The following is a 144,179-nucleotide window of genomic DNA, read 5'->3' as shown; positions in this document are numbered from 1 at the left end:
TTGACATTTTTTATATGCACGCGTAGGTAAAATTACGCTTTACAACTTTTGTTTAGACTTTGTCATCTACTTTTGAATTTAATTTTTATATTATTATTTTTAACAGACCGGGATAGGAAATCCGTTAAAAATTCATAACTTCTTCATCCGACGTCCGTTTTCGTCTGTCTACTTACCGTTGTGCTACTATTGACGAGAACTTCGACTCTCGTTTAGGTCGCATCGGCTAAAAATCACTCGATCTAAAATTCGAGTTTTTAGTTGTCTACTGCTAAGCTGAAACTTCGAAAAATCATAACTTCCTCATACGAAGTCAGATATGGGCGTTTTTTTTATACCTACTCTCGGTTTAAAGAACACTACGACTTTCGTTTAGATCACTAAGGCTAAAAAGTAGTTTATCAAAAACTCACTTTTTACGACATTCGGCACCGTGCCGGTTATGTCGCGAAACTTCGACATGTCATTACTTCTTTGTTATAACTCGGATTTTGGCATTCTTTATATATCTGTAATCCTTATCACAGCCACTACAAGTTTCTTAATAGATATCAACTTTATCTAATATTTGTTTTTGATGCTCATTTTTAGTCTTAATTAATTAAACCCTAATAATTAAGCGTAAAACATATAATATTCACATAATTCATTTTCATTAAAATGAGTCACATAGGTTAACCTAGACTATCATGTCAATATTAATGTGTAGCCTAGAAACATGGGGGTTACAATTCTCTCCCCCTTAAAATGATTCTGTCCCCGGAATCACACATCAACAAACAAATACGAGTAGCGACTCATCATGTTACTCTCTGTTTTTTCCTAGGTGAGATTTGGCCCATTCGTATGTTTCCAACGTACAAGCACTAAATCGACCATCTTGCGTCACAACTTCTTAGTCTTACGGTCAACGAGTGCCTCAGGTTCTTCAATTAACCTCTTGTTTTCATCCAACCTTAATTCAGAAATGGGAATTATGTCGGGCATATCTCCCGTGAACTTTCTTAATTAACACACATGAAAGGTATTATGAATACCCTCCAGTTCTTCTGGTAATTCTAGCTAGTAAGCTTGATTCCCGATCCTATGAAGAACTTTAAATGGTCCAATAAACCTTGGACTCAACTTTTTCCTTCTACCAAATCTTATAAGTCCCTTCCATGGCGAGCCTTTAAGTAAAACCGAATCTCCAACTTCGAATGATATCGGTTGTCTTTTCTTGTCAGCATAGCACTTTTAATGATCTTGAGCAGCTAACATCCTTTCCCTAATCACTTTCAACTTTTCAGCAGTCTGATGGACTATTCAAGTCCCATAAACTGTTTTTCCCCAGCTTCCAGCCAACATGACGGCGTTCGACACTTTTCCCCATACAAAGCGTGATAAGGTGCCATCTTGATGCTCGAGTGGAAACTATTATTATAGGAAAATTCTACTAAAGGTAAGTGTTCATCCTAGTTACCTTGGAATTCCAGGGTACATTCTCTCAGCATATCCTCCAATGTTTGAATTGTTCGTTCGCTCTGACCATCGGTTTGCGGATGGTAAGTTGTATTCAAACACAACTTGGTACCCAATTCCTCTTATAAACTCCTCCAAAACCTTGAGGTAAAACGGCTATCATGATTGGATTCAATCATTAACGGAACACCGTGAAGCCTCACAATTTCCTTCACGTAAGAATTCGCAAGTTTATCTATAGACCATTTCTCGTTGGCTGCTATGAAATGCACACTCTTAGTGAAGCGATCAATGACCACCCAAATCATGTCGTGACCATTCCTTGTTCTGGGCAGGTTAGTCACAAAATCCATGGTGATGTCTTCCCATTTACCCATGGGTACAGGTAAAGGTTCTAAACTCCCATACGGTTTCTGATGTTGTACCTTAATCCTAGTACAAGTTACACACTCAGCCACATACTTAGCAACATTGAGCTTCATCATCGGACAACAGTTTTAGGGTTTTAAATCCCTATACATTTTTGTACTGTCGTGATGAATCGAGTACATGGTGTTGTGAGTTTCTTCCATCAGAAGATCTCTTACTCCTTGCATTTTAGGTACCAAAATCCTATCTTTGAATACCTTAAGTCCTTGACCGTTTATATCAAACACCAACGTTTTACCCAAATGTTCCTCCTTTCAGTCATTTTTTCTCTAAAGCTTCCTCTTGAGGTTTCTTTACACTTCCCACAATTATAGAGGCAACTTCAATTCTCAACGCTCTTGGCCTTTACTTTTCAAGATTCAGCTTCCGACTGAGAGCATCAGCAACAACATTTGCTTTACCAAGGTAGTAAAGTATCTCACAGTCGTAGTCCTTGAGTAACTCTAGCCAACGACGTTGACTCATGTTCAATTCCTTCTGATTAAAGAGATATTGAAGACTCTTATGATCAGTGAAAAGTTTGCATTTAATGCCATAAAGATAGTTCCTCCATATCTTTAAGGCGAATACTATCGGTGCCAACTCCAGATCATGAGTGGGGTAGTTCTTTTCATGCTCTTTCAATTGCCTCAATGCATAAATTATCACTTTATCCCTTTGGTTCAGAACACAACCTAACCCAACTCCATAGGCATCGCTGTAAACTGTGAAGTCATCAACTCCTTCAGGTAACGAACGAATCAATGCTTCACACAACTTCTTCTTTAACTTCTCAAAGCTTCCTTATGCTTATCTTTCCAAGTATAAACAGCTGCTTTGTAGGTCAAATCTGTCAATGGAGTCGCGATCGAAGAAAATCCTTGGATAAACCTTCGGTAATATCCAGCTAATTCTAAAAAGCTTCAGATCTTTGTAGGACTTTCAATCGTAAGCTTTGAGTTACAAAATAAATCTTTATTGAGGACTCCTTCTTATTAGAATAACTACTTTCCTTCATGTATTGTAACAGACCGATGGGTCATGCTCTAATGACCTCTCATCGTATAATGCACTACTTAGACTCAGGTCTCTTAGAGACTTAGCAACCCTGATAGTTGCCTCAAGTACATATGCCTGACGTACTAGCACAGTAAGTTCATCCTTACTTTGTTGAGTAAACGTTTTGTTTCTTCTATCTGTTGATCCAACATCATACGCACTATTGCCTGCACCCCAGCCATCATGACTAGCTCAGGCTGCGAATTATTGTTTCCGAATTCACTTTGCGTACTCGCCATTTCGATCTATACACCAATCGTAGGTGAATTTAGATCTTTATTTTCAATAGACGTTAAATCTTCGTTATTACTCTGAAACGTTTATATGTTAGTTCTAATATCGTATTCATACGTTTAGAATCCTACACACATAAGGTTTCCAGATCCGATTGGCAACAGACCATAGATCCGAACAAATAATGGCATATATTGTAAACATATAGCATTTAGCAAATAAAAGCATTTTAGGCATCTTTCCTAAAATAAACTAGTGCTTGTGTCTAAAGTATGGTAGACACTCATCTCATAATTATCACTTAGCATTCTAAGTTTAAGGCTCTGTTTGATTTGTGTCTGACTGAGTCGAGTCAGACGTTTTTTGCTAACTCGGTCAGATGTAGGTGTTTGATGGATTAATTTTGGTTGTCTGACTCACAAAGAAATATCTGAGTGGGTTAGAAGAAAAAAAGGAGTTGAGCGACAAAGGGTTTCTACGTTTCCAATTTTACCCTTGCCTTTGTAGAACTATCAGCACCTCCACCCCTTCGGGTTTTCTCCTCTTTCAACACGTTTTTCTTCTTCATAGAACAACAAGATCCTCAATTTGAAGTTTCGATTTTTATGTTCTGATTTGAACAACAAGAATCATCGATTTGAAGGTCCGATTTTTTTGTTCCTCTTCTCAGCAGGTAACTTCTTTTCTTGTTTAAAGATTCGTTTTTTTTATCTTTTTTTGTTGTTGTTTTCCTATTTGGTGTTCCGATTTTTGCTATTAGATAGCCTATTTTTGTTGTTTGTTGTTGTGTTATTGTTTGATGCTAATGTATAGTTCCTTAAGACTGATTGGGTCATATTATTGCTGTTTGAATTTCAGAGTTTTGGTGTTCTGTTATTGTTTTTTGTTTGCTGTTATGTTGATGTTTGTTGTTTTGGTCAATTTGCAAATTAGCTGTTAATATATAGTTAGCAACGATTCCTTTGAAATTGTAATATGTTTCCCCTGTTTTCGTCTATTTCTGTTATTCTTGCTCTGTTTTGTACCCATATTTTTTCAATATAATCTTGTGTAGTTGGGTGCTTATATTTTCATGTATTGTTCAAAATATTGTTAATGTACAGTCCATGGTCAATGGATTTTGAATTCTTTCCCCATCAAATACAAATGGAATAAAATAAACAAGAGGTAAAATCCAAAGTCAAACAATACTTCAAGGGATTTTCAACCAGATTCAACAATGGAGTCAACCCAGCTTGTGAAACAAGGGATGCAAAAATGCATCGGTTTCAATACTTTTTAGTAGATATGTCATGGGCTTGTCAAATATTAACCAAATTACAATTTTTAAAAGATTTTGTGGAGAATTGGGTCTTGGCTTCAGAAAATATTAAGGTAACTTCCAACTTTTTAGAGGCTATAACATATGGGAGTGTAATCCTGCCTACTATAAAACGACTTCATATAGTGAAAATTTGGCTTCCATTTGTGAGAGTTTTGAAGCCTTTGTTTGATTCTTTAATAATTGATGAAAATGTGTGTTTAGTAGTTAAAATGGGTGAAATATGGCAATCTTTGAAGTCTGTATTGGCTTCAATAATTCTAGTATTGCCCAATGGACAAGAAGCTGGACAAGAAGATGAGATTTTCAATGAATGGTTAGAAAATAAGCATATTTTGTATTTGTGAGAATTTTGAAGCCTTCATGTAATTGTTGTTGTTGTTATTATAATTATAATATTGCATAGAAACGTGTAAACCGTATAGCATCGGGGTAAAATGGTCATTTTGCATCGGTCAGCATATTCAGTCAGATTTCCAATCAAACAACATGATTTCCTACTCAGTCAGAATTTCTTACTTAGACAGACCTTTCTCAGTCAACACTTTCTCAGTCAACAACTATCAAACAGGGCCTAAGTCTAGAAATCCTACAATTTCTTAGTTCGCTTAAACTAATGCTCTGATACTAACTATGACATCTCCTAATTTCTCGGCAAGATAAGACCGATTTAATTAATGCTTTTTAAAATAAAACCAGAGAAATCTTTTAAAAGATGTTGCGGAATTGGTCCCCAAAACAAAACATGATAAAAGTTTATCAAAACCTTTCTTTAAGAAATGTATAGTTTCATTTCATATCAAAACCTCGGGATGTCATGTTCTGATACTGATCAAAAGCATAAACAAGACATTATAAGCCTTACAACAGTTATTTACAACTACTGACCTATAATCCAAAAATCACTCATCATCATCATCCTACTATGCTCGGGGGTCCACTACATGTAATATAAAAAGCTGAGTGGGTCAGGCTTGGAAGTCTGGTGAGCATATAGGGTTTTCAACCCACAATAAATAAATTTATTATGCTTAAACATCAACAATCAACCAAATTACCCCAACCCCATTATTTTATTTATTTCTTAAGGGTTTATCCTAAAAATCAACTATCACTAATTCCTAAGGATTCATCCTAAGGAATAGGCACGAAGTCACATCGTTGCCAGAGTTTATACAACAGACACTAAGTCCATAGCTACCAAGGTTTATCCAACATGTCCTAAGTCCATAGCTCTTATTTATCGACAATATTATTCACAGGAATCCCCCCTGCAATACATGTCAATGGGTTTTTAGAGTACAACAAATGAACATATAGTTCACACACCTAAAGTTTGCGAGCCTGCTAGTGTTCCACAGACCGTCTAGAATAGTCCATGGTTGTCATCCATACTCTGCTGAATGATGGGGGCCAATGTTTGGGTAAGATCTTTTCTCATATTTCATCACTCACCTTCAACGTTTGGGTAAGGTCTTTTCTTATATTTCACCACTCATCCTCAACTCATGATCTCATTTCACCAATCACTCTCAACTCATGATCTATATAACTGATCATCTCATCTATCCAACTCACCTTTCATCACACACCCTGTGACAACCTGAAATTTATTCCGTCATTGTAACCCATTTCCGCTAATAAAATAATTATTATTATTAATTTCGTTAACATTTGGGTTAGGCAAATAAATTAATGTTTTTATTTTATTTCATAAGTGTTGAAACGAAATAAAAACACATGTAACACCCTCGAATATATTTGAGAAAAATTTTAGTATACGACTAAGCCGGGTTACGACCATTTAATCGGGTAAAATTTTAAACTTCGTTTAACGTCGGTATTGGGTAGATTCCCACCTAGCCACAAACTCAAACCCTATATAAGGGTTGAGTGGTCATCAACTTGAACTTTTTCAACTCTAGTCACTCCCTCTATACTCTCTCTCTTCAAGGCCCGATTCTTCCAAAAATCCGCAAGTTTTCGTCCCCAAACTATAAGTTCTCTTACCCTAGATTGTTCTAAAGCTCATTTCATGTCAATATAGCATTAAAATCATCCAAGAATGTCAAGAACAAGGAGTTTATGGCCCAAGAACCTTCTTAGGCCGTAAACCCCTAAAAGGGTGCCTAAATGCCCCCAAATCCCTTCCTTAGGCTTAGAGACTAGCTTAGAACTTAACCTTGAAGTTTTTTGGACCTTAAACATCAAGTTTGGAGGCTTGAATGAGGGTTTACGGCCCAAGAACAATCTTAGGCCGTAAACTCCCTCAAATGATGCAAAATGAGCCCTAAACCCCTTATTTAGCCTTGGACCTTGACCTAGAAACTTGTAGGAGTGAGCTTAGGACCACAAAAACGAAGGAAAAGAGGTGTCCAAGGGTTTACGGCTGTAAACCATAGTGTTCACGACCATAAACTCCCAAGGAGTGGTCCAAGGACCGCAAACTCCAAGGGAGTACCCCTTTTCGACCCCAATCACTTCTCAAGCCATGGATTTAACCTTAGAACCCTTCCTAGTGATGTAAGAGACCCTTAAGCACTCAAATACACTCCTCCCATGAGTTTACGGCCATAAACTCATGGGGGAATTGGCCCCTCAACCGCAAACTCACCTAAGGTGGGTAATTAAGGAGTAAACTCCATAGTGAGGCCTTACACTCCTTCCTTTCAACCCAATAGCCTCCTAGCACTTGACCAAAGCGTTTTTCTTAGCATTAGGATGTCTATACATGTTAAATTAGTGTCTTAATCACTAATTACATGTAAACATGTGTCTTCATATGTTACTAGGGTCATAAAGTGTGTTCAAGTCTTCACTTGAGACCAAACACTCAACCGAGACTTCCATCCGATCCACTCACTGCAGGTGAGTTCATACCCCCTTAATTAACCTTTCAAATGTTTTTAAATGTTTTTATGGGAGGGGGGGAATACAATTTGAATACAACAACTTATACTATCAATCACATGTGATTTATAACTTGCTAACAAAAAGGATTTTCTATACTTTTAACTGCTTTGTAAACAAAACTGTTTAAATAACTATCAAACACATTTTATGTTAAACTGTTATTAAACTATTATCAAATTATTTTTAAACCTCTTTTATTTTAAAACTATATCTACACTAATATATTTATATAAGTAAGACTTGAAGGACTTAGGACTGATAGCTCGCCTTACTTCCTGTTCTTCTTTGATTGTGGTCTTAGGGTATACTGTTATCTGTCCGACCGTCGTTGAATTCTTAGTTATATATCATATATATTTGTGTTAGATATGAAAGTATTCACTTAATTCAATACCTTTGTAAATCAAAGGCATGCAATCCCACACTCTATTTAACTATAATAGGTATAGTTAAGACTACTGCTCATTACACCTATCACTATGATGCTCACTATAATTAATACTATTATGAGATAATACATGTTAAAGAGAACACTCTATACATTATACTAAAAAGTTCATTATACTATAATACAAGAGAGTACACTAATCCAGAATATGACACACTATTCCTCTATACGGCACCCTACTGTGCAAACACCGTGTAACCAGAGCTTCCCGAAGGGAAAGCAACCACTAAATGTATAGATCTATACAGGACTGACACTATTACATCCCAACTGTTAACTACAGTCCGAGCCGACTAGGCCCAGGGGTGACAAAACATCGCTACACTACGTATGACCGAGAAGGTCATCGGACACTCTATTATCACTCAGATTGGTTACATGAGAAATCACATTCATACCGAAGTTAACACACTAAGAATTAAAGGCTAAAAACTAACTTCCCGAAGTGAATATATATACATATATTACTAAATTAAAGTTTGCAACACTACTATATCCAACCGACAGTAAAACTGCTGAAATAAGATATTATCTTTCCTCATTCACTTTACATAAATGAAATCTATACCCTTATTTTCATGATTGACAGTCTCAATGGGAAAACTTTTACACACTCAAAGGATCAAACTTACAAATATGTAAATCTGGAAAATATAGGATTTTCTAGGGATTTTACTATTTTCAAACATTAATCACAGCTTTTACATTACATGATTGTACAAACTTTTATACAAGCAACAACACTAAATTCTTATGAACTCACCAGCTTTATGTTGATACTCGTTTTCAAAATAACTTATATTCTCAAGTCAAAAATAGACAGGTACTGATGCAGCTTTTGAGAAGATGGAGCATATACAAGACCCATCTTTTATTTTGTTTATACTTTTGGTGTCTATCAAACTGTATAAAACACGCTTGTATTTACAATTACTATATTGATGCAATGGTTGTTGTCGCTTGTTTTTACTATTATGCAATTGTTATGATACTGTACATGATGTCCTCCATCCCAGAACGTATTCCGCCGTTCTCGGTTTTGGGGTGCGACACACCCACTATTTCATCTACCCATGTTTTATGTGACATCCCCTAATTTCTCGGCCAGAAAAGACCGATTTAATTTATGCTTTTTAAAATAAAATTAGAGAAATCTTTTTAAAAGATGTTGCGGAATTGGTCCCCAAACAACATATGATAAAAGTTTATCAAAATCCTTCATTAAGAAGGTATATATTTTCCATATATATCAAATCCTCGGGATGTCATGTTCCGATACAGATCAAAAGCATAAACAAGACATTATAAGCCTTTCAACAGTTATTTACAACTACTGGCCTATAATCCAAAAATCTATTGTCGTCCTCCGACTATGCTCGGGGTCCACTACCTGTAATCATAAAACAGAGTGGGTCAGGCTTGGGAGCCTGGTGAGCATATAGGGTTTTCAACCCACAATAATAATATACTTATTAAGTTCACCAATCAACAATAACCCTGATTACCCATTCCCGTTGTCCTCATTTCACGTCCCTAAACACCTATCACAAGGGACCTAGCCTAAGGATTATCATCGGGATGGACACTACTGCTAAGGGGATTCCTCAGCAATAAATGTCCTAAAGGCAACCATGTGGGGGATGGAGTACATCTGGTGAGCACACAGTTCAAATAAACACATAGTTCGAATAAACACCTATAGGTTGCGAGCCTGCTAGTGTTCCACTGGACTATCTAGAAAGTTCGTGGTCGTCATCTATACTCCGCTAGATGACTAGATCATCAATATCATCTATAACGAGGCCTCTCATTATTTCATTTTATCACACACCAACTATTATATCTACCCATGTTCCACCCAACACATTTTGTAGATAAAAAGCATATACAATTTAAAACTTGTATAAAACATCAATTCAACAGTCACCTCGAATAAACAATTAGCATATTTACACATAACACGTATTTCAAGGTAAATACTTCATATCTATGTGTAAATTGAAAGTAACTACACACTCACGTATTTTGGTGAAAATCGGGCAGCAATTCGTTTCCTAAAACGATCGTTTCTAATAAAACCAATGGTTTTATTGAGAAACCGGGCTCTGCAAAAGTCGGGCTTTGAAACCGAAAAGATAAATTTTCCGGGCTTCTCTGGCACTTCGTGGGGTATTCTGGGCTTTACAATCGATACCGGGGCTTTGCGGGATGTTAACATGAAGAAAATATGGGTTTAGGGGTTAAAAGTGGCAATTTCTTAAAAATATCCGAGAAGGCTTGCAGCCTTCTATTTATAGGGTGAAGCTTCTGATCGGACGGCTGAGAAGCTTCTGATCCAACGGCTGAGAAGGTTCGCAGGCGAAGGCTCGCACGAGGCTGCGCATGGCTCGCACCTGCGAGGGCTCGGTGGCAGCTTCTAAGTGGACGGGAGTCTACTGGTGCACCTGCGAGGTTTGGAGCTAGGCTATGCGAGGCTCGGAGCTAGGTGCGAGGCTCGGACGGAGAGCTGGCTACTTCGGATTGGGCCTCCTCCTCGGTCGAATCAGAAGAGGACATGTGGCTTCGCATGACTCAGCAGCTTCGGTGACTCAGCAGGACACGTGTCACATTCTAAGCGAGGGTGACGTGGCAAAGTGTGACTATGCGAAATTTCTCGATTTTCGCGCCAAAACTTCTAAAATCCATAACTTTCGCATACGAGCTCCGTTTTTTACGTTCTTTATATGCACGCGTAGGTAAAATTATGCTCTACAACTTTTGTTTAGACTTTGTCAGCTAATTTTGAATTTAATTTTTATATTATTATTTTTAACAGACCGGGACAGGAAATCCGTTAAAAATTCGTAACTTCTTCATCTGACGTCTGTTTTCGTCTGTCTATTTACCGTTGTGCTACTATTGACGAGAACTTCGACTCTCGTTTAGGTCGCATCGGCTAAAAGTCACTCAATCTGAAATTCGAGTTTTTAGTTGCCTACTGCTAAGCTGAAACTTCGAAAAATCATAACTTCCTCATACGAAGTCAGATTTGGGCGTTCTTTTTATAGCTACTCTCGGTTTAATGAACACTATGACTTTCGTTTAGATCACTAAGTCTAAAAAGTAGTTTATCAAAAACTCACTTTGTACGACATTCGGCACCGTGCCGGTTTTGTCGCGAAACTTGGACATGTCATAACTTCTTCGTTACAACTCAAATTTTGGTATTCTTTATATATCCGTAATCCTTGTCACAACCACTGCAAGTTTCTTAATAGATATCGGATTTATCTAATATTTCTTTTTGACGCTCATTTTTAGTCTTAATTAATTAAATCCTAATAATTAACCATAAAACACATAATATTCACATAATTCCTATTCATTTCTTCAAAATGAGTCACAAAGGTTAACCTAAACTATCATGTCAATATTAATGCCTAGCCTAGAAACACAGGCGTTACAACATATAGGGCTCAAAATGCCATAACAAGCTCCATAAGGGGTTTCATGCATAGAGACTTGTCAAGAGCTTGATAAAGATTGGGTCTTTTAGCTCATGGGACCTCCTTTCGTCCAGATCTGGAGTCTCAACTCCATGACAAGCTCCAGCATCTCAAAGCTATAATATAAGGGGGAAAAGCCCTAAAACTTCCTATAAAGAGATCTATCAATGACATGATCATTGTGGTAGCTTTTTACCTCTAAATTGAAGCTAGCACAAAGAAACACTTGATCCACAAGCCTCTTTTCGTTCCAAGGCTTGATGGTCCTCACTCTTCTTCCAAATGTGCTCCAAAACACCTAAAGTTAGCTTCTCTCTCTCTCTCTCTCACATACACACACACAAATGGATACACACGATTAGGGTTTCTCATAGAGCTCTAAAGTGACAAGGGAGGCATATATGAAGGCTTAAGGCCCTTTAAACAAGACACAAACCTTGAAAATTAGGGTTTTCTCACTTAACACCTACTCATCGAGTTGGGGTCCTCCAAATCGTTGAGTAAACTCTAAAAATCATATGTCCATTAACTCCTCTACTCAGCGAGTTGGGGCATCCAACTCGTCGAGTACCTCTAAAATAAAGAATGTAAATAATTAAATATTTTACCTGGGAGTCAGGATGTTACACTTTTGATGATTCCCAACTCATCATTGATTTGATTGACATGACATGTAGTGTGAGTGGCTAGGGTAAGTATGACAGAACTATGTGACATTTCGAGGGAAAGGGATATATAGCGAATCCTATATTGATTTCTGGCCTCTTTATTTCATAATATGAGAAATCAACTTCTTACTTTGGGGATTTGTCTCTTCCTTAGTAGGATCGTCCTCCTTAGAGGACTCTGAATGGTATTCGGAGGGCTCTTATGAGGATTCTATTGGCTCTCTAATTGTTTATGATGAATCGTCCTTTTGTGGGGTTGCTCGTCAGGGGTTAAGGAAAGTATGGGTATCTTTGGTCTTAAGAGGGCATGACATAACTTGATCTTTCTCTAGAAATGGTATCATTACCCTGTTTCAAAGATCTGCCAGTCTTATGCATTGACCGTGCTATCTTTCCTAGATAGTACTGGTCTAAATTGTTGGGTTCTAAGTTCTGTGGGATTCTATAGAGTTTAGTCTATCAATTGCCACATCCAAGATTTAGTTATATGTCGGTCTAACGAAAATTAAGCATAGGTGTACATGCTATGCCAAATTGTGGTTCGCCCACATTGTGTGCTAATCTTAGATATCGTATTTGACCTAAAATCTTGAGTTTGGGTTCCTATAGATTTGGCTATATATAATTAGGAGTTTTCTCATTGAGGGACTGAGGTTATATAACTCTATATCTGAAGTTTTTTGTGTTTTTTTTATTAATTCTTGTTTTATACTTCAAGAGTATCAAGTAAGGATTAACCAAGTGAGAAGTGTCTGAGGGCATGATCATTTTAGCATATAGCCGTTCTGAAATTCAGCAACGCAAGCGACAGTTCAAATAATACACCTCTCCTGTAACTACTCTATCAGTAGTGTAATTAATAATAATACTTTTATTTGCAGGTGTGAGGACAAACCTAATCGGATTATAAGTCCCTAGGCTATAGTCTTAATTCCTAAAGAAGTACTAGTTCGGAGCATAATATATTACTATTATTCATTCGAGGGGAGTGTAGTTACGACATAATGTACTACTACTATCCGTTTGCGTTGAGCGTAGTGACGACATAATATATTATTATTCGTTAGCGTAGTGACGATATAATATATTATTATTATTCGTTTTGAGTTTAGCGTAGTTGTGAAATAATATACTACTATTATCCTTTTGAGTTGAGCCTAGCGATGAGATAATATACCACTATTATCCGTTGGTTGTGTGTAGTGACAACATAATATATTACTATTATCCATTTAAGTCAAGCGTAGTGACGATATAATGTAATACAATTATCCATTTGAGTTGAGCGTAGTAACGTTGTAATATATTATTATCTATGAGTATTTGGTAGAATAAAGACTAGGTATAATGTTTTCCTAAAGGGTTGACCAAAATGACGACTAGGTGAAATGCTATCCGAGAGATTTCGCCAAAATAAAGGCACAATACTAAGTTACCCAAGAGATTTGGCTATATTAACTACAATAGTATTGGTGATTCCTTGAAACTGGCCAGCATAACAACTAGGTATGATTCTATCTATCATTGTAGTTTAGCATAACAACTAGGAATAATATTAGCAAAACGTTTGCGCAGATTTTCTACCAGGCAAAATATTATCCTAACGTTATGAGCATAATTATTTAACTACAATTAGTTATAACTATGTAAATTTGCATTTCAGACATGTATCCCCCCCCCCAACCGAAAATAGTTGAAAATGGGGTCGTGAACATACTTATAGATGTGAAACTGTTGTTGTAAGGTAGAAACCAAAAGTTAGCACTTCAAGAAGTGACTGAGGCAATGGCACACGAGGAGTTTTTAGAGAGAGAGAATCAAGAATGGTGAGAGAAAACGTATTGTCGAGACATGTTATTTATAGCAGGTTTGGAGAGCGCGGACTGTATCATCGTGCCACAAGTCTTCATCTCAGTGTGTCGTATCTCGACGCAATCGGGTGTCAGTGCGCTCGGCGCACTACACGCGAGTGTGTGTGACGGTAAAAATTCAACTTTGAAATTCTTTAATTCTCGCATATGAAATCTATTCTCAACTACTCTTATATACTTGTGTAGGTATTATCATTCTCTACAACTTTCCTTCTGGTCGTTTTGTCTAGTTTTGACTTTTATTTTTCGATGTGTTTTTATATTATTGTTAAAAATCAAATGTTCCTCATATGATCTTTGTTTTAAGTGCTCTTTGCTCCATAATCCCTACTTTAAGTAGTACTACATTTGTCTAGTTGGTGACTTTTCCCAGAAGTCGGCCAATCTCCTTGTAGATTTCAACATTATAACTTTTTAAGTATGAGAGACATTTATTTCCTATAAATGTCATATCTCACTGATACTATGTCAGATTTTTGTGAAATTTATATTTCTGGAACGACGGTAGCGTGTAGAAGATAAATATGTTAACATGCTCGCAAAGTGACACGAATTTTTGTGCATTTATTTTTGAACCTATGGTTCCGACGTTAATAAGAGTGATGGTTAAAATTTTTGGAATTTTACAAGATCTTTTGATCGTGTTTTGTTGTTCGATTATTGACAACGATTGGAGGCGTATTTTCTGGGCTGTCACATCCTCCCTCTGTTGAAGGAAATTTCATCCCTGAAGTTCCACTTGTAGTGCCAAACGCGGATGCACTATTAGCTGAATTTGAGTGAATCAGGATTTATATCTCTTGTTGTTGTAATTATAATTATAATCATACTTATATAAATAATTACAAAGTGTTTGCTCATAGTAACAACTAAGTACTATGCTTAGCCTTATAATTTAGTTTTATAGAGAGTAATCTACTCCCTAGTGTTCACCTTTGAAGTAAAGATTTTGAACCGATTTAATTTTGGTTGAGAGAGATAGTGAGAGTGTGATCATACAAATACTTTTCGATACATAGTGGTAGCAATATGGCCCTCAAACAAGTACTTTCTGGAACATAGAGTGGTAGCGACATCAGTTAAGTACTTACTGGAACATAGAGTGGTAATGACATCAGTCAAGTACTTACTGGAACATAGAGTCAAAAGATATCAAATCCCTATGATTTTCGAAGGGATTTCAAAACATTTGATTCTATAATTTTTGAGGGATTCATAGTGTTACTACAAGTTGTACTTAATGTTATCTAATAATTTGGGAATACTATTACATGCTGCTAAAACTTAATAATTTTTCGACCATATGATTTCTCCTTATTACGGTTGGACTCAGATGAGAGCTACACAATAAACTAAATCACATTTTCTAAAACGATTTAACTCTAGAATCATGTAACCTACGTATCCTCCTAATAATTAATAACATATGTTTCTTTAGCTTTTATTAGTTTTGTGTTTTAACTAGTGTTTAAATATAGTGTTCACAAAAGTGTACTATTACTTTAGTTTGTACGCAAGTTATTTAGCGAGGGCGTACCGATTTTTAGGAGTGGATTCCGGGTAACGTTATTTCTTCTAATGAAAAATGCTCTTCGCCGAGCGTTACCCCTTGATTTGCCAATCTAGGACAATCTCTTTTGAAGTGACCAATTTCTCCACATTTATAGCACTTGTGATTTCTAGTTCTCTGGTTTATGGTGTGGGTTGGGCTCCTAGAAGACTTAGCGGTGCGGCCCTTACTACTGCAGTTGTTACATATTTGCTCTCTACATGCACTCTCATGGTGATAGGTGCACTCCCTACATATCGTAAGATATCTAACATATTGTCTTAGAGGATTGAGTGATGGGATGGTTGCTAGGTAAACTTTCCCTAAGTCTTTTTTTCTACTTAGTGGTTGCTCCGTGTCATCGCTCTGTGTCATCATCAGATCTCCTTTTGCTTTTTCTAGAATTTGGAAGGTCAGCTTTCTGGACCATAGTGCCCTAGTGGATTTCCTGACTTGTCAGGTTAAAGGCCAACCTCTTGACAGTGTCATTTGTAGTCGGTTTGAATTGACCAACTATTTAATAGGTTGAACTAATCCCCATATGTACCTTTCTACCTTTTTGTGCTCCGGGGTGACAAGGCTAGGGCAGAAAATAGCGGGATCATTAAAGCGGTCGGTATAAGCTACAATGTCCTAGTCTTGCATAGCAAGGTTCCATAGCTCTTGCTCTAGCTTCCATAGCAATCAGGCGTCAGTACGTGCGGCGCACTGCACTCGAATACACTGCGTGCGAGCACATGTGAAGGTAAAAATTCAACTTTGAAATTCTATAACTCTCACATACGAACTCTGTTCTCAACGACTCTAATATATTCATGTAGGTATCGTCATTCTCTACAACTTTCCTTTTGGTCGTTTTGTTTAGTTTTGACTTTCATTTTTTGACGTGTTTTAATTATTGTTAAAAATCATATGCTCCTCATATGATCACTGTTAGAAACGTTCTTTGCTCCATAATCCTTACTTTAAGTAGTAATATGTTTGTCTAGTTGGTGACTTTTCCTAAAAGTCGCCGAATCTCCTTGTAGTTTTCAACGTTGTAACTTTTGAAGTACGATAAACATTTATTTCCTATAACTGTTGTATCTCACTCATACTATGTCATATTTTTTTGAAATTTATATTTCTGGAACAAAGGTAGCATGTAGAAGATAAATAGGTTAACCTGCTCACAAAGTGACACGAATTTTTGCGCACTTATTTTTCAACCTATGGTTCCGACGTTAATAAGAGTGATGGTTAATATTTTTGGCGTTTTACAAGATTGTTTGATCGCGTTTTGTTGTTTGATCATCGACAGTGGTTGGAGGCATATTTTTTTGGGTTGTTACATCCTCCCCCTGTTGAAGGAAATTTCATCCCTGAAATTCCACTTGTAGTGCCAAACGTGGATGCACTATTGGGTGAATTTGAGTGAATCAGGATTTATATCTCTTATTGTTGTAATTATAATTATAATCATACTTATATATAATTACATAGTGTTTGTTCATAGTAACAACTTAGTACTATGCTTATCCTTATAATTTAGTTTTATAGAGAGTAATCGACTCCCTAAGGTTTACCTTCGAAGTAAAGTTTTTGAACCGATTTGATTTTTGTTGCGAGAGATAGTGAGAGTGTGATAAGACAAATACTTTTTGATACATAGTGGTAGCGTTATGGTCCTCAGACACGTATTTTCTGGAACATAGAGTGGTAGCGACATCAGTCAAGTACTTACTGGAACATAGAGTGGTAGTGACACCAGTCAATTACTTACTGGAACATAGAGTTAAAAGATACCAAATCCCTAGGATTTTCGAAGGGTTTTCAAGACAATTCATTCTATAATTTTCGAGGGATTCATAGTGTAATTACGAGTTGTACTTAATGTTATCTAATAATTTGGGGAATACTATTACATGCTGCTAAAACTTAATAGTTTTTTGATCATATGATTTCTCCTTATTACGGTTGGATTCAGACATGAGCTGCACAATAAGCTAAAACAGATTTTCTAAAACTATTTAATTCTAGAATCATGTAACCTACGTATCCTCCTAATAATTAATAACATGTGTTTCTTTAGCTTTTATTAGTTTTGTGTTTTAACGAATGTTTAAATCTAGTGTTCACAAAACTATATTATTACTTTAGTTTGTACGCAAGTTATTTAGTGAGGGCGTACCGATTTCTAGGAGTGGATTCTGGGTAACATGATTTGTTTTAATGAAAAATTATTTTCGCCGTGCGTTACCCCTTGATTTGCCAATCTAGGACAATCTCTTTTGAAGTGGCCAATTTCTCCACATTCATAGCACTTGTGATTTCTAGTTCTCTGGTTTATGGTGTGGGTTGGGCTCCTAGAAGACTTAACAGTGTGGCCCTTACTATTGTAGTTGTTACATATTAGCTCTCTACATGCACCCTCATGGTGATAGGTGCACTCCCTACATATCGTAAGATCTCTAACATATTGTATTAGGGGATTGGGTGATGGGATGGTTTCTAGGTAAACTTTCCCTTTGTCTTTTTTTTTCTCCTTAGTGGTTGCTCAGAGTCATCATCAGATCTCCTGTTGTTATTTCCAGAATTTGGAAGGTCAACTTTATGGACCATAGTGCCATGGCATTTGTAGTCGGTTTGAATTGACCAACCCTTGAATAGGTTGAACTAATCCCCATATGTACTTTTCTATCTTTTGTTGCTCCGATGTGACAAGGCTAGGGCAGAAAATAGCTGAATCATTAAAGCGGTTGGTATAAGTTGCAATGTCCCAGTCTTGCATAGCAAGGTTCCATAGCTCTTGCTCTATCTTTTTCATCTCTTCTTTGGGAAAATACTCATCCATCATTAGCTGGTTCAGTTCATCCCAAAATATGGCATAAGCTGTGCTAATTCCTATGGTTTTGACATGGCTGTTCCACCATGAAAATGTTGTATCCTCGAAGGTACAGACAACACATTTTACTTTGCAATTTTCCGCGTAGAAGCTGATCTCAAATATCGACTCTATCTTCTCGATCCAACGAGTCAGTCCTACTACTCCTTCATTTTCATAGAAGCTTTTGGGCTTACAGTTCATTAATTCCTTATAAGTACATTCTCTTGGGTGACCTCCGTTACCACCCTGAGTACTATCTCCTCCGATTCCTCCACCTTGTTCATATCCAACATTCTTATGGGTTCTAGATTTAGCTAGGGCTTTCACGACTTGTTGGGTAATCGATGACTCGATTGTCACTGCATCCATGGTTACTAGGCCAAGGTTTGTTTGTGCCCTAGGGTTCCTTTTGGTGACTCTTCTCTAAGCCATCTTTGGATCCTATTATAGTTTAGTGAAAGAGGGAGTATTATTCGATCATGCCTTTTTGTAGATGTGGGTAGTAACGATTAGGCGTATGAGTTAGTATGAACCAAATATCACTAAAGTGTCTATGATAGGAGTGGAAAACGTCGATGTACTAGAAAGACTATAGTGACGATACTCCTTTCTTGTACAAACTAACTTCTTTAATCTGTAGACCTTAGGGCAAAAAGTATAAGCCTACCAAATTATGTTAGAGAGCTATTTCTAAGAATATTGAGTTCTTGTCTCTGTTGTACCGACTCTTGCCTTTGCGTTGATGACTTTTGCTCTGCAACTTGTACCTGGAGCTTCAATACTTTTTTCCAGTCTTAGCTCCTCATCTAACCTTTGGATCATATTAGGCTGGCTTATAGCGCTACTTTTGATGATTCCCAACTCATCATTGATTTGATTGACATGGTGTGTAGTGTGAGTGGCTAGGGTAGGTATGAAAGAAGTATGTCACATTTCGAGGGAAAAGGATATGTAGCGAATCCCATGTTGATTTCTTACCTCCTTATTTTCATAATGCTATAAATCAACTTCTTACTTTGGGGATTTGTCTCTTCCTCAGTAGGATCGTCATCCTCAGAGGACTCTGAAGGTTCCTCGGAGGGTTCTTATGACAATTCGGTTGGCTCTCTAACTGTCTATGAGGAATCGTCCTTTTTGTAGGGTTTCTCGTCTGGGGTTAAGGAAAAGTATGGGTATCCTTGGTCTTAAGAGGGGATGGCATAAATTGATCTTTCTCTGGAAATGGTATCATTACCTTGTTTTCATGATCTGCCAGTCGTATGAATTGACCATGTTATCTTTCCTAGATAGTATTGGTCTGAATTGTTGGGTTCTAAGTGTTGGAATAGTGTCTAAGGCTGCAACTATATTAGGCAAATATTTGACCCGATTGTGCATGGTCCTTTTGGGTTGCCTTCACCATAGCAACTTGATAGGATGATTTATTAAGAGAGAATAAATATTATTAATATATTATGAGAATAATATAAAGAATAATAATATTGTTATTTGATTAACATAAGTCATAAATTAATTGGTATTAATTTGGTGACTTAAAGAGATTAATTAAACAAGAGGGTATAAACTGTCAGTTGTTTGATAGTTAAACTTTAGACTGTAAATCCTTATTGGATAAAGGATGGACGAATTCTAGAAGCTAGGTATAGCTTAAAATCGTCCAAGGTTATCTAAGGAAAGGATATGGATTTCTTTAAGAGAAGATTATCCAATTAGGGTTTAAGTTGTAACCCTTAAGGAGTCTACAAGTATAAATAGACCCTATGGCAAAGGGAAATCGGCACCTCATTGAGAATAGAGAATCCCTGGCCGAATTTCCTCCCCTCTCCTCTCTCTCAAATCATCCTCCTTGCTATTTGGTGTTTGTAAGCCATTAGAGGAGTGACAATTGTGACTCTAGAGCTCCAAGACAACAAGATCAAACAAGAGATTCAAAGGTATGATTCTAGATCTGTTTTTGTATACCTAATTAGTCATTAGAAGTCTTGGATTCAAAGCATGTTTAATTAGAAAGCCTAGATCCAAGAATTAGGGTTTTTGCATGCGCATATAGGAATGTTCTTATGGCTAAAACCCATGAGTGGTATTAGAGCCTAGCTTGGTTTCTATTAAATTGTTGCTTGTTTGTTTGAAACTTAACTGCAAAATTCGTTTTTTTGTGTTTCTGAGTCATAGACCCGGTGAGTTCCATAGTGGACCTGGCGAGTTGGCTTGACTCGGCGAGTCCCTTGGTGCACTCGGCGAGTCCAAGCGTCAAGAATGGCCAGATTCGGGATTTCTTCATGATTATCTTATGGAAAATTACCTTAATCATATTAGATCAACCCTAATCAGATTTTTTGATATATATGAATATAATCTTGATCTAATTAAAGATAATTATCAACTAATAAAATATTTAATTTCCTTATATGATAATTAATTAATTATTTTGATTAAATTAGTAATTATCTTGCAAGAAATCTTGAATAAATCAAATATAGTTAATTAGGAAATTAATTGTTAATTAGAATTATTTGTTATTTGATCCTCTATGTTTTAAATGTTTAAAACTTGTCCTCAAGTTTCGAAATTTATGTATTGTGATTAAAAGTTTTAATTTAGACAATTTAAATTTCGAATCCTAAGTTTTTTAAAAGTTTAAAATACAACCCTATACTAATATAATATTACAAGATTAATATATATATATATATATATATATATATATATATATATATATATATATATATATATGTATGTATGTATAACTAAAATGCTAGTCTTACCGTTAGTAGGCCTCATTCACGAAGCCGATCTATAAGGTGGGTATAAGGTTGCGGCCTATAAAATGGCGCTTAATGGGTGTACACTCACACCCACCGCTTGCTTGATCGGTGGAGGGTCGTTAGCCGAACGGGTAGGATAGGGAAACCTCATCCTCTCATTAAAAGTTTAATATGAAATACAAAGTAACTACACATTTTTTTTAAAATTTCCCAATCTTAGTTACTTTAGGAAAAGTGAATTGATGCAATCCCATGAAATTACACTTTGCACCCTTGCTAAGAAGTTAGTGGAGCGTGTGTGGTTTACCGGCACACTAATTGGTTCTAAGCAAAGGTGGCAAAGGGTGATTCATTCTTTATCATAGTTCGATGGAGCGTGTGTGGTTTACCGGCACATCGAATAAGTGATCGTTACAATGAAGGCACCGTGTGAATTTGCATGGTAATTCACACCCGCTTTGTGATCCTCGGTATCCCAGTCACAAACAAGAGGGGCATATCGAGATTTAAACATGCCATTGAATAGTTTCAATGAATCTCATCCAAACCTAGGAATTCTCAATACATTTAGGACTTATAGTTAGGTTTTATGGTGGAGAATTAGTGAATCGTCATTCACTTACCTTCATATTATTTGCATGTTAGATTACGGCATCCCTTTTTTAATATGTAAATATTGTTGTTGGATCCTAGCCCTAATTTTCTTATTGGGTGATAATTAGGGATTCATATTCTAATCTATCTTTGTCCTTTCTATTTGTAGATGTCGAACGCAAACAACGTTGCTGCTAGTTCTTTCACATTGATGAGCCTTTGTCAAAAGGTCACTTTCGATTGGACGAACTTTAGCGAATGGATAAGATACATCCGCACAATTGCTCGCTATGAGGATAAGGAGTATGTCCTCGATGAGAAGCTCGAGAAAATCAACCCTAAAATCGCTACTCCGGCTGAAATGACCGCTTTTGAAACTCATGAGCGCGATGAAACGAAGGTACATTGCATCATGATAGCCACTATGAACTCCGAATTCCAAAAGTCCTATGAGGACATGTACCCGTACGAGATGCATCAAGACTTATTGGAGAGATACCACCAAAACGCGAGACAAGAGCGTTATGAGATTTTCACTAACATGATTTCCGCTAAGATGGGTCATGGAGAATCTCTTACCATACACATGCAAAAGATGCAAAGGTATGTCGACCGCCTTCGCAACTTAAATGTTGACTTCGGGGAAGACTTGGCGATCGACATGGTGCTTCACTCTTTGCCTCCGAGCTACAATCAATTTAGGATAACCTACCACATGAACAAAGAGGAGGTCACCCTAAGCAAACTCCAAGGTCTCTTGAGGGTCACTGAGAGCAACTTCAAAGACAAGTCTGTTGCACCAACTCCCAATCCACCCGATGCTCCTGTCTTGGCTATTGGTCAAGGGAAGGGAAAGAAGAGGAAGGCTTCATCTAAGAACTATCGCAAGGTGAAAGCCCGAGATGGTGCCTCCTCTAGTGGGACCAAAGTTGATCCTGCTAAGCCCTGCCCTAACCCAAAGGAGGCAGAGTGCCACCACTGCCACAAGATAGGACATTGGAAGAGAAGTTGCCCAGAGTACCTGCAAGCCATCAAGGAAGGAAAGATCAAGCCATCTTTCGTAGGTATATACACAATTAAATCTAACGATTCTAATCATGCTATTTCTTGGGTTCTTGATACCGGTTGTGGTTACCACATTTACTCTAATGTGCAGGGACTAAGAAGAAGTAGGGATGTGGAGCAAGGAAGAATCAATCTAATCATGGGGAACAGAAGATCGTCGCCTGTGACCAAGATTGGAGTGTATTCTTTAGTTCTTAGGAATAATTTATGTTTAGATTTGAACAATTGTTGCTATTCTCCAGAAATGGCTAGAAACATCATTTCATTTCATGGTTTGTTTAGACAAGGTTTTAGATTTTCTTTTAATAATGAAAATGGTTCTATTTTAGCTTATCTAAATGGTGTCTTTTATTTTGAAGCTATACCATCTAATGGAATATATGAAACTGTTATGATTGTTGATAACTTAGGAAATGATGTTTTGAACATAGATTCTTCCAATAGTATGGATAGAGCATCCTTGTGGCACTGTCGTCTTGGACATGTCAACAAGAAACGCATAGCCCAACTCCAAAAGGATGGAGTGTTGGAGTCATTTGACCTTAAGGAAGATGACACATGCGAGTCTTGTTTACTTGGAAAGATGACTAAGTCACCCTTCACAAGTACTTGCGAAAGGGGTGAGAGTCTATTGGACCTAATACATACCGATGTATGTGGACCGTTTAGATCAACCACGAAGGATGGGAACCGCTTCTACGTGACTTTTACCGATGACTATAGCAGATATGGGTATATCTATTTAATCAAGCAAAAGTCAGAAACTTTTGAAAAGTTCAAAGAGTTCAAGAATAAAGTGGAGAATCAATTGGGCAGGAAAATAAAGATGCTTCGATCCGATCGAGGAGGAGAGTACCTAAGTCTTGAATTCCACGATTATCTCAAGGAGTGTGGAATAGTTTCACAATTGACGCCTCCTAGGACACCGCAGTTGAATGGTGTGGCAGAAAGGCGTAATCGAACCTTGTTGGACATGGTTCGCTCTATGATGAGTCGTGCTTCACTACCTATCTCTTTTTGGGGGTATGCCTTAGAGACTGCCGCCCATATCCTTAACCGAGTCCCTACTAAGAAGGTTGCCAAAACACCTCACGAGATGTGGACAGGGAAAGCTCCCTCGTTAGCACATATCAAGGTTTGCGGTTGCGAGGCTTTCGTAAGACGAGATACTCACGACAAGCTCGAACCTCGTAGTGAGCGATGTATTTTCATCGGCTACCCTCAAAAATCCTTTGGATATCTCTTCTATAGACCGAAGGACAATGTTGTCTTCGTTGCGAGGAGAGGAGTTTTCCGAGAGCGAGAACTCATAAGCCAAGGAGACAGTGGGAGGTAGATCGAGGTTGAAGAGATTCAAGAGTCGATAGATGAAGGAACCTCTACCGCTGGCACTCAACCCGAGGAGGAAACTTCGGTTGAACCGATTGACGAGTCCTTACCTCTTAGACGTTCCGATAGAGTTAGAGTTCAACCCCAGTTTTATGGTTTTCATATTACTACCGAAGGGGACACTTATATTAGTGATGGTACACTAATAAATCTTGATGAACCTAATAGCTATAAGGAAGCCATGGCAGGCCCGAAGTCTACAAAATGGAAAGAGGCAATGGATAGCGAGATCCAATCCATGTATGATAACCAAGTTTGGAATTTGGTTGATAATGTGCCCGGACGTAAGACCGTTGGGTGCAAATGGATCTTCAAGAAGAAGACTGATGTGGATGGAAACATACACACATATAAAGCGCGATTGGTCGCGAAGGGCTTTACTCAAACTCCCGAAGTTGACTATGATGAGACCTTCTCACTAGTTGCGAAGATAAAATCTATTAGAGTGATGCTAGCTATTGCCGCATTTCATGATTATGGGATTTGGAAAATGGATGTCAAGACCGCTTTCCTTAACGGAAAGTTGGCTGAGGATGTTTACATGGCTGAGCCAGAGGGGTTTGTGGATCCGAAGCATCCGAATAGAGTGTGTAAGCTTGAGAAGTCCATTTATGGACTTAAGCAAGCGTCTCGCAGATGGAATCTTTGCTTCGATGAGAAAGTCAAAGAGTTTGGATTTGTACGAAGCGAAGATGAATCTTGTGTATATGTCAAAGCCAGTGGGAGTATAGTAAGCTTCCTTGTTCTATATGTTGATGACATATTACTCATAGGAAACGACATCCCGACTCTGCAGGAAGTAAAGTCCTGGCTCGGGAAGTGCTTCGCTATGAAGGACCTCAGAGAGGCTTCTTACATTTTGAGAATAAGGATAGTAAGAGAGAGAAGTAAGAGACTAATTGGACTTAGTGATAACACTTACTTAGAGAAGGTACTAAAACGTTTTAGTATGGAAAACTCGAAGAAGGGAGAATTACCGATACAAAGTAATGCCAAGTTGAGTAAGACTCAAAGTCCGAGTACCGGAGCTGAAATAGCAGAAATGAGCCGAGTACCATACGCTTCCGCAGTTGGCTCAATCATGTACGCTATGACTTGTACTTGCCTTGATGTAGCCTTTGCTTTGAGCATGGTTAGTAGATATCAAGGGAAACCTGGCAGAGCCCATTGGATTGCGGTGACGAATATCCTTAAGTACCTTCGAAGGACGAAGGAATGGTTCTTAGTCCTCGGAGGGAGTGATGACTTGAAGGTGTGAGGGTATAGTGACGCCAGTTTTCAGACCGACAGGGACAACTACCGTTCGCAGTCGGGCTGAGTCTTTACCCTAAATGGAGGAGCATTGACTTGGAAAAGTTCCAAGCAGGAAACCGTAGCTGATTCAACGTGTGAATCAGAGTACATTGCAGCGAGCGAAGCATCGAAGGAGGTAATATGGCTGAAGAACTTCATCGGCGATCTTGGAGTTGTACCTTCCATAAAGGAGCCCATGGAGATTTTTTGTGATAATGAAGGAGCGGTTGCCTTGACCAAGGAACCGAGAGATCATGGTAGATCAAGACATATCGACAGAAAATATCACTTTATTAGACATCGTGTAGAAGAAGGACAACTCGTAGTGAAGAGGATATCATTGGAAGATAATCCAGCAGATCCGCTTACGAAGGGACTGAGTAGGGTTAAGCACTTGCAACATGCTAGGAGTATTGGGCTGAAGGATGATATTAGCATAGATTAGATAGTAGTAGAAACGTGTAATAGATAAATGTAATTAACATTTGGTGATTAAATAAAGGAGTTTTATTTATAAGTAATGTTACTGTCTTATGTTAATTGTTTAACTATTGTTTCATTTTGCATGTTTTGACTTCCAGAATAATTGAGTTTATTAAGAATAATCGAATTATTCAAATTGTCCACAATCGTTCATATGTTGGAAGTAGATATGAAAGAAGATTGTCGTGAATTGGTGCGTAGATTGTCTAAATGGTATTAGACATAGCAAAGGGTTGCTACGACATTCATGAGTGCTTATGAACTGGTTTTGAGCATTGGAACAAACCCGCGCTTGCTGGAATCACCTTATGGAATATGATATAAAAGGGTGATCGCAAGACGATAATATCATATAGTCTTAAAACCTAGATATATGGTTTGTTATTTGTTAATTCGTTGTACATTGATAATGCGAAAACGCATCAGTAACTCGATGTTATGAAACGCATTGTTGTGTATAGTTGATTAATGAATAAGTAAATGCATATAAGTCGAAGTTTATCTGTAACTTTTATCCTAAGTAGGTAAAAGCGATATCTCAGCCGCTCAATGATTTGATTTGACTTATGTGTCGGGCCCGGTCAGAACTGAATTGATGTGTTCGATTAAGTTCTATGTCAAATAAATCAGAGATCGAGAAATCTAAATGCTTGACTAATCATTCCATAGAATTGTCAGCATGATATCTAACAGAGGACTGTACGATCCCTTATCTAAAGGACAAGATTGATTAGATCAGAGTTTGACAGCGTCTTTGAGAGCTATGATTGCAAATCGAATTGTACTTGTGCATATAGTTACTAGACTTATCCAAGTGGGAGACTGTTAGAATAGTGTCTAAGGCTGCAACTATATTAGGCAAGTATTTGACCCGATTGTGCATGGTCCTTTTGGGTTGCCTTCACCATAGCAACTTGATATGATGATTTATTAAGAGAGAATAAATATTATTAATATATTACGAGAATAATATAAAGAATAATAATATTGTTATTTGATTAATATAAGTCATAAATTAATTGGTATTAATTTGGTGACTTAAAGAGATTAATTAAACAAGAGGGTATAAACTGTCAATTGTTTGATAGTTAAACTTTAGACTGTAAATCCTTATTGGATAAAGGATGGACGAATTCTAGAAGCCAGGGATAGCTTAAAATTGTCCAAGGTTATCTAAGGAAAGGATATGGATTGCTTTAAGAGAAGATTATCCAATTAGGGTTTAAGTTGTAACCCTTAAGGAGTCTACAAGTATAAATAGACCCTATGGCAAAGGGAAATCGGCACCTCATTGAGAATAGATAATCCCTAGCCGAATTTCCTCCCCTCTCCTCTCTCTCAAATCATCCTCCTTGCTATTTGGTGTTTGTAAGCCATTAGAGGAGTGACAATTGTGACTCTAGAGCTCCAAGACAACAAGATCAAACAAGAGATTCAAAGGTATGATTCTAGATCTGATTTTGTATACCTAATTAGTCATTAGAAGTCTTGGATTCAAAGCATGTTTAATTAGAAAGCCTAGATCCAAGCATTAGGGTTTTTGCATGCGCACATAGGAAAGTTCTTATGGCTAAAACCCATCACTAAGTTCTATGGGATTCTCTAGAGTTTAGTCTATGAACTGCCATATCCATGATTTAGTTGTATGTCAGTCTAACCATAATTAAGCATAGGTGTAAATGTTATGCCTAATTGTGGTTCGACCCACATTGTGTGCTAATCCTAGATTTCTTATTTGGCCTAAACTCTTGACTTTGGGTTCCTATAGATTTGGATGCATATATTTAGGAGTTTTCTCATTGAGGGACTGAGGCTATATAACTCTATATCTGAAGTTTGTTTGTGTTTTATTATTAATTCTTGTTTTATACTTCAAGACTATCAAGTAAGGATCAGCTAACTGAGAAGTTCCTGAGGGCAGGATCATTTTAGCATATAGTCGTTCTAAAATCTAGCAACCCACGTGACAGTTCAAGACTATTAGTAGTGTAATTAATAATAATAGTCACTACTAGAAAAATAGCCTTTTACGACGCGAAATCAATGACACGCGTTGATAGAGGACACGCATTTGAGCGTGCCCCAAAAATCAATGTCAGTTTTCCAAAATATGAAGCATAGAGGGCACATATTTTTGCGTGCCCTAAAATTAGTGTCCAATAAAAAAAAAAAAAGACGGAGGGCACCTTAAATAAAATGTGTTTCGTCTAACCATGTCGCTTTATAAATTCTAATGAAACGCGCGTTTCATCCGAGGGGGTAATGAAAGCCAAAAATTAAAAAGCTCGATTTGTTTCCACCTGCTCATCCTGCTGAAAACCCTAGCTCATCCTGCCGAAAACCCCCTTTCTTTCTTTCTTCTCTCTCGATTCTCAAACCTCCATTCACCTTCCGCCATATGCTGCTTCTTCGACCCTTCTAAGTGTCTCCCACTGCCGTCGACCTCCAATGAAAGATGACCTTTCTTCCCCATCACCATCTATCTTCCAAATTACTAGACTAACCTCACCACTTTCTTTCATTCACCGCCTTATCCAACTGGATTAATCCTTACACCTTCTGCCGATCGATGTCAAACCTTTTTTGACAATCCACCGCCCATTCACAATTATCTCCATCCCCTTGTGGAAAACCATCATCCAGTCTAACCTCCACATCTTCTAATCAATTGGGGCTACTTTCTTCCATTAATCAACACCAGGTGACGATCAGAGAAGATGGAGATGGAGTCGGCTACAATAGACGTTGGTTGGTTCACCTCTCTGTCGTTTACCAGCATGACCCCCCCCCCTTCTTTCACTCTCAAAACCTAATCCCCATTTTTAATATATGTTTAATGTTTATATCTGTTCTCACACGAATTTCTATTTTTATTGAACCCACCGTTACCAGAAAGTGAGAGGGAAGGAGAAAGACGAACAAGAAGATTTAGGGTGACAAACGTATGATGAAGGTTTCAAAGAGTAGAGACGAGCTTTTCTTTGTCCCAAACAAATGGTAAGAATTATTTGCTTCATCGAATATTTCTTCTGTGTCGTAATCAATATTTCTTCTTGTCATTACTTGATCTTGCTCGGTTTTTCTTCTCAACCTAATATGAATGATATCGATCTATTTTATCTATTGAGTTTAATTTATCATAGGTCCTTGTTGTCGGTTGTTCTGATGGTTCATGTTTCTTGAAAGAGTCAACTTCTGGAAAAAAAACAAGGTGCCTCAATACGTCGATAGCTTTACACATCCTATTCTCCATCTGTACATTTTTTCTACAACCAATTATGTTTCCTAAAGTTTCTCCTATTTTTCCTCCTATTTTTCTCTTCCATTACCATGACTCTGTCGTCACACTTCTTTTGTTTTTTGAAGACCTCCTATGTACCTCGCTCGAAGCGCACAAAGCTTGAGATTAGAGTTTATTCATGGGCCGATGGCAGTGGTTGTTCAGATGTTTTCCCACCAGGTGTTTATTTTTTTTCCAAGGGTTTATGTGTCGATTATGTTTTTGGTTTGTTTTTACATTACTTTGTCCTGCCCATTTTATATTGAGATTTGAAAGGGTGTTTTACTATGCAGTCCAACTGTTCGATGAAATGATTGAACCAAGGATTTGTTAGAGTTAATAACTTATAAGGAACTGCATTGGTGAGCCAATATCTTTCTGAGGTTAGAGAAGTCAAGGATTAGGGGAGAAAATAGAGAAGCCATAAGGAAGCTCAGGTCTTCCTTGCAGCTGTAATTGCTGCTGCTGAAATGTTATTTGATAATAGAGGTTCAATACGCCTGAAATTTAAAATTGTAATCATTTTTGGTGGTTTTTATTGTAGTATATGTAATAAGGGTTTTTTTGGAAAGGTGAATTTCTACTTCACATCTCTTTTAATCAAAAAGATGGACGAGTCTATTGTAAAAATTGTTCTTCTTTTGGTTTGGTTTGCAGAACTAGTAGTGAATTACTACAGGAATATCAGGGATGTTTAGCAAGATATTCAATCACTCCATTTTTCAGTGATAATCAGACAATTGATATCACAAATCTACTAAAAGGTGAGGTATCTTATTTTATTTCCTTTCATTTTGTTATGGCCATCATAATAACACTTGTATTATTCTATATTACAGAAAAAAAAAGTCAAATAAGGAACTTTATTTATGAGCACGATTGAAAGATTTACACATGCATCATCTGTAATGGCAATAATCACTTTAGAAGAAGGTGAAGTCATTGGTATAATCACTTTAGAAGATGTATTTGAGGAACTTCTTCAGGTTCTTTTGTTTCCCTTGCCTATAATCTGCACGTTTAAATACCATGTGTAGTTTAAAGTATCTACTTGCTTTTAAAATTTTAAATACATGGTAAAATTTTCTATGAATGCAGGAGGAGATTGCAGATGTGACTGATGAATATGTTGATCTGCATAAAAGGTACAATAAATTATAGAATTATAATATGCTATTCTTTTTTTATGAAAATAAAAAGCCAACTAATATTTGCTTTCAATAGGATACGTGTAGCAGCAGTTGCAGCTGCTTCATATGGTAAAATTTTCAATGAATGCAGGAGGAGATTGTAGATGTGACTGATGAATATGTTGATCTGCATAAAAGGTACATTAAGTTTATAGAATTATAATATGCTATTCAATTTTTTATGAAAATAAAAAAGCCAACTAATATTTGCTTTCAACAGGATACGTGTAGCAGCAGTTGCAGCTGCTTCATATGTAGCCCATGCTCCCTCATTTCAGAGATTATCTTCTATTGCTGTAAGAAATCATCTTCTTTTTTTATAATATAAAATAATAGATTGTCAATAATAATAATAATAATAGTGAGAGTTATTTGGAAGAAATAAAATAATCTTCTTTCATTGATGATGCAATCTTTAGCATAAATGAAAAGATTAGTCTCGAAAAAGGAAGCAAACACATTGGATATCATTAGTATGATGATTGGTCTACAGGTGACACCATATCTTTCTGCTCTACTACTTATTTTCCCATATCTACAGTCTTTTGACTTCAAAGAACACAATAAATGAGTGGATTAGGAGCATCAGAGCATTGAATATTGATGTGACTAACATTATAATTTGTTGGGTCTCCTTATTTTAAGGGTTATATATATATATATATATATATATATATATATATATATATATATATATATATATATATATATGTGTGTGTGTGTGTGTGTGTTTGCTCTCCAGAGCTATGGTCCATGGTTTGATATCTGGGGAGTAGGCTTATATTCTGTCACCTTGCTTGATCTCAAGAATGCTAAACAAGACATTTCATATAACGAATGGACCTACCATGTTTGTTGTTAACTTTGATTATTAGGGTTTCTTTCACATTTCACACATAGTTTTGAGCTGTTGCATACTTTTGATTGCATTCAGGTTGGAACTGAAAGGGAAAGCCTAGGACTTGATAAAACAGATGTTGCTAATAGTTCCTTATGGACCCATGGCAGTGATTTTCCTACTAATCAGAGTCTAATTTGGTATAAGGAATATAACCCTTCAATCATTAATAATAATAATAAGACACCACTACTTCCAAGACTCTATTTTTTTTCATTATATATTTTTTCAGTCCACATTTGTTGTCCTTTAAGGAAAAGGTTCTCCATCACTGAACCTTAGGAGCATGGGGAGAGTATAGGACGATATTGGTCAACTTACCTTTCACCATCAACAGGTTGTACAGATAATTGTAACTATAGAGGAACTTATAATGCACAAAAATGTTAGAAGAAATGTGGCCAACCGGCTCACACGAACCTGGCAGAAAGTGTGTGCCCATGTCTCAGAAGATGATATGATTTCGGTTGAACTCTGGAAACGGAATTCCGATTCCAGTTCTCAAAGCCCTTAACTTCCAAAATTTCATCTGTTGGTTTTGCTAGCTTTGGGAATCTCAAAGGGGATTGTGGTGCTGGATTTACTCAAAGAAGTTGTCATATAGATGTTTTATCGATTGTTGAATAGGTACCACAATTCTCAATATTTGTATATCTTTGTATCCTTATTTACATATTTTGTGATTTTATAATGATTGTTTGGACCTGTTAGGACAAACTTGCTTCAATCTTATTTGTAGAAACCCATGTTATACACTCGTGAGAAATTAGTTTGTATGATTGTAACATTTGTTCATAAACTCATGTTTGATGATCAATGCAGGTTTGTATCGGGAAGCAAAAATGTTATACACTCGTGAGAAATCAGCCTTCTTCTCTGTGTCAATTCTGTCCCCTGCTCTGTTTGGAGGATATGCACTAACTAACCTCCAAATGGGCAACATATTTTTACTTTTCTCATTTCTGTCAATTCTGTCCCCTGCTCTGTTTATACTTTGTTTGAAGCTTTTCGACAGCCAATAATTTTAAGGTACAACTTGATAAACTCTCATAAATAGCAATCTGCTTTTAATCATTTTTGTATTTTGCTTACTGGACTTGGAAAATCATCAATAAGACCATTTACTTTTCAAATTCGACTTGTGTTGGGTAATTTTGACCAAAAACCTGTGAAATGTTGACGAGGACGAATGGTTTTTATTATTTTTTTAAATTGAAAGTTTTGTAATGTTGTCCCTGTATGTCAATTTTATGCAACTCTTTCAGTTTTTTTTATGCACTAATAGTCACCTTCTACTTCTTTAGTCTTCTATTTTGAAATTTGTGTTTCGCAAGTTAACCAATCTCATATCAGTATAGCTCTAGAACAAACAACTAAGGATTCATAGTAAAAACTCTTAACATCTCTAGAACAAAGCTAAAACAATACAATATCAGAATTTATCTTTGGGTTAATACAAATTAACTGCTATCTATATGAAATCCAAAGTTATGAATCAAGCCACTATGGCCATCAACAGTAGACATTGTCTTTTCACCAAAGCTATTTGTTTGTTTCAAACATCACAATAACATTAGTAAAGAAAGAACTAAAAGAAAAAAGAAAAATACTTGATTATCAAGAAGAGTTCATGTTAAGCAAAGTCATACCTCATTGACTTGAAAATATGTCCCGTTGAGTGGAAAGCTCCCTCTCATTGCAGCTCTACATGGTATCTGTACATGATTTGTATTTTCAAAATTGAGAGATATGAACAGGACAACGTATTTGAATTTACATTTTGATTTGAACAATTACCATTTTGTGTATTGTGCAATTATTTCAAACATAGATGAAGAAAGCACATACATTTCCTTAAGGCCTTTTATCATTGTTCTTTATAAGTGTTTTGTGGTTATGGACTTAAGGCTACTCTCTTTATCTATCTTATAATTGTAAATTTAGTTGTTTGGTTTTAGGTTAAATGCAAATTATAGCATCTTTCTTCGATTACTTTTTTTTATATCTACAAACTCACCAAGAGTGTCCCTCTAACAGTTTGGTTATTTGCTTCTCGTGTGCTGTTGCAAAAAAAAAACATGTTTCTTCATTACATAACGTGCCAAATTCTTGGGAAGAACATTATCCAGCTGGCGGTTGAATCGAATCTGCAGTTTCACCTATTGGTATAATATAAACAAACAAATAATTCAATCAGCATTTCATCCACTCACCAGGTGTCCAAATTGCAAGAAGGTATGAGCAAGGATCATCAGGCTTCTCCTGTGTCCATCTTTAATTTATCACACATTTGTTAAGAAACAAAAATCAAATCAAAGAGCATATCAGGTTCTTCATAAGGTATACTACACTACACCACTACACTTACCCCTTCCAAAAGAGGATGTGAATCCGGAAGCTCATATCTGCAAAATCGAAATAAAAAAAGAATTTAGAAATTAGAAATCACAAATCACATCATATTTTCACAATTACTTACACTTGGTGTTCTGTTATTAGTTGGATGACATTTTTAAGTTTAGGTACAGGGATTGCTACAGCTTCTGATGTTAAGGCAACTAGTGCTTTTGACAGGTCACCTTCTCCAAGTTCCATGTGTCTTTCCATGTAAGTCTGCAAATTTTGAGTAAACTCTTCCATGTTTAGTTTAATCATAGGAATTTCTTCACCATCTTCTTCACAAAAATCCTCCATATCAAGCTCTTGTTGTATCTGTTCTGGCTCTGGTGTTGTGGGAACCTCAATTATAGGCTCTGGTGATAATGGCACATCCACTATAGGCCCTGATGTTGATGCTACTTCAATTATTGTCCCTGGTGTTGATGATTCTTCAACAACAGGGTTACAATTTTGGACTTCAGATAGTTTTTGTAGTTGTTCATTAGGGTGATTAATATCAGGGTTGCAATTTTGAACTTCAGATAGTTTTTGTAGCTGTTCATTAGGTTGATCTGACATTCCAATTAGTTTTTGACCAGTTTTGTTTTCTGTTATACTTGCTACACTCCCCTCTGGTGCTCGTAACCCTAGCCTTGCACTGTAGTTAAAAATTATAATTAAAACTTTGACTATGGAGGAAAAGACATAAATGCCCTTTCCAAATGTAATCATCTGGTAATGTAATTCATACCTGTGAATAAATAGAGAGTTTCAATTAATTAGTTTTTTTAATGTTTATATGCATAGTATTAGTTATTAAATATTAATGCATGACAACAGTTGGCATACAAAGTTCTTTAGTCAAGCTTGCAAAGTTGTGGCCATAGGTACTGTACAGTAACGAGGAAGAAGCAAGCCACTGGATCTAGAAGTTTTGGAGGAAACGAGACTCAAGCAAAAAGCAAACACACGAAGAGTTGTTGGCAGATAGTAAGCTAGATAATGCAATTGTAAATAAAATTTTCTTCTCCGGAGTTCATTTTTTTTATAACATTTACTCACTATTGGAATAGACATATTAGTGAAATGAATTATCTTTGTTATTTATGGTATTTTATTTGTATGACATTAAATTTTATCCAATGGATTGTATTTTTTGTATATGATATTTATTTTCTATTATGAGACATTAAATACAAATTTAATTTGAAAATTAGTAAATCTATAAATAATTTTTTTTAACATTTAAAATTATGATACGCAAAAATGTGTGTCATCTTCATTTATGACATGGCCTTTCTTGACAGTGGTTTTCTTGATACGCATTGCGTGTCATTAACACGCGCGTCGTAAGGTTAGGACACGCGAATGCGTGTCGTCTTCCTTTATGATAGGGCCTTCCTTGATACGCATTGCGCGTCGTAATTGCGCGTCGTAAATGAGCGCCGTAAATGCGCGTCGTCTCTCGTTATGACAGGGCCTTTCTTGACACGCATTTGCGCGTCATCTGAGCCTTTTACGACGCGCAATGAGCGTCGTAAAAGGTTGTTTTTCTAGTAGTGAGTTTTAGTTGAAAGTTTGAGTACAAACCTAATCGGAGTATAAGTCCCTAGGCTATTGTCATAATTCCTAAGGAAGTACTAGTTCGGAGCATAATATATTACTATTATCCGTTCGAGTCGAGCGTAGTGACGACATAATGTACTACTACTATCCGTTTGAGTTGAGCGTAGTGACGGCGTAATATATTATTATTTGTTAGCGTAGTGCAGTATAATATATTATTATTATTCGTGTTGAGTTTAGCGTAGTGATGACATAATATACTAATATTATCCATTTAAGTTGAGCGTAGCGAAGAGATAATGTACCACTATTATACATTGGTTGAGTGTATTGACGACATAACATATTAGTGATATTACTATTATCCGTTTAAGTCGAGCATAGTGACGACATAATATACTACAATTATCTGTTTGAGTTAAGCATACGTAGTAATGTCGTAATATATTATTATCTATGAGTATTTGGTAGAATAACGACTAGGTATAATGTTTTCCTAGAGAGTTGACCAGAATGACGACTAGGTGAAACTCTATCCGAGAGATTTGGCCAGAATAAAGGCTACGTACTAAGTTACCCTAGAGATTCAACTATATTAACTATAATAGTATTGGTGTTTCTTGGAAACTGGCCAGCATAACAATTAGGTATGTTTCTATCTATCATTGTAGTTTAGTATAACAACTAGGAATAATATTAGCAAAAAAGTTTGGGCTGATTTTCTACCAGGAAAAATATTATCCTAATGTTATGAGCCTAATTATTTAACTACAATTAATTATAACTATGTAAAGTCACATTTTAGACATGTATCCCCCCCCCCCCCGAAAAGAGTTGAAAATGGGGCCGTGAACATACATATATACGTGAAGCCGTTTTTGTAGGGTAGAAACGAGAAGTTAGCACTTCGAGAAGTGATCGATGCGATAGCACACGAGGCGTTTTTAGAGAGAGAGAATCAAGAACTGTGTGAGAAAATAAACTTCTGGGTCTTGCTATTTATAGCAAGTTTGGAGCACGCGCCACACATATGCATGCAGATATTACGATCGTGCCACGTGGCTTCATCTCAGTGCGTAGTGTCATCCTGTATCTCGACACAATCGGGTGTCAGTGCGCGCGACGCACTGCAGGTGAGTGTGTGTGACGGTAAAATTCAACTTTGAAATTCCGTAACTCTCGCATACAAACTTCTCTTTCATGAATCTTATATATTTGTGTAGGTATCATCATTCTCTCAACTTTCCTTTTGCTCGTTTTGTCTATTTTTTACTTTCATTTTTCGATGTGTTTTTTATTATTGTTAAAACTCATATGTTCCCCATATGATCTTTGTTTTAAGTGTTCTTTACTCCATAATCCCTACTTTAAGTAGTATTACGTTTGTCTAGTTAGTGACTTTTCCCAAAAGTCGGCCAATCTTGTTGTAGTTTTCAACGTTGTAACTTTGTAAGTACGATAGACATTTATTTCCTATAAATGTTGTATCTGGCTCATACTGTGTCAGATTCGTGTGAAATTTATATTTCTTGGAACGACGGTGACGTGTAGAATCTAACTATGTTTATGTCACACCCCCAGCCGAGGCAGTGGAACACGCCAGGCTATGCGACTAAGTTCATGGATTACAGGTAAACTGAATATATAGCAAAAGTACAACAATAAAAAATAGCATTCATGTTCCATCTTGATATTTGAAAACAAGGGTTTTTACAAATAATAATAGTACATGAATTGCCTTAACAGATAGGCAGGTATTACAACAGCTAGTAAACTAGGTCACCTATAATCAAATCTGTCTTGAATGTATGTTTAGTGATTTCCTGAGAATACAGGGGGTTTTGAGGGTCAACACAAGGTTGGTGAGAGTTACAAGTTTTCTGCTAACAACAGTAATACTTTTTAAAAGGTCTAAAAAATATTTTCTTTATATGTATAACAATAGTTAAAACTGTGTTTGCAAAGATTCCTTTAATAAACTTGAAAACCAAACTATATTGTTACATAAGTAAATTCATACTTAAAATAGTTGTGAAAGCAACCAAGCCCATGGTTTGTAGAGTGTGTGTGTGTGTGTGAGAGACAGAGAGAGAGAGAGAGAGATTCCAGTTAATGTTTATAATGAGTCCTATAACCGAGCTATGTGACTTTATGTACCCCTACGTCGCTTCATTATACGCCGTAGTAATGATTGTAGAAACTTATCACCTGCTTCGATTGATCGGTCGAGGTTGTAGCTAGCAACAGCGGGTGGAGATCTCAACCCTATATAGATCTATACATATGTATCTCGCTCCAAAGATTAATGGTTATAATAGTGTGAACATACTAAGTGTTTAGACTTAGCTAATGAATATACTCTCACTAAAAATCCCTTAACTGAGGTATGTGAATAGCTCTCAACCCTAATTTATTTGTCCATAAGTCACTAGGCATAATGAATTTCATTGTATAAAGTTTATAAAATCCAAGTATGGTTGGTATGTATGCAAAAGTGTAATGTACTCGCTTTTATAAAGAGGTACATTCCAAAGTAATGAACATAAGTACATGTATAAAGCATACTTTATAATAATTATAACTTGTATAAATATGTATTTAAACACATACACACACACACACACACACATATATATATATATATATATACACACACACACACACACACATGCATGGTAATAGTTTGACTTTTCAAGTAACATAAAAGTGGCAATATCACATATCATATGTATATGTATTTGAAAGACAAAACAGGAAAATTAATCTAGAATGTTGATTTTGTCCCTGTTTTCGAAAAATTATACAAAAATCATTGTGAGTCGGAATTAGGATCTGTATACTCTCAATATTTATAAATTGAGTCTACTTTTTCCCTAATTTTTTTCTTACCTGATATGAATTCTAACTAAGGTGAAAATGACCGTTTGCAGACTGGTCCAAAAAGGGCTGCAATGATATGTAATTTTGAAAAAATCATAATAAATTGTATACAGATCTTATGAACAAGCGTGAGTAGTCCCTGAAAAGGTATCAACCTGAACTATTTGAATACAAAACAGTTTTGCAAACCATAGGGTTTAAGATGGGCAAAACAGGTCTTGAATGTACCATAATTTTTCACATAAAATCATAACATTTTGTAGTATGTTTTTCAAGAGTGTTTTTTCATAAACGAAATATGTGAGCACATGTATTACCACCGAAATATATAAAAAATATAAAAAATGGCCTTAAGCACTCACCTTAATGTTTGATTTGTGAACTTGAGTTGAGAGTGCGGTTATCTTTGAGAAACACTTCGATAAAACACGAACTAGGAACGATCTAAACTGGGGTTGTTTTGGACTTGATTTAAACCCAAAAACACAATGAAGACTCAAGTATTTAACTAGAAAACACCAAAAAAATATATCATCACAAAGGTGGCACAAGGTGATGGCGGTTGTTCGTCAAAAATAGGGGCAAAAGGATGTGGCTATGGTGGTTTACGGTGGTGGAGTGGTGGTTCTTGGTGGTGGGTTCCAAACCAAGAAAAAAGAGATAACGGAGAGGGGAGAGTAAGAGGGGAAGTGGCTGATGATTTGTTCATGAAATGAACACCCAAAGCCTTACTTTTATAGTGTATGAGGTCTCTCACATGCGCCGGGCACCCATACCTTCATAGAAAGTCCAACACACAATATACACCATGATTGTATTAGAAGGAGAAGTGTGCACTCAAGCAAGCAGAGGGGGAGGTGGTAAAAAATGTGGGTAAGGGTCCAAGAGGGAAGTATTGGCTTATTTTTCACTCTTCCAACTAAGCATGGTGGGGTCTAGCGATGTCATCTTCTAAAAAATACTCTAAAACCTTCCTAGATTTGCATGCCAAGATCCTAGCCTAATATTTTTTTTCAAAAGTTGTAAGTGATAGAACCGAGTTCAAGGATTTCAAAAACCCGAACAAATTAATTTTTCGAGTTGTAAAACTCTGGGAAATCACGTTTTATGATCCGCGTCTAAATGACGCGAAACGTCCATTTTTTTTTTTTACTTTTGCAAATATGTTTGCTAAAATTATTTTGATTATGGAATTAAATATTAGATCATATCTTGAGTCCAAAAATATTCTCAAAATATCCATCTAAGGAGTGCTAGTCCCTCAACTGATAGAAACGGTTTTGGGAGTTTTAAGCAAAACAGTATTATACAGGTTTTTTATTCTTAAAATGATCGTATCTTTTGCATACGAACTCCATTTTGGATGTTCTTTATATTTACGGAAATAGGAAAACATGTACATTGAGACTAGAAGGTTTGTTTTGCTCACAACTGCTTAATACGAATTTTCAGTTTTGCAGACATATTAAGTATGGTTGCAGTTTGTGTTGTTTTGATTCGTTTGTGATCTTCCACAATTGAATGTAAGATATCATATCGTATATTATTTTAGTTGTAATGACACTATACATTTATAAAAATACGCATTAAAGCTCAATATGCCAGATTAAAAAGGAGTTCACAGTTAACTGAATGTCTACAGTTTTAGACATAAATTCTAGGATGCAACAGTGACCTGCTCGTAAAGTGACGTGACTTTTTGCGCACTTATTTTTGAGCCTATGGTTCTAAAGTTAATAAGAGTGATGGTTAAATTTTTTGGAGTTTTACAAGATTGTTTTATCGTGTTTTGTTGTTTGACTATCGACGACGGTTGGAGGCGTATTTCCTAGGTTGTCATACGTATTGTCCCTCTTATTAATTTAACAAAATTGGATGAATTTTCCTACAGTTCTCCTTCATTTCCTTTTATTCCTATACCCCATGTTCCTTCTCCTCAAAATGTGAATGGAATTAGGCTATCAATGATGAATTAAATGCTCTTGAAGTCAACAGTACATGGAAGTAGGCTATCAATGATGAATTAAATGCTCTTGAAGTCAACAGTACATGGAATATGGTTCCATTACCGAAAAATAGAAAACCTTTAGGTTGTAAGTGGGTTTTTAAAATGAAAAGAAAGGTTGATGGTTCCATTGAATGGTATAAGGCACGTTTGGTAGCAAAGGGATTCAATCAATTGGAAGGAGTTGATTTTCTTGATACGTATTCTCCTGTTGAAAAATTAGTAACAGTCACGATTATGCTTGCAATTACTGCTCAACAACTATGGCCACTTATTCAGCTTGATGTGAATAATGCCTTTTAAAATGGGGATTTAGAGGAAGATGTTTACATGGATATTCCCAAGGGTTATACAGTTTTTCAGAAAAATGACCGAAATGCCCCTATGGTTTGCAAATTGAATCAATCTCTCTATGATCTTTGACAAGACTCACGTCAATGGTATTCAAATTTTCTTCATTTTTACTCCATGAAGGATTCACTCAATCAAAAGGAGACTATTCCTTATTTTATAAGGGTAGTGGTTGAAAGTACATTGCCCTTTGGTTTATGTTAATGACATAGTTATAACATGAGCTTTACTTGATGGTATTAATATTCTCAAGTAGAAATTGAGTCAACCATTCAAATTGAAGGGTTAGGGCAATCTCAGATTGTTTTTGGGTCTTGAAATTGCAAGGTCAAAACCTAGAATTTTTATTTCTCAAAGAAAATATGCTTTAGAATTACTTGAAGATACTGGTTTTCTAGCTTCTAAACCAGTTTCATATCCAATGGATCCAAAACTCAAAACTATAAATTTTCAAGGTGCTCCTTTTTTTGATCCATCCCAATATAGAATATTAATTGGAAGATTGTTATACTTAACAATTACACGGCCTGACATTGCTTATGCAGTCAACAGGTTGAGTCAATTTGTCACAAATCATAAACATCCTCATCTTCAAGCAGTTCATCATCTATTGAGATATATCAAAAATAATCCAGTCCAAGGGATTTTTTTTCAACCGTTCCTTCTTTACAACTTAAAGCATTCAATGACTCGGATTGGGCTGGCTGTGTTGACACACGTCAGTCTGTTACTGTTTTTTTTTCTTATGTGATTCATTGATTTCCTAGAAATCTAAGAAACAAACTATTGTTTCATGCTCGTCGATAGAAGCAGTGTACCGTTTGCTTCTGTCACAAGTGAGCTCGTTTGGTTGTGTCATCAACTACATGATTTTGGTTATGTTACAACAACACCTTCTCTGATTTTCTGTGACAATTATTTTGCAATTCAATTAGCTACAGATCCAACATTTCATGAACACACGAAGCATATCGAAATTGATTACCACTTTATTTGAGACAAGATTATTGATAAAACCGTTAAGCTAATGCGAATTTATACAACAACACGATTGGCCGATATTCTTACTAAAACCTTACCGATATCAAAGATTTTGCCTATTATTTCCAAGATGGTCCTTCAATCCATCTTTACGGATCCATCTTGATGGGGGTAACAAAGCTATAAGTTAAACACGTTTGTTTCAGTCTCGTTAGTAATAGACATTGGTTTCGTTAAGTGATTAATTGGTTATTTTGTTAGAAAGTTGTTAGGTGGATGTTATTATAATCGGTGCATTGTAACAGTATATATAAACCATGTAAGCTTGTTTTCATCAGTTTAATTGAAGATTTCTTTGGTCATGAATCATGATTATCATTTCTAAAACTTCATTAAAAGGTATTGAAAAGAGTAAACATTCCAAACCCAAAACTAAACTCATAAAAAAGGTTTATAAAACTCCAAAATATTCTTGAAGTATCAAATCTGGGGAAAAAACATTTCACAATTAAGCGTTTGAAAAATAAAAACAACTCATCAAAATAAACCAACAATTCCAATATAATTCAAATGTAGTATGTTCTACTCCAAGTCCTCAAGTACATCTTATAGACCAAATCTCATAATGATGGTTAAAATTCGAGATATTTTATAGAAAGCACCTAGGCTACTGCTACTACTACTACACACCATTGCCATCATAACTTATGTACGCTTATCACATAACATATTATACACCATTTCCCATTCTAATAAACTACTAACAGTGACTTATCACTCTAGACCACATGTGGGTTAGCAATTCCACACATACGTGTGAGAGCGTTCTTGAATGCCGACTGTAACCCTCTAGCTAAGTATTCTAATAACACATGAGATCCCAAATCATAATGACAATTAAGTGATAACCCATCCATGCACATATACATGATCATAACATTTCCAAATGATCAAAAAATTTCCCATTTGTGACAAATTTCATTTAAAAATAAGTTTCATGAATGCATAAATTGTACTTATAATATAAACGTTGCAAAAGTTTTACGTAGATAGGTTTCATAGCATATAAGAAGACAAACTAAAATCATTAAATTAGGATAGGGATACGTATACTTTGGTTAATTCTCGCTAAAGTTTAGACGAACATCTAATAAGTTATATGAGGTATAAGGATGATCTATAAGAACCACTTAGTCGAAACAACAACTTTTGAGTTAAACTACTTAGTTATCAAATTCAGCAACGCCTTGACCTCCTTAGTACACTACAACCTGAGCACCCTATGGCGACGACAAATTTGGACTCTATCTCGACTACATGTTGTCGGTGGTATGCAGACGACATGTTGTCGGCAAAGCGTCGTCGATATAGGCGTGTCGGCGTAGGTCAATATTGTCATCGACATAGCTTCCCCTATTGTGACGACTTGGTGTCGGTACAACTTCCGTCAATCATATTTAAGGAAAAAAATAAAGTTTTATTAATAACCTGTGGCGACGACATGTCGTCGGGAAACCTATAGCGACGACATGTTGTCGCGAAAGGTTTAATCTATTACGATGACTAGTCGTCGCTATAGGTTTTTCACAGTTGTTGATTATATACCTATAGCAACGACATGTCGTCGGGATAGCTATTGGTTTTTTTTTTAGTTTTACAGATTTTGTACATTACCGTTCCTGCATTTTTAACAAATCCAGAAAACATGGCAACATATATCAATTGAAATACATTAACTAGGTATCATTGTTCAAATTCAAAACATCAAATTCAAGTTTAATATTACAACAAGTAGTTAACTAACATTGTTCAAAATACTAAAAAAACATCAACCATGATTATCATAATCGTTTTCTCCTTCTTCTTCTCCTCCTTTTTCTTCTTCTTCTCCTTCTTCTTCCATCCTTTCGGAAAATTATTGAGAGGTATTTGCTTGTGTGTTATAGTTGAATAAAAAGTTAGGAAATGGTGGTGGTTGGAAGTTCAGAATACATGCCGCCAATGATGCATTATATTGTTGCAAATATTCTTGCATTTATTTTGCATCAAATTGAGATTGAGATTGGAACGATTTGGAAGTGGAAGGTCGTTCATTTGGAATTAAACCGAAGTTGGTGATTGGTCTCCTACCCACCCCGCGAGCATGCCCATGTCTCGTCCCAAGGGCACGTTCTAAACATTCTTCCTCGTTTACTTCTCTGCCTTCCCCAACCTCGTTTTGCATTTTCTTATATTTCTATTGAATTTTCTCCTAAAATAAAGAAAACAATAAAAATACGTTAATTATAACGAACAGCTAAACTTAAAAATTAAAATCATAACAATAATATTCCTTAAACAAAAACTATAATTAATAATAATAATAATAATATTTAAACAACACATTCACTATAATTAATAACAATAAACATACGATTTTAGAAACCCACGATCATATATGTGGGCTTAACCGTACTCAACAACTGTCAATACATATTCACATGCTTTATGCACGGACAACGCACTTTGTCTTCAAAGTCAATATGTTTCCTAGCAATCTCCATAAAGTTTTTAAGACCTTCCAAGAATTTTGGAGACGTTCAGTTTTCACGAATCCAACTCTTATCGATCGTCATTACTGTTTCATTATTAAAAATTACATTATATACATAGTTAAATTGTATTTTGGCTATATGTGAATATGTATTGTATGACTTTTTGTTTGAGAAAAAAACGGACGGAATGGATAGAGTATTCACAAGTATATAAAGAAATATATACCCTGGAAGTAGAAATCGGATGGAATTTATAGAGTCAATGTACTTTTATAACAATGTACTTTTATTAGTTTGTTTAAAGCATTTTATTTTCATTTCTCTTTAATATTTATAGTATAGATACATCTTATTTTTTTCAATTACAACATTGTACTTTTAATATTATTATTATTATTTTTGTTTCATTATAGCACCGTACTTTTAATAGCAACGTGGTTTTATTATTTTGTTTTATGTTATAACTATCAAATAGAAATAAAAATAAAATACTTTAATAAACAAGCTAAAAAAATATGTTGCTATTAATAACCTTTGTAGTTTAAATATTTTTTTTACTTAATAAACTTTGTTCTCAATAAACGTACTTTTATTAGTTTAAATATTTTTATATTTTATTTTATGTTGCTATTAGTAACGTTTGTTCTTAATGACAAACATTTAAACATAAAAATTAAACACTTTATCACTTCATTCACTCAAGCTAACAAACTAAACAAGTAACACAACCATACATATTTTACATTTTATGCATAAAATTTCATATCAACCTAAACAAAGATCACAATCATACATATTTCACAATCATACAAAATTTCCATTTCAAAGAAATCTAAACAACTAAATTAACATTCTATACATATAATTTCAATTTCATATGTACCTAAACAAATTTGAATTTCATATAATATTTTAACCACAATTACAGTTTCATATAACATTAAACAAGTACATTAACATGTTATACATACAATTTCAGTTTCATATAAACCTAAACAAACAAACAACATACATATGCCAAACAAACAACACAATCATACATATAACAAACAAACAACACAATTCTATAATCATAGGATGATCAATTTCAATTTCATATAAGCTTATACATATATACAAGTTCAATTTCAATCAACATTAGGAAAAAAAACTAACCTGTTTCGTTCGTTCTTCTTGCTGTAATGGACGGATTCCGCTTGTCAAAGTTGATGGTGATCCTCCGGTGGTGGCTGGTGGTCACCAGAATACACAAAATCAGAAAAAAAAAAATTAAACATGAAAAACCCACAGTTTCTTACGTGCAATAAAAAACGAACGGAAGAGAAGCTAGAAGGGGGTCAACTCGTAGGTAGGGAAGGCTAAGGTGGTGGAAGACGGACGTGTTGGATTAGTGTCTAAGCCTGTAACTATATTTGGTATGTACTTAACCCAGTTGTGCATGGTCCTTTTGGATTGCATTCACCAAATCAACTTAACAGGATGATATATATATATATATATATATATATATATATATATATATATATATATATATATAGAGAGAGAGAGAGAGAGAGAGAGAGGTTATTATGGTTTATTAATATATTATATGAATAATATATTAAAGGATAAATCATATAGTTTAATTAATATTAGTCAAGAATTAATTTAGAATTAATTTTGTGTCTGAAAGAGATTAATTAAATAAAGGGGACTGGAACTGTCAATTGTGTGATAGTTGGTTTTGGGCTGTGAACTCTCTTGGACATAAGGGGGACAAAATTAAGAGTAGAAGCCCACTCTAATTTCGTCCAAGGAGGCCTTATTCCAGAAGGTTCTCAAGCTTCTTAGGGCCTAAGTCATCTAATTAGGGTTTTGACTGAAACCCTAGCAGCTCAGCTATTTAAGGGACACCAGGGCTTCAGTTTCGGCTACACCATGAAACCCTAAGGTTACTATAGCCAGAATTATGCCTCTCTTCTCCTCTCTCTTAGATCATCTTCTCGCTTGTGGTGTTTGTAAGTCATTAGAGGTGTTACACATGTGATACTAAGCTTCTTGAAGATCAAAGACTCTTACAACTATTGAAAGGTATCATCTAAACTTATTGTATTCTAGATTTCGTTTTTGATAGTATGCTAGATTAGGCTTTCAAGCTTTGGATAAATTTTCATGTACAATAGAGAAACCTACATCCAAAGCTTTAGGGTTTTGCATGTACACATAGGATGTTCTTTTGCTCAAAACCCATCAATGTTGTCAAAGCCTTGCTTGGTTTCTATTGTATTTGATGCAGTGTATGATTGATCATTGCTTGAGTTCGTTTTTATGGCTTTATGTCTGACAGACTCGTCGAGTCCCAAAGAGGACTCACTGATTCGAATGAACTCGACGAATCCAGTAAGGGACTCGACGAGTTGGGCAGTCAGACAGAGGGAATTTCAGGATTTTATGCCTATTTTGCTGTGGGATAATTAACGAAACATTTTTAATTGATAAAATACGAATTTTATTAATATTATGGGATTATCCTTGCCAAAATGAAAGATAATGTCAAATTAATTGAATAATTATTCCTTATATGATAAATGTTAATTATTTGAATTATTTGGTCAATTATCTTGCATGAAATTGGATTAGGTCAAAATTAGATAATCACTAAAACTAATTGTTTAATTATTTATTTGAATTTTGATCTAGATAGTTTTGAATGTTTTCAAAACTTTCCCTCAAGTTTGGAATTAAAATTTTTGGATTAAAAGCTTAATTTTGAAATAATTAAATTCAAAACCCTAGAATTTTACAAGTTTAAAATTCACCCTATACTATTATAATATTATAAGAATAATTATTATATACGTATAACATAAATGCTAGTCTTACCGTTAGTAGGACTCACTCACGAAGCCAATCTATAAGGGGGTATAAGTTTATGGTCTATAAAATGGTCGTTTAATGGGTGTCCACTCTCACCCACCCCTTCCTTGATTGGTGGAGGGTCGTTAGCTGAACAGGTAGGATAGGGCAACCTAATTCCTCATTAAAAGTATAATGATTAATAAAGTAACTAAATGTTTTTATAAAATTCTCAATCTTAGTTACTTTGAGGAAAAATGTGAATTTGATGCTATTCCATGGAATTACACTTTGTACCCTTGCTAAGACGTTAGTGGAGCGTGTGTGGTTAACCGGCATACCAATATGGCTCTAAGCAAAGGTGGCAAAGGGTGACTTGTTGTTTGTCATAGATCAATGGAGCGTGTATGGGTAACCTGCACATTGATTAGGTAACTATAACATCGAGGACACCAAGTACATTCGCATGGTTATTCACACCCTATTTGTGATCCTCGGTATCCCAGTCACAAACTTGAGGGGCATATCGAGATTTAAACATGCCATTGAAAAGTTAAATGAGTATCAAAAGATCTAGGAGTTTCAATACATTTAAAACTTAATTGTTTTCGTTTTTCATGGTGGAAATTAGTGAATCATCATTCACTTACCGTCAAATTATTTGCAATTTAAATTACGACATCCCTCTTTTAAGTTGTAAATAATGTTGTTGGATCCTAGCCCTAATTTCTCATTTGTGTGTTTAATTGGGGATTCTTATCTAATCAAACTTTGTTTCTTTTCCTTTTCAGATGTCGAACTCAAACAACGCTCAAGGCTCGAACTCTTCACGCTCATTCTCACTCATGAATTTGTGTAAGAGGGTAATCTTCGACGGAAACATTTTTAATGATTGGATCCGCAACATAAGGATGGTTACCTGCTACGAGGACAAGGAATATGTCCTCCACAAGGAGCTGAAGGAGATAAACCTTGAAACTGCTACTCCCGAGGAGATTGCTGCTTATGCAACTCCCGAGTGTGATGCCACAAAATTCCATTGCATCATGCTCGCTACCATCACCGCATAACTCCAAAAGTCCTACGAGGACTTCTACCCCTACGAGATGCATCAAGATTTGATGGATAGGTACCATCAAAGCGCGAGGAAGGAGAGGTACGAGATCATCACTTCGATGATCACTATCAAGATGAGGGACAGAGAGTCTGTCACTGCTCATCTCCAAAAGATGCAAAGATATGTTGATCGCCTGTAGAAGTTAAATGTGGACTTCAATGAGGAGCTAGAAATTTACATAACTCTTCACTCCTTACCATTGTGCTACAACTAGTTCCGCATGACCTACCACATGAACAAAGAGGAGCTCATGTTGAGCAAGCTTCAAGGGTTGTTGAGGACTGCTGAGAGCAACCTCAAGAATAAATCTGTTGCATCAACTCCTACTACTGCCCTAGTTTTGGATATTGGGCAAGGGAAGGGTAAGAAGAGGAAGGCTCCTTCAAAGAGGCACCATAAGGGAAAGTCCCGATATGGCACCTCTTCTAGTGGAACCAAGGCTGGTCGTGCTGCACCCACCACAAACCCAAAGGATACAATGTGCTATCACTGTCACGATGTAGGGCATTGGAAACGAAGCTGCTCAAAGTACTTGCAAGATATCAAGGATGGGAAGATCAAGCCATCCTTCGCAGGTATTTACACTTTTCAATCTAATGATTCATCACATGCTATTTCGTGGGTACTTGATACGGGATGTGGTTTTCACATTTGTTCTGATTTGCAGGGCCTAAGAAGAAATAGGGATGTGGAGCATGGGAAGATAAACTTGATCATGGAGAACAGAAGATCGTCGCCTGTCACCAAGGTTGGAGTTTACTCTTTAGTGCTTAGTAATGGATTAGGACTAGATTTGAATAATTGTTGCTATTCGCCAAAAATGGTAAGAAACATCATTTTTAATCATGGTTTGTATAGTCAAGGATTTAGATATTCATTTGATAATTAAAAGGGTTCTATTAATGCTTATCTTAATTGTGTTTTCTAATTTGAAGCATTGCCTTGTAATGGAATATATGAAACTATGATGGTTGTAGACAACTTAGGAAATGATGTGTTGCGTATCGAATCTTCCAACAGTTTGGACAAACCATGCTTTTGGCATTGTCGTCTTGGACATGTCAATAAGAAACACATAGCCCAAATCCAAAAGGATGGATTGTTGGAGTCATTCGATCTTATGGACGATGACGTGTGCGAGTCTTGTTTACTTGGAAAGATGACCAAGTCACCCTTCACTAGTACTTGTCCAGGGGTAAGGGTTTATTGGATCTCATACACACCGATGTGTGTGGGCCCTTTAGATCCACCACAAGGGATGCAAGCCGCTTCTATGTGACTTTCACCGACGATTATAGCAGATATGGGTATATCTACTTGATCAAGCACAAGTCAGAAACCTTTGAAAAGTTTAAAGAGTTTAAACAAGAAGTGGAGAATCATTTAGGCAGGAAAATCAAGATGCTTTGATCCGATCGAGGTAGAGAGTACCTTAGTCTTGAATTCCACGACTACCTCAAGGAATGCATAATAGTTTCACAATTAACACCGCATAGGACAATGCAGTTGAATGGTGTGGCTAAGAGGCGTAATCAAAACTTGCTCGACATGGTTCGTTCCATGATGAGTCATGCTTCGCTACCTATCTCATTATGGGGGTATGCCTTAGAGACTCCGCCCAAATCCTTAACTTAGTCCCTACAAAGAAGGTTGCCAAAACACCTCACGAGATGTGGACAGGGAAAGCTCCCTCATTGGCACATATCAAGGTGTGGGGTTGCGAGGCTTTCGTAAGACGAGAGACTCACGACAAGCTTGAACCTCATAGTGAGTGGTGTATTTTCATTGGCTACCCATAGAAGTCCTTTGGTTATCTCTTCTGTAGACTGAGTGACAATGTTGTCTTCATTGCGAGGAGAGCGGTTTTCCTTGAACGAGAACTCATAAGCCAAAGGGATAGTGGGAGGCAAATCGATCTTGAGGAGCTTCAAGAATTGAACGATGAAGGAACCTCTGACACCGACGCTCAACTTGAGGAGGAAACTCATGTTGAACCGATTGACGAGTCCTTACCTCTTAGACGTTCCAAAAGAGTTAGTGTTCCACCCCAGTTTTATGGTTTCCATATCACTACTAAATGGGATACGTTTATTAGTGATAGTAAACTAGTAAATTTGGATGAACCTAACAACTATAATAAAGTCATGGTAGGCCCGAAGTCTATGTAATGGAAAGAGGCCATGGACAACGATATTCAGTCCATGTATGACAACCAAGTTTGGAATTTGGTTGAGAATGTGCCAGGTCGTAAGATGGTCGGGTGCAAGTGGATCTTCAAGAAGAAGACCGACATGGATTGGAAGGTACACTCTTATAAGGCACAATTGGTGGCTAAGGGCTTTACTCAAACTCCCAAAGTTAACTATGATGAGACCTTCTCACCAGTTGCAAAGATAAAGTCTATTAGGGTGATGCTGGCTATTGTTGGATTTCATGACTATGAAATATGGCAGATGCACGTCAAAACCACCTTCCTTAATGGGAAGTTGGCTGAGGATGTTTACATGAATCAGCCAGAGGCTTTTGTCGATGCGAAGCATCCCAATAGAGTGTGTAAGCTTGATAAATCCATTTATGGGTTGAAACAAGCGTCTTGTAGATGGAATCTTTGTTTTGACGAGAAAGTCAAAGAGTTTGGCTTCCTACGAAGTGAGGATGAATCATGTGTATATGTCAAAGCCAGTGGGAGTATAGTTAGTTTCCTTGTATTGTATATCGATGACATGCTGCTCATAGGAAATGACATCCCGACCCTGCAGGAGGTTAAGTCCTGGCTTAGGAAGTGTTTTGCTATAAAAGACTTCAGAGAGGCTGCCTATATTTTGGGTATAAGGATAGTGAGAAACAGGAGTAAATGGCTAATAGGACTTAGTCATAATACTTATTTGGACAAGGTACTAAAGCATTTTAGTATGGAGAATTCCAAGAAAGGGGAATTACCAATCCAAAGTAATTCCAAGTTGAGAAAGACTCAAGGTTTGAGTACCGAAGCCGAGATAGTAGAGATGAGTCGAGTAATGTATGCTTTCGTAGTTGGCTCGATCATGTATGTTATGACTTGTACTCGCCCTGATGTGGCCTTTGATTTGAGCATGGTCAGCAAATATCAATGGAACCCTGGCAGAGCACATTAGACCACATTCAAGAATATTCTTATGTACCTTCGGAGGACCAAGGAATGGTTTCTAGTCCTCGGTAGGAGTGATGACTTAAGGGTGCGAGGGTATAGTGATGCCAGTTTTTAGACAGACCGAGATAATTATTGATGTTAGTCAGGCTGATTCTTTACCCTAAATGGAGGAACAGTGACTTGGAAAAGTTCCAAACAGAAGACTGGAGCTGATTCAACGTGCGGATCAGAGTACATAGCAGAGAGTGAAGCGTCAAAGGAGGAAATATAGTTGAGGAACTTCATCGAAGACCTTGGAGTTGTTCCAACCGTAAAGGAGGCTATAGACATTTTCTGTGATAATGAAGGAGCAGTTGCCTTGACCAAGGAACCAAGGGATCATGGTAGATCTCGACATATCGACAGGAAATATCATTTTATTCAACATCAGGTGGAAGAGGGACTCCTCGTAGTGAAGAGGGTATCGTCAGAGGATAACCCAACAGATCCCCTTACAAAGGGATTGAGTAGGGTTAAGCACTTGCAGCACGCTAAGAGCATTGGGCTGAAGGACGATATTAGTTTAGATTAGATAGCTTAGAAACGTGTAATAGATAATTTGTATTTAAAATTTGATGATTAAATAAAAGAGTATTATTTATGAGTGAAGTTACTATCTTATGTTAATCATTTACCTGTTGTTTCACTTTGCATGTTTTGACTTCCTAAATAATAAGATTATTCGAACAGTCCACAGTCGCTTATACTTTGGAAGTAAGTATGAAAGAAGATTGTCATGAATTTGGTTGTAGACTGTCTAAAATGTATTAGACATAGCAAAGGTTTGCTGCAACGTTAATGAGTGCTTATTAATAAGTTTGAGCATTGGATTAAACCCATGCTTGCTGGCATCACTTCATGGAATTTATCACGAGTGATCGCAAGACGATAATATCATATAGTCTTTAAACCTAGATATATGGTTTATTGTTTGCAAGTTGGTTGTGCATTGATAATGCGTAAACGCATCAGTAACTTGATGTTATAAAACGAATTGTTGTGCATGATTCAATAAGTGAATAGTAAATGCGTATAAGTCGAATTTTATCTGTTCCTTTTATCCTAATAGGGTAAAAGCGATATCTGGGCCCCTCGATGATTTGGTTTGACTTATGTGTCGAGCCCGGTTAGGACTAAATTGATGTGTTCAATAAAGTTCTAATTCATACAAATCATAGATATGCAAACAAACTGTTGGACATTTAAGTATGGCTATGTTCCATGTAATTGTCCGCACGATATCTAGAATGGAGGAATATACAATCCCTTATCTAAAGGACAGGTTATTGATAAGATCAGAGTTCAACAGCGTCTTTAAGAGCTATGATTGCTAATCGGATCCTGAAGTCGTACTTGCATTTATAGTTACTAGACTTATCGAAGTAGGAGACTGTTGGATTAGTGTCTAAGCCCGTAGCTATATTTGGTATGCACTTGACCCGGTTGTGCATGGTCCTTTTGGGTTGCCTTCACCAAAGCAACATGACATGATGATTTATAGAGAGAGAGAGAGAGAGAGGTTATTATGGTTTATTAATATATTATGTGAATAATATATTAAAGGAGAAATTATATAGTTTAATTAATATTAGTCAAGAATAAATTAAAAACTAATTTTATGACTGAAAGAGATTAATTAAATAAAGGGGACTAGAACTGTCAATTGTGTGATAGTTGGTTTTGGGGTGGGAACTCTCTTGGACATAAGGGGGACAAAATTAGGAGTGGAGGTCCACTCTAATTTAATCCAAGGAGGCCTTATTCCAGACGGTTCTCAAGATGCTTAGGCCTAAGTCATCCAATTAGGGTCTTGACTGAAATCCTAGCAGCTCAGCTATTTAAGGGACCTAGGGCTTCAGTTTCGACTACACCAAGAAAACCTAAGGTTACTATAGCCGAAACTGTGCCTCTCTTATCCTCTCTCTTAGATCATCTTCTTGCTTGTGTTGTTTGTAAGCCATTAGAGGTGTTACACTTGTGACACTAAGCTTCTTGAAGATCAAAGAATCTTGCAACTGTTGAAAGGTATCGTCTAAACTTATTGTATTCTAGATTTCATTTTTGATAGTATGCTAGATTAGGGTTTCAAGTTTTGGATAAATTTGCATGTACAATAAAGAAACCTAGATCCAAAGCTTCAGGGTTTTGTATGTGCACATAGGATGTTCTTTTGATCAAAACCCATCAGGACGGTGGTGAAGCAAAACCTCTTTACCACCGGTGAACAACTCTAAACACCAAAAAAAACCCTAAATTCAGGGTAAAAATTATTACCACATAGCAATAAACAACGAATTAGGAGTAGAAAATATGTTACATGGGGCTAATCGCCGGTTATGGAAGCTAGAAGGTGATTTTCGTCGGAGAGGGTAAACCCATGTTTCGCTGTGTGCAAATGAACGAAGACTGAATTTTTTTAGGGTAAACCCTATGCCGATGACATGTCGTAGGTATAGGGTCTATATAAACGACGTCGTTTCGTTTTTTTTGCTGAAACAAAAAAAAATTAAAATTAAAAACCTATGCCAACGACTTGTCGTCGGGATAGATGTTTCACATGGATCGCTAGGTGTCTTGCCGATGACTTGTCGTCGGTATAGCTTACACAAAACCACGTCGTACTGTATTTCTGGAACATGGAATAAAAATAAATGGAAAATAGATTTTTCGAAACCAATCCCGACGATAAGTTGACGGTATAAACTTTCAGAATCCAACAAACAATTTTGTCATGTCTGCCAGACTTGTCATCGGCACAGATATCCCGGTCAAAGGAATTTAGTCAAAGTTTGCAAAAGGTATGGCGACGACATGTTTTCGGCATAATATGACTTGTACCGACGACATGCGTCGTCGGGATAGGTATCGTCGACATAGGTCCGTATCCTTGTAGTGGTAGTTGGTTTACACACACAAAACATTGAATCGATAGATTTTTGGATGGGGAGTGTTGAACACAATGATTCCCTATTCAAAAGAAGCTACAATTCTATTTGGTTCAGGTAAAAAAAATCAACATCAATAATCTCCGAACGAAACTACTCTCACAACTTGCAAATTAGGGTTGAGATTGGGACTTCTTGTACGAAACAATTTCCTCCATGTCACCTTGCAACACCGAATTAGTGAAATTCAAACCGCAACGTTATTCATACGTGCATACATTGTGAATCAAGTTAGAGTAGCCTCACGAAAGCCCAAAAATCGATCCAAGAGCTAAGTCCAATCAAATTTTGGGCCTTAGCCCAAGAATTCTCGGCCTAACACCCTATTGGGCCGAAAAATTCTTTTGGGCCTTCCTTTGGGCCGAGAAACCTTTTTATTGGATCAAGTAACACCCAAAAAAGCCCCCCCCCCCACCCCCCGACATATCAAAAACCACAATGCTTTGGACTTTCATGTATCCATGCATGTATCACATCAAACCCTAAGGAAGTTAACCCATTCTTTCCCCCTTTTTCCCTCTTATGATCGGCTGACTTCCCCACACACACACCACACAAATCTCTCACTAATTTCACTCCCAAGTTCTTCTCATTATCTCTAAAAAATTTTGTGAGTGTGTGTGCCATTTGTAAGGTTTTCTTCAAGCAACTCTCAAGATCTTGGAAAGTAATCTTGTAAACTTCAAACATTTTTGCATCACTCAAACTAAAACTCCACGTTTACACAACATTTTCATGTGTAGCCTCTTAGAGAATCACCATTTCGAGTAACCTCCAAGATACACAAGTCTAGGCTCAACAACTTCTTTCTTCTTCTTCTATCACTCGAAATCTTCAAGGTGAGCTCATACCCCACTATTTTCATGTTTATCATAGTTTTTTTTTTGGGGGGGGGGGGGTGGTAATACAAGTCAAGTTTCGTTTAACCGTTGGATAATTGTATTAACCCATGCGTTATGTGTTTGACCCTTTGGTGATTTCATGAACATGGATTTTATCTTATGCATCTTCATAAAAATCGTGTGGAGTGTGTTGTTAACATATTTGTTGCATAAAAACTTGAAGATATGGGTTGTACACTCAAAAATAGCGAAAATAGGAGATTTGTGCTCAAACATGTTTAACTCTTGGATATACATATTTTTAACACTTGTACTTACACAAATATTTCAAAATAATAAACTTCAAAGTTATTATATGTGTTTTGTAGAAATCATGACTTGAAAGAGTCACAACAAAATAAGATATTTGTGTGACAAACTCTCTCAAACAAATTTTTGTGTGTTAAACAAGCTACAAAACTTGATATTTTTTTTTATTAAATTTATTAGTAAAATATTGTTATCTATGTTGTTGCTATTTTAGTGGGTTAAAACTTAGAGAAATTGTGCCATATGTCTTGTTCACTAAGAATTATTTATAAAAAGGGTATTATAAATAAATTAACCAATATAATATACAACTGAATTTGTGAAAGAAACGTTTGTGTGTCATAATCTGCCTATCATAAGGCCTTTAAGCATGAGTAGTAAACTATATGTCATAAAGTTGTGAAACGCGTGTCATAAAACTTCAGTCATAAATTTACACTATTAAGGTCATTTTTATTACTCAATAATAAGAGTCAAAGTTCGAATAAATCTGTTAAGGCTCTTGTGAGACTCTCCTTCACTGTACCTGCATAGCGTACACCGTAAATCCTGTAGTTATAACAAGAGGCTCCTGGAGGGAGAGCGAGGTAATTGTGTATAGATCTATACGGGGTCGACACCCCCACATTTGAGCTGTTTACTACAGCTAGACGGGGCCAGTCTAGGGTGACAAATATCTTACCGAAACCGACGCTTGAAGAACGTCATGACAGGCATATCAGTTACATCAAGCATGGTTTTTACAACTCACATAGGGATTAACAACGTTATTTTGGGTTTGCGGAAAGTATACACTTCACTACTTTTATAAAATACAAAATTATGCTTCATTTGTTTTGTACACTATTATCACCACTCCAGTCTTAGGGTTTAAGACTACAATTTTGCATTCAACATAAAGTATTGGACTTTATGGGAACCTATACTTTACAAATACTAATAAAAACAAAGTACGTGTATGCAATTTTTTACAGTTCTGGAACGAGACTTACAAACCACTTTTCAATAGAAAATATCGGATTTTTTGGAGTTTCACAAATTATTGCAAACGAATATGTTACAAAAATTTTCGTATAAATATGCTTATGAACTCACCAACATTCCATGTTGATGCTTTTCAAAACGACTTGTATTCTTAGGGACTCAGTGAGCAGGTATTTGGACCATGGATCTCGTATATTTGCTACATTTTGGATTTAATTACTGTTATGTCACTTTTGTGTAATTAATGAACCAATACAACATGTAAACAATGTATGTTGGTATTTTTTAATGTATCATGTTTGGTTGCTATGTTTCATTCATATTCAATTGTTATGATACTACGCAATGATGTCATCCGCCCTCGGACGTTTCCGCCGTCCTGGTTTGGGGGTGTGACAGATTGGTATCATAGCATTGTTTATAGTGAACTTGTATATCTAACCATACAAGATATACAACTATAAATACAATGGACTAAAACACTCTGATTAAAAGTCTACATACATACACGCATATGAGAAATAATAAAAAGGTGATTAGAGGAGTTGGACATCGTGACTGAACTTAGACAATTATGTAATCATATCTAGGCTAAAAATAGCATGATCAACTATATTTATTCGAGATATGACCAACATGTGTTTAGGAGTGGTCAAGGTGGACAACAAAACTAAAACTTACCAACCTTAAAACCATAAGGTTGTAAGAACAAAACTAAATAAAATACCATAGGGGTATTTTGACATTCTATCTATTTTCTCGTACTTATATATATTCTCGTGTAGACGACATGGCAGACTTCCACCAACCAGGTGATCCTTTTCCCCCAAACCAGGGAAAATGGGGGATGGATAGTAGAGGACCCGAAGGAGGATTAGGAAGAGATCAAGGAGGGAGTGATCGAAGAGGAGGAGATAGACGACGAGGAAGAAGATGACGATGATTCGGACGCCGAGTCTTAAGTCATCGACCCTCCCTACATGGAGAGGATACCAACGCATCGTTTGGGCCCCAATGGCCCTACGCCCCTAGGCATACGACCTGGAGCGATGGAGTCGGAACCAGGGACAACGTTTACTGTTCAGGATGGAGCGAGGGTTTTACGATGGAGATTAGGGTTGCCCTGGAGGTCACTACCGCACACACACGCGACCTCGAGCGGGACTAGTAGGATTCCGTCCATATAAAGACAGTCAAGAAATATTAACAAGAGTTGAAGATGAGGGTTAGCCGAAATATCTTAACAAGAGTTGAAGATCTCGTAAATAGGAGTCTGTCCATATAAAGACAGTCAAGAATGGATATCGTATGTGAAAGTTATGATTTTTATACAGAATTTAACAGTGTAAGCCTTCTAAAATAATAAATAAAAAATAAAGTAAGAATTAGCCAACATATAAATGAAAGTTGTAGATTTCATCGATAGATACGCGTGGATATAAAATACGTAAAAAACAGAGCTCGTATGAGGAAGATACGATTTTTTGAAGTTCTGTAAGATTTCACGCATGCAGACAAGGTGTGCGGCGCACACCGACATAACCATGCAACCCCACCCAAAAGACGCCACTTGTCAGGTCAGGAAAAAGCCAAATCATCTTATTCCGACATAGAGTGTGGCGTGCCTCCCTAAAATGCCTATAAAAACTGCAATTTTCCAACCAGTTCACTTTACACTATCCTCCGATTCTCTTTGGAACTTTTTCCAGCCCTTACTCCCTTTACTCCCGAGTTCTTGGCCACTTTGGCGAAGCCGTGCGGTGTCAGTCATGAAGCTCTCGAGTCATAGTTTTGCATGAGTAGTTCCTGGTTCTCATTAAAATATTCTATAAGTTGAGTTACACTCATTCTGCTTTAAGTGTAACTTATAATTATAGTCATAGTCCTTATTATGAACCTATAATTAAGATTTATCAGTAATTCCAAGTCATTATACTGAGTGATCTACTTACGGGATTGATGTCTAGGCTAGATTTAGTGAGGTGTTTAAAATGGGATTTCCAAACAATATACTCTATATACCAAACGGACCTTACCTATTTATTCCTTACTTGATAGATCTTGACGTAGACATTGAGATTAGTGAGGAATCTAGACTATAAAACTAAGACTTACTGATATTCGTACCTAGGTCATGTCAATGGAAAAGCTAAGTGCTATGGCGAACTTCTACCTAAATTCCAAGGCATCCAATTTTAACTAAGTGGGTGCATAGTTACTTTCATCTTACACATAGATATGAAGTATTTAGATAATTGCAGTGTTGTAAAAATCGGTCTAGGCGGCCGATTAATCGGTGATTAATCGTTAGGCAGTCTTCAACCGAATAGGATTAAGGCTAATCGGTCGGCTTAATCGGTTTTGGTCAAAAGGGGTCAAATTCGGTTCTAGACGGTTCTAATCGGTCCTAGGCGGTCCTAATCAGCCAAATTTTCAAATTTTTAAATATTAAAACCAAAATTTTCAGAATTTCAAAAGTTCATAGTATTTCAATGTTCAACTAATATATACAAAAAAAATTTAAAAATAAATTTTAAAGTTTTTCTCCAAAATTTCTATGTTTTCAAATATACAAATACATAAATTTACTTCTTTTCTTAAGATATATTAAAATTTGAATAACTTTTCTTACTAATTGGATGATAAATTGTTGTGCTTGTTAAACTTATTATTAAACTTTTATGCTTATTTATTTATATTCTTACGATTAAGGTTATATTTATAAATTTTTGAATAATTTTCTTAATAATTAATGGTCTCCGATTAATCCCTGCCTTGTTGATTAGTCCCTAGATCCCAGTCCACCGACTAGCTGATGTCTAACGTTTTCTGCAACCTTGGATACTTGAATGCTATATGTGCTAATGTGCAAAGATATTCTATGTCAGATGAAAAGTTATAAAGATAAATTTATAAGATTTATATTGTATATGTATTTTTGTGAATATAATGCATTGGGTTATGATGGGTAATGAAAGGTAAAAATTATACGATGCCATAGTATGATAAAAATGAAAATAATGATAGAATGTCACAAATTTAATTGGTACTATTGTACTAACGATATAAAAATGGTACTAGTAATGCAGAAATGGTACTAGTGTACTCACGATGTAGAAATGGTACTAGTGTACTAATGATGCAGGAATGGTACTAGTATATTAATGTAGTCATCTAAAAGAGTATAGGTGGCAACCACCAAACTATTCAAGACAATCCTATGGATTACAAGCATGTTTATAACCTGTAGGTGATGGAGTGTGTTCCTATTTGATGTACTCTGCTTCCTACTAACATGTATTGCACAAAAATCCCTAAAATAGTATTGTCAACAATGATGTTCATGATGATCCCTACGATAGGTCCTACTGACATGTATTGCAGAGAAATCTAAGAAATGGTACTATCAGGAACGATGATCCTTAGGATAATTCCTTAGGAATGAATATAGAGGAAAACCTACTAAAATGCATTACAGAGAAATCCCTGAATAATTACTGTCAACAACGAGGATTGTGATGATCCTTAGGATAGGCTCTTAGGGATAAAGATAATAGGAAATGTGGATGGGTAATTAGGTTAATTGTTGATGTGAAATTGATAATTAAACATATTAATTATATTATTGTGGGTTGAAAATCCTATGTACTCATGAGGTTTCCCAATCTGATCCACTTAGTTTCTGTGTATCATAGGTATCGATATGAAGATATTTAATGTTTGGATTTGATGAGAAATTAAAGGAATGTAGGCCATTAGATATTGCAAGGACAATAATGATTACATTTATGCTTATGTTTCTTGTATCAGTTATGACATTCCAAGTTTTAATAATCAATGAAATACATTTCTCCAAAAATACTTTTTACGGTACAAATTCTTTAATTATAGAAAAAACTTTTTTTTAATAAGCATAAATAAAAAGGTATTTTCTGACTGTAAAAATGGGGATGTGATAATTTGTATATGAGCATTAGTTTAAGCAAACTAGGAATATTTGAGGATTTCTATATTTAAACTTAGAATGCTAAGAAATGGTCATTAGAGGTGTGTGTGTCCATTTTATTTTTGGTAGCATATCTAAATTGACACAAGCACTAGCATACTTTTGGATAAGATGCCTAATTTTCTATTATGTGCTAAATGATTTAAACATGCTTTAGGTTGCCTAAATTGCTACTACTTGTCTATATTTGAGGTCTGTTGCCGACCTAGATTAGGAAACTTTATATGTTAGGATTCTAAACATTTAATTACTGTATTAAAACTAACATATAACTTTTTGGAGTGATAAGGAGGATTATGCTTCTTAACATAAACTAAGACACTCTCTATAATAATATACTCGTGATTCTGGTACTCTGAATGGCTGTTTGGTGTACAGAACGTCATGGTGAGAACTTGCAGCGAGCTGGGAATTGGTAATGGAAACCAACTACCTGAACCTCGATGTGCGATAGAGTGTGCACCAGAAGTTGTGCCAGCAACCAAACCCATCACAATTGCAATGATACAAAAAAATGTTAGATCTATAATATCCCAATTTTAAGGTACTTCTAATTTTAGTCCTTTAATTTATTTATGTTGCATTTTGGGCCCTTAATTCAAGAAAATATGCAATGGAACCCTAATGACATTATTTTAATTTTTGGGACTTCGAAGATACGTGGTGTACGCTAGGTGTACATCAGTGTAGGCTGAGCATACTTTCCAGATTAGTAAACCCTATTTTTTAGGGGTTGGCTAGTATTTAAGCATCCTTAAGTCTCACTCTTTCCTCATTTTCAACCCTCATTTGAGTCCTTGAAAGGTTGAGTGTGGGTTTTTGGGTGTTCCTAAAGAAGAAGAAGGTGGTGGTAAATCTTGGAAGCTTGAAGAAAAGCTTGGATCAGGAAGTTTTGCACCTTTATCCATCATTTCAAGGTAAAAATTCATACCTTGATGGCTAGTTTTCTAGATCTTTCTTATGTGTTGATTCATGTGCTTTTTGGTCCCAAATGACTTATCTTGAGCATGACATGTTCTTGACGATTTGAGTTGTCCTTTTAGACCCTAAGAGGGTTCCTAAGTCATAAAAATGAAGTCTAATGGGTTAGTTTTGCTCCATGCATCTTGTAGATGGTCTTAATGGATTAAGACCTTGAGTTAAGCTCTTAATAGGCATGTAAAGTCATAAAGTAGGAAACTTTATGACTCTAGAGTGTATTTTGGCCATGGATCTAAAGTTGGGACGTAAGAGCTTAAGCCATTAAGCTCTTAACAAGATTTTTGGGCTTGCGAGGGTACGCCCTGCATACTCGGTCAACCACCCCGATGGTGGTCAATCCGCGAGACCTCGTGTACGTCCTGTGTACCTCAGGAGTGTGTCCCGCGTACGCACCGTGAGTTGACTTGGTTGGGTTGACTCGGCTGGGTTAACTCAATTGATTTAGTGGGTTTGACCAGTTGAATTTGACATTGACCAAGTTTGACCTTGAGGATATTTTGGGATTTTGATGGAATTAGGTGCCGGTTAGTGAGCTGAGATTCGGAGTCGAGACCTCATCAGCTTCTGTCCAGTTTGTGAGGTGAGTTTTCCTCACTATACTTGTGGGTCGAAGGCACCAAGGTCGACCCATTGGATTAGATATCATGTTATGTGATAGTATGTTCTTGTGCTATAGTGATATGTTAGATCGGTATCTTGATACATAGGATGATGCTATGCTTAGTGATCTATAAGATCTGTCTGTTTACTGGTTATATATGTTTATCTGTTATGTACATGTCGACATGTCATATGCTGTTGGGTTGAGGCACACCAGTGTGCTAAAGGCCAAGAGACCCAGGGCGTCTCAGATAGACTATAGGCCTGAGGGGTGTATCAGTCAGGCCGAAGGCCCGAAGAATGTTCCAGATAGGCTAAAGACCCGGTTAGGCGTACCAGTCATGCTAAAGGTTCTGTGACCATACCAGATAGACTTTAGGCCATTGGGGCGTTCCAGTCAGGCTGAAGGCTCTATATGAAAGTTTTTTGTTGTATTGTTATGTGTAATGTGTGTTGGTACTTTAGGGGAACTCACTCAGTGTTGGCTTACAATTTTGGGTTATGTTTCACGTACTTCAGATGATCACGGGAAGGCGAAGGCATGACCGTACACATCCTCGTGTGTGAGATATGATTTTGGCAAACTTTGATGTTAAACATGTTTTGAAAACTATTTTGTAAACAATTTGTGAAATTGGTTTGTTTTAAAAGTTTAAATTTTTCATGATTTTTATGAGTGTTATAATTTGGTATCAGAGTCTTCGTTTGATTGAATTTCAGGAACACTCGTGTGAATCTAGTCTCAAACTATGAAAAAGATTTTTAAAAATGATTTTCAAAATTGTTTTCAGAATAATCAAAGAGGATGTGATGTGTACAATAAACAGGAGCCAATAAAGTCACTCTTGGATGTCATGAGGGCTTACTCCTTTGTATGTGTGTAAGGAGTTGTCTTTCCTTTATAAGGAAGTAAGTGACACTCATTTTATCTAATGAACACTTTGAGAGAATTAGTTTAGAGAGAGAAAGTGCATGACCCATTTTGTACTCTTTCTATCAATACTAATGAGAGCTAAGCCCAGATTTATTTACTTCATGTGTTCTTAATTTTGTATTATGATTCACTAGATCTTTTCTAATTCTGCACATGCTATCATAATTAACACCACTACAGGAGAGAAACCTTATGTCACTTAGATTTAATGGTGTACGTGTTCCTATCAATGTGAAAATGTCATTTCAAACCATTATCATAAGACAAGGTTTACGATAAAATCAGACATATATGGACTGAACTTACTCAATCTTAATTTCTTACCACTTAAGAGAAGAAGGGCCTACCATGTCTTCCAAGTTTTTTAGTAGATCACCCTCACTAATCAATGAACTTTCACCGATCAAGGTGCTTTGACTTATGCAAGCAATTTGAGAACTCGTAGAACTCACATGCATAGTCAACTTTAACTGGAACGAGCATAAAAACAAGAATATATCAGCACGATAGGTTACAAACCTCAAGTCATGTGTTAGTGATAAACGATAGATTTATTCTTGATTACTTCTTAAATCTTTTCAGGGTCTTTAAGACTCCCACTGACCTCTTGACATATAAGACTCTCTTGTCAAGAAACATTCCTTGACAAAACAAATATTCAAGAGTTAGCACGGATTCTCCTTAAGGAAAAACACTTCATATAATTCATCTTAGTTGGTCTTTGTTTTATTAAAAACATCACAACTACCAATTTGAAATATGCAAGAGTTAGAAAACATTTCTACTCCATATTTTATGATGTGTTATAAACCTACTTAAAAACATGTCACTCAAGGCATAATCTCGGAGTATGACACAATGGCTCACCTTATTTGATTTAACCATTTCAACAATTCTTGATTCCTCTTCTTAGCCATACAAGTGCACTAAGGTGTCCTTAGAGTATCAATTGTGATATGGTTTTCATAATCATTAAGATGATCATAAACACGATACTAAAGTACTCTCCTTTCCTTTCGGATTGGAGAAACTTTGATCTTTCTGCCTAATTTGATTCTTCTTTTTCGTTCTGCTATACCTTGAAACTTTTTCAATGTTTCAGCATTAAACTTAAACTTGCAGGCATAACCATATTTACTAAACTTTTAGAAAATCATAACGAATAGTCTTATTGTTCTTTGTGGTGGACCTGACCAGTGCACAACAAAGTGTACTAGATCCCCTAGTCCTTTACTTGACTCACATATACATGTGAACAAGGAATTAGTCTTAATTTCCCAAAGACAAAAGTTCTCATTCATCATACATTACAAGTTGCATGATTCCAAGTTTCTATCCAAATGAAACTTGGGTGATGAGAATCTTTCCTTATTTGGTAAATTTTGACACTATCACAAATGAAAGAATCAAATCCATATTGCTAAAAATAGAAACATACAAACATCAATTTTTTCACAAATGCCATTGCAAGGTAATATAAAATAAGAAAAAAAAAACAAAATTTTTCTTTATTTATAAAATGTGGAAAACTTTTCCTGACAATGAAAGTACATATGAAAACTATATTTCTAAATATTCTTAAGCAATCTATCATAACTCCTAAGTAGCAGCTCACGATTCTGATCATCGAATCATGAGATCGAAATCTATCTCTGGGCAATCAGACTCAACCTACTCTTCCTTTAAGCTTCCTTTCTCTTATTCGATCCTACAAAACATCAAAATGTGATCTCATTACATCATGTATTAAGAATATTCAAATAGGAACTTAATAGAGTTATATATTGGGTTTACCTGAAGCACAATCATACACTTTGATCTTACCATCCCTATGGTCCTTCAGGTAGATACGACAGCTTTGCATCCAATGCCCCTTCTCTTGGCGATAGAAACAAGTGGAATCTTTGGCCTTTGTTCATGGAACTATCTCAAAACTGGCCTTTCTCTTATGGTCAAATATTTTGACCATAGCCAATTCCCTTCCCATATGAGAAGTGATCTTTTCTGGACTATCTATTTCATTACCTATGTCCATGGCAGCATGGAAAGTAGATCTTCCAATCAAATTTGCTTGACCAGTGCGCCAAATCATTGCTGATTCAGCAACAATTAGCAAATAGGTAAGATTGATAAGGGTCACGTCGTGATATGTCATACAGTAGTCATTAACAAACTGACTATATGCCTTAGGAAGTGACTGAAGAACACAGTCAGCAACCAACTTCCTTTGGACAACGACACCCAACATTCCCAGCCTATCAATGTGTGACTTCATATCCAAGACATGTGCACACACATACCTTCTCTTGGTGTTTGCTAGAAAATAAGGATTGAGTGACCTTGAACTCTTCAAGTCGATGAAGACGTGGGTTAGGGAGAATAATTGGAGGAGGTGGAGGAAGTGAAGTATGATATTGTGAAGTATCACCTTCATATGGAAAGTTTTTTCCAAAAGATTCGGAAAGACCATAGTTGTTAGAACTAGACATCTACAAGTGAGAAATTCAATTCAGTTGATTTAAGTCCTTAATATAACACCGAAAATGAAATATTAATGCTAGGACCTAACACAATAGTCTACAATTCGGAAGAGGAATGTTGTAATCCAATTGTAAAATATTTGAAGGTAGGTAAATGACGATTTACCAATTTCCACCATGAAAAATGAAATTAAATATTAGGTTTTAAATGAATTGAAATTCCTAGATTCTTTGAGATTCATTGAACTTTTCAATGGCATGTTTAATCTCGATTATGCCCTTCAAGTTTGTGACTGGGATACCGAGGATCACAAACAAGTTATGAATAACCATGCAAATTAGCTTGGTATTCTCGATGTCATTAATCACTTAATCAATATGCCGTTTAACCACACACACTCCATTGAATAATAATATTTTAGGATAAACCCATTTCCATCCTTCATTAGTCCCATATTAGTGTGCCGGTTAACCACACACGCTCCACTAACGACTAATAAGGCGCAATGTGCAATTTGATGGTTTATCATCAAATTCACATTTTTCCTAAATAACTAAGATTGGGAATTTATAAAAGGTTTATTTACTTTATATTTCATTATACTTTTAGTGAGGATTAAAGTGTCCTATCACCCGTTCGGCTAACGACCCTCCACTAGTCAAGAGTGCGGTGGGTAAGAGTGGATACCCATCCAATAGCCATTTATAGGCAATTTCCTTAAACACCCCTTATAGACTAGCATTGTGAATGAGACCTACTAACGGTAAGACTGACCTTTTACTTATACATATATAATATATTAAACTTTTTATGTTATATAGTATAAGGGTGTATTTTACACATTTAAAATACTTGGTGATTTAATCTAATAATAAATTATACTCTTAATTTAATTAAACTTAAACCATATCATTATGAAATTATTAATTCTCTCTTAATTAAACACTTTAATCAATTTAGTAAAGTCCATAAGGTGTAATTGAACTATTCAAAACACATCAAGGTTCTAAATATAAACTTCAAAATTAAAACTATTTAATTAGTTTTTAAGTTATGAACCCAAGAGTTACACCTTTTAAAAAAACTTTTCAAATTACTTAAGTCTTAGAATTCAGTGCTTCATAATTTGAGACTTTTCAAATACCAAAACTTGAGGGCAAGTTTTGTAACTTTTGAAAACTTTTGGATTCCATAACTTTTGGAGTTAATGTTTAATGAATGAGACTTTTCATGTTCCATAACCTGAGGACAAGTTATGAAACTCTTCAAAAAACCTTTGATCTCCAAAACAAGTTGTGACTCAAAAAAAACTTTTAGAATTCCAAAACTTAAAGACAAGTTTTGTAACTCTCCAAAAACATTTAGATCAAATTTAAAACTTATAAAATAACTATTTTATCTTTTATCAGTTTGATCATAATTCAACTCTTGTAGTAAGATAATTTCAAAAAATTTCAAAATAATTAGCTTTATCATATAAACTTGTTATTATCTTAAATCTGAAAATTTATCTTTTAATTGGATGAGACTAATCACTACCAATTCAGAAAAATCAGTTTTTATGATGTAAAACAGTTTGTGGTAATGATTTTAGTCCAATTTAGGCCAAAATACCCGAAAAATTGCCAACTGACCTGTCACCATCTCACGGTGATCATGGAGATTCCAAAAAAACGATTTTTTTTCTTTGAACAATTACCAATGCATCAATATAATAGAAAACACCCATGTCTCTGATATCACTGTTGGGTTTTAGGTACTATAACACTCCTAGGGTAAACATACAATCCTAGTTGCTTTGGATCTAAGTTTTCTCTAGTTATACATGCAACAAAAATTATCCAAAGCATGAAACCTAAAACTAGCATACAACTGATATACGAATCATAAAAAGTAGTTAGCATATTACCTCTTGTTGTAGCTTGTTGAATTTGGACTTTCAAGAGCTTAGCACCTCAAGTGTGATGCCTCAAACAAGTCACAAACACCATAAACAATTAGATGAATATAAGAGAGAGGTTTGGAAACACAAAAATCGGTTATCACTTCCTAAGATAGTATATTGTTGGGTCAAAAATATGGTTTATACTTTTCTTTTCTTGGAAATTGTATTTTTCTATAATGTTTATAAGTTTACGGTCAGGTTTACGACCCAATGGGTGTTTATGCCCATAAACCCATTTACGAACCATGTCCACCAAGCCCATGTTCCCCTTGTATAAATATAGGTGTTAGGGTGTGAGGAATTGATTGATGAAACACAAGGAGTGTACGACCTAGAGAGAAACTAAAGAGAAGTTTTGTGTGTGTGAATCTTTTGTATCCGGATCTTCATTCTAATCAATTCATACAAGATTCATATTATTCTTCTTCTCCTTCTCTTCTATTTTATCTGACATCATCCATTTGATTGGGATTCCGCATCATCAAACGGATCTGATTGATACACAGGCAAATTAGGGACTTAAAATTGGTATCAGATCTTGGTTGTATCAGTCAATTTTGTCAGATTTGGAGCATTATTTGATCTTATTTTCAAAATATTCTTGCGTTTTTTGATAGATCTCTGAAAAATAAGGGGGTTTGTTCTTCGTGTTTTTCATAAAAAAAGCTTTTTGATCGAGTTTTGGAGCTTCAAAGTCGAAAAATCGGTGTTTTTGGTCGTAATCAGCGAGGGGGTGGCGGCCAGCAGCTAGGGTTTCCAAAGGGTTTGAGGCCGGTGTTTGCGGTCCGAGGAGTTCACGGCCTCGGAGTTTACGGCCGATCCGAGGTTGCGGTCAGCAGCGTGTCCGAAGTTCGCGGCCAGAAGGAGTCCTCGCAACTGCAACCTCGCTTCGCATTTAAAAAAATAGGACGCAACTTTGGAGGTGTTGGGGATCGAACCCGCGACCTCCAGCTCGCATTCCTTCAGCGCCTTACCAACTCCTCTAGGCCACAAGTTGATACATTCCATCCCGATTTAATTCATAACCCGTCTTTTTCGCTTCCAGTTTCGCATTTTTTACAATTTCAGGCCAAAATTCAATTCCTTTTAATTCTAAATTCTTTGTTCATCCAAAATAAAATAAAATAATAATAATAATAATTATTATTATTAAATAAAAATTAAATTAAATTAAAATTAATAAATAAAATTATATTTTAATTTTTGACTTTTATTTTTTAACTTTTGACCTTAAATTTTGACTTTGACTTCCAAGTTTGACCTTTGACTTTAAACTTTAACTTTTTCGTTTAACTTTTAAATTTTCAAATTTAACTTTTTGGTTTGAGTTTTAAGTTTAATTTTTGAGTTTAACTTTTTAAATTTGACTTTTAAGGTTGACTTTTATAATAAAAGGGTTTGACTTTTAAGTTTGGTTTTGGCTTCTAGTTGTGCTTTTTAATTGATTTTAAGGTCTACGAGGGAGTTGAAACATGAAAGAGAGTCGCCAGGAGATGTTAAGACAAAATTTCAACATTTTCGATTATATCCCTGGAGAAACCCTCGAAACTCAGTTGCAACGATTTACTACACTTACTACTGAGATGAATATAGCTGGGATCTTCTTGACCAAATCTGAGATAAACAAAAAGCTACTGAATTCACTTCTAAAATCGTGGGATATGAACGTGGCTATCATCAAGAAGACAAAAGATCTCAATCATCTTAGTCTTGCTGATGTAATTGTAGAACTTGATGCTTTGAAGTGTAGAAAAACAATGAGTTTTGAAAACATTCCGGTCACTGAAGTTACATGTACTCCAGTTTGTGAAGCTACGATTAAATTTCTTCGGGAACAAATTGATTTATTTAAAAGAGAAGTTGAGGACCTGAGATATGAAGGATATCAACTCAGGAAAGGACAGAAACCCCTGAAGGCTGATTTAGAAGAAAAAACCAAGGACTTTAGGAAACTTCAGGAAGAGTATAATAACAAGTGTGAAAATTATGACTATCTTAAGAGACAACTTGCGGCTATAACTAAAGAACTTGACGCTTTAAAAATTAAGTGTGGAAAAACAGACGTTAGTTTTAAAAATTATACTGCATCAAGTCAGACAGTCGAGTCCTTATTTGTAACCCAATTAAAGTTCAAACAAAATCAAAACAAGGGTCTAGGGTATGATAGTGTTCCTCCACCTTTCAATCATAACTACACATCCATCCCTATGACATAGGAAGAAATTGCCAGAGAGGCACATCTTAATTATGGCAAACAAGCTGGATTTGTGTTAGGAGTTATTAATGTAGAAAATTTTAATGTTTCTACTTCATGTGCAGGTAAAGTAGCAGAAGATGAGAACAAGGAGAAAACCATTGATCAATCCAACATCTCCTTGAACTCAGAATCTGTTGCTTCGAATTCTGTTACTCCTAACAAACCTGCCGTTGAGAAATATAGGCATCCAATTCCAACGCAATAGAGTGCTTGTTGCAAGTTTGCATGTGGGAACAACAAGAAACGAGGCAAGGATATGCCACCAGGGGCAGGAAGAAATAACTTCATAGTGAAGAAAAAGACTTGTTTTCACTGTGGAACACCTGGACACATTGCCCGAAACTGTCCAAATCGCGCATACGTTCCCTACTACACACAAGGGTGGCAGAATGAGTCAAGAGGGAGATACTCCAACAGAAATCCCTCAAGGTCACGTTCAGACCATGGTGACTGGAACGTGCAGAAGGCCAAGAATCAAACCCACAAGGCCAAGAATCCGAATCCCAAGGGCATGAAGGAAATGTCGGCCAAGAAGTTCAATCCAAGAGATGCTCCAGCAAAACCAAGACCGGCTAGGTCAAAGTTATCTCAACGTCTGACATCAAAATCAAAAGCAAGCACTGAGCCACCCATCAGATCGAAAAAGAATTGGGTTAAACCCAACTACAAATGGGTTCCAAAGGCTCAATCTCCCAAATCTTCTAATGATCCTAATATTTCTACATCTTCTGTTAGTGATAAACAGGATATGTCATGGGAGAGAGTACCCTACATTGATGACAAAGGTCGACCCAGTTTCAAAATGGACTGAGTTCCAAAGACCAATTAATCCCGCTCTGTGCTGGAGCAGCTATGGAGGCATATCATCAGACTTCGGTTTGTTGGTAGTTGCTGCTCCTGGCATATGATTGGGGACATCTCTTAACTGTACAACATTTAGACCTTTGTTGAGAGTATGTTTCCTTTTGCGGGAAAGGAAGAAAGTAAGAGATCACAAATGGGGTTAGTGCTTAATGACATGAAGAATTTTTGGATCTTTTCTGAGAATACGCGTGCTGTTCTCAGACCTTCTGAATGCAGATTCAATCGGTGAATTACGGTTTGTGTTTTCTTCTCTATACTCATGAGTTTTTCTTAAGGTGATTCGCTTTAAAGGCTAATTTTTGTTTTAGGATAGTTTAAATTTGCGCATTTACTTTCGTTTCTCTCCTATGCACAAATTTAGGGGGAGAAATAAAAACAAAACAAAAATTAGAAAATTTTAATTTAAAAAAAATAAAATTAAAAAAAAAATATATGTTGGCTATGAAAAGTTCTTGAGGGAGATGTTTTGGGAAATGAAATTAGCAAGTGATAACGGGCAGTCTGAATCGGCGTAACGTACCTAAGTTGAATCGTCTATGCTCTATGTTCGATGCACTGGTAGGCACGAAAGATTTTAAATGGACTTGACTAGGGAAAGTTGAACCTAATGAATTTAAGGACTTGACAAACTTTTACCTAGTTAGATCCGTTTAACTTGACTTCACGACGCTCGGATAGGTTGAGCAGGGAGATATACATGGGAATCTACCGGTCACATTAAATAACCAGTATCTAGAACTGTGGATTCACTTTTCCTCGATGTGCGGATTGTGTCCTTAATTCTGGTTGGATGGGGCGACTGGTAAATTCCGATAAATTAGGTCTGTAGAATATCATTTTCTTTCTTTCTGTTTGTTAGTCATATGTTGTCTCCTTTGCGTGACTTCCAATCCGACTTGGTACACAACATATGCAACTCTATTTCTCTACATGTTATTTATATGAAATTCTTCTTATTTGTTAGCCATATGAAGTCTCCTTTGCGTGACTTCCAATCCAACCTGGTACACAACATATGCAACCTTCTACTTTTCAACCCCTCTGAAACAATAAGTAATAGAATTTTGAATCTATTCTCTCTCTGAATGATTGTCTGCTCACCCGATGTAAGGAGTACTCTGGAAGTTCTTGATGGTTGGGGCATATCAGGAAGCAGGAAACATGCTCTAGTACACTTAAAATTGAACACATACAGATTGTCTGTAGATCTCGCTGTTCTATTTAGGTGGACAACAATATCCCTGGTTGTAGTCAGTTAAATGGTCATAAGAAAAATCTATTTAAGAATTAGGGCCAATCATGATAATAAAGTTACAATTAGATATATGCATGTATCATGTCATTGGTAAATTGTCCAAAATTGTTACAAATAATTCGTGTTTAAGTGGACCACAATACTGGCGATCGATCAGACGAAGATGTGAAGATAAGGGTACCGACAAGTGGAATAAGACTGTCCAACAACTTTGATCCCAAATCACTCTTAAAGTTAGCTATTATTTTTGTTTTTGTTAAATTTGTTCATAGTGTTCTTCTAATTTAAATATTAGGGGAGAATTAAAATTAAAAAAAAAAACAAAAAAAACAAAAACAAAAACAAAAAAAAAACAAAAATCAAAAATCAAAAAAACTCAAAATCAAAAATAGTGTTATTTCTGTTTTACTTTTGTTCTAAGTTTTCTTTTAGTTTTGTTTTGTCTTGAAAAGTGATTTTAGGTGAAGATGAAACTCATGGAGACTGTATCGAAGATTTCTGAGCCAAGGCTTCGTCCTAGAGCATCGAAGAATTCTCATTCGAAGGAGCAAGAAATGAAGATTATTCTTTCAACATTCAATCCTTCAACCCCAGAAGAAAGGTCAAGCTGACTTGAAGATTATGTGACAGATAGCATTGAAGCCTCCTCAATTAGTCTGATGCTATCTTTGTACCTGCTGAAGTGATCTAGAAAATTTGTTCTCTCTGATGTTCTCTCTGAAGATTCTCAAGCTGAAAGCGCTATCTTTCAAGAATCAGTTCGTCAAGCCTCCTCACCCAATGTGCGTTCAAAGTCAAATCTTGAAGAAAAGCTCAAGTGCTCAAGATGAAGTGATTCATTGAAGATTCATCAAGTACATCTTGAAGTTGTGAAGGATTTGAAGATAAATGCTGAAGCCAATCTCCCAATGAAAATTAACAAGAAAAGCCAGCTACTTTTTAGAGGGAGCTTGTTGGGTCAATTAAGAAAAGAAAGCTATAAACCAAGGGGGAGATTGTTGGGTCAAAAATATGGTTTATACTTTGCTTTTCTAGGAAATTGTATTTTTCTGTAATGTTTATGAGTTTACGGTCAGGTTTACGGCCCAATGGGTGTTTACGGCCATAAATAGGTTTACGGCCGTAAACCCATTTACGGCCCATGTCCACCAAGCCCATGTTCCCCTTGTATAAATATAGGTGTTAGGGTGTGAGGAATTGATTGATGAAACACAAGGAGTGTACGGCCTAGAGAGAAACTAGAGAGAAGTTTTGTGTGTGTGAATCTTTTGTATCCAGATCTTCATTCTAATCAATTCATACAAGATTCATATTATTCTTCTTCTCCTTCTCTTCTATTTTATCTGACATCATCCGTTTGATTGGGATTCCGCACCATCAAACGGATCTGATTGATACACAGGCAAATTAGGGACTTACATATATAGACACAGTTTTTGGCTTAGGGGTTACATATATAGTGTATCAGTCGCCGTTAATTTATTTAGTCTCTTTTGATCACTAAATTAATTCTTGATCAATACTAATTAAATAATACGATTTCTCAATTAATATATTATTCTTATAATATATTAATAAATCACAAATAACCTCTTTCTTGATTATCCATCCTTTCAGATTGTTCTGGTGAAGGCAACCCGAAATGGACCATGCTACACTCGGGTCAAGTACATACCAATTACAGTTATGGGCTTAGACACCTAATCCAACAATCTCATCTTAGGCTTGCCCTAGGGTACTCTTCAACCCACTCTTCGCCATCAGCTGCATAAGAAGTCCCTGCTATCTCCCCCTAACTAGCTCGCAAATACCATTACATATCACTAAGACTATATAATTCTTCGAATGAGAGGTCCTACTCTACAACGGTTAGACTCAAACGAGAGCTGCGAAATAGAGCTAAACCTAACCTTCTGAAATTATTTAGTCCTCACAATATGTAACTTAACATATTCGTTTATTAGTCAGTAAAAGACAACTAGAACACCTAAAAGCACAAAGCAAGCAGCATTCAAGCATTGCGTAAACATAATCAATCATATACTAATCAGGCCATCGTACTGACTAATCTTTACTAGCATTCAGTTCATAAAGCTGATTCATATATAACAGGCACATAAGGCATCCTTCCTAGATCCTTAGTCTTAATCTAGCATGCAATTTTCATAAAGCCGATACACAGATAATACACATAAGGCATCCTTCTTAGATCCTTAGTCCTAATCTAGCATGCAGTTCTTATTAGCATATCTTAACATAAACTTGTATGGGTCATTTGGGAGACTTACTTGAGCTCCGGTGATTGCATGCACCACACCCTTTTCTCTTTTTTTAAATTCTTTTTCTCTTTTCAAATTTCTTTTTATAAAAACGATTTTCTTTTTGAAAATTTCATACCAAGTCCTTAGTTTGAGTTCAGACACACCCAAAAGTGTGCCCAGATCCCTCAAACCAAGGCTCTGATACTAACTTGAAACGTCCCAAAAATACAGTCCAAAAATTTCATTTTAAACCATTAAATAAACCATAATTGTTGTTTGGTAAATAAAACCATAAGTCGTGATAATATCAAAAACATCATATCAAAACCGGTATCAATGTTCCAAATCACATATAAAAGTATCAGAGCAAAAATCCCAGTCTAACAACGGTGGTGTGTGCCATGTGATCATCCAGAGCTGTTCCCTTTACTAGTGGAAGTACCTGAAACCAAAACTAAAAGCCGTAAGCACGAAGCTTAGTAAGCTCTCCAAACTACCACATACCATAAACATAACATATAACATAACTTTGGGACTCCGCCCAACTACATCAGGACGAACCCGACATCGGGCTTACCACGACATCAGACCGTGTCTGGCATCGGACCTCGTCTGGCATTGAGCTTGATCTGACATACATACCACATATCATATATCATAAACACATAACATAAACATATAAACATCGGGCTTGCGCCGGCATTGGACCAAAGCCCGAAACACATAACACATAACATATAAGCTAACATATATCGGGCTTGCCCTGACATCGGACCGAAGCCCGGAACACATAACACATAACATGCAAGAATCACGAAGACATCAAGCATACATAAACGCTTCTCGGGACCACCTCGACATCGGATTGTAGTCTGAAATGACTAACATCTAAAGGGGTCGACATTGGTGCCTTAGACCCGTTCCTATTGGAGGAAAACTCACCCCACAAAGATGACTGCTAAAATCTCGTGGGAGGAATCTCTGATAGTTGCTCCAACGACTCCCCAACTATCATCAAAACAATACACTTAATCAAAATCGATTAATCTTTCGTAGGGTAAAATAACCATTTTACCCCTGTTTAAAGTCAACATTCTGATTGACTCAACTCGCCGAGTTCTCTGTCCACTCATAGTCACAATTAAGCGAGTTAAATCGTCGAGTCATCATCAGACTCATCGGGCTCTGCTTTCTCAGAATCGGTACAACCCGTCTCAAGTCATCGAGTCCTTCCTTGGACTCGTCGAGTTCTTCAACCTCTAAGTCCAAAACTATGTCCAGCTCATTGAGTCATCTTCTAGACTCAACGAGTTCACTCATTAACAGAAAAGTTGGGGAACCGTGACCCGACTCGCCGAGTCGCACGAATAACTCGTTGAGTCCCCCAAGATCTTAATCCATTCAGTCGATTTCATCTGGGTTCATTGCCTCCAAAACATAGATCTGGATCCCTAAGGCCCTTATGTCACGTAAAGTTTCCAACTTTACATGCATGCATGGGGTTTTTAGCTCAAAAGGTCCAAAAAGGTGGATCATAAGGTGCGTGGGACTCCCATGGCCACAAAGTTGGCACCTTTAGGCCATGGAGTCCCTCAAGGACCTAGATATACAGTAGATACACCAACTCATGCTTGCACTCATGAATGGTTCCGAAAAGGTACTCCAAAATACCCTAACTACCCCATAAGAAGATATAGAAAACAAATGGCCAAGGAATAGACTTGATTACCATAAAGTGAAGGAAATGTGATGTTGCTTCTGGATCTACAACCTTCTCTTGGAGTCCTCTAGCTTCTTCTTCTTCTCAAAAGCTTCAAATCACACAAAATCACTCAAAAATGGTTCACACACTCATACAAAACTCAAGCTCACTGATTAGGGTTTTTTGGATAATGAGGGATGATGGGGGAGGCAACATGGGTTGTTATGTTCTTTAAATAGGGGGCCAAACCCTTAAAATTAGGGTTTCACTCTGGCTAAGCTACTCGTCGATTCGAGGGCTCTTGACTTGTCGAGTAGATAACTCAAACCCCACACATAATCTGACCTCTACTCGACGAGTTAGGGCCACCAACTGGTCAATTTCTTCTTTCAAAATATATAAATAAATGAATTAAATGCATACCCGGAACCAAGTGTTACACAATGCTGCTTAGGGGATTCCTCAACGGTATATGTCAATAAGGCAACCACAAGGGGGATGGAGTACACCTGGTGAACACATCGTTCACAAAAATCTACAGGTTGCGAGTCTTCTAGCATTCTACTACACTGTCTAGAATAGTTTGTGGTCGTCATCTATACTCCGCTAGATGACTGTGTTAGATTTCAACATTGGGACCTCTCATCGTTTTTTTTTTCATATTTCATCATCTATTTCGTTTACCCATCTTTACCCAACATATTTATAGGTATAAAATACATATATAGTTTAAATCAGATAAAAAATGTATAAATCGTTCATCCAATATAGATATCAAGAACAAATATAATAGGCACATATAGCACGTAATTTATATTAAATACTTCATATCTGTGTGTTAGATGAAAGTAACTATGCACTCACTTGTTAAAGTGATGACTCGAAATCCGGGCAGCACTTCGCTTCTAAAAATTGTCTTTTCTTTTGACGAAACCTAGTATCATTATTGCTAAGTTTTAGTCTAACATTTATTGCGACAAATTATTTGTTTAGATTCATCATTAACTCACAATTTACTTTCATGATCTATCAAGTAAGGAACAACAAGGTAGGATCATATTGGAGGTAGGGTCCATTTGGTATACGAAGTATACTGTTTGGAAATCTCACGTTAAACACCTCACTAAATCACAACCTAGAAATCATCCCCGTAAGTAGATCAATCAATATAATGACTTTGAATCACTGATAAATCTTGTTTTATAGGTGCATAATAACGATAATGAACTTAAACATAAGTTATACTTAAGGTAGGGTAAGCATAACTCACTTTTAAGGGGGTTTAGCGAAGAACCAGGCTCTGCGTGGGCATAACTTCTGAGCCAAAATATCTTATTCTTAGGGCCTTCTGGTGCTCTTGGACTCGCTTCTAACACCTAGGAGGTTCTAGGGAAAAACATAGAGGGTTTGGGGGTGTTTAGAAGAGAATTAGATGAGAAGATGTGAGAAAATGAGTGAAAACGCCTTTTATTTATAGGCTACCAGCACCCTTGTACGTGGGGCATACGCAAGGGGACGCTGGGCATACTTAGTACGTTGGGTGTACTCAATACGCTAGGAGTACCCCGAGATACGCAGGGAGTACCGGTGCCATGTGTCGAGATCGCATGCGAATCCGTGGGGAAGAAGTTGCGGATGAGATTGTGTGTAACACCCCAAATCCTGGATGAGAAATTTAAGAGTTATAATACACTTTGGAGGACCTACTCGACAAGTTGGTTGGTCCCGACTCGTCGTGTAGGGGCTGAGTTGGCTATGCAAGTTATAAAGCCTACTCGTCGAGTCGAGGGGTTGGAATCAACGAGTTGAGCCTATATTGAGAAAACCTTAATTTTAGGGCTTGCACCCTATTTAAAGGCCCTTAAGCCCTCATTTCCACCTCCCTGACCATTTAGACACATTGAGAGAAACCCTAGGCGAGCTGTAGTCGTTCTGCGAGAGAGAAAGGCTAAAGATCTTGTGTTCAAGTGCTTTCTTAGAATGGGAATGAAGAACAAGAAGGTTTGGAATGACAAGAAGCTTTTGGTACAGTGTTCTTTCGGTGCTAGCTATCAATTGGAGGTAAAAAGCTATCTCCTTGATCATTCCTTTTGTTAGATCTCTTTCTAGAGAGTTTTAGGCTTATTCCTATCCATCTTTTGGGTTGGAGTGGTTGGTTTGGTCATGTGAGTGGAGACTACAAATCTGAGTTATATGAGTCCCCATGTGCCCAAAGATTCAAGCTTTATTAAGGTTTGGGCAAGTCTTCAAGCATAAAGACCTTTATGGAGCATGTTTTGGTATTTTGAGCCCTATATTCCATGCATGAACGTAAAGGTTGTAGCTTTAAGTGATGATTTAGCCTTGGTAGGCTAGATCCAGAGTATGAGACCTTATTTCTATTCAAAATCGTCTGAATGAGAAAATAGACTTAAGGGACTTGACGAGTTGATGATACAACTCGATGAGTCGGTTAGGGTTTACCCCGATGGTTTAGACGCGTTGCATACTCGGCGAGTTGACAAGACAACTCGACGAGTTGAAAGGGTTTTACCTGTCTTTGGATTCAGTGTGGACTTGACGAGTTGATGGGACAACTCGACGAGTAGGTGGGGTTTTCCTGGTCTTTTGGACGCTGCATGGACTCGATGAGTTGACTAGCAACTTTGTAAGTTGACTCAGGTTTTCACGATGTACTGAGTTCTGAGGGACTCGACGAGTTCATGAGTTGTACTCGGCGAGTTGAGTCAACATGGATTGTTGACTTGAGTGTTAACTTTCGTTGACTTTTAGAGTTGTGATTTAAGTGCTAATTAGAGATAATTATCGCATGTGGTAGGCGGAGGCTAGATTGGTGATTCATGTACGAGGTTTATTTGCTCGCTTACAAGATGAGTCTTCTCACTATACTTACCTAGAGTGGTAATCTTTGTGTGACCGGAGGCACTTATGTATTTATATTGAGTATTGTGATATCCTGCATTAAGTCTTTGTGATTTATGTCGTGTATTATTCTGAGCTTACTGAGTTAGGGTCGGAGGTTCCACCCGAGTTGTGGGACCGGAGGGTTCCACTGAGACACATTGACCGGAGGGACTTCTTCGAGTATAGCCATGAGAGGCTAATGAGATGTGTGTGGTATTGTAGAGAACTCACTAAGTTTCGTGCTTACCATGTTATGTGATATGTGTTTCAATTACGTCTCAGGATCGCGGGAAGGCGCCGGCTTGATTGTACACACGAAATGGAGTTATGTTTTTGAGGATCCTGGATTTTATTTGAGCAATTATGAATATGTGTTTTTGATAATTTGACAATTTGGGTATTTTGTGAAATGTGTTAATGAGATTTATGTGATTTTGAAATAAAAAATTTGTTTGAAAATTTACGGTGTTGCATTGTGCCACGAGTCACCTTCGGAACTTAATAGAAAATTTAATTATCTTCTGAAATCCGTAACTTTCACATACGAGCTCTGTTTTTGACATTCTTTATATCCACGTGTAGGTAGGATCGTGATCTACTAATTTTGTTTAGACTCCATCAGCTAATTTTGACTTTAGTTATTTAAAGTTATATTTTAACAGACTTAAAAAGTTAAAGTCCGTTAAAAATTCATAACTTGGTCATCCGACGTCCGATTTCGAATGTCTTTATACCGTTGAACTCCTATTAACGAGATCTTCAATTTTCATTTAGGTTGTGTCGGCTAAAAATCGATCGATCTAAAATCCGATTTCCGGGTTGTGCACTGGTACACTAAAGTTAGAAAAATATCATAACTTCCTCAAACAAATTCAGATTTGGATGTTCTCTATATGCATACTAACGGTTTAACATATACTACAACTTTCATTTAGATCTCTATGGCTAAAAAGTAGTTTATAAAAATTTTACTTTTTACGATACGCGCTGTTGTGTCGGTTTATTCGTAAAACTTCGACAAGTCATAACTTCTTCGTTATAATTCGGATTTCAGGGTTCCTTATATCTCTGGAATCCTTGTTACAACTACTTCAACTTTCTTCTTAGATATTTAGTCTATCTATTATTTTATTTTTGATGCATATTATTATTATTTTATTATATCACTGTAAGCACATATGTTGCATATAAATCACATAATACTCAAATAATTTTTTTCATTACTTCAAAATATGTTACAATTTTTTAGACTCTAACTATTACATGATTATAATAATGCGTAGCTAGAAATGTGGGCGTTATAGTGACTATTAATTATCATATCATTCTTTAATCATATAGCTTGTTTTTTGTGCGTTACAGAAGACCACGACTCTACGGCGGGCGCCAAATTTTTGTGGTAAAAAATCGATCAAATGGATATCAACCAAAGTGTATGAGAGGTTGTGGTGTTGTAGCTAAAATAAATATCGAATTGAAATCAAAATGACACAAGTGGTTGACAATGAAATCCCTTGATCCTTGTTAGGATCTCCAACATAAAACCTTAGGAGGTGATAATGATCACCTTCCTTATTTGATCTTATTGGTTTGAATGCAAATTACAGAAATAATGATAAAAGTGCGAGTACAAGTGTTTGTGTAGCTCTAGGTGTGTAAGGTGAACAAAGATTGTCCCCGTTATGTGTCTTTTACAAGTGTATTTATAGTCTAGCTCAAGTAACTATAAGTTCTAGATTTCCGGGATCATGTTGAACAAGCTGCCTTGACTTGTAATTTCGGGTATCAAGCTTGACTGGAGCGATTATTGACAAGTACTATGTTTATTATTTCTACACACGCGAACAATAAACATGAAATATATCTGTTAATTTCGTTAGGAAATAATGTTGATACTATTTAGGATCTAACTTGTTGTAACATATATAATAAGATCCTGATTCAATTTAAGATTCAGGATCCTGGACGTGTTTCAGGATCTTGATCCCTAACAGTAGAAATAGTTTTTCATTATAATTAAACATGCCCCCTAGTTTTCGACACCATTTCTTAGCTTAATTATATTATTTTGCTACAAGGTACATTACCTATTTGTGTTTTTAACTGGTTGAAATTTGACAGGATAAATAAATTTAAACTGGTAGTATTAAAATAATACATCACACATCAAAGTATTCTATGTATGTGATTCAATCCTTTGGATTCTTGTAGTGATTATCTCATAAGTTTGCATTCTTGTAATGCTATGTAGATGTAAAATTGTAAAAGTCGAATATAGTGTTTTGTATAGTTTCGCATTTTATTGATTATTTTACTAAGTCATTTTTATGCGAAGTGAAAATGTCTAGACTTAGTATATTTTTTGTACACTCATGTTCCCTATAAATAGGGACTGAGGTTAGAAGTAGAGAGAGACTTTTCGTAACAGATATCTCTTTTCTGCTTATTTTGTAATCAGTCTTTATCAATATGAGATCTGATTAATATTTACTCTTCGTGTTCTAAATCTTCAATTACTCAAATCAAACTTTGTTTTCTCAAATCTCGATAACAATTCTCATCAATTGGTATCAGAGCAGGATTCAAACTGCTTCGATCTGATTTTCGTGTTAGAATCATTTGCTTTTTGAGTTGCAACTTTACTCAAAATTTTCCGCGCATTTTGGTTTTGAAAATCACATTTGATCTTCAGATTTGAATTGATTCTGTCTTTGAATTGTTAAGTCGAGTAATCGATTAGTGATTTGTGATCAATTCATTTGATCAAATTCTCTATTTCATCAAGTTTTTCAAGCTTTCTGAAAATTTATGTGTTCATCAATGGCGAACTTCAACATGAATACAATGACTTCCTTCTCTCACTTGCTTGGTTCCTCAACTAAAATTCTGATGTGAATTCCAGAATACTATGGTCAGTGGGCTGATAGAATGGAAGATTACTTAAATGGAATTGACGAAGAACTTTGGAATTGTATCGATGGAACAGTGCAAGCTCCTGTTAATGTTCAACCAATTGGTTCTTCTACAACATCTACTGAAGTTGCTGGTCAAGAAAAACGGTTGAAGAATAATGAAAAGAGGTGCATGAGGGAACTAAGAGGTGCTCTACCTCCTGTGGTTTACAATTACATCTGTAGTTGTAAATCAGCCAAGGAGATCTGGAACACTCTGAAAGAGAAGTATCAAGGTAGCGAAAAGACGAAGATCAACTCTGAGAAGCAATGTCTAGTTGAATTGAAGGAATTCAGACAAAAGGATGCAGAAACTCTTGAAAATTACTATGATCGTCTGAATGAGCTTATGTTTCGTTGCAATAGGTATGGAATCACTAGGTCTCTTATGGAGTTCAATTTAACTTTCATTATGGGTCTTTGCAAGGAATGGCGAAGTGTGAGCATGATGATTAAGAATCAACAGAGTTTTGATACAACTAAATTGAATGATCTCTACAATCAACTGAAAACACATGAATGTGAGGTTTCAGAAATGTATGAAGAATCAAAACAGAGTATTGGAGGTCCTTTGGCTCTTGTTTCAAAGGTATCAGAAACTGATGTTAATGAAAAAATGGTTCAGATGAAGAAGGATTTTTGATGAACTATGATGATGAAGCTGTGGCAATCTATTCAAACAACAGAGTTAAGAAGTTTTTCAAAAAGCCTTTTAATCCAAAAGGAAAGGCTAGTGATGTGAAGAATGCAGTCATAAGAACTGGAGGGGAGGAGAGGAAGAAATTGGAGAAAGCTGATGAGAAACAAAAAGATGCGAAAGAAGAAAAGAAGCTGAAAGGTGATTCAGGAATTTACTGTCACTACTGCAACGGTGCGAATCATTTTGCAGCTGATTGCATGTTGCGAAAGAAAGAAGAGAAGAAGGAAAAAGTTAAAGATGAAGTATACTACTCTGAAAAGATTGAAGAGATACGTGTTAAGACCAAAGGAGTGTCTTTGGTTGCGAAGGGTGAATCTGGTGATGAAGAGAATGGTACGTATCAGATCTGGTCTTCAGGATCTGATGACGGGGAAATGAGGCATCCCACACATGGAGCAATGTTCGCAAGTTTTGAAGATTGTGAAGAGGAAATTTCAGGGAGGTGCTTCGTATCCAAATCCACGGACAAATCACTCATGACAACCAAGGTACGTGCAATACTTGAATCTTTTAATATTCCTTTATCTTCTTATGATGCTGAAATTGTTTTATTTGATGATACTATGGCTTATTTTGATTCTGTTATTGTGTCTGCGAGTACTGAAGCTCAAAAATTAAATTTTCAACTAGGTGAGACACGGAGAGAATTAGAAATAAAGAGGAGCAGAGTAGAAAAACTTGAAATGCAGATCAAAAATATAGATTGTGAAAGGAATAATCTTACAAATGATGTTAGGTTGTTACTAGCACAAAGGAACATATATTGTAATTCTACCAAACGATTGTATGCAAAATTAACTGCTTTACATCATTCTTCTGAAATTAGCAAATAACAACATAGGAAACTTTTACCTTTTCTTGAGTATGAACGTGAAAAAGTTGATGTTGTTTCTTATGATTGCGAAAGTACAATTGCTCAATTTGACAAAATACCTGATGATAGATATCCATACGGTATTGTCAAAATTGATGAATTTCTAAATGTTGATGAGTTGGTTAACATTGTCAATGAAAGTTTGACAAAGAGTGAACAAGTGAAAATCTTAAAGAAAACAGAAAATTCAACTCTTGCCTCACAATTCAGTTATGCTGATATTGATGAAAATTCAGATAATGTGAGTGAAATCAGTGAGATAGAAGAGGAAGAAGAGGTTGATTGTTCTCAATTGTCAATCATTAATATCACATCTAAGATCAAAGGTAAAGAAATAATAGTTGATTCGATAGTAGAGGATGAAATTGATAAACCTTCAACTTCGCAACATTGTAAGTTTGATAATGTGGAAGTTGAAAGCTGGAAATCTGATGATACTGATGAGAACAAAGAAGAAAAGAAAGATTCAAATGAAACACCTCAACGAGTTGTGGTTGATCAAGTGTTTGAGAATACAAAAGAATTTGACAAAATTTTAAATGACAAAGGCGCACATTATTTGGAAACCAACACTGTGGTATATCCAAATTTTGTATGCACTGATAAAACTATTTTTCCAAATCAAGTTTTTGTCATTACTGGAAATGCTGAGAAAGTTCATCCTGAATTCAACAAAATGATTGAAAAAGATAATCTAAAGTCAACCACAAAAGGTTTTTTCGCAAATCAAAACACAGAAGCAAACAATTTAACTCAAAATTCTTATGTGTTTCAAAAACAAAAATCATTACAAAAATGGGTGGTTAAAGGTGAAAAACCAAACAAAATTTTTGAAAAAGTTGAAAAATCAAAGGCTGAAGTGAAATTAAATTCTCATGAATTCAAATTGATGGTTGGAAATTATTCAACAGAAAATAATGTTTCAAAAAGAAAAAGCAAGAAAAGCAATTTTCTGGCAAGTTGTGTCTAATGACAAACCAAGAGCTGAAAAAGAACAAATTTCAAAAACAACATCATCAAATTTTCAAAGCAAAACTAAACAAACAGGTTCAAGTTTTCATAAACCAATAAATTATGTTGACAAAATTCCATATGTTCGCAAATATGACAACAATCGAAAATTTGAGAATTCGCAAAAATTTGCAAATAATCAAAAGTTTCAAAATGTTGTCAAATTCACGAATACTTCATCAAGTTTGAAAAATTCAACTCAAGCAAAAGTGAAATTTTCACCAAAACAACCAAATTTTCCAAATCCTTCAGTTTCAAAACTGACCAAAGTTTCATATACAAAAGGAAAATCTGATGTAAGTACGATCAATCGTTGGTTTGAAGGGAAAGGAAGAAAATATCAAAGTGGGATGTTTTCAGAGCAACAAATCAAGAATGCATTTGATAAGTTCGCAAATAACTCTTCCACTACTAGTTCAACATCTCATAATTCGCAAGTTCCGGTTCAAAAATGGAAACCAGTTATCAAAAATGCGAATGTTGTGAAGGATAAGATTACAATCAATGGAAATCCAAGACTATTGAATGACTATATCTCAATATCTAGATCTGATGATGTTGATATAATGGATTCTGTCACAAACAAAGTGAAAACATGGTTTTTAAATTCCAAGAACTTGTTTCATTCTACTAATGATGGACCCAACAAGTCTTGGGTTCCTAAATTCTTTCAATAAATGCAGGTGATGTGTGACGAGCAATATGATACGAAATGGTATATTGATAGTGGTTATTCTCGTCATATGACTGGAAGAAAGGAAAACTTGCGAGATTATAGAAGCTTGGAAAATGCTGGAGTAGTCAAATTTGGAAATAATCACAAGTCTCAAGTGAAAGGCTATGGGAAAGTCACAAATGGAAAATTCACTGTGAACAGAGTTGCTTATGTTGAAGGACTTCAACATAATTTGATAAGCGTGTCACAACTTGTTGTTGGTACTGGAAATCAAGTTGTATTTAATGAAGAAGGAAGTATCATTTCAAATGCGAAGTCAAATGAAATACTTCTCAAATCCAAAAGATATGGTGATATGTTTACACTGGACATCAAACCAATTGTGGGAAAACCTGTTGTGTGTTTACTATCAAAAGCATCTAATGATCTCAGCTGGCTTTGGCATAGAAGATTGCCACACTTGAACTTTCGAAATATTAATAAACTTGTCACTGAAGATTTAGTTCGAGGGTTACCAGTACTAAAATTTGACAATGATTCTTTGTGTGCAGCTTGCGAACAACGAAAACAACATCGAAAAGGTCATCCGATTGTGATAGATTCAAAAATCGTAGAACTATTGGAACTTCTTCACATTGACTTATGTGGACCGTCGACTGTTGCAACAATCAATAAAAAGTGGTATATTTTAGTTGTTGTAGATGATTTCTCTCGATTCACATGGGTGTTTTTTCTCAGGTTGAAATCTGAAGTTGCTCAGACAATGATTGATTTTATCAAAAAGATTGAACTTAGTCTAAAGAAGAATGTACGAAAAATTAAAAGTGATAATGGTTCTGAGTTTAAAAATCAAACTCTTGATATTTTTCTCACAAGCAAAGGCATTTCGCATAATTTCTCATCACCATATACTCCACAACAAAATGGTGTTGTTGAAAGAAAAAATCGATCTCTATGTGAAGCAGCCAAGACCATGTTAACATATGCGAATCTACCTCAATATCTTTGGGCAGAAGCAGTGTCCACTGCATGTTTTACTCAGAATCGATCATTCATTCATTGAAGATTCAATGTTACTCCATATGAAATAATCAATAATCGGAAACCTAATGTAAAATTCTTTCATGTTTTTGGTTGCAGGTGCTTTATCATGAATCTCAAAGATAATTTGTCCAAGTTCCAAGCTAAAGCTGATGAAGGCATATTCTTAGGATATTCACAGAATTCAGTTGCATACAGAGTGCTTAATAAAAGAACAAGAAAAGTTGAAGAAACTTTCAATTTAACATTTGATGATTACTATCTTAAACAAATGGATAGTAAATTTGAAAATAAATCAATACTTGTAGATTCAAATACTCAAATTGATAATTCTGAAATCAATGATTTTGATTATGACTTAATTTTTGGAATTCCTGACAGGGCAATTGACGCAGAAAATAATGCTCCTGATAATCAAACATCAGAATCCTCAAAACATACTGATGATTCACCAATAAATACAACATCGATATCTTGTGAAAGAACGACTGATATTCGTATGGAGGAGGAACATACGAGTATTCATGAAGATACTCAGCCAAATCTCGAGGGGGAGAATGAACTTATGGAACATCAAGTTGAGGGGGAGCATTCGTAGAATCAACAGGAACATCATTTTGAGGAGGAGCATCAAGATGAAGATCATGTTGAGGGGGAGCATGATGAAACAGAGACAATTAATCTTGATGAAAATGATGAGTTTCATGAACTAAATGATAACTATTCTGTTGCAGGATCTGAAAATGAAGATATGTATGAAGATGCACCATTAGAATTTGATCCTAATTTTCCACCACTTGAGAAATGGACAAGAAATCATCCAAAAGAATAGGTAATTGGTAATCCACAAGATGGTGTGTTAACTAGAGCTCAAATTCGTGCGAAAAATGAGGTACTGAATGCGAACCAAGAACTATGTACGTTTAATGTCTTTATTTCGAAAATAGAGCCAAAGACAGTAAAAGATGCTATGGAACACTCAGATTGGGTTGTTGCTATGCAATCTGAACTGGCTGAATTTGAACGAAACAAGGTTTGGAGATTAGTTTCTAAACCTTCTGATGTTTTAATTGTCGGATTAAAATGGATTTTTAAAAACAAACCGACAAAGATGGCAATATTATTCGAAATAAAGCTAGACTAGTTGTTAAAGGTTATTCGCAACAAGAAGGGATAGACTATGAAGAAACATTTGCACCTGTTGCAAGACTTGAAGCAGTTCGCATATTTTTAGCCTATGCAGCTCACAAAGACTTTGTGTTGGGTTGAAGATTCGCTAGAGGATTGCGTCATTGGGCTCGGCTTTTAGTCCAATTATTTTGTACTCCGGTTTGGGCCTGTCCAACCGATATGTCTTTTAGATTTATTATATAAGTATATGTCTGCATGCATATTAGGTTAACAATCCAGAGTATTACGATAGAATTACAGATTTCTTTGATCGTTCTTGTAAACCTACTAATCCTCTATAGTTGATGTTCTTAATCGAGCTCTTCTGAGGGTTTTGTTTTAATCATTCGACTCGTTTGATTCATTCTTGACTTGTTCTTTATTTTCGTGTTCTTGCTGTTTAGTATTTATTTACCTGTTTAAGATCTAATCGATCTTCAAGATTAAAGTTTTTTAATCTCATCAATTGGTATCAGAGCAGGAGGCTGTGTAATCGATAAACATTTTTTCTGTAAAAGGTTTCAATTAGGGTTTTTCCGCAATTAATGATATTTATTGAGCCGTCATCTCATTATTGACGTATCTTGATATTTATTGTTTTGCCCTAATCTGATTTATTACAAGTCTGATCTTTAAACAGGTTATTCGATCATTATGGATGAGTCGCAATCGAATCCCATCAATATTTCCAATAGCATCGGTTCAACCACGAAGATTCCAATCCTATATACCCATGATTATGAAGTCTGGGCGCATCATTTCGAAGACTACGTTATAGGATCTGAGGATAATGGATACCTCATATGGGAAGCAATCATTAATGGACCGTTTTCTCACTCTGCAACGTTGAGGATTGTCAAAACTCAAAAGGAGTACAATGATCTGCTGAAGGATGTTAAAGATATTGCGCAAGACGAAAAGGATAAATTCCAGTGCAATATCAAGGCGTTAAGATTGATCAGATTCGCCCTTCAGTCCGACACTTTCAGGTTGGTAAGCTCATGCACAACGGCAAAGGAAGTTTGGGATAGACTTCGTGAACTGTACTCTACAGACGAGGATCTTAAACATTCTATTCAAACTTTGCTTTTATCTGAGTTTGGAGAATTCAGACAAGGAGCCGAAGAAACTGTGACCCAGACATTCGATCGCTTCAATCATCTTCTCAGCAGGATGATCAAACATGACATCGAAAGGAAGCTTATCGAGCAGAAAGTTACGTTCTTAAATGGTCTAAGGTCAGAATGGAGAGCAGTGGTGTCTACAGTTAAAGCCCATGAGCAGTTTAAATCATATTCTTTGGCGAAACTGGTGGGTATTCTCAAGTCCCAGGAAAAGATTGTGTTGCAGGAAAAGAACGTTGTTTCAAGCCTAGGTTCGCTGGCCCTCCTCTCAAAAAGTAAAGCTGTGATGGAGGATGAAGACCTCAACTTGGAGGAGTATGACCTCACGTCTGAGGATTATGCTATGATGGTGTCTAACCCCAAGAGGTTCATTAGGAAGAGATTCCCCAGCAACAAAAACCGAAACTGGCAGGGGAGTTATAGTTCAGAAAAGGTTAACAATGAACCGAAGGTTGAAGAGCCCAAGAAGGAACCAAAGGCAGATGGTGATTGTGGAGTAAGCTGTTACTACTGTGGTGGGAAAAACCACTATGCTAAGGATTGTGTCCTCAAAAAGATGGCTGAAAAGGACGAGGAAAAGGATGAGGAAGCCTTGTTGCAGAAAAGGCTTGATGATATGAGAAAGAAGAAATCTACCGTTAACCCTTCCATGAATGCTCTAATTGTGCAGGGTTCGGTTGCTGATGACGAGTTCGGTAGCGTGGAGGAAGGTGCTTCATGGTGTCCGATGTATCTCAGATGAGGGGATACAACACTGATGGTGGAAGCAAGGAACCGAAGGAGCAGCAGGACATGTGCTTTACGGCCAAACCACTCAGCCAGCAGTTCAATGAACTCGATGAACTGATCAAGAAGGTACAATCGGTTTTTGTTTCATTTAAAGTACCACAATCCTCATATGAGAAAGAACTAAAAATGTTAATACAAGAATTTCACATCTAGATAGTAGCTTAACTCAAACTCGTGTCACCAATTCTAACCTAACTGATCAATTAAGCAGGGTGTCTTCGAAGAGTGAGGAGCGGCGCATGTGGATCGAGTTGAAGGAGTCTGAATTAGTTAAAATAAAAGACGAAAACATTTATTTACAAAGAGACAATTTAAAGTTGTTAAAACAGCGGAATGTTTTTTGTTTAATTGCAAAACGTCTTTATTCTAATATTACTCAGCTTCACTTGGACTGTGAAATAGGCCAAAAGATCCATCGCATGATTTTGCCCTTCCTTGAGTTTAAGGAGGATGAAATCGATGCCGAAGCTTATAATTGTGAGAGTGTGATATCATCTGATGACGTCAATCCAACCTACATGTATGGACTGGACAAAATTGAATCTTTCATTAAATCCAAGGACCACAAGGACATGCTCAAAAACCTTTTGGATGAAAATGATAGACTCAAACTGAGAACCGAAACCATACAAAAATTTGACTCTTTAAACGCCAACTTGAGCTCAGAAAACAAAATAGATGTTGAAAATGCATCTGAGCTTAATGAGGACGACAATATGAGTGAAATTTCTGTAGAGGATACGGTTGACTGCTCAGAATTTGTAAAAAGCGAACCTGAAAACCACAAGAATCTAATTTCTGAAAATTCAGTAGAGTTCACTCGATTGTCCCAACAAAAGTCCCCGATCTTAGCAGAAAAAGCGGTTGTATATCAAAAGGTCCGAACCACTCCAAATCAAGTGTACAAGGTCACTGGAGTAACCGAACATCAAACTGCTGAAATCACGGCTATTGTAAACGAAGACAATGCTGATGGCTGTGATGAGTTCTTCTGGACAGCTCCAATCGATAATGCTAATGAAACAGTAGGGTTATCTGAAAGGACCTCATGGAAAAGTAAAGGACGATACGTACCAGAACCCTTGAACAAGCCAGATAATTTCGATGTGCCAAGCACTAGTGGTACGAAAGATATTCCTCAAGAGAATGGAGGTTCGGTAAAAGAAGACATTCCCTCTAGTTCCTCAGTTCAATGTGAAACTCCCACAGTCCAAAGTGAACCAACCAAGGAGAAACCAAAAATGAAAGCCAATATTCATCATCAACCGAAGCAGATGAGAAATAAGAAACGTGAAAGGAACCAGAGATACAGGAAGAATCTCTCTGAAAGGATACAATTCTGGCAATCCCAGAATGCATATTTCTCACATCAAGACAAGAATCTGAAGTTTGGGAACAATCCTGTCAAAAAGCATGAAAGCCACAACAACCGAAAGCAAAGGTTCGGTTCACAGAACGACTCCAACCGAAAGCATAGGTTCGCTTCTGAAATCAAAGGAAATCACAACTCTAAGGTCAATCCCACCAATGATCAAAAGCAAAAGGTTCACCTAGAATCTCCGGCCAAGAAGTCATCTCAATCTAAGCCCACTCCTTCTCATTCTTCTAATTCTTCCAAATCATCTCCATCTTGCTCTAAAGCTCATTCTGTTCGATCTCAAAAATCTCATTCGTCAGCTGAACAAAAAAACAAACAGAAGGTTAATGCATCCGATCCAAAGTCTAAACCGAACGCACCTAATCCTAATAAAATAAAAGTCTTTACCATCAAAAAGAAAGATGAAACAACACTTATAAAACGAACATATCTTGTTGACATCTCTCTTACTATTCCTGTTCCTATGAGAAGCTCACGTGGACCCAAGAAACTTTGGGTTCCTAAATCTGCTTAATTTTTGCAGGTTATAAGTGACGAGCAGTTCGACGAAGAATGGTACATCGATAGTGGCTGCTCGCGTCACATGACAGGAAGGAAAGAAGAGCTCAGGGAATACAGATCTCTTTCAAACGGTGGCAACGTCAAGTTCGGAAACAACTCTTTCGGCACCATAAAGGGATACGGAATGATAACTAATGGTGATTTTACTATAAGGAAGGTGGCCTATGTGGAAGGACTACAACACAACCTCATCAGTGTATCTCAGCTTGTTGGAGGTACAGGTCTCAAAGTCTCATTCGACGATGAAGGTTCTGAAATTATTGAGAAGAAGACGAAGAAAGTAATTCTCAAATCGGAGCGTAAGGGTGAAATGTTTCCTCTAAACCTTAAACCCAACAAAGGAAACCCAGCTATTTGCTTGTTATCAAAAGCTCAATCAGACGAAAGCTGGTTGTGGCACCGAAGACTCTCTCATCTCAACTTTAAAGATATCAACAAACTTGTCACTGGAGGTCATGTTCGAGACCTTCCATTGCTCAAGTTCGACAGAGATCATTTGTGTGCTGCATGCGAAATGGGGAAGCAGAGTCGTCAAAGTCATCCATCTATAATTAACACAAAAGTTGTTGAACCACTCGAATTACTTCATATTGATTTGTGTGGTCCATCATCTATCGAAAGCATCCGTGGTAACAAGTATATTCTTGTTATTATTGATGACTTTTCACGATTTACATGGGTGTTCTTTCTAAAGCTCAAATCTGAAGCGACTCATAAGCTGAAAGTGTTCATCAAGCAGATTGAAGTACAGCTCAAGAAGGTCGTTCGCAACATCAGGAGCGACAATGGTCTGGAATTCAAAAACCGGGAGTTTGAAGAATTTCTAGCAGAAAAGGGAATAAGTCACAACTTCTCAGCTCCTTACACACCTCAACAGAACGGAATTGTCGAAAGACGAAACTGATCTTTGTGTGAAGCTGCCCGAACTATGCTAGGTTTTGCTTCCTTACCTCTTTATTTTTGGGCTGATGCTATTTCTGCTGCTTGTTTTACACAGAACAGGTCCTATCTCAACAAGCGATTCACGCTCACACCATATGAGATTCTCAACAGCAGAAAACCCAATGTGAAATTTTTCCATGTGTTCGGCTCACGGTGTTTCATCTTTAACTCTAAAGAACACCGCAACAAGTTCGAGGTCAAAGCCGACGAAGGAATCTTTCTGGGTTATTCTCTCACTTCCAAAGCATACAGAGTCCTAAACAAGCGTTCGAGAAAAATCGAAGAGACCTATTACGTGACTTTTGACGATAGCTATGTCAAAAAGCTACAGGCCAAAGAAGACACAGCTGGGGACATCTTTCCTCAAACTGGCCAAGTCACAGTCTCGATCGCTAATCTATACGAGAAATTTCTGGAGCTCTTTGACGAACCAGAGAAAGCTACTCTCTTAGAAGCCGGTGCAGCAGACAACAAGGTAGACCACATAAAGCAAATTGTCGAAGAAGCTGCCAGGAGAATGAATGAAGGAGGATCAAATTCTGATGAACCTCCATACCATGATGCTTCAGTCGATGGGGAGCCAAGCTCACATGTTGAGGGGGAGCCAAGCACTACTACTGCTACCGAAAGTCCAACTGCAACCGAAAGTGCTTCTCCAACCGAAGGTGCATCAATGCCTGAAAGTCCAGCACCACAAGAAACCTCTGAACCTCAAGTTTCTTATAGCTCATCAACCGAGGGGGAGCATGGTGATATGACGCTCGACGACGAAAGCCAATCCGAGCCAGAAGAAATGATCAACGCTGAACTAGACCCCACCTTTGATACAAACTACCCTCCTCTCACCAAATGGACCAGAAATCATCCTATCTCTCAAGTGGTTGGTGATGTCTCCGAAAAGGTTCTGACCCGATCACAACTGAAGGCAAAACAGACATCCTTATTTTCAAAGGTTAAGTTTTGTATGTTTAACTCATTCGTATCAAAAGTTGAACCGAAGACAGTTAACACTTCACTCGATCACTCTGATTGGGTTCAAGCAATGCAAGACGAACTGAACGAATTTGAAAGGAACAAAGTCTGGCGCCTCATTCCAACTCCTCCAGATGCCTCGATTGTTGGTCTCAAATGGGTCTTTAGGAATAAAATGGACAAGGAAGGGAATGTTATAAGGAACAAAGCTCGTCTGGTCGTAAAGGGATATTGTTAGGAGGAAGGAATTGATTATGAAGAGACTTTCGCTCCCGTAGCTAGGCTGGAATCAGTTAGAATATTTCTGGCTTACGCTGCACACAAAAACTTTGAAGTTTTCCAAATGGACGTCAAGTGTGCATTTCTAAATGGAGAACTCGAAGAAACCGTGTATGTGGAGCAACCTCCTAGATTCGTAAACGAAAAGTATCCAAATCATTGCTACATTCTAGATAAAGCTGTGTATGGCCTCAAACAAGCTCCGAGAGCCTGGTATGAAACACTAACTAAATTCTTAAAGATGTCCAAATTCAAACAAGGTTCGGTTGACCCAACCTTCTTTCGCAAAAAGGAAGGTAACCACCTTATGATAGTTCAAATTTATGTCGATGACATCATCTTTGGCTCTACGAATCCCATCCTAACAACTGAATTCAGAAAGCTGATGGAGACTAAATTTGAAATGAGTTCAATGGGTCCTATTAACTTTTTCCTTGGTTTAAATATTAGACAGGGACCCGAAGGCATCTTTATCAATCAGGAAGCTTACACGAAGACTCTCCTAGCAAAGTTTGGTATGATGGGAGAATCCAAAGTCAAAGTCCCAATGGCATTCGGCACCAAGCTAACTCCATCTCTAGACAAACCGGCTGTTGATATCACGCTCTATCGTCAATTGATAGGCTCACTAATGTATCTTACTGCTAGCAGGCCTGACATCATGTTTTCTGTATGTTATTGTGCTCGATTTCAGGCAAACCCACGCGAACCTCACATGCTTGCAGTGAAGAACATCTTACGCTATCTCAAGCGAACCACCTCCTTAGGTCTATGGTATCCTTCCAACTCAGGCTTCTTCGTTCAAGCCTATTCAGACGCTGACCTTGGAGGATGTGGACTCGACAGAAAAAGCACCACTGGTGGCTGTCAATTCCTTGACGGGAAGTTGGTCAGCTGGCAATCCAAGAAACAAACGTGCGTGTCATTGTCTACTGCCGAAGCGGAATACATAGCCGCTGCATCCTGCACCTCCCAAGTGATTTGGATCCAGAGTCAACTTCGAGACTATGGACTCAATATGAAGAAGATCCCACTATATTGTGACTCTGAAAGTGCAATTAGGATCTGTCATAACCCAGTGCAACACTCTAAAACCAAACACATAGCACTGAGGTATCACTTCATCAAAGATCACGTGGAAGATGGAAACGTCGAAGTACACTTTGTCAGAACTACTGATCAACTGGCTGACGTCTTTACCAAAGCTCTTCCTGAAGCATCATTCAACAAAATTTTACAAGGGCTAGGTCTGATGGAATCAGAATCGGTACCTCAAACTACCTCTCAACCTCAAACGTAAGAAGCAAACTTGACCGAACGTTCAGGTTCGGTTACATAACCTGCCTCGCTCATCACTACAAAGGTAGTTTTCTTGGTTGTATATTTCTTGTACAAAATTGTTTATTTTATTGTCAAAAGTATATTCTGATTGCATGTCTCAATTCATTGGTTTTCAAAATTTTCTTAAACCGAAACCAACCGAACGCTCGGGTTTGGTTTTTCACATTTTTCCCAACCGAAACCAACCGAACGTTCGGATTCGGTTTTTCAAAGTTTTCCAAAGTTTTTTTTTGAGTCTTATTTTCTTTGCTTACTTTTTACCTTTTATTTTTTCTTTTAATTTTTCTTATTTTATTTTTTTATTATCTACTTCAAAAACTCCAAAAATATTTTTCTCTTTTAATTTCACTTGTGCTCGTTCGTTTATGGGGATATAATTGTTGGATTACTTAAGTGTCCCTAGAAGCATGCTGCTGTATGTGTCCCAAGCCTCATAAGATTCTGAATAATCGCCTTAATGACTTGGTATAAACAAACCGTGTCTTCCCAATTAGGCTACTACATTTTTCTAATCGTGAGCTACCTCACTCTCTTCTCACATGAGATAAGAGTCTTCTGCTTGGTCCTTCTTTTTGCAGCTGAGGTACTTTATTTTCTTACACCATCTCCATTACATTTCTCCATTACATTCATTTCATCAACGTAACCCTTGAGACTCTCAGAAACTACCACTGAGGTTTATGGTTACACAACAACTGTGTTTATGATCTTAGTTTCGTGCCACTACGAGCTGAGTGAAACCCAAAATTCAACACCAAATCTGAATTGACGGTGAACAATTAATTTGCTCAAGTTTTCACCAAAGAATTGACGGATGTACCTTCATGAAATCTCAACTTTTATTGTGTGTGATTCCTATGAAATTGTTAAACACCATAACATTTCTTCCCTTGGGATCCAGGTTTTAATTTTTTATGAGATTTTATATTTTCCAAGCCAATTTCAACTTAATTCCTACCTACTTGTTCAACAGACTACACCGGTCTCACAAGTACTTTGATCACTTTCTTTCTTATTTCAAGATTAGAATCGTTGCATCAAAGCGAAAGCCACCCTGAATTAGCCTAATTAAAAGAAGCCTTTCAACATTTATTAATAAGTGTTTGATCGTAATTCAACGGGAATCCACATTAACACTTTACGGTCTCTCTTGACCTTGAAGGAAGAGATTCGTGCCCGGGATCATTTGTTTCGTGTCATTATTGACATCACATTTATTCCCACAAAGAGTTGCTTTATTTCTTTTATTTTTTACACTCTTAGCACGAAAATCTTTGATTTTCCAAAATTCCGTTACTAATTATTACAGGCTGTATTATTGCTTTGATGGTTAATTATCAAGATGTGGTCAAAAATCATCCACGTGGGCAATTTATTCAAAAGATGCGATTTACAACATAAGACGAAAGGGTGTTGACTCAGGCGGGAAATAAAAGGATTGAATTTCAACCGGTGGTAAAAGTTAATAGGGGCGCGTGTGAAATTGAAACGCCCATCCTTTTACTGACATAGTGGACGCGTGTGAGACTTTCAAGCGACTTCTCTCTGGCACTTAAAGGCGCGTGAGGATTTGAAACGACTTATTCTGAAACGGCGCTTGTTGGGCGGCGTGATCCTAGGAATCTGACACTCTCTCTCCTACGTGATCATCGCATGCCTTAACTGTCACGCATCTGTCATTCCGGGAAACCTTTTCGTATTTCCATAGAAGATTTGAAACGATTTTTCTCTCTCCTCTCACCCACTATAAAAGGCAGTCAATACTTCCATTTACCTCTTTACTGCTTCAAATTTACAAGAGAGCAAAAACTCGAAAAAGCTTTACTGTTCCTCTTCTTCTACCTTCAACAATGGCAGAATCATCATCCGTCCACGCCACCTCACACATTCTTCCTATTCGTCCTCAACAGTGCTTGGTGATTGACCTCACACCGCAGGCGTATGATTCTTACATGTTTCCGATCATCGAGTGCTTGAAGTACTCGCAAATCGCTCTTGCACTATCACGGGTTGAGTCTGTGCCCATGGCGATGCTCTCGCAGGTGTATGCGACTTCTTATTACGACAAAGCAGTTGAGCGGGTGTTCTTTGAGGTTGCTGATCACAAGACCTCGATTTCAAGGTAGCGATTTTGCACTCTGCTAGGATTTGCCGCTGATTCTTCGAGAATCAATCCGGAGACGATTCCGGTGGGCCATCTTTACAGCATGTTCTACAACATGGGTTACACGGAGGTGCTCATCTCCGTCGCCAAGTTCAAGAAATCCTGCTTGCCGCTGCAGTGGAACGGCATGTTCACAGTCCTCTTCAAGGGCTTGTCGGAACAGAGCTCAGGATCCGACGGTGCTAGTCGACTTTTCTTGTCGATTATGTATGCAGTTTACAACAGAGTCAACTTAGATTATGGGTTGGTCCTCTGGCAACAGCTCATCTAGAGCCTTTCTTCTTCATCACGACATTCTGAGGTGTCGTATGCCCGGTTCTGGACTCTTATTACAAAGTGGGCAATGGATAAGTTCGACGTCCCCACTCCTGCAGGTGCATCGATGTCTTCGATCGGTACGTTTCATACCACGAAGATCATCGTTTCTGATGCATCCAAGTTTTCCTTCATTGGCTCTATTCCGGAGACAATGTATGGTGATGTTCCTTCTGACAGCAGGATCATCAGGACGATCAAGCAGTTCAAACAGTCAGGGCCAAGGGAACTCACACCGGAAATGCTAAAGTCCATCCACGATGCTGACAAACCGGTGAACAGGGGCAAAAAGGCGGAAAAGGGAAGCAAGTGACCAAAGCTCCTAAAGGTCCTTCTCCCAAGAAGAGGAAACAAACGAAACCTGCTCAGTCCCCGCAGCCGAAGAGGAGGAAGACTCAACCGAAGCGAAAGCTTGTAATCCCTTCCTCTTCGAGTGACTCAGAAGATGAGCGTTCGGATTCAGACGGCTCTCAAGGAGGCGAAACCCCTCAACGAGGCAACACCACACCCCGATCTCCTACTCCAGACATGGAAATCCACAACTCACCAGTTCCTTCACCTACTCAAACAATCCCTACTTCCATTCCCACCATAACCCCCACTACCACTATTCCTCCAACCTCTTTCCCTATACCACCACCCATTTTCACTGATACAACTACAACAACAACTGCAAAGGTTACAACCAACGTATCTGATACGGGGGTTCATACCGATGCAACCGAAACCCCACCCGTAACTAAACCACCACAAACCGAAACCCAGCATCCAACCGAACCTACCCACACTCAACCACCACCCGAAACTACCCCACCCCACACTCACCCTGAACCTACCCAACCAACCACACCCCCAGCTTCACCACCTCCATCATCTCCAGATCATGCCTCTGATGGAGATAAACCGTTTCTTGGCGGAGAAAACATGACCTTCGATTCGGTCTACTTTAGTCCGTTTCAGGTTCAGAGTGACGAAGAGGATGATGCTCCAGTGACAAAGAAGCATCTTAAGGAGCTCAACGAGAAGGTTGACTTACTTCTCACTTCATCTTCCAACCACCAGTCATCTCTCTCTGAAGCCGCTTTTCAGAAGATTGTTGATGCCTTCTCCAGGGCTCAGCATTATTCTGTAGCTTCAGCCTCAGCCGCCATAGACGCCTCCACAAAAGCTTGTGAGGCTGCGACCGCAAAAGTCGATAAACTATTCTCAGACGCTTCTACCCTGTTGAAGTCCTTACAGGAAAGCGCTGACGCCACCAAGACCACTTTGGAACCGATTGTTCAGCAATTGGCAAAGTTCATCTCAACGGAGTTGACATCGTTCGCTACTCTTCGCCAAACCATAAGCGACGACAACTCGGCCCTTCGTGCCTCCATCGATGAGCGCCTCGCTAAGCTTCAAGAGGATCTCGCAGCTGAAAACTCATTGATGGACGTTCTGGCAAGCAAAACCACCGCCCTAAAGGTCAAGAGCACTCAACTTTCAACCTCACTGCAACAGCTTGAAGCTCATCGATCCGAACGGGAGGTTATCAAGACATGTGTTTCGGATGTACACGCTGCCCTATCTAACATCCTAGAAGCACACGATCCGATTCTAAACCATTCGGTGAGGCGAACCCTTGCTGAAAAACTTGCTCCTGCCTTGGACCTTCTCAGCAAAATCGAAGGTTTACCCAGTTTCGTGTCCACTCCGAAACAAGGGGGAGAAGAGAAGAAGTCCGGATCGAAACCACCTCCTTCCTCCAAAGCTACTCACACAACCGAACCACCTCCGACTGGTCAAGCTTCGGGTTCGGGTGTGAAGGATAAAGGGAAACACATAGCTGAGGAAGAAGATGAAGATGAAGATGATGAAACCATTGCTGACATGTTGAAACGCAAAAACAGTCGCAATGTTGATGATGATGTTAATCGTGTGGCGCGAGAGGCTGAAGAAGCCGAACGCAAGCAGAAGGAAGCCCACGATCTCATCGAGAGCAGGAAGACTCTCTTCCCTGCATGGACTCGGGAGCGAATGATTAAGGAGGCCATAGATACTCCCAGCATCCTATGGCTCGAGCCGGTGATCTCGTTCGACTGCTATAATTCTGTCGATTCGCAGTTCGACATGCCGTTGACTCGAAAGGCGTTTATCTTCCACGCCTTCTCAAATATTTTCGAAGTCCCTCATCCGAACCCTGAGGTGGATAGGGAGCTGATCGAATTCTATCTGAAGGCTGCTCGTCCTCAGTATTTAACATGGAGCGCCCAGAAGATAGTGAACGTTCGGGTATTGAAGCCTTACACCGAAGGAAGATTCATTAATGTTCGGTTCAAGGTGATTCGAGGGTCTGCAAGAACTGAACATCATATATCCCTGGCAGATCTACCGAACTTAAATCCTCATGATTGGATTGTCTTGCATAATATCCTTTTGACGAATGAAGCCGAATATGGTCCAATTATAGACCATCTCAAAAGGATGTTAGTCTGTTACATCATGGAGGTAGCCCTTATGGATCAGGAGGTAGCCACCACCTTCAAGAAGAAACCGAAGATAGCTCCTGTGGGATCGGCCAGTGATCTCAATCAAATGAAGATGGGCAAGATCGACTCGAGACGCAATTCGGTCATGTTCACTAGAGCAGAAGGACAGAATTGTCTCTTTGCTTTAGCTGACAAACATCTTTACACCACTGCTTGTCTAGAGCATGTGTTATCGATCATCCGAAGGTGTAAAGAGAATGCAGCGGATGATGTTAAGTACTTCAACGACATGATCCAATGGTACATCAGGTTTAGGCAGACGATACTGGCTCTTATCTCTCGTCTGTTTAACACCGTGAAAAAGAAGGTACCCGCCTCCGCTGCTGGCCCAAGTAACAAGTGAAGATCTCGCTCCAATTGCCGCAAAGGGGGAGATTGTTGGGTTGAAGATTCGCTAGAGGATTGCGTCATTGGGCTCGGCTTTTAGTCCAATTATTTTGTACTCCGGTTTGGGCCTGTCCAACCGAGATGTCTTTTAGATTTATTATATAAGTATATGCCTGCATGCATATTAGGTTAACAATCCAGAGTATTACGATAGAATTACAGATTTCTTTGATCGTTCTTGTAAACCTACTAATCCTCTACAGTTGATGTTCTTAATCGAGCTCTTCTGAGGGTTTTGTTTTAATCATTCGACTCGTTTGATTCATTCTTGACTTGTTCTTTATTTTCGTGTTCTTGCTGTTTAGTATTTATTTACCTGTTTAAGATCTAATCGATCTTCAAGATTAAAGTTTTTTAATCTCATCACTTTGATGTTTATCAAATGGATGTTAAATGTGCATTCTTAAATGGAGAACTAGAAGAAACAGTGTATGTTGAACAACCACTAGGATTTATAAGCAATGAACATCCTAATCATGTTTACATCCTAGATAAGGCTGTATATGGATTAAAACAAGCACCAAGAGCCTGGTACGCAACACTTACAAATTTCTTGAAACAATTTAAATTTAAACAAGGATCAGTTGACCCCACATTATTTCGCAAGAAAGTTGGGTGTCATCTAATTCTTGTTCAAATTTATGTTGATGATATTATCTTTGGCTCAACTGATCCAGAATTGTCAATTGAATTTGAAAATCTAATGAAAAGTCAGTTTGAAATGAGCATGATGGGAAAAATTAATAATTTTCTTGGCTTAAACATAAGACAGAACAGGGATGAAATCTCAATCAATCAAGAAAAATATACGAAGAATTTGCTTGAAAAGTTTGGAATGTCTAATAGCACGAAACTCAGAGTACCAATGGCAGTAAGAACAAGACTAACTCCTTCGTTAGATGCTCCTGCTGTTGATTTAACACTTTATCGAAGCATGATAGGGTCTTTATTGTACTTAACTGCAAGTAGACCTGATATTATGTGTTTGGTTTGCAATTGTGCTAGATATCAAGCTAATCCCAGAGAACCTCATTTGACTGCAGTGAAATTTTTTTTTCGCTATCTTAAGGGAACAGTTTCTTTAGGACTTTGGTATCCTACGAAAACGGGGTTTTTCATTCAAGCTTTTTCAGATTCTGATCTAGGAGGATGTACTTTGGATAGGAAAAGTACGAGTGGTGGATGTCAACTATTGGATGGGAAGTTGGTAAGTTGGCAATCAAAGAAACAAACTTGTGAGGCTATATCAACCGCTGAGGCAGAATACATTGCTACTGCTGCTTGCACTTCGCAAATTATTTGGATTCAGAGTCAACTTCGTGACTATGCAATAAACATGAAAAAGATTCCTTTGTATTGTGATTCGCAAAGTGCAATTCGCATTTGTCATAATCCAGCACAACATTCAAAGACAAAACACATTGCTCTTCGATATCATTTTATCAAAGATCATGTGGAAGATGAGAATATTGAAATTCATTTTGTTAAAACAACTGAACAACTTGCTGATATTTTTACAAAACCACTTGATGAAAAATCATTTGTTAGAATTTTAGCAGGTTTGGGGATGATTAATGTGAATTCAATTTCAAACACTCATGCCTAAAAGTCTGGTTCAGCAGTTATGAGTCAAATTTGTTCAGAGGTTACCGTTCATTCAGAGGCTTCGCATGGCTTCGCATCCACATCTTTTCGCATCTGAGATCATAACAACTAAGGTAAGGTTTACGACTAATTTTGAATTTTTTTTTTTAACTTTTGAAAAATCAAAAATCCAAAAAGATTTTATTTTGTTATGTTCTTAATTTTGAAAAATCAAAAATCCAAAAAGATTTTATTTTGTTATGTTCTTAATTTTGAAAAATTAAAAATCCAAAAAGATTTTATTTTGTTATGTTCTTAATTTTGAAAAATTAAAAATCCAAAAAGATTTTATTTTGTTATGTTTTTAATTTTGAAAAATTCAAAAATCACAAAAATATTTTTGTTTTCTTTGTTCTTTAACCTTTGTGTGCTGAGAATTTAGTACAGGGCTAAAATGCGAAGATGTCATACTTATGTGTTTCTACGGGAAGGTATTAAATTTCTTTTAAACACTAGTTAGGATGTCCCTAGAAGCATGCTGTTGTATGTAGACCAAAAGCCTCAACAAGACTCTATGTGTGAAAAGAAAGCCTTAATGAAATTATCACATGAAAATTTCTTTCCAAAAAGGCTTATATTCGCATAAGTCAACAGAGCTACCTTACTCTTTTCAAATGAGTTAAGAGTTTTCTATTTTGTCCATTATAACAGAGGTACACTTCGATTCTTATCCAATCTTTTTTAAACCAAACAGTTCTTACACTCCAAATTTTTGAAGAGATTTGTCCTTGAGGTCTTTGATCAAACCAATCAAAACCTAGACAAATCACAAGTCTGTGTTTATGATCTAACATCATGAGTCCGTGATGGAAGTGAAACCCAAAAATCATAAACCTTAAGGAATTGACGGGGAACTTTGTTCTAGATTTTTACGAAACCTTTGTTTCAGTATCAAAAATTTCGAAACTTCAAATCATATTCAATTCGCATGTGTGGTCTTGATCAAATATTCACAACCAACAATGTTTGTTACCCAACAAGATCCAGAACAAATTTTTTTTTGAATATGATTTATGTGTAAGTTTCATTCGCAAATCCTAGTCATGATAAATATTTTCACAAGCCAACTTGTCACTGACTACACTGGTCAAACAAGTAATTTCATTTACAATTTCTCACCTTATGTTAAGGCTGATATGTAATGAAATTTCAAACCAATCCAAAATGTCTTTTAAAAGAAGCCTTTCGATACTTCTCTACAAGTATTCGATTGTAATTCACGGGAAACTACACAAGCTGTTGATTATCTCTCTTGATGATTAACGAAGCAACCTTTGCCTGGGGTTTAACTGCATTCATGTCAAATTCAATTTTTGACATCAAAAAATTCCAAATTTTTTGTTTCTCATCTTATTTTGTTGACACAATGCACACACGAAATCCTTGAGGTTCTGAGTAAAACCAACTCAGACTGATGATTTCGCAAATCTGGCATATGACTTCACTTTATATCCCAAAAGTGAAAGAGCCTTGACTCCATGCGAAGGATTTTAACGGTTCAGATTCTATAACGGGAAACTTGACAGGCTGTGTACTCAAGATGGTTGGTATTCTATCCGGTTTTCAAGGAGATGTGACAGTTACTTTTTGAAGCATGGTTATCTTTTGCAGTCATGATCCGATTTTCAAGGTGCCACATCGGATAACATTAAATGCATCCCGCTTTAATTTCAAATCAATTTGAGTAACCTATAAAAGGGGGATCAAGAACACTATGTACGGTTACGCAAACAGAACTCTCACAAACCTCCAAAGCTTCAATCTTGATCAAAATTCATCTTTTTCAAACCCTAAAAATGGCAGCCACTCAATCCAACACTGATGAAGTTCTTTCTCAATCCCTGATGAAAATCCAAAGCACAAACTATCAAGTTGATCCAAATGTATCTTCTTATCCTGAAGGCTTGAAGATGCTTATCGTTGCCCTGAAACGATCACCTCTGTCAACTGCCATGTTTAGTTCCTTCTCTGTTCCGATGACATGGTTATCCTTGGCAGCTTCAACGGCATCATACAATCATACAGCGGATGTGATAACATTCAACTTAATCAATAACAAACAGGTCAAACTGTCCAAGAAGATGTTTGTTGAATTCTTGCAGATTCCAAACAACCCTCCATTTGTCAAACCTGTTAACTCTCAAATCATTCACATGTTCAACGAGATGGGTCATCAACCAGAGCTTGAGAAGATCAGTGACTTTTGAAAGTCTGGGTTGCCGTGCATCTGGAATTTCTTATTTGGAATTTTTCTTAGATGCTTAACAGGAAGATCAGTTGGACTGGATAGAGGACGAATGGAAGTATATGCCATGGTTATGGGCATATACTATGATATAAACGTTGATTATGCAACCCAATTATGGAAGGAATTTGTTAAAAGTCTTGAAAACACAAATTCGGAAAAGGGGATCTCGTGTGCAAGATATTGGAGCTTGATACTGGAGAAGGTCTATGAAAAAGAAGCAATTCCAGTAATGGAGGATGTTGAAGTTGCAGAATTTTCTTTGTATCAGTTTCCAAAGGCAGTAAAAGATGATGAAGCAATCTTTACTCATGTGGCTCGCATTCCAGATGCGATGCTTCGCAAGGTATCTCAAACTCACAAAGTCTTGGTGAGATATTTGCGAACAATTGATCAATCAGAGCAGACTGGAGTATTATTGGATGTTACTGCTCCGTCAAAGAAGAAGAAGCTAATAAAGAAGGATGCGAAGGGTTCATCTTCACAACAAGTTCAAGATGAAGATATTCAGATTGAAGAAACTTCATCGAAATCAAAGAAAGAAATAATACCTTCTAAGTCTAGGTATTGAAGAAAATTCGCAAGGCTGAGGTGAGTAGTAAAGGCGTTACTATTCGCAGTATTCCAGCTCCGGTTTCTCCAGGGAAGAAAAGACAAAGAGCTGAAGATGTTGCCAAGAACATGCAACGTACTCTCGTCAAAAGAAGGAAGATGGTGATTCGCATTGAATCATCTGATGAAGAAATAGTACCAGAAACTCCACAAGTAACATCTACAGTAAATGTTTCATTACCTATCATCCATACTTCGCAAATCTCTACCACCTTACCAATCACCAAACCACTCGAAATAGTCACTACCAAATCAGTTTCTGAGGAGGTACCTATTTCTGATACGGTTGTCAACGTATCTGATACGGGGGCACCTATCCTGAGTGTTGCAACCACAATCCCAATCTCCTAACCTATTTCATTACCAGTTGTTTCAATTCTAGTTACAACTTTATCCACCACTTCATCAATTTTTGATCATGCTCTTCAAAACCCATTTACAACCCTTTTTACATCTCAATCACCGGAAAATCCTCAACCTTCGCAACCTTTATCTGATAATGAAGCTGAAGGAGGTGCCTTTGGAGGGATAATTGAAGATATTCATTTTGATTCAGAGGAGGAGGATATTCCTGATCATATGCTTATGACAGGAAAGCAATTTAAAATCCTGAATCAAAAGTTGAATGCTATTATTCAGTCGCAAGCTGATTCCGGCAGGATGTCTTCTATTTCAGCTATGGAGGTTGATGTAATGATCAAAGGTGCTGAGAAGCGTATTATGAAGAAGGTTGATCAATCCGACAAGAATAATGAGCTTCGCATTCAAGCACAAGGGAGCAATTTTTCTTCAGTGGTCAAGGATTTGAAAGCTGCTGCAAAAGAACGTCATGTTCTTTTTGTACAAGATGTGAAGAAAGTTCAGGAAGATGTCAACTATAAGCTTCAAGAGTTGAAATCTGAACTTGCGAAGGAGCTTCAGGATATTCATACTCAACATGCTGAAGTTCAAAAGCAAATTGCGGAGGTTTCTTCAAGAGTACAAAAGTTTGTTGATGTTCCTAATTCTGAAGCCCATAATGAAGAAACAAAGGAGAAGCTTGATCAGCTAACCAAGTTGGTGTCTGAGCTTAAAATGGTGGTTTCGCAATCTTCAACTACCCAAATTCTCACTCCTGAGTTCTTGTCTCTAAAGATTAATACTTTAGAACAAGCAATTCAGAAAGCTCTTGCTCCACTCGCCAATTTTACTTCTTTACTACCAAGGAGTGCCCCACCTGCTTTCACAGGGGTGCAAGGGGGAGAGAAGAGTTTAAGTAAAGAAGAAGATGCGAAAACAGTTGGGAAAGTTATATCTACTCAGCTTATAACTACTCTTTCCATACTTACGAAGCCAATTTCCTCAACCACAGTAACCACAAAAACGATTGCCAAAGGAATCGTTATTGGAGAAAAAGAAGGAGGTTCAAGTTCAAAACCTCAAACAGATATGGTGGGAAAAAGAAAAGGGATTTTATATGAAAAATCAAAGGATGAGAAAAAAGCTGAGGCTGAAGCAGAGTTGGAAAGAATGAGGCAAGTACAAAGCATCATGAGGTAAAGGGCAAGTGATCCTCCCACGATGAACAAAGGAGATCCTGCGAAGCTTTACTCTTACAAAACTATAGAGTCAAAAGTTGTTGGGAGGGAAATGTACGAATTCGAGAAGAAGCCAAAAAGAAGTTATGATATTGCGAATTCAGACAATTGTCAGCTGGATTTTCCAATAAATGAAATGCTATTCATCACTGCTTAGTACAAGATTAGTGAGAAGTTTGATAATCCTGATGATTATACACACATGAAAATCAGATTTCATGCTGTCTTGGGGAAGAATCCAGATGAAGTTTGGTCGTTAATGAAGATCAAAAAGGTGCTGACAATCAAGAAAGATGTATTGTTTGAAGACATGCTTCAAAATTTTCGTTATTTTGTTATCCGAGCAGACAACAAGCAGTATGACTTCACGGTAGCTGATTTTCCTTTGATGAACTGCAATGATTTAATTCAAGTGGCTTTGATTTTGAAGCATATGGAAGAAAATAATCTCAAAGGCTCTGAGACTGAAGTGTTCAAGATAGGTTTCGCACATGTGAAGACATTCATCGACAACTACTTCGATTGTTTGGCTCTTACAGATGAAGAACTGGCTAATGTGTTGGGAAGAGAAGTGAACGTTCCTTAGGAAGAATCTTTATCTCAATCAGCATTATCGAAATATGTTGTTGGGGAAATATGCCTTAAACCGTTCGGCATGGTGTTTTCTGGAAGAGATACAAAAGGGAAACCTAAGAAGTTCTTGTTTAAAGTCTCATAGATTGAAAGATATAATTCTTCGCAATATACGCACTTTATTGTTCGTATGAACGATTGCAAGAAGAACAATGAAGGAGACAAGAAAGATCTCAAGAAGGTGATCTACTGGTATGGAGAAGTGCGAAAGACAATTCACTCAGCTGTTCAAAAGCTTATGGGATGAATAGCTTCGACTGTTTACAAAGGGGGAGAATGTAGATATAAAATTGTGAAAGTCGAATATAGTGTTTTGTATAGTTTCGCATTTTATTGATTATTTTACTAAGTCATTTTTATGTGAAGAGAAAATGTCTAGACTTAGTATATTTTTTGTACACTCATGTTCCCTATAAATAGGGATTGAGGTTAGAAGTAGAGAGAGACTTTTCGTAACAGATATCTCTTTTCTGCTTATTTTGTAATCAGTCTTTATCAATATGAGATCTGATTAATATTTACTCTTTGTGTTCTAAATCTTCAATTACTCAAATCAAACTTTGCTTTCTCAAATCTCGATAACAATTCTCATCACGCTAGAAATAAGGATCGAATTACAGATTTTAGAAAGTGATTTCCAAACATGATGACAAACTCATTTACACTCCGCTCCTGAGTGTAAACATTTTTCTAAATGATACACCATAGCTAACTCATTTCATCCAAAGTATCGATAACAAAATATTTAGTTAAAAATGTCTTTTTATTAAAACATATTATTGCACAAAATGAGCTTCACCATATATATATATATATATATATATATATATATATATATATATATATATATATATATATATATATATATATATATATATATATATATATATACTAGTTTATAACGCGTGGAAACCACGGTTACAAAATTAATTAAATATTCATAGTAAAAAATTCAAATTTATTAATCAATTATTTTATATAAAATTTTAAATACATTATTAATTAAGAGATTTTTTTATTAGTTATGTAAAATTATAATTATTGATTCAAATAAATATGTGTAATTAATTTATCATATATATTAGACCATTTTTATTTGTGAACTAATGAAAACAATAATATAAATTTTAAAATTTAAAATAATAAATAAATAGATTGACAAATAACATTACATTAATTAGGAAGTTTAATGAATTTAAAATGGAGAATTAATAGAATGACAAGTGACATCATATTAATTAGGAGTTCTAATATTATGACACTTGGTAAAATGACTACTCTTTTATATATATATATATATATATATATATATATATATATATATATATATATATATATATATATATATATATATAAAAGAAAATCCCAACGTCTGTTTTTAACCAATTTAGACATCACTGTCTTTTTCCTCGGCCAGCTAATCATTAATTTTAAGGAATCATAATAAAATAGTTCACTTGAATAATTTTTAGGATGGTGTTTTCTAGTATTTTCTGAAATCAGTAATTTGTCCTACTGTCAAGAAACAATTTAGACACATGTTGCCGCTAAAGGTTAGGCGTGTCGCCGCTAATACCTTTAGCGGTGACATGTTGCTGCAAATACGCCGTTGATATTGCTTTGTCGTTAATACGCTTGTTGTCGCCGCTAATACTACGTGTCGTCGCTAATGATGCACGTCGCCTCTAATACGTTGTCGCCGCTAATACTACGTGTCGTCGCTTTCCTGTACAGCCGTTGGATTGAAAACAAATCGGACGGATGCGGTAATTTGACGCGGATCGTCGTTTGCGAGTATTACCGGCGATGCCTTTAGCGGCGACACGAGGCAATAGCGATGACATGTAAGGTGTCAATTACATGTCGCCGCTATTGACCCATGTCGCTGGTAATACTCCGGTTTCTTGTACTGCACTACTATTTTGATCGATTGATTCCTCTCAACTTTCTTTTGCTGTAATTTTCTGCTCTCCCAAAAAGTGAAAATGAAGAGATCTCGAAAAAAGTCTCTACTTATACTTGGGAAGATCCAGATGAGTAGTGAGATTAAAAATGGAGAGTTAATTATCTCAAAGAGTAAAGTTTGAATTTACCATTTTGACCGAGTTTTTAGGTTACTCATTTTTCACCGAGCAAAAAAATTCATTTATTGATTTTTGAAATAAAAAGAAATTTCATAGTTTCATACTATATATAACACTTTAATCCGAAAGTGTACACTAAACCAATGATCTTTAAATAGATTTAAAACCATAATAGAACTCTCCTTAAACTTCTTTTTTTACTCGTTTATACATGTGGATTAATAATTAAGTTGTTACATATAACCATATAGGAACATCTAATGGAAATCAGTGAAGAGCAAATCGTTTCCACCGCCAGAATCCATCTTTTATAATAAAAAATTTAAAATATTCAACACATCACAATCACATTAATTATACCATTATAGAGTACGAATATACACATGCAAAATTCAATCGAATATACAATTGCTTTCAAAGTTAATAAAATCATGGTAAATAAATAACAAAATCATATCACACTTAGGCAATAATTATTGCCTACTTATTGACACCAAATCAAACATACATACGACAAAATCCAGAGGAATAAAACAAACCACAATGCTTATGACAAAAGAAAACCCTATTTAAGAACCCCATTGACAAATTCACAATTTAAACGTTAAAAAAATGCAACCCATTTTGTTTAATCCATTTCATTTTCATTTTAAGATAAAATAAAAATGAAGAATGAATTAAACAACGGTGTTATAACCTTATATGAAAATGGATCGATAGATCTCATGTGCTCATTCGCATTTGAACCCTGGTGGGAGGGTCTTGCCACATGCACTAACTAACAAGCTTAAAGAGATTGGGACATTGAGGTTGATTCCCAACACATTAGCTTTAATGGCTGTGCAAAGACAAGCTGCAACTTCAAGATCAACCAAACCCTCAAGCAACGCGCAACACTTGCTAGATGCTGGAGATCCGACGACTACATTAACCAGACCAAGAACGTCGGCGCAAACTCCAAGCTTCAGAGTGTCCCGAGGACAAAAGGGGTTTGCTGGGGGGCCTTTTGGTGGTAGTGGCGTCGAGGGTGTGCATGAACCACAAGCATTGGAGAATGTGATGTTGCAGATGAGGAAGAAGATGAAGATACTGCAAGCAATGGAGTTAGTTGCCATGGCTAGCTAGAGAATGAATTTAGCTGCTAGGGTTTGATATCAATGGTAAGGTGACCTGTAGAAGTGAAGAGTGTACCCTATTTAAAGGGCGAATGTAACGTAGACGTTACACATTTGACAGCTAAATCTTTTGTCATCTTGTTTATCGCAGACAACTTTAATTATTGCATATTTTAATTTCACTAAGAATGAGGGATACTTTTATAAATAAAAAGGTTATTTGAGAAACGTCGGATAGTATTTTATGATCTTCTTTAGAACGCCGTTGGTTTATTTTTTAACAAAAACCATATATAATAGCATACAAGTTTTAAAATTCCCGGGTAAAATGAACTTTAACAATAATTTTTTTGAATAGCAATTGGATTCGCAAGATAAGAGAATGGAAGTGTACTGTAAGTTTGTGACAACACGTTGTAACTTTTGTAAGCTTGTGTAAAAGTTGTTTGGCATATATATATATATATATATATATATATATATATATATATATATATATATATATATATATATATATATATATATATATATATATCAGCCGGTCGAACAGGTTGGACCAGGAACCAGAGAAGGAGCGATTCAACTATCACCGATTTTACATTAATTTCTAAACCGAATTGAACCAACCGGTTTTTTGAGAAACCCGGTTGAACCGGTCAAAATAAACCGGTGAAACCGAATAAAAAACATGAAAATGAACTATTTACATAATAAACATTGGTTATTTTTTTTCATATCTATTTAGTTTTTTTCAAAATAAAAACATATGGTAAATGTTATAAAGTTTTTTTAAGTGTTGTTATTCATCCAAAACCATATTTAGTTTCGACATTATACTTTATTTTATTTTTAACATATATGGATTGATGTAAAACACTAAACTTATGGTTATGTGTTATTTTAATGTATTTGAATTTATCTACAACTTATTTTTATATTTTTTTAATGTTTGAACTTGTAAACTTCAAATTCATGATTTATATATGTATGTATGTGTAGAAAATAGGAAAAAACATGAAAAATATAGAAATTGGTTCACTTTGCGGTCGAACCGTTTAAACTGGTTGAACTGGAAACCGGTCACCATACTCGTTCAACTAAAAAACTGGTTTTTAAAACATTGATATATATATATATATATATATATATATATATATATATATATATATATATATATATATATGCTTAGATTATTGTATTCTAATTAATAACTGTATGGATGTAGGAATGATTGTGGACCAATTATTTTACTTATTTTAAGAAATTAATTAATATATATTATTGAATTAAATAAAATTGAAAAATACATCTAATTTAATTACAAGGGTATTTTAGTCAATTATTATAAATAAAAGAAAATTGCATATTTTAAGGGATCATAGATTCTATTAATTTTAAAAATACGAATTTACGAATTATAATTATTTTAATTCGGACATTCTGACAGAATATGTTTATAAATATTTTCAAAAATAAAAAAATTCTTGAATTATAAAATAATAATAAAAAAAAAATTCTTGAACCTATTTCTTGATCATGACTTTAAAAACTTTTGTAGAATAACAAATTCTTGAACCATCAATTGAAGAATAAAAACAAAAATTACATTAGTTCTTATAGAATACGGGTAACAATTGCTAAAAATACATTTATTGTTAAAGAATAAAACAAAAAAAAACTTTCAAATTGGGAAAAAAAACATCCAAATCTAACAAAGACACTAATAAATTCTAAAAGAATAATGTTGCTATGAATCGCTTTCAATTTTGTGGTCCGTTTTTCAAGTATCAACTTTTATGAAAACAAATCAAATTATAGTTTAGAATCCAATAATGCATTAGCAAATGAAAAATAAAAAACTAAATTCCTTTGAAAAAATATATGGACTTATGAATTGCACAAAAACCAATAACCAAGAAGTGTAGAACATGCATAAATTAGTGAGAAAATATTCATATTTCATTCCAACAAAATTGGAATTAATGATTCCATGCCGATAGAATTGGAAATCAATATTCAATTGCTGTATGCATTCTGTTGGAAAAATATCCAAGTAAAAATGCATAAATAATAAATACAAATGAAATCTCCTGTTCCTGAGGGAACTAGACCTAATTAGGTCAAGAAAGAGTAAAAAATATGCAATGGAGTTCCTCACATGATTAGGTTGGGGCAACCATCAAGTCTAATCATTTCAGCCAAAATCGATGGACTATAAACAAGTTACATTCCATACATCACAATTTAACATAAGGTAAAGAAAGGTTTGGGAGTTTAAAAGTCAACAGCTACTGAGTATGCCCTACGTACGCTATGTTTGGCCACTACGCATTGTGTATGATTTGGGTACGCCCAACGTACTCCATAGTAATCCAAACTCAACATTAAGTGCTTAATCGGTTGAGCCACTAAGTCCATATCCCATATCTGATCTTGAATGATGTATTGACACGTAAAGTTGGTACCTTTACTCATTTGCATGTCTTAATGGGACTTAATACTCAATAAAACCCATAATAAGAACCCTAAATCATGCATGGTCGAATATAACCCATCAAGATTGCATTTTTGTGTACAAAGGACCTCAAAAATGATAAGATCTACCATCCCTAGCTTATGGAGTAGCTCACACTCTCAATCATGGCTTAAAGGACCATAAAATTATAAAAACAAGCCCCAACTAGATTTATCAAAAGAACCATCAACATAAGAGCTTTATACCTCCAAAATCTTTCCAAGTTGGAGATGATTCTGGATCTACAAGCTCTAGCCACACCAATGCAACTTCCAAGAGTTCTTCTTCCTTCAAGATCACCAAAAATACCTTCAAATTTCACTATCGAGCTCAAAACACTCGAAAGGCAATTAGGGTTTCGTTCTTAGGGTTTAGAGAGTTGGAAGCTGGTCATAAGAAAGTCCATGAGCAACTTAAGGTGTTTAAATCAGGCACAAACTCTAAAAATTAGGGTTTACCCATGGTAACAGTACACCTTGTGTACCTCCACATATGCCTTGCATACGTGGGTGCCTGCACGACCATGCCATCGACCCAGCACACCCATCATACTCCTAGCATACGCCCAACATACTCATCTAGTGACCAAAATGCATGAATTTCTAAGCTTAAGGGCAAAAAGAAAAACACCTGGAATGCTAATGTTTCACAATTGATCTATCTTAATTTCACTTTTTATGACACATTGTTGTGTAGGGTTCAACACGAAACTTTGAAAACCCATAACTTTCTCATATGAAGTCAAATTTTGGCGTTCTTTATACTTAAAAAATTGTCATCACGAATACTACAACTTTCGTTAAGATTATTCATCCTAAATAATCTTTTATTTTTAAACTTCATTTTTTCGCTTCAATGATGCATTTTATAATAAGCTTTTCAACAGATATTATATACTTAATATTTGTTCATATAAGGTGCATATATTTAATTGATATTTATATGCGCGCAACACAGAGAACAAATAGTTATCATATTCGGTATTTTTAGTTATTCAATAATATGAATAATTATAACTAAAATCAATTAAAATATCTAGCCTAATTTACGACATTACAATACAACTATCCCCACATAGGATGATTTTGTTCCTGAAGTCACAAACTCTATGAATAAATGAGACTACTGCCACTCTCTTCTATTTTTCCCATGTAATAAATGTATATGTGTTGTGCCTCCACGGTACTAAATCATGTCACTTTATTGTCTTAAAATAATGTTTTAGGTTCGTTTATGATAGCTTGCCAGCATACTGACCTTGTTCCCTTAATGAAACATCAACTAAGTTGATTAAAGTTTTTCTATGAATGAACTACCATATTCATGCTGCTATTTGCTGCAATTCTATCTATTTGTGCATCAACTTCGAAGAAGATCTCAATCTATAATGAAGAAATGATAGTAGCTCGTTGTTTTATAGGCTTTATCATATTCAGTCGGAAGAGTTTAGGTAAGACTTCAAAGAGACTCTCGACGGGAGAATCCAGGCTATTCAGGAAGAATCACAGCAATTCCTCAATCCTAACGAAGTAGTTCCTCCGGAATCCAATGAACAACAACGATTACTTAGGATCAGCTTGCGAATTTGTGGCACCATAGTAGAATCATTACCAATGGCACGCAGTGCGCCTAAGTGCAAAAAGACAGTGGATTTTTATTTTGATATCAAAAAAAAAGAATCTATTTCATTCAACGTTTGATTCAAGGAACTGTGCTTAGCCCTCCCCCGCTCATGAAAGGGCTCTGTTGCAATGGATGGTAGAGGGTTCGTAGTACTCGAAGCACTGGAGTGATCCAGTAGCCGGGAAGGGGCCTAGAAGTGCATATTACTACACCACACTACACAATTTACTACACAACTATTCTCCTCATCTATTAAGGATTTAGATGACAAAGTTAACGATCTTTACTGATCCTTTTCCCCTTTGGGTTTCGACTTTGACGGTCATAACTATTTTCATTTTATCACTAACATAAGTACTTTTAAGAAATTCAGAGGATAATCTTAAACCAAAAATATTTAATTTGATTATATGAAAACATTCTCTATAGACCAATCCTCTATGCATGTGATACTCGTAAATGTATCCTTTTATCAATTGGTCAGTTATAACTCACAACACATTGTGCTTCTACACCATCCTATGACACTTTATGATATGATCTAAGATAAGATCATTCCCGTTACCTGTAGATATGGTTTCAAATCCCCTCACAATATTTGGTTTCATTTTATCACTTTCCATCCATTCTATCATCAACATAAAACAACCAAAGCTAATAGCTCTCCCTCAGCTTCTTGTGTTTCAACTCTCTTAGAAGTTGAGGCCGAACCAAAATCGAGTTGCCTTTCGCACTTTTTCCTTAATGTTTGGTTCTCCCCACTTGGGTCTGAACTCCCATTTGTTGCTACTCAGAACCAATCAAAGCCCAACTGGCTCTGCTTATGCGATTAGTAGCTCCTTTTCTTCTTAGAAGAAACTCTTGATTATCATATCAACCACTCTAACGACTCCAACATAGTATTATAGATTGTGCATACTACGAATGATCATCTCACATCACAAGACCATACACTGATCAAGATCAAGACAAGCATGAAGTTGTCCTCCAATGCACACATATACGAATTGGTATAAGAGGTTTTTACTAACATAATGAAAAATCACTAGCAATAACGACAAGTTTTGATCTCATTATAATTTATCCTTCTTTTTTAGGACTCTCAACCTTGTCGTGATCCAATTGACCCTTTGCAATGATCATCCTAATAAAATCTAAAATTCTTAGGTGCAATGCACACAAGACACTTGCTACTTCACATGTCAGCAACAACGAGTGCAGATCTCCTATCCTTCTGAGTGAAAATCAAATAAGTTTGAACTTATTCGTGAAGGTGATGCTTAAACATGCACTTGTATCTTTCATCCGTTGATGGATCTTTGGTCCAAAGATCTTGATTCACAAACTATATTTTTATTGGAGGCTCCTACTCCTTCCTAAATTGGATCATAAACTCAACCCAAGATTTGGTCTTTACTTCGGGTATAGTAACATACTGAATAGTTACACTCTAATGACTTCCATTGCACGACACAACAAATAAATAAATAAATATATTGCTACCTTTATGAGACAATTACTAACATGGAAGACACCTTCCTTATTTTGTTAACAATCTATTCTTTCTTCTTGATCATAGGGGGTTGACCTATATCACAATAGATAGTAGCTCTATCCACTAACTACTGAACCTTGATGAAGGTTGCAATTCTTTTATTGATCACCTTGATCATCTTCTTCTTAAATCTTACGACTTACTTTGGTTACACTACTAGAAAAACAACCTTTTACGACGCACAATGCATGTCGTAAAACGCTCAGACGACGCACAAATGCGTGTCAAGAAAGGCCCTGTCATAACGAGAGACGACATGCTTTTGCGCGTCGTCTATTTACGACGTGCATTTACGATGCACATTTACGACACGCATTTACGACACGCAGTTACGACACGCAATGCGTATCAAGGAAGGCCCTGTCATAAAGGAAGACGACACGCATTTGCGTGTCGTAACCTTACAACGCACATTTAGGACACACATTGCGTATCATTAAAGCCCCTGTCATAAATAAAGATGACACACATTTGCATGTCATACACTTCAACAACCATTTACGTAGTTTATTTCACTAATATGTAAAATACAAATAATTATTCCAATAATACAAAATAAAATACCATAAATAACAAAGATAATTCATTTCACTAATATGTCAAATACAAATAATTATTCCAATATTGAGTAAATGTAATAACAAAATGAACTCAAGAGAAGCAGAATTTATATATAATTGCATTATCTAGCTTACTATGTGCCAAGAACTCTCTTTGTGTTTTCTTGAGTCTCATTTCCTCCAAAGCTTCTATCCATGCCAAAGTATGATATCTTAGGGTTTATGTCCACCAAGTGGTATGGATGGCAAGTAAGCGCTTGTATCATTAGCTAGTTGTTATGTTATCCAGTGTACTGTATAAAACAACAAATTCACCTTATTAATCAATTGATGTTAATTAATATAAAAAAAAGTAATGAACTTACTATTAAGCAAAGAAAGAAACTAACCTTATTTTTTTACATGAAAGAGTTAAAAGAAACAAAAGAATCACCTGCTAAGTTAATTAGTTCATTATCCCGAATTCTAAATGAATCCAAATTCAAGCTCTCTAAATTATTTAAACCTGCATCAAGAGGCACAAAACACCTATATATGAGGATAATCTTGTAATTTTAATATTTTATACTCATCAAAAACTTCAACTTTATATTTAGTATAAATATAAATAAAAGATAATGAAGCACCTTGCAGATGTATCAAAATAGCATCCGAAATATCATTGGATCCCAAATTGAGTTAAAGTGTGTAGCCCTAAAAGCATCCAAGAAATTAAAATTAAAATTATATTATAAACTAACATATTTAACAAAAAAAAGCTTTTTAGCTTTAAGCTACCCTGAGGAAGACTTACTTGAAAATTTATCACACCCGTTATCAGTCAAATTACATCTGCTTAAATTCAGATAAAGCAGAGTCACAATATCTGCATTAAAAAAATTAAAAGATTTTGCATTATTTGAGTAAGAAAAATAACATAAGAATAATAATAAAAATATAATAATATGGATTTCTTATATATTAATCAATCCCTCTTAATTTACAAATTAAAATTGATCTACAAATCTCCTGATTTCTATTTTGTTTGAGGACTACAAATGCAAGTCAAACAACACAAATGTAAATTAGTAAAAGTCAAACTGGATTCACCTTTCAAAAATGTGACCCCATGATCTGTCACCTTGCTGGAAGAAACTTCCAACTCTTTCAAGTTTTTTAGCTCTATAAACATAAAAAGATATGAATCATCAGCATAACAATAAATGATTTAACTGAAAAGTCCAATGCTTGCAATAGTTTTAGTAATGTGCACAAAACAACTGGAACAACTAGAGGGGGAAAGGAAGAAGGAAACAAGAACAAGAAATCTTTGAAGGAGAAGGAAAAAAAGAGACCATAGAGAAAGAAAGAAGAAAAAAAAGGTGGCTGATTATGCTTTTGGTCTTTGGATCAATCTTTCTGTTAGTTTTGTAGGAAATTGTTAAGATTTCTTTGGCTTTGTTGTTATCTGAAACGATTTATGGGATTTGAACAGATATAAAGTTAGCGGGTGTATTTATCAGATTAAGATAAGATTGGGAGTTTCAAATTTCAATAACAAACGTGGTTATTAAAAGTTTATCCCATTCATTATTTGTACTGTTTCGTGACGAGAGATACAATCTGAAGTAGAATAAAAAGGAAACTTTGAAGGAACGAGAAGGCAAAGAGAGCAGGAAAGGAAAGAAAAAGATGACGAGAATTGAAGAAGATGTTGATGATAATGGAGTTGAAGTTGTAAGGGAATGCAAATCAATGATGAAACGAGAAGAAAGCAAGAACCTGACGACATAAAAGGAAACCAAAAAAGGTGATCTTTTGTTGATAGGTGATCAAATGGATGAAGTTTGGATTGATGACCGGGTTGAAAAGATCTCGGTAAAGTTAAAGTTTGGTTTTCATGTTAGTGATTGTATGATTCTTGATCCAGATGAAAAGATTATGGGCAAGTTGATGATGATTGATGATAACGATGAAGATTTCATGAATGACTGTGTGAATGTCTCTGATGAAAAGTACTAGACATTACTGATGGTTTTGAGGGTTTCCGAATGAAACCAAATGAACATAATGATGAGTTTTATCTGACATTCTCTGGGTTTGTGGTTAGTTTTATGAAGGGTATAAACTGTATTCTTGAGGAAGAAAAGATGATTATGGAACATATGAAAAACATAACTGGATCTTTTCATAAACTAGCAACAAAAGATGAGAAGGAAGATGGTCTGCTACGTATCTTGACAGTGGAAGTGAAAGATGATTACACAAGTCACAAGCAGATGATGACTGATGACAAAAAAAACTGAGAAAGATGATGGAAGAAGTGAAATTCCAGAAATACCCCTGTTATGATGACTGGCAACAAAAAAACTGAGAAAGATGATGGAAGAAGTGAAATTCCAAAAATACCTATGTTGGTGAAAGTCTAGATTAAGGGGGAATATTGGAAATGTAATCTAGACTTAGGGTTATTTTAGTATTTTTTAACAAGTTGGCATCAAGATTAAGAGAAAGGGCAATGAACCTTGCTATGTTTAAAACTACTTCCCTAAAAGAAAAAACTCATATAAACATGAAGTACAAAAAAATGGTAGTTATATGTTTTGTTATGCCACTAAATGGTCATAAAATTTGGTAGAATATAAGCTCAAGAAAGCTTACAGAGCTTGTTGATGATATTTTTCCATAGTCTGCCTCCATCCAGGCAAGATATCTGTCAAAAACATTCAAAAAACATAAAATAATCACACAAATTAGAATATTTATGCAACAAGGGTTATTTTTCCAACAACAAGTAGTTGAATTTTGAAATTAGAATTACCTGAATCAGGCCATAAATTTGACCCATAAAATTTTCTTTGAGCTTCAGGATCGATCATCTTCAGGAAGCTCGATACCAATATAAAATCCTTCCTTGTGATCACCTATGATATTTTGATTATTATGAAAATGAGTTGTGAAAAGTTTTATGATGGAATTTAGAAAGAACAGGTGGATTGTTAAAAACTTTACTTGAGTTTGTACAAACCATGGAGTTGATTGGTGGGATCAAGGAGCTCATCAAGAACAGGAGTGTAGCCTCTGTGTTTCTCATTTCTAAGAAGCTTAATTTTCTCCTCTAATGGAAGATCGAAGAGCTTCTTGCTTTCCACAAAAACTTCATCCATAAATTCCCCACTGATTCCATGATTTGTTACGTAGAAGAAACCAGAATCTATGCAGGCCTATGAAATATAACACAGATCAAATTAACGACTAGTAATCTTTAAGAAAACTTAAATGGGGTTTGTTTAGATGATATATATGCATACAAGAAATCTGCATACATGGGACACTATAACTAGTTAACTATACAATCCTTTCCACGGAGTTCTTCTGTCATATCCCCAATTTTCAAATCTAATTGCAGAACAAATCAATAGAACTAACAAGTAAGTATTTCCGTAATCGATAACAAATTGCAGATGATTAAACATCCAAAATCAAACCATGTCTCCTTCTAAATACACTTACACATACACACAAAAACAAACACAAATCCTTTCACTCCCCACAGAGAGAAACCTATGATAAGTCCAGAGTCTTCAATGAAGGACCTGTAAATGTAATAACATATCAAAAATGGAAGTTGTCACGAATTTAAAAAATTACAAAGTAATAGATCAAATTTGGTGTTAGCAACATTCTTACCTAATCATGGATCCACCCTTTCCTATGATTCCACCACATAAGCTATTGGGTACAATCCACCCTTTCCTATGATTCCACCATTTCCGATAATTGAACCAGCTTCAGCATTTGATGCAAGAAACCTCAGATATGTTGTATCTATACCATCTTGAAACGAAAAATGAAATGTTACTAAAACATAAAGACTGTGAGACTTAGGTTTCTGTAATGTTTTACTTTAAATTTATTCAAATATAAGCATGTTAGATCTGATTTTCTTTGGTTTGTTTGTACAGGGGGGGGGTGAAGTTATGGAGATTAGGACAAGGAAGAGCAACAACCCTTTCAAATACATGGGCACTGGTGTTACTATAAGAATATAAGATTCAATAATGCACAACAGAAGCAAATATTTGTAGAAAGAAATAAAAAGAAATGCTTATAGGAATTCCAAGTTTGAAAGGATCTGCAGGTCTGTTAAACTGATTAGCTACATCCAACTTCATGATCTTTTTAATTACCTACAGTAGAAAAAATGGCATCCATATGACATCCATGAGAAATCATATTCATTGCAAGTAGAGACAGATACATAATAGATACATGTATAAGAAAGTTTACACAACAAGATTTCCAATATTTTCAAGCCCCAATTGATAAATAAAACTGCAGAAAATGCCAAAATCAAGTATCAAGATTATTATGCTTAACTATAAAGATGAAATTGATAAAGGGTTCTATAAAACCGAAGCAAAGACAAAAACTAGCCAAAATAAACACACAAATCAGAAGTAAAAACATACTAAACCTTAACTAAACCATTAATACCTTGTGAGGAGGAGGGTGGGACTCCAGATTCAATCAGATGATACACCAGTGATACAGTGAGGATCAACAGTCGTTGCATATAATAAGTCCACATACTGATGATGCCCTCATTCCCTCCTTGACCTTGATTCCCTGCTGCTATGTCAAATGAAGTCACGCCACTGTCAATTTGATAGGAGTCAGAATTGCAGGCATCATGACGTCGTCGATTGGCGGTGCTCATGCATGGTCTAGTGGTCGGACGGAGAGAATAAAGATGAAGGAGGGTAGGAAGCGAGATCTAGGGTTCGAGTGTGAGAGAGAACCGTTATTGCATCGCCGATGATGAGATTTCATTAGACGCACTCCAAACTCAACCTGAAATCAACTCCTTCGAAGGCACCAGTTGGAGGTACATGTTTGCCATAGATCCTGAACTCCCACCAGATTTCTTCCCGGACTTCTTGCTCTTCCATGCATCGAATTTCTTCCCTTTTCCACTCTGATTACATAGACATACCTGCGAGAGTTGGTCCTTGAAAATTTCAATCTCGGGTGATTCGGAGGTGGGACCACCAGTAAAGGAAGAATCATTGAGGGTTAGAGGCAGTGGAGGTGGGTGAGGGGTGGAGACGAAGGAGAGGAGATGTTAGAGAATAGATAGAAAATAAATTAGGAAAAGAAATCGAGGTTTAAAATTTTTGGGGATTTAATTTTTCCTCTGAGAAGAGAGACGCACGTTTCTTAGAAAAAATATAAAGCGACATTCACAAAGGACGCACATTTTAGATAAAGTACCCTCTGTGTTTTTAATTTTTTTTACAAGAGACACTAATTTAAGGGCACGTAATAATGCGTGACCTAAATCCTTAAATTTTTTTGAAGAGATGGCATTTTTTTAATGTCACTCTCTTTTGCGTAACATAAATCAATGAGTGTCGTGGTTTGCGCGTCGTAAAAGGGTCTTTGTCTTGTAGTGTTACTATATCGGACAAAGATTTTCAGAATCAAGAAACTTGGTTATCGAATCTGCATTACTCGGGCTCGGTCCATCGAGACTAATTTGGTTTAAACCAGAATCACTCTTTAGTTATTATCATGTCGTAGGTAGTGACAGAAACCTTGTGACCCTTCCTGATCTAATTACAAATCTTGTGCTTCCTGTAGTGCAGGCTTATACTACTTTTCATACCTATTGATACTCATCTCAAGATTCTTCTCATAGTTCCCAACTCACTACACACGATAACCACAAAGCAGATTAACACATATGAATGTGTCCAAATAAGTACATAACAGTTTTCCCTAGACTCTACCAGGAATTTTGCATCTCTACTAGGCGCCCTAAGCATATTCCAATGTCTTTCCTAGTTCACTAGGAATTTCCACATCCAAACTCTCAGTATAAATTCTTTCTAATGTTGTGTACAATCAACCAGGCATACTACAACTGAATTTACTCTATTTATATGGATACAAATGCTCTCCAACTACTTGTACCACCTTTTGACATATTCAGATCACCACGCATATCATTCTATATCCTCACTTTATCATCCTTAATCCTAGAAAGTTTGTTTCTCAACTGCATGTTTTTCACTTGTATTTCATAGGATTCGAAAGTAGGAAGTCCGCATCACAGCTACATCTCAACATGTTCCACTAGTTCGACTAAGTTCTTTGTAATCCTTGATAACATCATCTCTTTTCATGAAACACTATAGGTGTATTCCCACTTCAACTAAATGTTTTATCTTTACTAAACAAGTAGGCTAATCAGCACTTCAAAAACTAATGACTATTTTCTCTATCCTACTCTTGTATGTTAAAGTTGGATGAACATAATTAATAATTCGCATAAGTATGTGATAAAAGTCAATTACTACTCGGTATCATTAAATACTACACTAGATAATCATGTATATGGTATATATTAACTCTTAACACATCACTCGAACTATATACTACTTAGTAGCAACATCAAAGGACCCAGTTTAATGGAAATTCTATTATCTTGCTCCTCTTCGTCTTTCTTGAATTCCTCTCATATTCTGCACAACATCGTATATAACTTCAACTTTGATACCGTTGGGGTATTTATCACCATCATCAGTTCTTCTAAGTCCATAAGCAATCATTGCTTCAATCTGGTCGACTTTTGGAATGCCAAGCGGTGGGAAGACTTCATAGATCACAGCAAAGGTCTATCACCCCGCAAATTTAAAAGTTACTTCACACATATAATACTCCTCCAAGGATTTTATTATATTACCAAACATACTCTAAAGGTATGAGACCACTCTATAGCTATTTGTATACTATTTATGAAGTTACTGATGTTAACTATCGTAAGTCTCCTTATTTCCTCAAAAATTTACGTGTTGGTTCTAATACAATCATTATACGTTTAGAATCCTTAATACAAAAAATTTCCTCTTCCAAATCAAGGTCGGTAATGACCTTAAATCTCTTCAAGTAATAACAATCTAGGTAGCATGCCTATGTTGTGCTATAATACATATCATTTAGAACATAAGGCGTTACTCCTAAAGTATGCTGGTGAACCTAATAGCAAGTAAGGTATACAACCTAAGGCAAGCTATAAAATAACTTTATTAGCATATAATATTAATCAAGGCATATTCCTTAAAATATTATAGTGCTTGTTTCTAGGTAATATTAATTTAGGTATAAAACTTAAAATATATTAGACACACGTTTCACCATCATCACTTAATCTCTAAGTTGAAATCTAGAAATAATCGCTATTCTTAGTTCGCTTAAACTAATGCTCTAATACCAACTATGACATCCCCTTATTTTCCAGATTGAAAAAAAAACTTTTCTTTACAATTTATAGATCAAAATATATTTATTTGTGGAAAGTATTAGTATAATAAAACATTTAGCGGAATTTGTCTTATTTTATTAAAATATCTTGAGTATAGATGTCGTTTCGAAAATGTAAAAAATTCTGAGTATATCATAATCAATACTAAACATACGTTATAACGTAAAGACATAACAATCATGAACACTATTTCAAGTCTTCCTTTAATCACTTAGAATCCTATGCATGTCCTTAATTGTCTTAATACCGCTACATGTAATGCATATAAATTGAGTGGGTCGGGTTGGGAAACCAGGTAAGATACATAGGTTTTGCAGTCCCATAATGTTATTATGATAATAATCCATAATCAACAAACTAACAAAACCAATTGTTACCAAATAATGTAGATATATAATCATAATGAGGATATCTATAAAAAAATGTACCCACACATACCTGACCTAGTCGACTCTCATGAATCCTAATCAATTATCATCAAAAAGAATCATTGTACCTGATGAATAGTTTAAAACAACTATTTAACTACACAACTAGGGATTTTGTGGTTGGTGTAATTCATTAAAGGCCATCCTAAAGAGGATGGAGTACTCAAATGAACACATAATCCTTATTCCTGAATAATATGATTAGTTAAGGCCTACATGTAATGACCATGCTAACTTTCCACCAGTCAATAGTCGTTATCTTACTCCAAAAAATGACTTGTAAGGAACCTGATGGGCTTTGTATACTACAACATTCTATGGTGCACATACAACCCTAAATACCTTGGATCTATGTTTTCACAAATTATACATGCAAATGGTTTCCTAGGCATTAAACCTATAACTAGCATGCATTTGACATAAACCATACAAGATACTAGTTAGAGTAACATACCTTTTATGTAGCATCAAATCTTGATGTATCTGGCCTTAAGAGCTTAGCCCCAATAGTGTGGAAGCCTCAAATGAAGTCACAACACATCATGAACAAAGGTGTAACTTGAGAGAGAATTCCTCCCACACCAAAAACACCTCCATGAACTCCAAGTACTAGAAGTAGCGATTTTGGCTATGGAGTAACCTATTTATATATAGGATTCCAAAGGTCATGGGTATAACCCAAATCCATACCCATGGGTATTATGATCCATGGTTCATGTGGCCCAACTCTTTATGTGTCCATACATAAACTTGGCCCAACATGGATCATAAGCCCAACACATATAAATATAACTAATTACCATAATTAGTCCCTATAGATTTAATTAGTCTCTTTTGATAACTAAATTAATTCCAAATCAATTCTTGATCAATACTAATTAAAGCATATGATTTCATATTAATATATTAGAACTTATAATATATTAATAAATCATATATAACCTTGTCTCCAGAGTCTATCCTAACAAATTTTCTTGATGATATACAACTCAAATGGACCATGCTACAATCGGGTCGAGTACATACAAATAATAGTTATGGGCTTATACATCTAATCCAACAGTCTCCCACTTGGATAAGTCTAAAACTATTATTTCAAATATGACTTCAAGATCCTGACTAGCAATTGTAGCTCTTAAAAGACGATGTCGAACTCTGGCCTAGTCAATGACTTGTCCATTAGATAAGGGATCATATATTCCTCCATTGTAGATATCATATGGACTTAGACATGAATTGTAATCATTCTCTCTGTCCATTTGTTGTTTCCTGATTTCCGATTTATGACGACTAACTAATTGAACAAATCAAATCAGTCCAGGCCCGGCCGAGCACTTAAGTTTATCATCACTAAATCATTGAGGGGCCCACATATATTGCTTTTATCCCTCCAAGGGTAAAAGGAATGGATAAACTTTGACTCATATGCTTGTACTAACTACTTGTTGAATCATACACAAAGGTACGTTTTATAACATCAAGTTACTGATGCGTTTTCGTACAATCAATGTACAACCAGCTCATAGTCAACAACTCATATCTCTAGGTTTGAAGAATATAAGATATTATCGTCTCATGATCACTCGTGATAAATTCCATGAAGTGATTCAAATGAGTGTGGTTTTAATCCAATACTTGAATCTTATTCTAGGAGCACTCATGAATGTTGCAGCAACTTTTGCTATGTCTAAACACTTTAGACATCTACAAGCCTAATTCATGACATTCTTGATTCATACCTACTTCCAAAGTATGATTGACTGTGGAGAGTTTGAATAACCTAGTTATTTGGGAAGTCAGAACATGCAAAGTGAAACATAAGAATAATCGAATCCAATGTGGTCTTAGAACTTATGAATATAAATAAAACACCTTTTATTTATCACCATATTGATTACACATCATTCACTGTATCATGTTTCAGTTTATCAACCTAATACTTGAATTAAAACAATATTTGTCCCATGCTCCAAGCATGCACACTATGTTTTCTAAACAATAGTTATGTCATACTCTAAGTATGCACACTATGTTTTCCTATGATCCTTACTTTGTGAAATAGATCAATTGAACATGATTCCAATGATTCTCATTTCACAATCCCAAATCCTTACCGCAAATGTAAGAATACAAGATTCTTTGCCATTTACTGAAATCTATTAGATTCTAAACTTATATGCACTGATCCTTTTGTAATCACTATGCACAAAAGCCACAAAGACTTGATAATAGACATTTACAAAGTACTCCAATGGAGAGCAATTCCATGGAAATAAAGTCTCAAATTCAAAGTACATTTCTTTGAACATTCTTCTTGCATTAAGTTTTCTAATCTTACACAGATTTAATTAATGAATAACTTCCACCTATGGAAACATTTCCATATTCCATTTTGACTATCACTTCTGAACAAGAATTACCTCCTTTCATAATATGTCAATATGGTCCTTCCAAAATTAACACTATATGCGGTTCTAGTATTTTTTCCCTCTTAATGCCCTAGGCATTTGGAAAAATTAGAACATATGAATATTACAGCACATGTAATCGATCCTGTATCTGAAGCATATGGGACACGATTCATGATGTCTCACATAAAGACATGATAATAGACCAGTCTTTTGCTATAATATTTCTATTTCTATTTGTGTGACATCCTCATTTTCACGGCCAAAAAAGACCGATTTTGTTTATGCTTTATAAAAATCAGAGTACCTCTTTTAATAAAAATGTTGCGGAATTTGTTCCCAGTAAAACATGATAAATACGTTATCAAAGCATTTCCGAAGAAAGTATTTTTATTCATTTTAAAACATTTGGGATGTCATCATCAATACAGAAACATAAGCATAAACAGAACTTACATTCATTATTACTAGTGATTTACATCTCCTTAATCTCTCAGTGTAATGTGACATCGTAACAACACCTGTGATATAAATAATCTGAGTGGGTCAGTTGGCAAACCTGGTGAGTACATAGGGTTTTCAACCCACAATAATATAATTATTATGTTTAAACAATCAATCAATCAACCCAATTACTCATCCCCATTATCTTCTTTATTCTTAAGGATCTACCCTAAGAGTCATCTATCATGCATTCGTTGATTCCGAGGTCCCTTGCTTCCAGGGTTATAGGACTGGCACTAAATCCATAGCTGCCAATGCTCGTTCGTAAAGCACTAATTCCATAGCTGCTATAGTTTATTCATCGGGTACTAAATCCATAGCTACCAGTGTTTATCTAATAGGTACTAAGTCCATAGCTACCAATTCCTAACAGGTACTAAGTCCATAGCTACAAGTGTTTGTCCAATAGGCACTAAGTCCATAGTTGTCGATGTTATTTATTAGGCACTAAGTCTATAGATGCCAATGTTTACTCACATCATCTTTTATCTCTCATCATTCATCTACCTATGTCACACCCAACATATTTGTATATATAAAATATGTATACCATTTAAATCATTTAAAACATGTATAAAAATCTTTCACTAGCATAGACAACAAGTATTCAGACAATATGCACACATAACACGTAATTTATATTAAAATACTTCATATCTATGTGTAAGATGAAATGGACTATGCACTCATTTGATACGGTGGTGACTCAGCACTCGGACAGCGTTTCGATACTCTCAAAACAATTTTCCTTCGATAAAGCCTAGTATCAATACCACTAGGGTTTAGTCTAACGATAACCGTGACAAATTAATAGTCTGAGTATTATTACTATTATATAAGCGTTAAACAACACTATATAACTCATAATAATAACCCAAATAATTATTTTAAGGACCTAATAACATTACTATAATTATTTGAAAGCTATATTAAAAATTGCGTAAGTGTAGCTCACTTACAGTGGATTTTAAAGAAAACCGGGCTTTGCTCGGAGCAGCATTTCGAAACCGAAAGACCCTTTTTCTCGGGACTCCGGGAGCCTCGGGGCTTCCTTCGGGTGCTAGGGGATCACCTAGGCTTAGGGGAGGGTTAAAACCCGTAGACAGAGAAAGTAATTTAGAGAGAGAAAGAGAATGGTGTGGAAATCTCGGAAAACCTCGCATGTATTTATAGGGGCCAGCAGCCTCGGTTACGCTAGGCGTCCAGCAGTCTACGCGGGGCGTAGGCTTCAGATAAGGGTGTCAGCTTCGCACCAGCTGGCTCGCACATCGGACTCGGATGGATAAGGTCAAGGGTATGCTGGGCTTACCGACTTCGGACACAGGGCATAATGCGAGGGGTAGCGTGTTACATTCAGGAGCGAGCTCATCGAACGGCTGGGACTTAGGCCACGTCATCAATCCATGCATCAGCTTCGCAAATTGCCCCCTTAACTTCTAAAATTTGTATCTTCCTTGTACGAGCTTCGTTTTCGACGTTCTTTATATCCACGCGAAGGTGGGAACGTATTCTATAACTTTTGTTTAGACTTCGTCGACTAATTTTGATTTATTATAAAAGTTATACTATTAACAAGCCAAGACAAGTTTGGTCCGTTAAAAATTCATAACTTCTTCGTCCGACGTCCGTTTTCTTCTACCTTTTTATCGTTACGCTACTCTTAACGATATATTCGATTCTCGTTTAGGTTATGTCAGCTAAAAACTACTCAATCTAATATTCGGATTTCGGGATGTACACTGTTAAGCCGAAACTTCGAAAAATCACAACTTCCTCATACGAAGTCACATTTGGGCGTTCTTTTTATGGACGCTCTCGATTTAACATATTCTACGACTTTCGTTTAGATCGCTAAGGCTAAAACTCACTTTATCGTAAATTCATTATTTACGCTTCCCGGTGTCGTGTCGTTTTGCCGTAAAACTTCGACGAGCCATAACTTCTTTGTTATAACTCGGATTTCGGCGTTCTTTATATGTACGGAAACCTTGTGACATTTTCTACAACTTGGTTAATATTATTTATTCTAAAAAAATCTTTTGTCAAAAAGTCGTTTTCGACCCCTATTATCTCTAAATTGACTTGCCTGGATCTACGGGCGTTACAATTTGTCATGTTCTCAAAATTCAGATTATAAAAAGGTATGTCATAATCATAATTGAATTTCAGAACGTAAATAATGTAATTATGACTAAATTTGATTAAAATCCAATCTAAGCTTGTAGAATTGAAATGAAGTATGAATCCTCTCCCTTAATTATAGCAAAACAACTTTTCAACCCCTGCAGCTTTGCAAATTGAAACTTTTGTTTTCTATAATTAACATTGCTAACTTGAAAAACCTAACATAATAATCATGCTCCCATTAACATGATAATTATTAGCATAACACTTATGCTCCCACTAGCTTTGACATGTATCAAGAAATCAGTTGGACTTCTAGAAATCAATACTTTATTGACTTTCTTACCAAAGTTCATATCTCTAATACAAGATGCTTTGATAATACTTTATAAAAAATCATACACCTTTCCTTAGATAGCTCACATGTGTGTCTAAACAATTTTTAGAACTATGAAAAGGGATGCCATAATCATAGTCTTAATTGTTTAGACCTTTTCCATTTCTCACAAGTACATGTTAGTGTGCTGGTTAACCACACACGGTCCACTAACGAATTTGAGAATGCAAATATGAAAATTGCTATCTATTTAAAATCTACTTAGTAAAAACATTTCCTCACCATCATTTTCATGAATCGAAGAGAAACCTTATGACACTTAGATTTTATGGTGCATGTGTTCCTATTCATGTGAATTTGTCAAAAACATAACCATAAGAGGAGGTTAGTGACAAATCCAAACTCATATAGATTAAACTTGTTCAATCTTAACTTCTTACCACGTGGTAGCACAAGGGCCTACCTTTGCTTCCAAGCAGTTATTCAAATAACTGAGAATTCATAGAACTCACACGCATAGACAACTTTAACCGGAATAGACACAAAAATAAGAATATGTCAACACGATAGGTTACAAACCTCAAGTCGTGTGCTGGTCATAAAGAATAGTTTTATTCTTGATTAGTTCTTGAAACTTTTCAAGACCTTTAACACTCCCACTGACCTCTTGACATATAAGATTCTCTTGTTTAGAACCATTCTTTGACAAAACAAATATTCAAGAGTTAGTGCGGATACTTATCAAGATAAACACTTCACATAATTGGTCTTAGTTGGTCTTTGTTTTATCTAAAACATCACAACTTACCAATTTCAAATATACAAGAGTAGGAAAACATTTGGAACGAAGTATGATTTATCTTTTTGATTTAACCAATTTAATAATTCAAGATTCCTCTTCTTAGTCAAACAAAGGCACTAAGATGTCCTTAGAGATCCAATTGTGATATGGTTTCATAATCACTAAGACAATCATAAAACAAGATACTAAAGTACTCTCCCATCTTTTCAGGTTGGAGAAACTTTTATCTTTCTGCCAAATTTGATTCTTCTCATTCGTTCTGTCATACATTGAAACTTTTCCAATGTTTCAGAAGTACACTTAAACTTGTAAGTATAACCATATTCACTAAACTTTGGTAAATCATGACGAATAGCCTTATCGATCTTTGTGGTTGACCTGACCAGCACACAACCAAGTGTACCCGATCCTATAGTCCATCACTTGACTCACACGAACATGTGAACAAGGAATTAGTCTTAATTTTCCAAAGATGAAAAATTCTCATTCATCATACAATGAAAGTTGCATGATCCCAAGTTTATATCCAATTGAAACTTGGGTGATGAGAATCTTTTCTTATTTGGTAAATTATGACACTACCACAAACGAAAGAATTAAATCCATTTTCCAATATTGCTATCAATGGAATCATATAAACACCAATTTTTCACAAATGCCATTGTAAGGATATTTAAAATAAATAAAATTAAAATTTTTTCTTTTATTTTAAAACTTGCGGAAAAACTTATCCATACAATGAAAATGCATATGAAAACAATGTTGTTATTTATTCCTAGGCGATCTATCACAACTCTTAAGCAACAGCTCAAAACTCTGATCACCGAACCATGCGATCAAAATCCATCTCCTGGCCTGTCTATATATGACTTCATCTCCAAGATGTGAGCACACACAGACTTCGCTTGCCAATAGGGCTTGAGTGACCTTGAAATTGTGGGTTAGGGAGAATAATTGGAGGAGGTTGAGGAAGAGAAGTATGATTTCTATGATCGAACCATGGGACATCATCTTCATTAGGAAAGCTTGTTTCAAGAGATTTGGGAAGATCATAGTTGTTTGAACCATACATCTACAATGAGGGAAATTCAAGTTAGTTGATTTAAGTCCTTAATATAACACCCAATATGAAATATTAAGGCTAGGACCCAACACAATATTTTATAACTTGGAAGAGGGATGCCGTAATCCAAGCTATAAAATATTTGAAGGTATGTAAATGACGATTTACTAATTTCCACCATGAAAAACGAAAAAGAATTTTAGGTCTTAAGTGAATTGAAACTCCTAGATCCTTTAAGATTCATTGAACTTTTCAATGGCATGTTTAAATCTCATTTGTGTGCTCTCAAGTTTCTGACTGGGATGCTGAGGATCACAAACAAGGTGTGAATAACCATGAAAATTGACTTAGCACCCTTAATTTTTATCACCTAATCGATGTGCCGGTTAATCACACACGCTCCACCAATATATGATAAACATTAAGTCACCATTTGCCACTCTTACTAGTCCATGTTAGTGTGTTGGTTAACCACACACGCTCCACCAACGACTTGGTAAGGTACAAAGTGTAATTTCATGGGTTAGCACCAAATTCACATTTTCCTAAGTAACTAAGATTGAGAATTTAAAAGTGTTTAGTTACTTAAAATTTATCATTATACTTTTAATGAAGGGAGAATTATAGTCCTGTCCTACCTGTTCGGCTAACGACCCTCCACCAGTCAAGGAAGCGGTGGGTGAGAGTGGACACCAATTAAACTGCCATTTTATAGGCAGTAACCTTATACCCCCTTATAGACCGACTTCGTGAATGAGGCCTACTAATGGTAATATTGACTTTTACTCTTATACATATATATATATATATATATATATATATATATATATATACTAAACCTATAATATTATAATAGTATAAGGGTTGAATTTTAAACTATTTAAAATTCTAGGGTTTGGAACTAAAGTATACATGGGGGGGTTAATTTTACAAATTCCAAAACTTGAGGGCAAGTTTTGAACAATTCAAAAACTTTTGGTTTCCATAACTTATGAGTTTAAAGTAGTTTAATGAAAAAACTCTTCAAGTTCCATAACTTGAGGAAAAGTTATGGAAGACTTTAAAGCATTTAAAAATGAGACTCTTCCTTTTCATAACTTATGGAAATCTTATGAATTTTAAAAATCATAAATGAGAATTTTCATATAAATTGATGACAAGTTACAAAAACACAAATTATGAACAACTTTTAGATCAATTTGGATCGAAAACAAATTATAACATAAATTTTCTGTTAATCTAAACTAACTTATAAGAACAAGATAAACCGTATCATCAATCTTCAAGAAATTAGCATAAACATATAAACTAGTACAAATCTTGAAATTATGACAATTATCTTTGAAATTGGATTAGCATGATCATTACCACATCAAAAACAAGTTTATAAGTTCAAAAACAGCTTAAGGTAATGATCCTAGTCCAATTCCAGCCTTAAAAGTCGAAAATCTGCACTCTGGGCCTACTACTCGTCGAGTGTATGAACCTACTCGACGAGTAGGATGAATTTATTCATGGACTCGGCGAGTCCACAGTCCAGACGGCCAGAAAATCGATTTTTTCAGCAATTTTCATCAAGTATAATTGAAAAAAGCCTTGGCTCTGATACCACTGATGGGATTTATATACTACAACATCCTATGGTGCACATACAACCCTAAATACCTTGGATCTATGTTTTCACAAATTATACATGCAAATGGTTTCCAAGGCATTAAACCTATAACTAGCGTGCATTTGACATAAACCATATAAGATACTTGTTAGAGTAACATACCTTTTATGTAGCTTGAAATCTTAATGTATTTGGCCTTAAGAGCTTAGCCCTAATAGTGTAGAAGCCTCAAATGAAGTCACAACACATCATGAACAAAGGTGGAACTTGAGAGAGATAATTTCTTCAACACCAAAAACACCTCCATGAACTCCAAGTACTAGAAGTGGCGATTTTGGGTATGGAGTAACCCATTTATATGTAGGACTCCAAGGGTCATGGATATAACCCAAATCCATACCCATGGGTATTATGATCCATGGTTCATGTGGCCCAACTATTTATGTGTCCATACTTAAACTTGGTCCAACATGGATCATAAGCCCAACACATATAAATATAACTAATTACCATAATTAGTCCCCATAGATTTAATTAGTCTCTTTTGATCACTAAATTAATTCCAAATAAATTCTTGATCAATACTAATTAAAACATATGATTTCATATTAATATACTAGAACTTATAATATATTAATAAATCATATATAACCTTCTCTCAAGATTCTATACTAACAAATTGTCCTGATGATATGCAACCCAAATGGACCATGCTACAATCGGGTCGAGTACATACCCATAATCGTTATGGGCTTAGACATCTAATCCAACAGAACCTGCACCCGGGCTCGTGATACTGTAGCGGAAATCTAGATCTCCTCTCCATTCAAATCTCACACACATAAACACCCCATAATGAGTCTACCTATTATCCAACTTATCAAATATCTCTAGTACGTAATTCGTACATTAACAAATAGTAGTCTCATAGGACAAATTACTACTCTATGTTCCAAACTCGCATACATCTCTTGTAGGATTACTACCTATTTATTCAACTTACTTTGGATTCAACATCCCTTGTATATCTTAGTTACTAATTAGGCCAGGCTACAATATGAATAGTCAACTCTTAATACCAATTTCATGTGAATGCAATATCATTGTGATCCAAGGTATAACTAAGCACTTATTCAACTTACTTTGAACTAAGCATCCTTCATAAGCCTTACTTTATCACTAGAAAAAACTATGATCCATGTCATTATTTTCACAAACGTTTTTCCTGATTCGCGTCCTCAATAGTCTTAATATCGCTACCTGTGATGCATAAAAATTAAGTGGGCCAGGTTGAGAAGCCCGATGAGATACATAGGTTTTGCAGTCCTACAACGCTATTATGATAATAAATCATAATCAACAAACCCACAAAACCAACTATTACCAAACACTACACATATATAATCCTAACGAGAATATCTATAAAACGATGTACCCACACATACCCGACCTAGTTGATTCTCATGAATCCTAATCAAGGATCATCAAAAAGAATCATTATGCCTGATGAATAGTTTAAAACAACTGTTTGACTACACAGCTAGGGATTCATTGGTTGGTGTAAGTCATTAAAGGCAACCCTAATTAGGATGGAGTACTCGAATGAGCACATAATCCTTATTCTCGAATAATATGATTAGTTAACGCCTACATGTAATGAGCATGCTAGCTTTCCACCATACTGTCTAGAATAGTCAGTAATTGTTATCTCACTCCAAAAAATGACTTGTACAAAACCTACACCCAAGCTTGTGATAGTGGAACTGAAACCAAACTCTCATCTCCATCAAATCACACACACACCCCATAATGAGTCCACCTAATATCCAACTTATCAAATATCTCTACTATGTAATCGATACTTTGACAAATAGTAGTGTCATAGAACAGAGTGCCACTCTCTGTTCCAAACTCGCATACATCTCGTGTATGATTACTACATAGTTATTCAACTTACTTCGTATTCAACATCCCTTGTATACCTTAGTTAATAATTAGGCCAAATTATAATATGAATAGTCAACTCTTAATACCAATTTCTCGTAAATGCAATATCATTGTGATCCATGGTATAACTAAGCACTTATTCAACTTACTTTGAACTAAGCATCCTTCATAAGTCTTACTTTATCACTAGAAAAGACTATGATGCATGTAATTATTTTCACAAACGTTTTTCATGATTTATGAAATACTTTTCATCCTACCGGTATATATATATATATATATATATATATATATATATATATATATATATATATATATAGAGAGAGAGAGAGAATAGAGAGAGATAGAGAGATAGTGAGCATATAATTCAAATGGTAAGTATTTAGTTTACCTTAAACCTTTCTAAGTAATAATACTTGTATTAAGATTTTCATGTGGTATAACCAATAACACTTTAGCAATTATATAATTAATCTTGACTCATACAGAGTGTTATGTAGTATTAGGAAAGATATAGCTAACACGTATTCCTTATAATAGGCATTTAATTCACATATAAGGTATACTATCATCATAGAGTACAAATAGACAAACTTTATGCATAAATTGAAGTTATCAATACTTATATTAAATTGTGATCATGAAAGTAACTATACACTCACTTGATTGAGGTGGAAGACCCGCAGGAAAGTTAGATCTTCACTTAACACTTTAGTTTTTCCTTTTAAATTGTTAGGTTTTTTAGTGAAAACTTAGAAAGTCTGTAGACCAAGTTTGTTGTTGAATTTTGCTTCTGAATGATTCTTCCAACACTTCAGCTCTCAACTTACTTTACTAAAAAGAGATGTTAAAACACAAGGGACCGACAAGCTCAAGGATAAGAAAAGGAAAGCTCTTGAAAAAGACTTGGTGCTGGAAATATGATGGCCTACAACCTCTTATTTATAATAAATAAATTTTCATAAAGCACCCTTATAATTACTTAAACAACTAAACAAAACTTAATAATAATATCTTAAATATATTTAATGATATTTTTAAAAAGCACCCTTGTAATTACTTCAACCTATCTATTGATGATGGTGCTTGAACATGCACTAGTTCTTTCATTCACTAATGAACCATTAGTCCTTACTCTTTAGTCACAAACTTGACTTTCATCGGAGACTACGCACGATAAGGTCTTTACTTCGGATACAATAATAGAACATATTCTCGCCTTCTAATGACCTTACATTACAAGAAACAATAAATTACATAACGAACTAAACTCTTTCCTCCACAAGAGAAATACTAACATGGAAGAAACCTTCCATCTTGTGTTAATAATATAATTCTTCCTCCTTTGAACATGGGAGGTCGACACACAACCACATCATGACAAGTAGCATCTCTGTCTACTGGTTGCTTAACCTTAACGAAGGCTTCAATTCATTTTTTGATCGCCTTGATCATCATCTTCTTCAATATCCTGACTTAAGTCGGTCTTTACACGCGACATGGTTCTCTAAACCAATCAATTTACTTCGTAGATTTATATTAATCAGACTCAATTCTTTATGATCACTAGGTTCTAAACCAAAACTGCTTTCCTAGTTATCACCATAATACAAGTAATAATATAAGCAAACAAAATAAACTAAGCTACTAGTGCCTTAGTAACCATGTTACTCTTTTTAAGCCAAGTGTGAATCATGTGTTTCCACTAGTACATTCCTACACTACCTTTTACACCTATTCTTACAAGTCCCAATAATTTCCTCATAATTCCCAAGTCACTACACATGATAACAACAAAGTAATTTAACACACATAACTGTGTCCAAACAAGCATAAACAAAATTTTTCCTAGACTTCACTAGAATTTTTGATTCTCTTCTAGGCACTCTAATAATAACCATGTGCTTTACTGAGCACATATTAAAATTCTAGGCACTCTAATAATAACCATGTGCTTTACTGAGCACATATTAAAATTTCCTAGACTTGCTCCTTAGAGGCCTTGGACAATTTCTAATGGGTTTCCCCATAGAATTCGTCCACACCATCCTCTATGGAGTCCAGTAGCCCAATATTCAACTATCACACAATTGACAGTTCCAGTCCCCTTTATTTAATTAATATCTTTTTAGCCAAAAAATTAATTCTCATTAATTCTTGACTAATATTACTTAAACAATATGATTTCTCCTTTAATATATTATTCTCATAATATATTAATAAATCATAATTAATCTCTTTCTCCACAAATCATCCTATCAAGTTGCTTTGGTGAAGGCAACCTAAAAGGATCATGCACCATCGGGTCAAGTACATACCAAACTAGTTATGGACTTAGACACTAATCCAACAGTCCTCCCATGTCATCATAGCTACTACTGCCGAACCTACCTCTCGGGTAAATTTCTCCCACAAGTCCTGCACTTTGTCCCTCAGTAAGCAAGACGCGAATCCCACCTTTTCCCCCTCAAGGCAAAAGCTCCTATGTTGAGCATTCTCCATGTCTGCGATCAAACATCGGCTAGCGATGGGGTCCTTAGCCCTAAGGAACTCAGGCGCTCCACATACCTTGAACTCCTGGAATAAGGGAGCTTGAGTCCAAAACTGACGAGCAACAATATCGGCTCGAAAAGACTTGAATCTCTCCTGCTTGAGCTCGATAATCCCCTCCTTGATGGTACCGAAAATCATGGCGGTGAGGTCAAGAATACCACGAGTAACCTTTACCGCAATGAGCTCATGAAGCCTCCCATCAATCAGTTTTGAGCCAGAGCCAGAAGCTGAACCCGATCCAGAGCCAGAACCAAAACCTCCCGTTCCCAAACGAGTTACCACCTCAAACTGAAACACAAGATATAAACAATCAGCAAACACTCGAGGGAAACTCGCAACACACAGGTACCCTTAGGATCCCTAGATCTACACCTGTCTTAGGTACAGGTCTTGTGTTTCCAGTAGTATGGGCCTAATACTACCTTCCATACTTACCTGTACCTTCCTAAAAGTAAATTATCATTCCTATAATTTACCACACCATAACCAAGAACAAACGTATTCTACACAACATACATATCATAGACTCTTCTAAGAACTCTCAACCCTCACCACTAGAAGTACCAAGAACCTCAATTAACACCGTTGGTTGCCTTATGCAAGCAAGTTGTACATAAAATAGGATCACATATACCGTCGAATGAAAAATCTACACTAAGTCCACAAACAAACAAGGAACATGAAATGAGGCTAAATGGATCATTGTAGGTCTATACAATCCTAATCATATACAACTCTAAAAGCATACACTTAAGAAATAACTGAGTTGGTATCAATTCCATCTAATACATAGATTCAAGTTCTATTGAGCTATAAGGCATCACACAAATCAGAAAATTCTATCATATGATTCCTAGAGGTATCCTTAGCCCTAATGTAGCATGTAGTTTACATATCAAGCATACTAATCACAATACATAAGTATGGGTAACTTGGGAAACACTTACTTCAGATCGACTGATTACACGCATTGCATTCCCCCTTTTACTTAAAAGACTCTTTTTCAAAAATTCAAAGTCTTTTTCATTTGAAAAGGTTATTATTTCTTCAGTTTGAGTTCTGACACACCCCAAAAGTGTGCCCGAATCCCTCAAACCAAGGCTCTAATACCAACTTGTAACATCCCAAAAAACCAAGATAATTTTTTTCTAATTTCTAAACAAGAATTGCAGTCATTAAATTGTTCCAAAAACCAATACATAAAGGGAGTATGTTGTGCTATCAGTGTGGAAAATACTAAAGGGAGTATGTTATGCTATCATGTTGGGCCATTTCCCTTAGTACCGGAAGTACCTGAAAACATAAATACAAACTGTAAGCAAAATCTTAGTAAGTTTTCCCATGTACCACATACCAAACATAAATAAATTAGTTCTATGCGCAAAACCATAGTCTTAAAAGTAATTCCCTATCGGGCGCCAAATCTTGGTCTTCCTGACAGTTGCCAGGGGCTAGACCCAGGTCTTTCATACAAGTGACAAGGGCCACATCTTGGTCTTTCATACAATTCCCAGGGGCCGAATCATGGTCTTTCATACACATATCACAATTATGACTGGAATTCTACATCACAAATAATGGGTCGGACTTGGTGCCTTCGACCCATTGATATAGTGAGAAAACTCACCTTAGTCCGCTGATATTAACTAATTGCTCTGTTACCGAACCAGAAGATCCCACATTGAACATACATAAATTACCCTAATCAGAGATAGGTTATAAACCATAACTGTGAGCCTAAATCACAAATCCAGACTCCTAAGATAAAAGCCCATTTTACCCTTCCCATAATAGGCCTAACCAAACTTGGCCCAAAACACAATAGTGGGCCCTAAGTCCCAACTTATATAACTTAAGTCCCACTAAAAGAATTTTAAAGTCCACCTACTCTAAATAGGTCAAAGCCCATACACTAACTAAGACCTAAAGGTCCAAAGCCCAACCGAAGTTTAAAAGCCCACTGAGAGGCGTACACTCGACATACACGCTGTATGCTCGGCATACACAGCCGCTTGCTAGTACACACTGCATACCCTTTGGTATGCTTAGCGTACTGAGTTGCATACCACCTTAAGCCATTTGGTGCTTAATCCTTTCAGCCATTCGATCCAACTTTCAGATCTTTACCATTATGGGGTTTTATGATATAAATTTGGCAACTTTATGCCTTAACATGTTTTAATGGAACCCAACATCCATTTTTGTCCAAAAAAATACATTAGGGACTTAAATTCATGCATGGATTCATATCAACCACCAATATGACATTTTTATGCATTTAAAACATCAAGGGGACTGAGATCGAATACCTCTAACTTATGGAGTTGCCCAATCTCACAAAAAGAACCCATGGGACCAAATACACTCATAAACAATCCATAGACTCTTACAATCAAAATGAATCATCAAGGTAAGAACTTTTTACCTTCAAAAGCTTCCAAAATTGATGAATACTCTGGATCTAGAAGCTCAACCTCAACAAATTCTTGGTCTCCAAGTTCCTTCTTCTTGAACACACACTAAAATGCCACAATGTCACTTTAAAGTTCAATAACACTCAAAGGAGGTGAACTAGGGTTTCAAAGGGATGAATAAAAAGCAGAGGTTGATGAAAGTAAGTGTCCAATGGCCATAATGATGTTTAACTATGGCTTATTCCCTAAAAATTAGGTTTTGGTCTTGGCTGCCATACGCCCCGCGTACACCACGCACACCTAGAATACGTGGTTAAGTTCCTCGTTTCTAACCACGCATGTACGCTAAGCGTATCAAATGTATGCCCATGATATGAGGGTCGATTCTTTAATGAAAAAACAAGAACATACCTAGAATCGTTTGTTATACAAAATAGAGTTTGTATGAGAAAGTTATGGTTGTTTGAAGTTTAGATGAAAGTATGTTGCTATTTTGAGAAAGTCAACCAAATTCAAGTCAATAGTCAACTTCTGACCATCATGACGTGCGTATATATTTCTCATGACATTAAAAGAGATGTCTCATGATGTGAGATGAGACAACTCACCAGGACACTTGGCGGAAGAGCGTGACACGTGGCGAGAGAGTGAGACACATCGCAGAACTTTGTATAGACCCATTTTATGACGTGAGATTATTATGCTCACGCTGTGAGATCATTATACTCATGACGTCAAACTCTTTAGTCTATAAAAATAAGTGTCTTGTATCATTTTGGGAGGTTTTGGCACATGTGAATAGAAATGCTTCTTGGGAGCTATTCTCGGGAGATTATACCGGAGATATTATACAATTATATGGGTGATATAGGGCCGAGTACGAGATCCGTTAAGGTATATTTTACCATGTTAATTTGTAATTTATAAGGTTTTATAAACTCGAGTATATTACGGGTATTCGTGATATGGTGTTGTTACAAACTCGTTAGTAACACCAAGGAGTAAATCTTACGATTAAAGATTTAGTCAAGACTGTAAGGGTTATAAACCCTGCTACTAAGAAATACCCACTATGAAAGATTTAGCTGATGGCTTACGGGTTAAGTTTATTGTGATTAAATTATGAGATTTGATTAGTTTCGTGACAAGAGGTCTTGGAGGGTAGGTACTATTGAATTGTGACAAGTTTTGAGAAACTTGTTATTTAATGATTAGGTGCTACCACATGACGAACTGATAGGCAACGAAGGATTGAATCCAATACTAGATATAAGCTGCTAACTAGTCAGGTGAGTAAAACTACTCTAACATCCATTAATCTAGTATATGTGTTATACATTACATGATTTATCCGATTAATTGTTAACGAGTAATCAACTGATATTGGAGGAATCGATTATTCTGAAAGATAAATATCTGATTGAGAGATTGATTTTGATTGATGAGATAGATTATAATTAATAGATAGATTACATAAATAAATATATTATATATAAATAGTTGCTTATATTAGATTTGTGATATATGTGATATTTATGATATCTGTCATATGCAATATATGAATTGTAAAAAGATTTAAATATATTGTGTTTATTAACAAATAATTGAATTCTATGAGTTAGAACAATATTGAAAAATACATTGTAATTGGCAGATTAATTCCATACAACAGATGGATCATGATTGATCGATTATTCATAAATAAGTGATATATATATATATATATATATATATATATATATATATATATATGGAGAGAGAGAGAGAGAGAGAGAGATCATTGATTAGGAGAACGATCACGGTTGAAAAATAGATTAATGACTAAAAGATACATTATTAATGGAGGAATGGATTCTGAATGAGAAATAGATTATCACTGAGAGGTTAGTTATGTTAACATCATTAGATACATAAATTAATTGTTACCTAAGTTAGTAATAAGTTATAACATGATTTATATGATTTATCTGATTATTTTTTACTAGTTGTTATTCACAAAGTCGTAAGGCTGATGTTGTTATGCTGATTTATTTTGCATGTTTATATTTGTGATGGCTGGCTTGATCCTGTACTTGTGGCCATTACGATCTGTGTGATAACTACTTGTATTCTAGAGTACTAATGTACACTAAATCTATTGTAAACTTATAAATGATCAATGAAATTTTTTTGGGTGTACTTGGTATGAGATCCTTTTTGTTACACTTCTAGATCTGTAAGCATGGTTGATCTTTAGAAACACAGGAACAAAATTCTATACCTCTTTGTGCAATGTACTTTAGTTACAAAGAAGGGGTTTATGCAAAATGTTAATTAATGTAAATCACAAAATACTTTGAAAACCTGCAAAAAACGAAATAGATTTGTATACAATGAATTAAATGGTTCTAGTTCTATTTCGTAATGTTGCCATTTAACTTGATTATTCCTTGATGCAATTCATGATTACTATTCTATGTTGGTACTGAAAAGATAATAACACGCTCGAATACTTCTCTTTTTCCAAATTATCTAATCACAACACGCTCTTTGATTAAACTTTGCTTCACCAATTCAACCTAAGCACGCTCGTAGATTGTATTGAGAAACCGCATTAAGTTTAATACAAGCTTCCCAACAATTCTCATTGAAAACATGTGATATATGTTGTACAACAAGAACTACAACAATGATTTTTTGCCACACATGGCTAAAAGCAAATCAAAGAAGAAAGAGATGAAATTGGCAATGTTTAATGCTTACAAATTGAAAATAGAAGTGTTTGCGGTGATTACAAATCTTCAAAAACCTCCAAAAAATCACCAAAAATATCCCCTAGTTGCTCCAAAACTGTATATGTCGATAATGAGCCAAATTCCTCAATTTTATCACAATTGGTAACTGCTCTCGGGTGAAACTTACAGTCATGAACCAGGTCGTACCTTTTTTCTACTAGATCGTGTCTTTTAGCTCATTCCTATGAGTTTCAATCATGACCACGATTTTTTGCAGCAAACCACACTTTTTGCTGAAACTTCAATTGACCTTTGGTCTTCATTCCGCCTTTGCTTTATCTTCAACCCAAGTCAAGTTTCTTAAATAAATGATGAAAAAGGATATATACGACCCATGTCGGTGCAACATATGTTGCGTTTTAAACATAGTCCTTTGCAATAGTGAAGTGCAATGATTTGGGTTATGACTTCAAGTTTTCTTTTATTACACATCTAGTTCATCTTCTCTCCATGCTCCATGTTCCATCATTCATCATCCAAACTCCATGTTCCATAATCCATAATCTAAGCTATATGATCAATGCTCGTCGCCATTGATCTACATACCCATAATGCCTAGAAAACAATTCAAAATTGGTGAAGTACCAAACATTATGAATAAAACATGAAAATGCCTCAAATATTAACTAAATGGAATAACTAATAAGTAAAATGCAACAAAATGATAGAATTAAACATGAAAAATAGGTGCATAAAATGCACATATCATCTACTATTCACAAAAATATAATATATATGTAGTATTTTAGTATACTAAAATAGTATTGCTAACACATTTTACCATAAATATTCTAAAAACATAGAATTTTATAATATTATGCATATTATATTTTTACGAACCGTAGAATATTACAATATTTCATAAGAAAAAATTGGTCTTACAATATCACAAAGACGTTGCCCACAGAGTAATTGAAGCTTTACTTTGATTTGGTTGACGTTCACAGATGTTATGTCTCTACTGTGTAATATGTCATGAAGGGAGATGAAGTTTTCAGTGTTAGGAGGAGTTATAAAGATACTCAAGTCAAGGTGGAGATTGTTAAATGTGGAGTTATAAAGATACTCAAGTCAAGGTGGAGATTGTTAAATGTGACTTGAGTATTTGAGCATTCTCACAAAGCATATGATTTCAATGGTGCATTTTGAACTCAATGGAGCACATAGATGAATGTGTGTAACGTCCCAAAAATCATAGTAAAAATTTTCATTTTTTCAAAACCATTTTATAATGCATAAGTCATAAAAAAACATTGTTTCCAAAAACATAGTTATCAAATCATAGTATCTAAAAACATCGGTCCATATAATATCCAAGGATCATGTGTATAATCACGCCATCGTCTTGTCTCAATCATCTGATGTACCTGAAATCATAAAATCAAACTGTAAGCCAAATCTTAGTGAGTCCCACCAAAATACCCTACACAACAAAACATATACAAACATGCATGTTGGGTCCATAGTCATCAGACTAGTTACCCTTGGTTCACATTCAACGGACTGGATTACCCTTGAGCCCACAATATAAGACTAGATTGCCCTCTCGACCATAAGCTTATGACTGGATTGCTCCCGAGCCCACAACATAAGATTAGATTGCCCTCCCAGCCCTTAGCTTATGACTAGATTACTCCCGAATTTGATGGCTTCCACACAAAGCAGTATTGCCTCAACCCAACCATACTATGTCAACATATGAAACAGAAAAACATATAGCCAGGAATTACAAGTAATCATATAGATCCACCAATCTAATAGATCACTACAACATAGAAATATACTATATACCAGGGTAAATAACACAACCTAGTGGGACAGCATTGGTGCCTTCGACCCACGTGTACAGTGAGGAAAACTCACCGCAAAGTCCAAAAGATAGATGAACTAATCACTGCTCCAAATACCGGACCTATAGATCACAATGGTCCATGATTGAAGTAACCTTGATGGATCTATACTTAAACCCTTCTTTTATAAATATTACCACCACCTTGTTCTTCAAGATTCTACCTTCCAATGGAGAAATAAGCTCATAATTGATGCCAAGACTAAAATCATGAAAGATGAGGCTAGGGTTTCTCAAATAGTTATCTTTAGTGATGGAGGTTGGTCATGAGAGGGTTTCCCAGAAGTTAGAGCCCTTAAATTGGGCCCAAAACCTAAAAATAAGGGTTTTTTGCCGTGATTATGCCCTGCATAGCATAGCCT

General features: G+C 36.0%; 1 long non-coding RNA gene and 2 pseudogenes across 4 annotated transcripts; all 3 read right to left on the bottom strand.

The window, feature by feature from the left end:
- Nucleotides 1-32,883: 32,883 nt before the first annotated feature.
- On the bottom strand, nucleotides 32,884-96,024 carry LOC145059607 (protein ROS1A-like; annotated as a pseudogene).
- A 19,633-nt stretch (nucleotides 96,025-115,657) lies between these two features.
- Nucleotides 115,658-118,893, bottom strand: LOC145059606 (azadirone synthase LFS-like; annotated as a pseudogene). The gene is made up of 8 exons (XR_013686791.1): nucleotides 118,701-118,893; nucleotides 118,494-118,596; nucleotides 118,334-118,385; nucleotides 116,783-116,854; nucleotides 116,487-116,558; nucleotides 116,320-116,386; nucleotides 116,127-116,198; nucleotides 115,658-115,986 (listed from the first exon to the last, which is right to left on the bottom strand). The product of XR_013686791.1 is annotated as an azadirone synthase LFS-like (transcript).
- An 82-nt stretch (nucleotides 118,894-118,975) lies between these two features.
- On the bottom strand, nucleotides 118,976-120,845 carry LOC145058256 (uncharacterized). 3 transcript variants are annotated; one of them, XR_013686288.1, is made up of 4 exons: nucleotides 120,170-120,845; nucleotides 119,963-120,007; nucleotides 119,363-119,862; nucleotides 118,976-119,268 (listed from the first exon to the last, which is right to left on the bottom strand). It is a non-coding gene; the product is annotated as an uncharacterized LOC145058256 (long non-coding RNA). The 3 variants fall into 3 exon arrangements; XR_013686286.1 differs by lacking the exon at nucleotides 119,963-120,007; XR_013686287.1 differs by lacking the exon at nucleotides 119,963-120,007 and having other exon boundaries at nucleotides 118,979-119,268; nucleotides 119,363-119,509; nucleotides 120,170-120,839.
- Between the last annotated feature and the right edge of the window lie 23,334 nt (nucleotides 120,846-144,179).

This window comes from Lactuca serriola, chromosome 6 (assembly GCF_051521515.1).
Source record: "Lactuca serriola cultivar US96UC23 chromosome 6, Lser_US96UC23_V15, whole genome shotgun sequence".
NCBI lineage: Eukaryota > Viridiplantae > Streptophyta > Magnoliopsida > Asterales > Asteraceae > Lactuca > Lactuca serriola.
Note: the sequence above shows the minus strand (reverse complement) of the source record. Positions and strands in the feature narration are given on the sequence as shown.